At 46.9% G+C, this 100932-nt stretch overlaps 5 protein-coding genes across 11 annotated transcripts; 2 read left to right on the top strand and 3 right to left on the bottom strand.

The window, feature by feature from the left end:
* The first annotated feature begins 3835 nt into the window (after window positions 1-3835).
* TOR2A (torsin family 2 member A) lies at window positions 3836-9539 on the top strand. The gene is made up of 5 exons (XM_083423177.1): window positions 3836-4105; window positions 4675-4940; window positions 5981-6156; window positions 7649-7776; window positions 8614-9539. Exons 1-5 carry the CDS (start codon window positions 3943-3945, stop codon window positions 8856-8858), a joined length of 978 nt encoding a protein of 325 aa, XP_083279303.1. The 5' UTR covers window positions 3836-3942; the 3' UTR covers window positions 8859-9539.
* Window positions 9540-10605: 1066 nt separating this feature from the next.
* TTC16 (tetratricopeptide repeat domain 16) lies at window positions 10606-37982 on the bottom strand. Of its 4 annotated transcripts, none has more exons than XM_083423073.1 (14): window positions 37920-37982; window positions 36128-36217; window positions 35537-35721; window positions 34446-34536; window positions 32850-32993; window positions 29701-29801; window positions 23397-23526; window positions 20877-21091; window positions 18852-19099; window positions 17647-17788; window positions 16589-16754; window positions 15366-15508; window positions 13413-13566; window positions 10606-11678 (listed from the first exon to the last, which is right to left on the bottom strand). In XM_083423073.1, exons 2-14 carry the CDS (start codon window positions 36179-36181, stop codon window positions 11529-11531), a joined length of 1923 nt encoding a protein of 640 aa, XP_083279199.1. In that variant the 5' UTR covers window positions 36182-36217; window positions 37920-37982; the 3' UTR covers window positions 10606-11528. The 4 variants fall into 4 exon arrangements, with proteins under 4 accessions (XP_083279199.1, XP_083279198.1, XP_083279197.1 ...); XM_083423072.1 differs by lacking the exon at window positions 37920-37982 and adding an exon at window positions 37691-37878; XM_083423071.1 differs by lacking the exon at window positions 37920-37982 and having other exon boundaries at window positions 36128-36374.
* Window positions 37983-38152: 170 nt separating this feature from the next.
* PTRH1 (peptidyl-tRNA hydrolase 1 homolog) lies at window positions 38153-47366 on the top strand. Of its 2 annotated transcripts, none has more exons than XM_083423210.1 (5): window positions 38153-38287; window positions 39327-39546; window positions 41365-41461; window positions 43065-43110; window positions 46644-47366. In XM_083423210.1, the coding sequence occupies exons 1-5, from the start codon at window positions 38198-38200 to the stop codon at window positions 46869-46871; spliced, it is 681 nt and encodes a 226-aa protein (XP_083279336.1). In that variant the 5' UTR covers window positions 38153-38197; the 3' UTR covers window positions 46872-47366. The 2 variants fall into 2 exon arrangements, with proteins under 2 accessions (XP_083279336.1, XP_083279335.1); XM_083423209.1 differs by having other exon boundaries at window positions 41362-41461.
* A 1772-nt stretch (window positions 47367-49138) lies between these two features.
* CFAP157 (cilia and flagella associated protein 157) lies at window positions 49139-60805 on the bottom strand. The gene is made up of 9 exons (XM_083423106.1): window positions 60531-60805; window positions 59657-59928; window positions 58477-58630; window positions 56060-56327; window positions 53923-54053; window positions 53594-53744; window positions 52606-52793; window positions 50503-50650; window positions 49139-49639 (listed from the first exon to the last, which is right to left on the bottom strand). Exons 1-9 carry the CDS (start codon window positions 60674-60676, stop codon window positions 49535-49537), a joined length of 1563 nt encoding a protein of 520 aa, XP_083279232.1. The 5' UTR covers window positions 60677-60805; the 3' UTR covers window positions 49139-49534.
* A 4919-nt stretch (window positions 60806-65724) lies between these two features.
* On the bottom strand, window positions 65725-95869 carry CERCAM (cerebral endothelial cell adhesion molecule). Of its 3 annotated transcripts, XR_014507086.1 has the most exons (14): window positions 95544-95869; window positions 90518-90628; window positions 89841-89958; window positions 88621-88755; window positions 86240-86444; window positions 85133-85252; window positions 83453-83529; window positions 83044-83150; window positions 80713-80845; window positions 79304-79431; window positions 76568-76771; window positions 71382-71638; window positions 69944-70064; window positions 65725-66684 (listed from the first exon to the last, which is right to left on the bottom strand). XR_014507086.1 is itself a non-coding variant. In XM_083423081.1 (13 exons), exons 1-12 carry the CDS (start codon window positions 95792-95794, stop codon window positions 71392-71394), a joined length of 1836 nt encoding a protein of 611 aa, XP_083279207.1. In that variant the 5' UTR covers window positions 95795-95866; the 3' UTR covers window positions 65725-66684; window positions 71382-71391. The 3 variants fall into 3 exon arrangements, 2 of the variants coding, with proteins under 2 accessions (XP_083279207.1, XP_083279208.1); XM_083423081.1 differs by lacking the exon at window positions 69944-70064 and having other exon boundaries at window positions 95544-95866; XM_083423082.1 differs by lacking the exon at window positions 65725-66684 and having other exon boundaries at window positions 69911-70064.
* Window positions 95870-100932: the final 5063 nt, after the last annotated feature.

Here is a 100932-nt window from a genome sequence, read left to right as displayed (position 1 = left end):
AGAGAAAGGGGGCATCTGAGGGAACAAAATAACCCTCGGGTAAAGGCCTAAAAACACTCCAAAAGCTTCTTTCGGCTGATGCCCCCTCCCCAGCCCCCTCCCTGCCAAAGCCAGCAGCCCAATTTGGGCAGAGGCTGGCACTCCCCTCCCTGCTCACCCATGTGGATTACCCCAGCTGTTTGCAGGACCATCTGGCTCGCATCCACATGGGTGGGCACCCCCCCCCCTCACCATCCTCTCATCTGCAAAGGAGGAGCAGGAGGAGCAGAGCTCACCTTGAGCACTGCCTCTAATGGATAATCTAACTTTTAAGATTTAAGCCAGGGCAGTTCCCACCTCTCTGCTGCAGACTGACACCAGGGCATCAGGGCACACTCACTGCAAGTGGGGGCCTAACTTGCAGGTAGGAAATTCTTAGACACACTCATTCAGGAGCCTGCATCTCTACCTGGTGCTGGTGGTGCAGCAGCAGCAGCCTGGCGTTAGGGGAGTCTCATTCAGTAAAATTGCATAGGCTATCCCCACCAAAGGCTGTCCCACTGACCAGCCTCTCTGCCTGGACACCTGAATGAGGAGCTAGGTCAGGGAGGGAGACAACCAGCCTTTATAGACAGGTGAGAAAGGAAGGGAAGACAGCCTAGTGTGTAGCCTCTCTTCCAGACCTTGTGATTTCTTCTTACGATATGATGCATTCTGCATTCTTGTACAATAGACATGGAGAGGGGTGCAGGTAACGTGAAGATGAGTAGCTGTTTGGAAGCTATCTTTTTTATCTCCAGTTTAGTTTTACTCGTATGAAGGCTAATGCTGTGTAGTTTAATGCTGTAGTCCAGGCATGTCCAACTTCAAGTAGCCTGTGATCTATGATCACAGCTGTCCCTCTTCTCCCCCCACCCCCAAACCAGTGTGTGATCTCTCCCTCCCCCCCCCCCGCCATCAAAGGGAGCCTTGCAGCTGATGTGGATCCCGAGGTTGCAGAGAAAGACCCTGAGATCGACCAACCCCACAGTCAACTGGGGGCTTGCGATCAATGTGTTGTACATGCCTGATACAGCAATGTTCCAGATATTAACCCAACCTCTGTTGGTATATTAGAAGTTTCCTTCCATCACTGGGCAATAACTAACTATTGTGAACAGGAAGGAAATTAATTATTCAGATTTAAGGGTGGAGTTTGGGGTCAAATCTAGGGCTAAGAAAGCAAGTGCCGAATCAGGAAGGATATATTCAGGCAATTTTGGAGGTCAGATTAAAAGCTTTTTGCCAAAAGGCGTCGACCACTTTCACGTTTCTGGGAGCATACTGTGGCCCGGTTTCATTATCTGAAATTGGCAGGTTCACCTCTGTACTTAAATTGGGCAAAGCCCCCAGGTAGTAATTACACACCCGCACCCACCCCTCAAATTACTAAAGTCAAACTTGGAATGGTGGGCACCAGTTTTTGCTGTCCTGTTCACATGTATTGATCATACTACATGTGCTCCACCAGACTGGGGGCTTGCAATCATTATCCCAATTTACAAAAAAAGGGAATTCTAGACCAATCAGTCTCTTAAGTATCATCAGTAAATTGTATACTAGCCATCTTTTAGAGAAACTTTCTAGTTAGATGGAGGAAGAAAATTTCCTGGAGGAAGAGCAAGCATGTTTTAGGTCTGGCTGCTCATCCATTGACCAGGGATTGGTTTTACAGCATCAGAAAAATATTCTCCTGCTGGTGGAGCACTTTACACAGCTTTTATAAACTTCAAGTCTGCTTTTGACATTGTAATGGTTCTGGGGTTGCTCGTGCGTAAGCCGGTGCAAACACCTGGCTGGGTTGCCTGAGGGAACCTTTTCTGTCCGGACAGCCACTCACTCGTGGCTGTCTCAATCGCTGGCAGAATCCGTCAGTGGGCGTTTCTTAAACATCTTCCAGCAAAGAAGCTCTTTGACGCCTAGTCTTCTCCTACTCTCTCTGCGCGAAAGCCTTCTGCGCAAGGAGGGCGTAGGCAGGGGCGGACCCCTACTCTCCTCGCTGGTTCCCGGCAAGGAGTCATGGGACCGCCTCGCCGCTTCCCCCATCTGCCCCCCTTCTCCACTGGTGCTACGCTGATTCTCTTCCCCAGAGGATGGGCTACCTCTCCCAATCCCGGGACGCTCTCCGGAATCCCTCTGGATTTTGCTCTATCCCTCCGGCAGTTCCCTGACAGACATGGCAGTTCCCTGACAGACAGACTACAGGAGCTGATCTGCAACACCTGTGCCATGTTTGTCTTTTTGCTGCAGAACACGCAAAAGTACATCTGTAGCAAGCGCAGAGAATGGAGAGCAACTCCAAGCAAAGATGGAGCTTCTCAGTGGAGCTGAGCAGACTGTGGAGGAACGGCAGCACAGACAGGTGGGGAGCACCTGGGCGTAGCTGTCAACCTTCCCATTTTTTGCGGGTTATCCCAGCGCCGTTTCCCGCTGCTATCCCGGATTGTTAGATATCCCGTAGACTGTCCCCGGGACAGGTGATGCTGCTGATCCCTTATTTCAAATCTGAAACTTGACAGCTATGCCCCTGGGGAGGAGAAAGATCGCACAGGGGAGAAAGGTGAGTCTCAGAAGCAGGACAGTCATGAGCTGCAAATCACTCCCACATGTGGGACACCAATTCTGGCCCAAAGGAGCAAGGACAGCAGCTGCCAACCTCAGAAGACATCAAGGTGGCAGTGAAAGGCACAGTGCACAGAAGGATTCTTGCCACCCCACAGAGGGCAAAGGGGGGAAAAATCCTGCTTAAAAACCTTTGAAAGTCACTACCAGTCAGAGGAACAATGGTCCGACTTTGTATAAGGCCTTTTGTATGAGGCACTGTTTCCTTTTTTATTCGCAGTACATGTGAAAAGGATCTAGGAGTCTTGGTTGACCACAAACTTGACATGAGCCAACAGTGTGACGCGGCAGCTAAAAAAGCCAATGCAATTCTGGTCTGCATCAATAGTATAGCATCTAGATCAAGGGAAGTAATAGTGCCACTGTATTCTGCTCTGGTCAGACCTCACCTGGAGTACTGTGTCCAGTTCTGGGCACCACAGTTCAAGAAGGACACTGACAAACTGGAACGTGTCCAGAGGAGGGCAACCAAAATGGTCAAAGGCCTGGAAACGATGCCTTATGAGGAACGGCTAAGGGAGCTGGGCATGTTTAGCCTGGAGAAGAGGAGGTTAAGGGGGGATATGATAGCCATGTTCAAATATATCAAAGGATGTCACATAGAGGAGGGAGAAAGGTTGTTTTCTGCTGCTCCAGAGAAGCGGACACGGAGCAATGGATCCAAACTACAAGAAAGAAGATTCCACCTAAACATTAGGAAGAACTTCCTGACAGTAAGAGCCATTAGACAGTGGAATTTGCTGCCAAGGAGTGTGGTGGAGTCTCCTTCTTTGGAGGTCTTTAAGCAGAGGCTTGACAACCATATGTCAGGAGTGCTCTGATGGTGTTTCCTGCTTGGCAGGGGGTTGGACTCGATGGCCCTTGTGGTCTCTTCCAACTCTATGATTCTATGATTATTCTTTTAAAAAAAATATTTTTATAGTTTTCCAGCTACACTTCCCACTTCATACATTTTTTTCTTTCATTAGTCCCATACACGCTTCCCAACTTATCCCTTACAGGCATTCTAGGTTTAAAAATTATCCTAAAAATCCCCACCCGTCAATAAAGCGCCGTTTTCCCCCTCAGCGCCTTTCCCGCCTAAACCCTGCCGTGAGGTAAGCCCTCCCATCCTAACCAACGGCCACCCAAGCTCCGCCCGCCCCTTGAGGCGCCACCCCTTCCGCAGCGTCAGAAGCGAACTTTTGCCCAGTTACGAAGCTGCGCCCCGCCCTCCCGCTTGGACCCCGAGGCAGGCTGGGAGCCAGATCGGCGGCGGCGGCAGCAGCGGCGGCGGCAGGCACGCGACTCTCGGCAGGCGCAATGGATTGGGAAGGGGGGCGCTTGCTGCTGCCCTTCTTGCAGGTCGTCTTCCACCTCTACCCTCCGCTGGGGTTGGTGAGCTCGAGCGGCCCCTTGGATCTGAGCTCCTGGCACTGCAGCTTCTCGGGCACTTGCGAGTGCGACTTCCGGCCCGACCTGGCAGGTGAGAGGTGGGGGGAAGGGGCTGGAAAGAGGCAGAGTGCGCAGGCGCGTGCGCCTCAACAGTTCGAAACTCTCAGCTGGGAGCGTCGCCGGGGTGGCAGAAGTTCTAGTCCCCACTGCGCCACTCCTTTAAAAAAAAAATTAACAATTTTAACATGTCGAAATATCAAAACATATAATATTCATTCTTTCCCCCCCACCTCACCATCAGGCCCTCCCTCCCCCCCAGACTTCCCTCAGCTCCTCTCTCTGATTTTTCAACACATATTATTCTCTGCATACTGTAAAATTGTATAAATCCTTATATTATCTATCCACTGTGTTTACATCCACTTCGCCACTCCTAATCCTGTATCATATGCGACTTCCTTCAAGGGTTGTTGTGAGGGCAGATCTTGGCCCCAGGGTCAGGAATGGTTGGGGGCTGGAGCCCCCAACAATATGTATCCCCATATTACCCCCCACCCCTCAGGTGCGGTTCTTGGGGGGGGGGGTGAGATGTGCACGTTTTTTAACAGCACTGCAAAAAGAATAATCCCTGCCCCCACTAAGCCTCTTGATTCATCCCAGGTCTAGAATGCAACTTGGCCGTGAACCTGGTCGGGCAGCAATTGGCAAGGGAGCTTCTTATGAAAGGCCTGAAGGGGTTTGTGTACAACCACAGCCCTGAGAAGCCTCTGGTGATGTCCTTCCACGGATCGAGCGGCACGGGGAAAACCTTCGTTGGATCTCTGCTAGTCCCCCACCTCTTTCGCTCTGGGCTTCGAAGCCCATATGTCCACCACTTCTCCCCGGTAGTTCATTTCCCCCATGCAGAACACATCGAGCAGTACAAGGTAAGGAAGCTGCCTTTCAGCACCAAGGCTTTGTTTTTCTGTGGCAAATCATCACACAGGTCTCTGTTTTTAAAATGCAGTAGGACACATGTAGTCTGGAGGCTTCAGTGTAGCCTGACCTAATCTGTAGCTTTGTCACCTTTTGTGACCTGATTCATGTGTTAAACCAAACTGTGTCCTACTGCAAACTCTTGTGTTGGCTCCTGGGGGTGGGGGGGTGGGGGAGGCAGCACACAAATTTGCTCATTCTGTGATTGTTCTGCTTTCATACTTCACTGAGCTAAGCCATGATTTGGTTTAGTGTGCCATACAAACCAGGGCTTATGGTTCACCTCTCCTGAACAAACAGAGAGCAGTACCATAGGACAAATCTTAGTTTATGGCTCATAGTTACTCTGGAGAGAACTAAACTGCAAGCCCTGGTTTGGGCATTATGCGTAGCCAAGCCTTGGTTTAGGACAGCACAGGACAATTGGGGGTGAGCAAACAGGTCACTAAGTGTGACTTAATGTAATGTGCAAACCTGGTCACCATTATTAGAGATGCAATAAAAAAAATTACTGAGCAGATGAATTCTGCATTCCAACAGTTGGCCAAGGGCTTGGAGAAATAAATTTTTATTGGTATTTAGAAGCCATTGGGGAGGGGAAAACCAAATTTCCACATCCATGGCACCACCACAGAGAAGGTCATGTCCTACATCATAGCCCCTTGGGCCGCAGCCTTCAAGAGGACCATAAACATAAGAAGCTGACATATATTATTGTTGTTGTTGTTAATTGAATTTATATACCGCCCTATACCCAGGGGTCTCAGGGCGGTACACAAAATAAAATCAAGATATAAAACCACAAAATACCCAATAAAAATAAAAACAACATCACAATAGCCCCCCCCCCTTTTTTTAAGGGCACAGGGTGTAAATTGGATCTACCAAAGGCCCGGTCTAAAAGGCCTTGCAGTTTGCAGTGGTCTTTTTTCCTTACATGGTCGTGCTGTTCGTGTATTGGATGAGTATTCTTTTCTCTATCTTCTCCCAGAACGATCTGAAGAACTGGATCCAGGGGAATCTGACACGCTGTGGCCGATCACTGTTTATCTTTGACGATATGGACAGGATGCACCCAGGCTTGGTCGACGTGATTATCCCATTCTTGGGACCTTCCTGGGTTGTGTTTGGAACAAACTACAGGAAAGCCATCTTCATTTTTATTAGGTAGACACTGATTAAATAGCAGATATGAAAGGCCGGAGGTTGCCTTATACCAGGGGTCAGCAAACTTTTTCAGCAGGGGGCCAGTCCACTGTCCCTCAGACCTTGTGGGGGCCGGACTGTATTTTGGGGGGGATAATTGAACAAATTTCTATGCCCCACAAATAACCCAGAGATGCATTTCAAATAAAAGGACATATTCTACTCATATAAAAACATGCTGATTCCTGGGCCGGATTTAGAAAGCGATTGGGCCAGATCCAGCCCACAGGCCTTAGTTAGCCTACCCATGCCTTATACTGAGCCAGGCCATTCACCCATTTCACCAGTAATGCCTACACTGACTAGCAGCAGCTTTCTAGGTTTCCAGTGAGGAGTTATTTCCCAGCTCTTGCTGGGGATTGGTCTGCATGCAAGGCTGGTGCTCTGCCACTGAAATACAGCCCTTCCATATTGGACTTTGTGGGAAATTATCTAATAAGGAATTGCTTACCATCTGAAACCGATTCCTCCTCTCCCGTCTGCAAATTATGTTTTCTGCATGAAAGTCATGAAAGAAAGACCCAGCTGTAGTGCAGTAAGATAATATTTGACTTAATGATCCCATAGTGTGTACAGCACCTTCTTTGGATGCTAAGTGTTTTCAAAATGTGGTAAACCTAGCTCTGTTGTCTTTGTCTGCCTTCCTGCTCATTCAGCTAGGCCTGACCCCAAAGTCCTGCCCTGATAGCACCATTGCCTGTACATAAACTTCAGTTGATTTTGCTTTCTTTAAAATATGATTCTAAATGAAAACAGCCAGCTCTAACAGCAAAATCCTATACTTGCCCATTGTGAAGTAGGTCTGTTTGAGTTCAGTGGAGCTTATTTTCAGGTAAGCAGGTTCAGAATTGTAATCTACGGGACTGATAAGTGCATATTTTATATTTATTTATTAGAAGAGTTCTATGTCTTCTGTACACTACTCAGGGCACCTTAGCACAAATAACAAAAAATCAGTTTCTTGAAAACTTTGTTTACCTATCCAATTAAGCCCGCCGTTATAAAAATGTCTTCAGTAACCAGCAAAAAAGAAAAGTAAGGGGGGTGCCAACCAGACTTCACAGGGGACGAGATGTTCCGTGATCTGGGTGCAGCCACTGAAAAGGTCTCTTGTCCCACCCAGGTGTGCTTCCAACCTAGGCAGGGCAGAGAAAGGCCTCTCCTTCTGATCTTGGGGAAGTGGCAAGATGGTGTAGGGACAAAGTTTGGGAACCTGGGCCCCCACCCCGGATTGCTGGACTACAATTCCCCCCATCCCTTTTGCCCATGCTGTATGAGATTAATAGGAGTTGGAGCCCAGCAACATCTGGAGAGCCACAGTTCCCCAAACCTGATATTGGAGCAGGTGATCCACACAGTATTGTTGTTAAAGCACTGAAGCACATCCTTATGAGTGAAGTGTGTGTTCTCACAAGGCATCTTTTCTCTTGCATCCTGTCTTGTTCTCTGATAGCAATGCTGGTGGGGAGCAGATAAACCAAATTACTTTGGACTTCTGGCGGGCCCATAAAGACCGTGAGGAGATCAGCCTCCAGGATCTGGAAGCATCAGTTTACAAAGCTGCTTTTGAAAACCCCCAAAGTGAGTATCATTTGAGAAACAGGAAACATAAGAACAGCCCTGCTGGATCAGGTCGGAGACCCATCTGATCTACCATTCTGTTCTCGCCATGGTCAGCCAGAGTGGGAAGCCCGCAAACAGGACCTTAGTGCAACTCTCCCCATACATAATTCCCAGTAACTGATATTCAAACAGTAGAGGCAGAACAGTAGCCATAGGGGCCAATAGCCTTATTCTCTATGAATTTGTCTTGCCCTCTTTTAAAGCCATCTAAGTTGGTGGCCATTACTATATTTTTGTGGGAGTGAATTCCATAGTTTAACAATATGAAAAAGGAAAGAAGTGCTAAACTTCCTCCCACACTTCTCCCCTCAACATACCTGTTTCCCCACAAACTGAGTTTACTTGTAACCTCCAAGCCCCATCAGGAATTTGTGGAGGCAGACACAGGCAGAGAAGTGCTTGACCACCTGCCCACATGGCATTTTAAAAACTACTGTCATTTTATAGTGGTAACCCTTTTGTGGGTGAAATACCCTTTGCCACATTCAGTGGCCTTGGGTGAGAGAACCATGCCCACAGCAAAGGGAACATTGAGCTTTTCACACAAAATGTGGGCGGTAAAACTCTTGCTGAGGAAGAAGGAGCCGTAGAAAGGCACTGTGGCCCATATTACCTGGAAGGAAATAAAATTATCAGCCAGAGATTTATTTTGCAAATATCTTATCTTTCCTCCCCCAGGGATGGGATTCAGTGGTCCAGTTCAAACATATGTGGTCCACTACTGGCCTCTTCAAGAGTACAGGCCTTTCCCTTACTTAATTCCCTACTTAGAAACTTGATCTCTCTCTCTTGCAGATGGATTTTGGAAATCTGGGATAATCGATCAGCACCTTATTGACTTCCTCGTGCCTTTCTTGCCTTTGAAGCAGCACCATGTGAAACAGTGTGTGGCCAGTGAGCTCACCAGCCGAGAACTAGAGCCACAGCCAGATGTCATCCAGGCAGTTGCTGACGACATCCCTTACTTTCCAGCAGAGTTGAAAGTGTTCTCAGCCACAGGCTGCAAAACAGTGGCTTCACGGGTCCCTTTCTTCCTTTGATCTGTCCAGATTCTGGTCACTTGCCTGCAAAGACTTTGCTGGTGACAATTTTGGAGTTTTAAAGGCTCAGCACAAAGACTGCCTCACCAATTATCCTGATTGGCTTTAGGATCAAGGAAGAGACTTTCCAGAGCATAGACTCGAACAGCAATGCTGACTTGACCAACCAGGAAACCAAAAAGCACTTTATACTTAGCCCTGAGCCTTGTGCTGTGGACTCTTGAGAACAAAGGAGTAGAGTCTGTGATGTATTGGAAGGGAATCTTGGCTGCTCTCATAACACTGTCTTCTATAGACTTTTTCTTAAAAGAAAAAGAGGCAGTGATCACAACTTTAGATTCCCTAACACAGCACAATTTTATCAGTTTTCTTTGGAATCCAAAAATCTTACCTCTCGTACAATTTTTTTAAGACATACTGTGATTGTATCAATATGCCAAAAGCCACAGTCCTAGGCTAAAATGTTGTAGCAAGATGCATCTCATCTGAACTGATCCATACAGGATTGATTTGCCTTATTGTGATTACGTGCTGATGGTGGCAATATAAGTGACACCAGGCACTGTTGGCAATGGGGCTGTGGGGAGAGATGGTCTTCCAGTGCCTCCTTTTGTACACAAGAACTGGATTTTCACTCAAGTGCCTGAGAAGCCCACAGGTAAATAAAACAGTTGTTTTGCAGTGTTGTGTATTCACTAGGGTGGGAAGACCTTAACCAGGTGGCAGACTGGATCCTTGGGTGGGTGGGAGCTGCCCAACAGCCAGTCACCTGACATCCCCATGGCACCAGTTTTTCCTTTGGCAATGCATCTTGAAATCAAGCCACATGGGAAATTACACAGGGCTTTGAAGCTGCTGGTACTCAGCTGCTGGGCAATGCCAGGAAACAGAGTCACATCTTGACCTGATGTTATACAGTACAGTCATACCTCGGGATAAATACGCTTCAGGTTGAGCGCTTTCGGGTTGCGCTCCGCAGCGACCCAGAAGTAACAGAGCGTGTTACTTCCGGGTTTCACCGCTCACGCATGAGCAGACGGTCAAAATGACATGCGCGGAAGCGGTAAAACGCGCTGTCGTGCCTTATGTTCTGTTCGGGATGCGAACAGGGCTCCGGAACAGATCCCGTTTGCATCCCGAGGTACCACTGTATATGGCAAAAGGTGTAGAGCAAGTGGGTGTGGCTTGAGGGAAAACTGCCTCATGGCCTAAATCAGGGCCTTTGCCAGAGCTAATTCAGCCCACAAGCTTCCCACCACTACGCTAGCGCTACTAATCTAAATGGTTCCAAGTCACCGAGCTTCTGTGTGCGTTAGTCACTATCCTGCAAGAATAGTGCATTAGAATTACGTAAATGCGAGTTATCAGATGACAAGATACTCTACCATTCCATTTGGGGTGATTCTCTCTTGCCAAATCAAGCCCCATTACAATACAAGACATATTTTTAGTGGGTCCCCGCTCCAACTCTCTGGCAAGGCTTTTCAGAGACACCATGGGGCAGGAGGAGATGGGAAAGATTCCTTGTGCAATCCTAGATCCAAACCAGAATACATTCAGTCTCCCAATTTATTGCCACTTAGTAACTGGCAAAAAGCCTCTGCAACTTTCTCTCCGAAAGGCTTGTGGTACAGACAAGCCTTTTCTGTATATTCAGAGGAAGAGGAAAACCATTGACAGAAGCTCCTATAATGACACCTTACATATTTTTAAAATCTTATATTAAGAACTTCCTTAAAATGAGACCTTCACAATTGTTTTTTATTTCAAATTAAGAATAGACAATTTGCATCTTTTCAAGATGGGAGGTCTATGAATAGGCATAACAGTTAAGAGTGTTTACCAGTAAATCAGCCCAAACCTATATTTTTGTCTTGCTAAAGGCTCCTGTATAAATTTCCCTTTTTAAAGTTATTGTTCCTGCAATAATCTGCAGACAAGCTGTGTGGGTGTCTGGGACCCTTACATGCAGGACCTATTTTGTTCCAAAACTGGGCTTGAGCTACTCAGAAGGTATTGATTTACCTTTAGTGCACAGGGGCTACAAGACACAGTTGCAGCTGTCAAGGCTCAAACAGCCATTCTGCGTTAGTATGTTTTTTTGTAATGGCCTTGGCTACATAAAAAATAATACTGGTATGTGCTTGCAGTGAACGTGATAGCTCCTAGACTAGACTAAACATGGCAATGGCAGAATAAGTTTTGTTTTCAAGAGGGCTCGCTCAACTGATACCACACTAGACAAAAAGTGCTGCTGTGTGCAATCCATATATGCAGAACAAGGCAGGGCTAAGTGTTCACGTATTTATCTGAGGGGGGGAAAACAGATTGGCCCACAACTGCTAAGTTGCTCCTGATTCCTCCATAAGTAGGTATGTGGAGCTGTGAAATAACTACTGCTGTACCTGAGAAAAAGTGTTCATTGTAGAATTGAAGTAGCCCCATGGTAAGTTTTGCACCAGCAGCTGGCGGACGTCTTGTGGACTGGGATCCTATCAATGGAACGGAATGGAAGACACCCCACTTTGGTGATTAATACCACGCCACCATGTGCTTGCCAGAACTGGTGGCTGTAGTCTTTAAGTAAATGCATTGGAACTTCAGCCAGCCTGGTTCATGTCTACCTCTTTATGATGAGACTGCAAAGAAATGCAATGGTTGTAATATGAGCTAAAAGTGGCCAATGCCTTGGCTGAACTTGCGCCACTTGTAAGGTTCTTCTGAGTGCTCCTTTTCAGGCAGGTGAGGGCAAGGGTCCAGGCGGACAGTGGTAGGCTCCAGGGACGTGTTCTCTCGCGCTGCCTTAAGCTCTTTGTTTACCTGCCAGAGAGATGCAGCACCATTTTGCATGAAATGTCAGTGTAGATCTGGCTGCCTTCTGCAGCTTTGCAAAAAGTGCAAGAGACCACAACAGTTAAATCATAGTGTTGGAATGGACCTTGGAGTCACCCAGCAGCTGCTCTTCAGAATCCAGCTCTGTACCACAGGTTACTTCCAGCTCTGTACCATGGGTTTCGGGGGTCATGCATGTACAGAAGCACTAAATCGTGCTTTGCACATGCGCAGAAGCGCCAAATCGCAACCCACACATGCACAGACGCGCCGCTGTGGCTTGCGAACGTGCATCCCGCACGGATCACGTTCGCAACCCGAGCATCCACTGTTTAAATATCTACTCCCAGTGCTCACCAAACTCACTCAGTTTTTAGCTGAATTCTGCTTCCTTGCCATTTCCTTCTTTGTTCTAACCCTCTAGAGCAATAGGGGGTGAGCCTGCTCCAGCTTCCACTTGACAGCTTTCTGATACAGTGGTGCCCCGCAAGACGAATGCCTCGCAAGACGGAAAACCCGCTAGACGAAAGGGTTTTCCATTTTGGAGGTGCTTCGTAGGACAAATTTCTCTATGGGCTTCGCAAGACGAAAATGTCTTGCGATTCCTGGGTTTTTCCCCCCGCTCCCCACCCCCTTTTTCTAAGGCACTAAGCTGCTAATAGCCTTTTAGCAGCTAATCCGCTAATCCCTTAAGCCTTTAATAGCCGCTAAACCGCTAATAGCGCTAATCCGCTAATGGGCTTGCTTCGCAAGACGAAAAAACCGCTAGACGAAGAGACTCACGGAACAGATTCTTTTCATCTTGCGAGGCACCACTGTATTTGAGGACCACTGTTTCATTTCCTCTGTAACTTCTCTTTTTCCAGGCTAAATGGAGAAGCTTCTCCACTATCGCCACTTGCCTGTCCACCAGACCAAGCAGAAAAGCCTGGAAGGATTATATTAATAATAGGCAAGTGCCTCAGTTGTACTGTGCTGCCTGTCCAGGCCTTTTATTTATTAAATTTCTATGTCATACTTCAAGGATCATAGCCAGCCCTGGTCTTTTGAAGGCTGCATTCAGCTTGGCAAGTATGTGTCCCGTTCTGGGCACTACAGTTTAAGGATGTTGTCAAGCTGGAACGTCTGCCGAGAAGGACAACCAAGGTGATCAGTGGTCTGGAAACCAAAGCCTTATGAGGAGCAGTTGAAGGAGCTGGGTATGTTTAGCCCAGAAAAGAGGAGACTAAGAAGTGATATGATAGCCATTCTTAAATATCTAAAGGACTGTCACATGGAGGATGGAGCAGGCTTGTTTTCTCCAATTGCAGAGGGTAGGACCCAAACCTATGGATTCAAGTCACAAGAAAGGATATTCCAACTAAATATGAAGAGCTTTCTGAAAGTCAGAGTTAATTCAACAGTGGAGCAGACTCCCACAAATCTAGACCGCCAACCAAGTCAGAGTAAAAATCTACATCTCCGTAATGTGAACCAAATGAATTATCTCAGCTGCACCAGAAAAGGTTCTTCCCACTGCCCTAGTAGGTACTGATTGCTGAGACACAGGAACACAGGGAGCAAAGCTACCTTACACTAAGTCAAACCACTGATACACCTAACTCAGTATTGCTTATGCTGACTGACTATGACTCTCCAAGGGTCTCAGACAGAGCTGTCTCCCAGCCCTAACTGGAGATGCTGGTGGTTGAACCTGCATTGCTGCTGAGCTACAGCCCTCACCATGCTAGACTTCTTCAGGCAGGTAGCCATCTTCTCATCCAGACTTTTCTCTTCAGCAGCTGTTTCCTGCTTCCTCTTTTCCTCCTCTGGTGCTTCTAGCTCATCATTTTGAATGTAGAAATCTTTGGGAGAACTACTTCCTTCTAACTCTGAACTGTGGGAGGGTGGAAAAGGGCAGATAGCAAAACATAAGCTTTGTGGAGGAGGACATGCCAAAGGCAATAGCAAGGAAATGCAAAAATATTAGCACTGGAGATTTCAGGCCTACAGGCTACATGCTACCCCATGCAGGCTGCACTTTGCAGACACCAGCACTTACGACCTTTGAGAGCTAAAGGTTGTCTCCCAGTTGTTTAAAACATCAGATCCTCAAGGATATAATCTTTCTTGAACATCCATTGCTTTTCTGTCCTGTGCTTCATTCATGCATCTTTGGTACCATTATGCCATTCCCCTCTCCTGGTGAGAGGGGCATAGACTAGACTAGAGGCCTTCTGGAAATCATAATCATAATATCATTACTATGCTTTCAAGTGTTTGAATCACTTCACAAGCATATAGGTGCAATCTTTAAAAACACCCTCTAGGGCAGGTGTAACCAGTGAAGCCCTTTGAATGTTGTTGGACTCCCATCATCCCTGACAACTGACCCATACTGGCAAGAGTTCATGGGACTTGTAGTCCAACAACATTTGGCTGGGTAGAGCTTCTCTATCCTTGTAAAAACGCTTATGGTGGTTGCCCCAAGGTAGATGAATTTTGGAATAAAATGTTGTGGAGATATCTTTGATAACTGCTCCATCTTTCCACCTAGCACCTTTGGTCAGTGGGTCCCAAAATGTTTTGGGCCACTGCCTCCTTGGTTCCATAAACTTATCTCTAGTGTCCCCTATCCCATAAATAACATTATCCAGAAGATTAGAACACAATAGGATTCAAAACAGTAACAATTAATTGCACATTTATTTGAATAAATGCATGATTACTTGAATAAATCCAATTAAAACTATATAGTTTAATTAATTCAACATAATTTATTCACTTGATTCAGTGATGCCAGCTTTTCAAGGTCTGATAGTCATTTATACCTCCAGCACTCCTTGCCACCCCCTTACCTTTTAGAGCCCCCACCCCCAGTAATTCCCACCCACCCAAGGGGAGACACCTCCCACTTTGGGAACCACGGCTGTAGATGGAAACAGAATGGACTAGAAAAGTAAAAAAAACCTCTCATCTCCTAGCAGCAGCCATGGGCTCCATTGCCAAATACTGGAAGATAACAATTTCAATTGCTGGCACATTAGGGCAAACTGCCCTTCTTGAAAATATATCTCATAAACCAAAAGAAATTAAGGACAGAACTTGAATGACAGATTTTTTTTACTATTGCACAAATACTGGGTGGCACTCAGTTGCGCAATGTCACCAATATATGTAAACAACTGGCTTGTCTGAGACTTTTTAGAACCTTTATTCCCAATAATGGATCTTACAGGTTGAGACTACTTTCATTTTTACACATCTTCGTTATTTGTAAAGGGAATCTTTGTATGAGTCAAAACTTTATTATCCCTCTAGAGCTGTGCTGCATCTTTGTACATTTGTCCTTCCAGGCTGTGACGCTCCACGGTTTGCATTTTTTATTATTTGTTTTATTTCTTTCCGTTATTGTTTGCACTTCTTAACAAAATGAATAAAATGTGGGGGGGGTTTTAAGGGCACCAGGTTGGCTACCCCCACTGTAAGGTTTCATGCCCCTCCCATATTGGCAGATGGAGGGACTAAGGACAAGGGGACTGCACACAACGTGATCATACGGCAATCAGGAAAGAATCCTTTTTGTAGCAACAATGGCTCCTTTTGAGGTGGTCACTTGCACAGGGTGAAAATCACCCCAAGACACCAGTGGAGGAGCCTGGTTTTATGGCACCATGTTTGTGCTCACTGCAGTACCTTTTCTGGTTGGCTGAGGCCTCGAATATTGGGCAAGCTTTTAGCCTCCGGTCCAGAAGAGCTTTAGCAAACTCTCCAATTTTACTGTCAAGGGCAGACTGTATGGGCTCTCCTGGAAACAAAGTATTGGCCAGACTGTGGACCTGAAAAAGAAAAAAAGGGGGAAAGAAGAGAAGTGATTTCAACTGAATGGATTTTTTTTTAATTTTTTTTTACTCTTATCCCTGGTGGCTATACAGTGCTTACAGCGTTCAATGCATTTCACATAGACTCATAGGACTGGGGAGTTGGAAGGGACCCCAAGGATCATCTAGTCCAACCTCCTGCAATGCAGGGATCTCAACTAAAGCATCCCTGAGAGACGGCCATCCAACCTCTATTTAAAAGCCTTCACTGAAGGAGAGCCTATTCAACTGTTGAACAGCTCTTGCCATAAGAAAATTGTTCCTAATGTTTAGTCGGAATCTCTTTTCATGTAATTTGAATCCATTGGTTCAGGTCCTATCCTCCGGAGCAGGAGAAAACAAACTTTCTCCCTCTTCCATGTGACAGCTCTTGAGATATTTGAAGATGGCTATCCTATCTCGTCTCGGTCTCCTCTTCGCCAGGCTAAACTGGCCCAAATCCCTCAACTGTTCCTCATGGTGAGGCTTAGTTTCCAGACCCTTGATCATCCTAGTTGCTCTCCTCTGAGTATTTATTTATTTAATTTACAGTGGCACCTCTGGTTAAGGACTTAATTCATTCTGGAAGTCCGTTCTTAACCTGAAACTGTTCTTAACCTGAGGTACCTCCTGCTGCTGCTGCGTTATTTTTGTTCTCATCCTGAAAGGGTGGGGTATAAATAGAATTATTATTATTATTATTATTATTATTATTATTATTATTATTATTATTGAATGCTGTGCTCAGGTAGAGGAAAGATTCCCTTCCCTATAGGCATATGGATGCAGCAAGCATTCTGAAATGATAGAAGACTGCTCAGGAACCCCAGGTACGTTTCATGGAGTTCCGTGATTAAAATAAAAAGCAACAGCAATCAATTTTCCTTGCCTCCCCCTTGCTTTACACCTTCCTGCTCACCTGCCCGTCTGTTTCCCCCTTCCCCTAATTTCCAGAGGCCTGTCCGAGGGCAGTGTCAGGTTGCCCCTGATTACAGGACTGGGTGAGGGGAGGCTTTGCATTAAGGCCTAATGAAGATGGCGCTGTTATGCAGCAGGTACCTCCTCCCTTGTGGGGTCCAGCAGGAAGGCTGTAATAAGGTCCTCCTTGGCTCCCATTGTCTCCTGCAGAAACAGGCGGGTCTTGGCTCGGTGCATGTAATACCTCAGCCCACGTGGGTTATTCTCAATAGCCTGGGAGAAGTATGCTTCGGCCTGTGGGTATCGCCTGAAAGCAGGGAGAAAACACCTGTTGGCATATTGGCTTACTTTATTATAATTATTAAAGGCCTGGTTATAGAGGAACATTTTTGCCTGGTGCCTAAATATATGTGAAGATGTCAGGTGAGCCTCCCTGGGGAGAGCATTCCACAAATGGGAAGCTACTGCAGAAAAGGTGTGTTCTTGTGTTGCCACCCTTCGGATCTCTTGTTGAGGGGGGCCCACGAAGAAGGGCCTCAGATCTCAGGGTCCAGGTCAGTTAATATGGGGAGAGTTCGTCCTTGAGGTACAGTGGTACCTCTGGTTGCGAATGGGATCCATTCCAGAGGCCCGTTTGCAACATGAAAAGCCCGCAACCTGGAGCGCCGTATCTGCACAGGTGCACGGTGCGATTTGGTGGTTGTGCGAAAGCGAGATTTAGCGTTTCTGCACATGCAAGAGCGGCGAAACCCGGAAGTAACCCTTTCCAGTACAGTCATAATGTAAAGGTAAAGGGACCCCTGACCATTAGGTTCAGTTGTGACCGACTCTAGGGTTGCGGCGCTCATCTCACTTTATTGGCCGAGGGAGCCAGTGTTCTGGGTCATGTGGCCAACATGACTAAGCCGCTTCTGGCGAACCACAGCAGCGCACGGAAACTTCCTGCTGGAGTGGTACCTATTTATCTACTTGCACCCCAGGAGCTTTCTGGTAAATGTGCCGTTTGCAGGGGCACCGCAAGATGACCTAAAGGATTCAGGGCACAGGCCCATGATAGAGATTTGCATAGCATATGCATGTGCTATATATTAGATGTGGTCTGAGCAACCAGTGCTGTGCTTTTCAGGGAAGAAGATCCTGGGTCCACCACCAAAGACCCTGGGTTGCCCCCCTACTGCATCCCGCCAACCTCAGCATACCTCTCCCTGAACTCCTGCAGCCCCATCTCATCGTACAACCAAGCTGCGCGTTTCTGGAGACTGGGGTCGAAAGGCTGTAAATCCAGGGCTTGCTGATAATCCGCCATTGCAAAATTCAGCTCACCCAGTTTAAGGAAACAGTCTGAAGGAGAACAGCCAAGAATTCACCGGCAGCAAGCACGGGTTGTTTTCTTCTGTTATTTTAATTATTGGTTCATAAGGCGCTTTCAGCATACAGACACATACGCTGAGCTGTGGGGCTCAGTGGCAGAGCACCTGCTTTGCATGCAGAAAGCCACAGGTTCAATCCCCCGCAGAGATGGTAAAGCCTGGACAACTGCTGCAAGTTTCTGCCTTGAAGCAAAGAAAAAGAGGACAGCTCCCTGCCCCAAAGACCTTACAGTCCACAAATTCAATCCAGAGGAGATGAGCCTCTTGTTCAAATGGGGCTCTATAGGGAAGGGGGGGGCAGAATATTATAGAGGCGTACGGGTGGTGTAGAGCTTATTCAGTCAGAAGTAGAGCCGCTGATGAATGCCAGCTGCTTGGCAGGAGTGGGGGCATTTTTCATGCCCTGCTTGAGGGCTTTCTAGAGGCACCCTGCTAGCCACTTCGATGAGATGGACCTTTGGCCTGATGCAGCAGGATGATTCTCTCCAGATTCTTAGCTACTAAGCATGAGGAGAACTCAGAGATGTGCCTACTGTCCTTATTTTATTTTATTTTATTATTTTATTTAATAACCAATTAAATTCTGTTTCATAGTAATCCAAACTGTGCTCCAAGGACTACATAATCCTTCAAGCTGCATACACATATTGTGCCAATGAAGCCTATCTGCACGATTTATTTTGCTTCTGCTATCCCTGGAGTTGGAAGGCTCACTCCCTGGCTGCTGGGAATCTTATTTAGCTGAGGGCCTTGTCTGGCATCTGGCCTAACTCACAGAGTTTTTGTATTGAAATGGGATGGAAGGGTGGAAAAGCATAGGTGCTTCCTTAAGCTCTTTGAAGGGTGATATAAAATGAATAGTAATAAAAAAAAACCATTTCACACAATTCCAATGAAGTCTTTGCAGCCCTAACTTGCTCCATCAAAATTAAAAGCTGAGCTACTCAGTGAGATCTAGCACCCACAAAAACATCACATTTTTGTGCTCCCACCTACATCTACACAGAACTAGAAAATATACACGAGTCCCTCACCTCCTCTGTTGACATAGAGCCCTTTCTCATTTTTCTCCCCCGTGATGGCTTTATTAAGGAGGAGCACTGCCTCTTCGTAGAAGCCTTTGTCATAGCAATGTACCGCAAAGTCGTTATAGGTGAGGAGCACCTGCTTCTGGGCCTCCACGCAAACCTTGCTGCCATCCTCCTCTCGGCTGAGCTCCACGGCTCTGAGGTAATCGCCAATGGCTGCATCAAAGTCTCTCAGCCTTCTCAAGATGTTTCCCCTGCAGAAGGGATCACAATAATATAACTCCTTGGGAGAAGGGGCTGTGGATCAGAGGCAGACCACCTGCTTTGCATGCAGAAGGCCCCAGGTTCGATCCCCGGCGTCTCCAAGTAGGATTCGGAAAGACTTGCTTTCTGAAAGCATGGAGAGCCTCTGCCAGTCAGTGAAGACAGTGCTGAGCTTTGTGAATCAAAGGTCTGTCTTGGTATACAGTCATATCTCATGTTACGTCCGCTTCATGTTACGTTCTTTCAGGTTACGTCCCACAGCAACCCGGAAGTACTGTAAAGGGTTACTTCCGGGTTTCGCCACTTGCGCATGCGCATGCGCAGAAGCGCAAAATGACGTCACGCGCATGCGCAGAAGTGGCAAATCGCAACCCGCGCGTGCACAGACGTGCCGCTGTGGGTTGTGTTCTTTTCATGTTGTGAACGGGCCTCCGGAACGGATCCCATTCGCAACCAGAGGTACCACTGTATAAGGCAAGTAAAAGGTGACATGGCAGAAGATTATGCATGGCATGGGGAAGGTGGATAGAGAAAAGTTTTTATCCCTCTCTCATAACATCAGAACTCATGGGCACCCAGATAAGCTGAATGTTGGAAGACTTGGAACAGAGAAAATATGCAGCACATAACTGTGGAACTCACTCCCACAGGAGGCAGTGATTAAACAAATTCATGGAGGATTAAACAAATTCATGAAGCAGTGGGCTGACAGCCAGATGGCTCTGCTCTGCCTTCACAGTTAGAGGGAGCCATATTTCTGAACCCGTTGCTGGAAACCACAGGAGGGGGGAGAATGCACTTGTGCCCAGGTCCTGCTTGCAGGTTTCCCACAGGCATCTGGTTGAGAACAAGGGCTGGACTAGCTGGGTCATTTGCCTAATCCTGCCAGGCTGTTCTTATGGCAGCTTCTTATGTTCCCAAGAATAGGGAGGGAAGGAAGGGTGCTGGTGGCTAGCAATGAGCTGGGAGCAGGAAACAGCACTGGGCAGAAGGACCACGGAAGCTGCATTATTCCAGGTGAATAACTCGGTACCACTTACTGGCAGCAGCAATCCAGGGTTTCAGGCAGGTATTTTCCACTTCTGAAAAATCTACAGGGAGGTTAGGTATACCCGAAGGAGTGTCTCCACCCTCATCGTTCTGCCCAGACGCTGAGGTCCAGCGCTAAGGGCCTTCTGACAGTTCCCTCACTGTGAGAAGCAAAGCTACAGGGAACCAGGCAGGGAGCCTTCTTGGTGGTGGCACCCGCCCTGTGGAACGCCCTCCCATCAGATGTCAAAGTGATAAACAACTACCTGACATTTAGAAAACATCTGAAGGCAGCCCTGTTCAGGGAAGTTTTTAATATGTGACATTTTAATGTATTTTTAATCTTTGTTGGAAGCCGCCCAGAGTGGCTGGGGAAACCCAGCCAGATGGGCGGGGCACAAATAATAAATTAGTAGTAGTAGTATCAAGCCTTGTGTGAGCTATTCCACCATATGGATCACTTGTGAGCCTACATTAAGCCACCAGGAAATGGCTATGGTTTGTCAGCAACACAAATAAAACATAGACTGTTGAGGCTTTTGGGGAATGGGGTGGGGCATGACACAGAACAGGGGTGCACAAAATTATGCATGGTGCTGAGAAAATGGCGGAAGAAAGGCTTCTTCTTGCACCATGGTTGGCTGCCTCCAATAATTTCAAGCCACAAAATAGAAGAGGCTTCTGGCAGGAAAACCCTGAGAGGTCCAGGCCTTCAAACCGTGCTGAGATGGTGGTTACCTGAAGAGGCAGTAGTCTGCCTGCACGGGGTTGTGTTCAATGGCCCTGTTGATTTTCAGCAGGGCTGCCTTCAGGTTTCCCTTCACGGCCTTGCTCACAGCTTGCTCCTTGAACTTCTGAGCCTCTTTCCTCAAGCGCTCCAGCATCAGCAGAGCTTCGCTGTGCTCTGGGTCCAACTCAAGGGCATCTTGGAGGTTGTGGAAACAGAAGGTGACCTATGGAGAAGGCAGAATGCTATCTGGAACCTGGGCTCATCCAATAAAGAGGGTTTCTTCTTCAAACTCCATGTGGGGGCAGGTCATAGAATTGTAGTGTTGGAAGGTACCTCAAAGGTCATCTAGCCCAAAGCCCTGCAATGCAGGAACCTTAACTGACAAGATGGACACCCAACCTCTGCTTTAAAATCTCCAAAGGAGGAGAGTCCCCCCACTTCCGAGAGAGTCCGTTTCACCACAGATTTAAAGCATAGCTAACAGACATCATTTCTCCCAAAGAAACCTGGGAACTGTAGTTTCCTCCCCTCATAGAGCAACAATCCCCTGTACCCTCAACAAACCACAGTTCCCAGGATTCCTTGAGGGAAGTCATGTGCTTTAAATGTGTGTGGGATGTGCTTCAAATCTATGGTGCAGATCTACACCATAGCCACAGGAGGTGGTGATACCCACCAACTTAGAAGTTTCTAAATAAATTTATAAAACATGACCAGTTTATGGAAGACAAGCCTATCAGCAGCGACTAGCCACAAAATGGCACCTCCAAGATCATGGAGCCTCTAAATACCAGCTGTTGGCAGCGGGGTAGGGGTGGTGGTGGGGAACAACAGCAGGAGAGGGACTGTTGCATTCGTGTCCTGCTTAGCTGCAGTGGGAAACAGAAACCTGGACAAGGCAGGCCTCTGGGCTGATCCAGCTGGCTCTTCTTATGTTCTTCCCTGTTACTTACAGAGCCATAGAGAAGCAAGCAGAAATGGCACAGAAACTTAAAAAGTGGCATTAGACCTGGTCAGTAATTGTCCTTGCAGCCCAGGGGTGGGGAACCTCAGGAACCTCTCTTCCTCTGGCCCTCAGAACTCCCCCAATGCCTCTACACTCTTTGCTTGGCTGTAAAGTGTCCCTGTACTCTAATAAGTCTTTGCCTGGGTGGAGGATACAGAGTAATGGAGGGTGGGGCAGGGGTGAGTATGTGTAGTGAATGGGTATTTACAGCTCTACAGTCATATCTCGTGTTGCGTTTGCTTCATAATACGTTTTTTCAGGTTGTGTCCCGTGGCAACCCGGAAGTACCGGAAAGGGTTACTTCCAGGTTTCGCCACTTGCGCATGCGCAGACGCACAAAATGACATCATGCGCATGCGCAGACGCGGCAAATTGCGACCCGCAGATGCACAGACGCAGGTTGCATTCCTTGCAGGTTGCGAACGGGCCTCCGGAACGGACCCCGTTCACAACCAGAGGTACCACTGTATTCAATTTTGCCACCCACCAGTATTGCATGGACCTTGAAAGGCTCCCCACAAAAGAATGTGGCCCTCAGGCTTGAAGGGATACCCCAACCCTTCTATCACCCATTATCATCTAATCCAGGGGTTCCCAAAGTGGACTGTGGACAACTAGTGGCCCGTGAGCTTCATCCAGGTAGGCAGTGGAAGAGCGTGGCCAGGTGTGCATGCAAAGAACAGCGGGTGCACCAGCTGCTCAGGGCAATAGGTTGACAGAATATTTGAAAGGAGCAGAGTCAATACATGGGAGCAAAGCAAGCAGAGAAAGGGGAAGAAGAAGTGGGAATCGTTTGTTCACGCTGATTTTAACTGCATTTTTCTTGCTTCTTTTATTTCCTATTATATTAACATTCAAATTCTGTTTTTTAAAAACATGCTTGCATGTAAAATGCACAGTGCATTTTAATTGCTAAACGGCCTAGGACCCTTGTACCTACGGGACCTACCTACAGGACCACCTCTCCTGGTATGCCCCACGGAGAGCCTCAAGGTCCATAAATAGCAACACCCTAGTGGTCCCGGGCCCTAAGGAAGTCAGATTAGCCTCAACCAGAGCCAGGGCCTTTTCAACACTGGCTCCGGCCTGGTGGAACGCTCTGCCTCATGAGACCAGGGTCCTGCGGGATCTGATTTCTTTCCACAGGACCTGTAAGACAGAGTTGTTCCGCCTGGCCTTTGGCTTGGAGCCAATTTGATTCCCTCCCTCTCTTTCTTTTTTCCTTTCTCCTCCTGTGAATTTTAATGTTTTGATGTTTTACTGTTGTATTTTAATCTTATTTTTAAAGTTGTATTTCAATCAACTTGTTTTTATTATTGGTTGTTAGCCGCCCTGAGCCCGGTCTTGGCTGGGGGGGGGCGGAGTATAAATAAAAGTTATTATTATTATTATTAAACATAAGGCAGAAAAATAGTTAAGTGGTCTTCCAAGACCCGGGGAGTCGGGGTGGGAGCTCTTCCATCACCTGCTCCTCCACCTGGTCATTGCTTGCAAATGAAAACCAACCTGGCCAGCTCTTTACCTTTCCAAAGCACTGATAGAGTCGAGCCCTCAGAACAAAGAGATCTGGATTCGTTCTCTCCTGAGCAACTTCTTCATTGACCATCTGAAGGCAATCGTTGTATTTTTTCAGGGCAGCGAGGCAGGCAATGCTAGCGAAACAGAAAGGAACAGCAAAGCCATGAATCTCAACCTGTGTGCTCACAGGGTTCTGCAAAGGTCACCTGGCCTGCTGAGGAAGAATGGAAGGAGGAGGCAGGTGGGGGGGGGGACACAGACCCTGAAGGCATGGACCTCATTAGAGGAACCACACCTATAAATTGGAGCTTTCTGTAGGAAAATGGTTGCTTATGCATATTGGCATGGAAAGAAGTTTCTTACTGGACAAAGCAAGATGCTGCTTGGGGCATGGACAACGCGTGAACAGTTCATGCCAATGTAGCGATTGGTCCATGTAACATGATCTGAGGGGGCGTGATGTACTGTACATTCTTTATCTGCTAGCTGATACATTGTAAGAGAAGACTTTTGCAGAGACTTCAATAAAGGCGGGCAGCAGCTTTGGAGGCTGTGTGTGAGAGAGCCCTTAAAAATCCAGCTTGGTGTGTGAGATTCTTTTCAAGCTAACTTGGTGAAAAACTGCCTCATCCCAAAAAGACGAGCAGGCCTCGTCATTTGGCGCCCCGTGTGACTGACTTCGGACTTCACGTTGCTTCTCAGCGCTCACCTCGCCCCGTGCAAGGGCTCCAGACGCGTCCTTCATCCGTTCTTCGGATCCCAGGTGAGAGCTCCCTTACGTTTTCTGCTACCATGGGGCAGTCCCTTTCACCACCACAAAAGAATTTTTTTGATGAACTTAAGTTTCTTCTTGCCAGCAACAATCTTGTTGTGAATGATGCTGATCTCAAAGCCTTAATTGAAGCTCTTGACACCCATTTTCCCTGCTATCCCCAAGATGGTACGTGGGATTTGAAGGAATGGGAGAAAATAGGACATTTTTTTCAAAATCACCCAGAGATTGATGTCAGAATTTTACATGCTTGGTGCCAAGTTCACAAGGCTATGTCCTTTCTAAATCCTGCAAATATTCTCCTTGCGGTAAAGCCTCCTGTACCTTCTGTGTTTTTGTGTCCCTGCCTGCCAACAGCACAAATTCTGGACCTGCCGGCTTCTGTCTCTTCGAAAGCTCCAGATCCTCCCGTACCTACAGCTTCCCCACCCGCACTCCCTCTGCATTCCTGGCCTCTCGGTGCCACGTCCGCCCCCTCGTCCACCCCTCTCCAAGCAGCTCTTCGAGCGGCTGCACCGCTAATTGCCTTTGATTCTGCTATGCCTAATCTTTTCCCTGTGCTTGCTCTAGCCGCCCCCGATGGAGGGCCTCACAGACATGAACAATTTGACTTGCAATTTATAAAAGAGTTATCTTCCTCTGTTGCCGCTGCTGTTGGTGTTGTGCCATCTCCTCCAGCCCCTGCCATGCTTACACAGGCTGAGGTACTCGATGGACTGCCGGGAGGAGGAAATTTCCTTACCATTGCTCAGCAATTGGCCCTGGATCCTCAGTATTGGGAAGCCACCGTTGCCGCAACTCAGGATGCTTTGGCTTCAGTCCCAGATGACAAAAACAAGGGAGGGGGTCATTGGGGCACTCTTAAAAGGCAAGTTCAGGATGTGGCAGCCCAAGAAGTGATTGTACGTCAGCTTGCATTTGACAATGCCAATGAAGACTGTAAACAAGCGCTACGCCCTTTGATGACAACTCCTAATATAGTCATTGCAGATATGCTCAAGGCCTGCCAATCTGTAACCTCTATTGGGTTTCAAAATTTTGCTAAGGACAAAACCTGAGAAAAGCTTGCAGTGGTTTTTCTTCTGCCATGGGGGGGGGGGCAGAGGCACCTGTGTGATTCAGTTCACAAAAGACAGGCCGCACCGAAAACATTTTACAAAAAGGTTTTACCCTTTTTTCCTCTCCCCCTTCACAGTACATAGAAATGTTGCCTTTTCGTTCTTTGGCTCTGTTCCCGGAAATATGTTGCAAATCAATGTACCCAGACAAGGTTGCCTTGAATCCGAGAAACGAAAGCCTCTTTGTTCTCGGCTCTGGATTTTTTACAGCGATTTTTTTTATGGCTTGGCTCGTGTGTATTTTTTGTCTTAGAGGAAAATGCATTTTTTAAAAAATGTTTTGTTGTTATGGGAAAAACCCCATACTTTGAAGACTGACAACGGCTCTGTATATATTTTTCAGGCTTTTTCTGACTTTTGCTCTTTGTGGGATATTAAGTTGCTTTACAGAACTAGCAATCATTGAGCATGCCCATTTGACTTTTAAGACCCTTCTTAATAAGCAATTGGGAGGTCGTTTGGCTCCTGTCCCTGAAATACCTAACATTGTGCATCAAGTGTTATTCACCTTAAATCATCTGTTGTATCCTCACAACAGGAATTTTATACCTGCTGAGCTTCACTTCAGGAGGGAAGAAGTGTTGCAGCACCCTTTAGTGTCTTACAGGTTGCTTCCAGACCCGGAGTGGAAAGGTCCAACTTCCCTGATTTCCTGGGGTCGTGGATTTGCTGCCATTGACGTGGAAGGAGAGACAAGATGGGTTCCAGCCAGGTGTGTTCGGCCTTGGCGTTCCTCTGTTGCGCTTCCATCCTCGCCCAAGGAGACGCCCGAGAAGACACCAGCGTCTTGAAACCATACTTCACGCTGTCTGCCGATGGAGATCTGCCATCTGACCTCAATCCACATTGCAGCTGGAGACATCGCCACGTTCCTTCCAACGTGCCTTCCACAGCTGTTCCTGTGTTTCCTGGCATGCTGAAGGGCCATCTCCGTCCTTATCGCATTGGCCCTCCTACTCCCTGGGAAGCCACTTTGATTACCAAGTACCAGTACAGTTTTGTCGCATCTTGCCTGGGGAATGAGCCTGGCTTTGAAGGATGTCCTCGCCACACTGGCCTTGCCTGGGTTTTATTCCCCAATTACGACTACCCCATTTGTGTTGCTACCTACAACTGGGGTTGGAATTTTGATTCAGTACAAGGAACCGTGAATGTAGCCTATTTACAGCAAATGGGCTCTTGTGTTTGCAAAAATGGTTGTGTTGCCTCTTCTGGATTGTGGTTTTTACATGCCAATAATCGAGCCACGAAATATCACGCAGGTTGCTCTGAAGCAGCTATTGGGGTGATCTACCATTCTCATCCTTATTGCCCCCCCGAACTATTAGTTTGGCATCGACCTCACAACTTGAAACACCTGAAAAACTTTGTAAGACAACGCCGTGATGCTCCCTTACAAAAAGCAAGAAAACCTGAGATATATCATCAGATTTGGAGTAATAATACCTATGTTAAAGACATAAATCAGTTTGCATCTATGCTTAATCTTTCTGATTGTTGGGTGTGTATGCATATTCCTCCTTATTCAAAGCGGTCTGGCATATTATTGCATGGTATTCCACTAAATGCTTCATATAAGATTAGTAATAATATGAATGATGGTCGTTTAAGTTTACCTCCTGTGTTTTTGTCGCTTGTAGAAACAGCGTCTCATTGCTTTCATTTTAATCATAATACAAAGAAATTTTTAGGTCATTATCCTTCTTGTAATTGGACTTATGAGTATGTTAATGGATCCTTTTGTTTTCTTAACGTTACCACTATGAGTGGTAGGCCACAAGTTTTAGTTAATAATGTCACAACCTATATGACTTATGATCAACAAGCTGCGTGTAGAAATTTTTATGTTTGGTTGGATTGGATGAGGAAGAGTAGCAGAACTACATGTTTGCTTCAATCTGATTTATGGTTATTTTGTGGCACAAAAGCCTACAAAGAAATCCCCTCTGCTTTTTCTGGAACCTGTACTTTAGGGGTGGTTATACCTCTGATATATAAACTGGACAAGCTTCCAGCAATCCGTCTGCGCAATAAGAAGGAAGCACAATCTCCCATCACTCAGTATGTTGAAACAAGCATTGCTAGGTCTCTTCTGCCCTCTTTAGGTGTAGCTATGAATTACCGTGATTTGCATAAGTTGGCAAATTGGACAGCTGCTTTGTTCAATTCTACTATTTTGGCTTTAAAGACAATTAACGCAGAAATGTCACAAATAAGAGATGTTGCTCTTCAAAATCGTTATGTTTTAGATATTATTCTCGCCTCTAAAGGCGGAGTTTGTGCTTTGATTTATTCTCATTTTTGTATGTATATATCTGATCAATCAATCAATATTTCTGCAATAATTGATCATTTGGAACAAATGATAGCTCATAATCCTTTGAATCCACCTGAGGGTTTTGACCCATGGGAATGGCTTTTCTCTTGGTTACCTAATGGTGAATGGTTAAGAAAAATTTTGTTGATTATAATTGCATTAATTGTTGGATTTATAATTCTCTGTTGTTGCATTCAATGCTTACCTTCCTTGCTTGCTCAATGCAGTGCCTGGTGGAATAAACCACGTCCAGCCTCTGGGCTGACTAGAAGGATTTATGTGGCACAATATAAACGCTTAGCAAATTCCGTGTATGATGCTGATTAAAGTTGTTTTCATTTACGCTTAAATATATAAAGAAAAGAGGGCATGTAGGAAAATGGTTGCTTATGCATATTGGCATGGAAAGAAGTTTCTTACTGGACAAAGCAAGATGCTGCTTGGGGCATGGACAACGCGTGAACAGTTCATGCCAATGTAGCGATTGGTCCATGTAACATGATCTGAGGGGGCGTGATGTACTGTACATTCTTTATCTGCTAGCTGATACATTGTAAGAGAAGACTTTTGCAGAGACTTCAATAAAGGCGGGCAGCAGCTTTGGAGGCTGTGTGTGAGAGAGCCCTTAAAAATCCAGCTTGGTGTGTGAGATTCTTTTCAAGCTAACTTGGTGAAAAACTGCCTCATCCCAAAAAGACGAGCAGGCCTCGTCAGCTTTCCTTCTAAAGCATGTGGCATGTTTGAATAATTGGGGTGAGGGAAGAGATCCAGATCAGAACAGCAATGGTGGGAGGTAATGTTTTTTTTTTTAAAAATCCCCTCCACTACCCCTTACAGGAGCCCCACCCAGATCACTGGGACCATCTCAGTTGTTTACTATTTTTCTTTTTTAAAGCACAGTTGCCTCTTGGTTAGATTACTGCAACACTTGCTTTATATGTGGGGATGTCCCTGGAGATGGTTCGGAAACTTCAGCTGGTACAGAATTCAGTGGCCAGGTTACTCCCCAGCGCAAGATGTTTTAAGCATATAATGCCAATCCTGGCTCGATGGCTCTGACTGCAGTGGCATTTGTGGAACACTTTCATCTCTTTAGGCACCAGGCAAAAACGTTTCTCTTCAACCTGGCTAATTAAGCAATATAAGGCCTTTTAAACTGTGGAGGGAGAGTATTGCTTTGTTTGTTGTTATGCTATTTATTTATTTGTTTGTTTTGTTTTTATACTGTAAACAGCCCTGTGCTCTTGGGTGAAGGGCAGTATAGAAATTTAATAAATAATTAATAATTTCACGAATAGCGCTGTGTCTAGATGGGGCCCTGAAAAGTAGGCCTCAGTTACTACTGTAACAAAAATGCTCCCTTGCCCCTGGCGTGGCAACAGGTCCCCTTGAGGTGATAAAAATGTGGCTCTCAAGAGGGATCTCTTGCACTCTAATTTACTGTTTCCTCTCTGGAGGAAGAAAGACTTTGAAAGTGGATTTGTTTTTTGTTTGCAATAAACAGGGATAGCTAACATAGCACTCTCCTAGGTTGAGGGGAGTTGGGAGTCCACAACATCTAGAAGACACCAGGTTGGCTCAACCTGTAATGATCTGTTAAAATTCCAGACTAATAGAATACTTTTTTAAAAAATAAAAGCCTTCATTGTTCAATCATCCTAAATTTAGTGCACACTTGCCTTTGCCTATCTGGTGCCCTCCAGGGACTGATGGGACTTATAGTCCAAAACATCTGGAGGGCACCATGTTGGCAAAGGCTAGTAGTATACAGTGTGCAGTGCCAGATGAGACTGAGACCCACCATCGTTCTTGAAACTCTTCTGCTTCTAAATGTGTACAGTGGTACCTCGGCTTACAGATGCTTCAGGTTACATACACTTCAGGTTACAGACTCCACTAACCTTGGGTTAAGAACTTTGCTTCAGGATGAGAACAGAAATCGTGCTCCAGCAACGCGGCAGCAGCAGGAGACCCCATTAGCTAAAGCAGTGCTTCAGGTTAAGAACAGTTTCAGGTTAAGTACAGACCTCCAGAACGAATTAAGTACTTAACCCGAGGTACCACTGTATATTATTTTTTTCTGTTGCAAACCCAGTGTTACCTCCTCATGCGATAAATCTTATTCTGAGGCTGAAGTTCCGAGGCACGAGTGAAGGATTCGAGAGCATCCAGGTAGGCGCACTGCTCGTACAGACACTGGCCCTGAAAATAATAATAATAATAATAATAATAATAATAATAATAATAATAATAAATTTTATTTATACCCCGCCCTCCCCAGCCTGGGCTCAGGGTGGCTAACAACCAATAATAAAAACAAGTTGATTGAAATACAACTCAAAAACAAGATTAAAATAGAACATTAAAACAATTAAAACATTAAAATGCAGTCTCATCACAGGAGAAAGGGAAAAAACAAAGGGGGGGGGGGATTGATTCTAAGCCAAAGGCCAGGTGGAACAACTCTGTCTTACAGGGCCTGCGGAAAGAAATCAGATCCTGCAAAAAAACCTAGAACCATCATAAAATTGTGGAATAAGTAGCCAACACAGCCCAGGACATTCAGCTCCTGGAAGCAGGGTGGCATATTTTTCAAGGTAGGCCTCTTGCCCCCAAGTGCGGGTACATCGTACACATGTTAATCTGGCACTTGAGGCAAAAAAACAAATAAGTTCCCTGATGTCTGACCCCATCCTTGACAGTAACAATACATTAATAATAAATTAAATAACAAAACAACCCGCTGCCCTTTCAATTCAGGCAGAATCAGCTGCCTGAGGAGGCTGCCTCGCGCCACCTAATGGTAGGGTGAAAGGAATAGGAATCGTGCCATAGTCCATTAACTTTTCATAGAAGCACACAATCTTAGAGTTGGAAGGGACCACAAAGGTCATGTAGTCCAACTCCCTGCAATGCGTGACTCTTTTGCCCAACATGGGAAGCAAAGCCATGGCCCTGAGATTAAGAGTCTCATCTCTGCTTAAACCTATACCCTCCCTTGGTTCCACCTACTAGGTGCCCAAAGCTGTTAATGAAAACAATAAATAAACACAACCTAACAAATAACACAATGTGGCGAGGGGTAGTGGTTAGAGCACTGGGCTATGATGGGAAGAATCAGGTTCAAATCCCCACTCGGCCCTGAAGCAGGCTGGGTAATCTTGGGCCATCTATCTACCGAATCTACCTCACAAGGTTGTTTTGAGGAGATTTTTGGCTTTTCATAGACTTTTACTATGAAATTAACAGGAATTGTGAGATAAGAGTCAGCACAGTCAAAAGAAAGTTGCTTCTTCACACAGCACACACTTAAAACCGTGAACTTCACAGCCATGAGATGTGGTGGCAGCCACCAACTTGTTGTTTGTTGTTTAGTCGTTTAGTCGTGTCCGCCTCTTCGTGACCCATGGACCAGAGCACGCCAGGCACTTCTGTCTTCCACTGCCTCCCGCAGTTTGGTCAAACTCATGCTGGTAGCTTCGAGAACACTGTCCAACCATCTCGTCCTCTGTCATCCCCTTCTCCTTGTGCCCTCCATCTTTCCCAGCATCAGGGTCTTTTCCAGAGAGTCTTCTCTTCTCATGTGGTGGCCAAAGTCTTGGAGCCTCAGCTTCAGGATTTGTCCTTCCAGCGAGCACTCAGGGCTGATTTCCTTAAGAATGGATAGGTTTGATCTTCTTGCAGTCCATGGGACTCTCAAGAGTCTCCTCCAGCACCAGAATTCAAAAGAATCAATTCTTCAGCGACCAGCCTTCTTTATGGTCCAGCCCTCACTTCCATACATCACTACTGGGAAAACCAGAGCTTTAACTATACGGACCTTTGTCAGCAAGGTAAAGCCACCAACTTAGATGGCTTTAAAACAGAAATGGGCAGGTTCATGGAGGAGAATAAAGCTTTTCAATGCTACTAATCACAATGGCTATAAGCTACCTCCAGAATCAGAATTCACTGCAGGCTTCTGAATATCAAATACTAGGGAACAAGAGCAGGCGAGGCCTACAAAATATCCTACTTTTTGGTTTCCCAAGCACATCATTTCCATGGAAAACAGGCAGCTGTACTAGACAGCCTTTTACTCAGGTGTTGTTGTTGTTGTTGTTTAGTCGTTTCCAACTCTTTGTGACCCCATGTACCTGAGCACGCCAGACACTTCTGTCTTCCACTGCCTCCCGCAGTTTAGTCAAACTCATGCTGGTAGCTTCAAGAACGTATAGAAGGGTTCTATTAATGCTTTCAAAAGATCCTGAGTACCCACTCTTGCTTTGCAGATTTAAAATAGATTAGTAGAATGTGTCTCTCTTTATGTATATAGCTGTCTCTCTCTTTATGTATAAAGCTGGTCAGGGAAGACTGATGTCAGGCTATCCCTACTGTGGCCTATGCCAACCTAGCTGTTTGAAAGCATATCAGTGTGAGTAGATAAATAGGTATCACTGTGGCAGGAAGGTTAACAGTGTTTCCGCATGCTCTGGCACTCATCACGGTCCTCCATGCGCCAAAAGCGGTTTAGTCATGTTGGCCACATGACCCAGAAAAGCTGGCTTCCTTGCCAAAAAGTGAAAATCTGGACACAAAAATCTACACTTCCGACATGGGTTGCCATATGCCCGGGCGCTGTTACAGAAGACAGAATCCTGGGTATGTCTGGGAAATTCCGGGTGTATGACAAGCCTAAATTAGAGGTTACCTTACTGTGGTGTATGTAGCTTCAGCACTGAACCTGAGTTCCAGCATGGAAGAAAGGCAGGGTGCAAATATCAGATAATAAGTAGTATTACACAATATTACAGTCCCCAGAAATAAATATTACTGCCCCCAGAAATGAAAAGCATGGTATCAAAAACTCTGTGGATTCTCTATCGATTATATTCATATCCAGAATCAAACACAGGATACACACACACACACACACACACACACACACACAATTTAAACCTCATAATGACCCGGCAAGGAAGGTGTAAATGATGAACACCAGCCAGCACAAAGTCACCCAGTTAGCTTTATGTCTGAAGCCAGGACTTGAAATCACATTTCCCTAGTTCACTGGGCAACTCTGGCTCTGCTTTTGCATGTGAAACAGAGTCATCTAACAGGCCCTTTGTCAAACCACAATTATGTGATTCTCTCAGTGGGTGGGGGAAACCAATACTGTGATGCTGGTATACATTTGTAGGAGGGGAGGCAGAGATGTGGCAGGGAAGCACTGAGCAAGCTGTGGAGGGATGCTGATCTTTATCTGTTTACCTGGACGTGAAAAATGAAAGCAAAGCGGCATCCGATGTCCTCCTGATGTGATGACACTATACAGGCCTTCTGGAGGTGTAATGCAGCAGACTGGAAGTCGCAGAGCTGGAGAAGAGCTTCTGCCTTCTTCTCATACAGTTCTACCTGCAGAAAAGGACTGTCTTGGCGTCAAAATGCCCCTACCCTTCCAAATACAACACACAAACCAAGGGTAGCCACATCTGTCCTGCTTTTCCCAACTCCTTCCCGATGCCGGACTGGAAGGAAGACAAGGCTCAGCCTCTTACCTGGCAGGCACTTCTCCCTCCCAGAAAGGGAATGTTACCTAGGAGCTCTTGCCTTAGAGACTTCTCGGGAGCAACCTCTCTTTTCAGCAACTGGGAGTAGGGCTGCATGCCAATTTGGTCCGGGCAAGGCCAAATTTAGGGCAGTGCAGGGGGTTCCCCATGCACAGGGTGCCAGGCTGAGGGGGTGCAAAATTGAAAAGATCCATAATTGAGAAGCTCTATTTGGGGGTGCCAAATTTTGGCTCTGCTCACAGCACAATATTACGAAAGATTACAAAAGTCCGCTCCTGGTCTGGGCAACCTGGGACAGATTCAGTTTGGGTTTTGCAGCAAGGGTGGAGAGCTTCAGGCCACGTCCACCTAGCCCAGAATTATCTACTGTGGATGGCTTCCTTGGCACATGAGGGGGTAGCCTTATCAAGGAGAAGAAGGCTAACCAATGGCTACTAGCTACAATGGATGCATATTAGAGGCAGAAGACCTCCAAATGTCAGCTGCTGGAACTCACAAGTGAAGAGACTGCTGTTGTGATCATGTTCTGCTCATGGACTTCTAAGATAGGGTTACCAGGCGTCTCCGGATTTGCAAATCTGTCCCCGGACAAATTCTGTCCCCGGAATGTCCCCAGATTTGCAGATCTATCCCCAGACAAATTCTGTCCCCAGAACGTCCCCAGATTTGCAAATCTGTCCCCGGGAAACATGGCAGCGGCAGCCTCAGCAGACCGGAGCCAGCCTGGTAGCGCAGTTGGCTCTGGCTGGCTTCAGGAGCTGCTCACTGCTGTGGTGCAGGAAAAATGGCGGGCACCACGGCAGCAAGCAGCTTCTGAAGCCAGACAGAGCCAACTGCACTACCAGGCTGGCCCCTCCTGGGCAACGACCGTCCACCCGTGACTCCCAAGCCTCCCCTGATCTGTCAAAACGAAGGGGGAAGGAGATCGCGGAAGGCTCTGGAGTCACGGGCGGGCGGACGGCCATTGCCCAGTTTTTCAAAAACTCTGCGCATTTATGTTTCACAGGGTGCGAAAGAAGAGCTTTGCACCTTTATACAATAGGCATGTGTTCTTGGGCCCAGGGTCTTTTGCCTCACCATCCCCATTATTGAGTCCCTGTTGCTACTCAGCTTCAAAAAAAAAAAAAAAAGGGTCCTCGGATTCATTGAAAAAAATATGGTAACCATATTCTAAGAGGAACCCCATTCAATGCTGTGGGGAGGAGGATACGGGATCAGATGGACCTCTGGTCTGATCCAACATGGCTCTTATGTTCAGTCTTGTGAGCCTGAACAATTCTCAACTCTACCTTGTTACCTTGTTAGGATCCAGGTTAAGGGCTTTGGTATAGCAGGTGATAGCATTTTCCCACTCCCTCTGAGAGAAGTATTCTTCGCCTTTATTGCAACTGTAGATGCAAAAAAGAGAGAAAGCCACAGTTGTTAGCACCAGCAACACAGCAGCAGCAGCACACCACCCACTTCTTGACTAGAAGCCATCTTAAAGAGCTTGAAAAAAACTATACTCTGCTTCAGCCATAAAACTATTCAGTAATTTCTGTGACTCAGTCTATATCAGAGGTGAGGAACATATAGCCCTCTAGATCAGGGGTTGTCAACCTGGTCCCTACTGCCCACTAGTTGGCGTTTCAGGATTCTAGGTGGGCGGTAGGGGGTTCTACTGCACAAGCTGAATCCTTCCATCAAGCACTGGTGGGCGGTAAAGAAATTTTACATCAAGAAAGTTGCATTAGTGGGTGGTAGGTATAAAAAGGTTGACTAACCCTGCTCTAGAAGTTGCTGGAATATAACTCTCATCATCTCTGGCCAATGGCCATGTTGGCTGTGGCTGATGGGATGCAGAGTCCAACGACATGGTTCCAGCTCCTACTGTAGCCCTCTGAGTATTTTTGGACTATGAACTCCCATCTTCCCAGCCTTCTGGATGTGCTAGCTAAAGTTGACGGGGGTCCAGCATCATATAGAGGGCACCAGGTTGGGGACAGCTGAATCAGACTGTCCAGTTAGCACTGGGAAGGCTGAGTGACCTGGGACTAGTCACCACCTTTCTGTCTAGTCTACTTCAAAGGGATTTTGCAAGGCAAAAGCAGAGGAATAGTGAAAGGAAACCATGCAAGCTACCTTGAACAACCTGGAAGAAAAATGTAATTAATTAAATAAAATCACACCAATCCATAGTCAACATAAACCATGGTTTAGAAACAGACTGCAAACAATTGTTTCTGATTCTAGTTTGCCTGCTGACTGCAAACTATAATTTGGTGTTGTGCCCAAACTGAACCACGTATAAAGGAGGGGCTTCTATCTGCTTGGGTAAAACTTGGGAGTAATTTAGTTTAAACGTGAGAACACCACGTGCTATTACGGAGAATGGGCGACAGCACTCACTGCTCATCTATTTTGTTCTGCAGGATCCCTTCAAAAGTCCCCACTTTGTTGGGGTTCTTAACATGTTGCAAGGTCTTAGCAGCCCCAAAAATGCGACTGATCTTTCTCTGCCGGGCTTCCTCAAGCTTCTCTTCAGTGACTGCAGTAGGGAAGAACTCCAAATAGACTGTTGACATCTTCACTTCCTGTAGGAGAAAGAACAACCACAAAATGAATGAAGCAACCTGGGAGGCTTCATACACCAAGGCATACCCATCTAGTGCAGTAATGTCTACACTGACTGGCAGCAGCTCTCCAGGGATCTGGATAAGGGTCACTCCCAGCCATTTGAGTAGCCAGGGGGGCAATCAAGTAAACAAACAAAAATACTTAAGTAACTGACCAATTGCATCACAGATAACTCGGTTCTGCCCCACCCTAACATAAATCCTGGCTATGTCCATGCTCCCAACCTCACCTGGAGATGCCAAAGATTGAATCTGGGACCTTTCTACATGACTGCAGGATGGACCACCATTCCTTTGGGTCTCTCATCTACTCCAGTGCCTCCCCAGCTGCCCTCTGCTAGGTTGCTGTTTGCTTCTGTCTCACCTTCACCTCCTGTGCCTCTTTCTCGTTCTCCTCCTCTTCCTCACCCCACTCCATCGTGCCTGCCTCCTGGATCTCCAAGTCCTCCGGTTGCTAAGCAAACACAAAAGCAAACAACCCTTTAGGTGCTGCTGTTCCTAGAACTGCCACTAGGGGGGGAGCCAGATAAGAATCCGAGCATCCTCACGTCTTTCTAGGTGATCTGAGGTTGTGTGAATATGCTTTGCTACAAATGCACAAAGACCGTTGACCCGCTTTCCTTCCTTCTTTCTTTCTTTCTTTCTTTCTTTCTTTCTTTCTTTCCTCTTTCTCTCTGTCACACCCACCCACACCCACACGTTAGAAAGTGCCTGATCTCCCATGCATTAGGTCTTGTGTGTGTCCTGACTCAATTTGCAGTATGAGACGGTGGTAATTATAATCATTTGTTTTGTTTGCTAATTTTTGGGCTGGGGGGGGGGAATCTGCCCAGGCTTTTCGTAACAACAAAAAACGGTTTTCCAGTTGTCCTGTGCTTTCTAGGCGTGGGCCCAAGTGGTTTTGCGTTGCCCCTGGAAAACCTGCATTTGACCATTGAATTGGACCAAACAGCAATCTGTGGAAGACCCAATTGCTGTAAAATGCAGGTTTTCCTGGGGAAAGCGCTGGGACTAAAAACAAAACCACTTGGATGTGGAGTTTTAAAGCATGGGTCTGTGCCTAGAAGCACGGCACAAAAGAAAGTCTGAATGAGCCCTCAGGTTTGTCTCTCTAGCATTTTCAGACAGGGGGCTTAGTAACTGTTGATAGTCTTATCGTTTCATGGATTTGTCCAGGCCCCTTTAAAAGGTTTGATTTTTAGCCATCACATCTTGCCTCGGTAAGTTCCACAGTGCCTTGGCTGTACGGCGCAGCTTGATTTTTTCCGGGGGTACTCAAGAATACGCAGTGGCACCCATTTTTCTATTTAAAAAAGCACTGTTTATCATTAACATTTACATGCCACAAATCCTACGTAATTTAAAAAGGTGGTTAGATTTGCCACGCAACTTTTTGTTGCTTTTAATTATCTTGCAATCAACAGAGACAAGGTCTCATCTTCCACCAGCACTTCCTGGCTGCATCTCTCAGTTTTGCACCTGGAAACTGCTTTGCCCCTCCAGGTGTTATTGGGCCCTAAAAGCATCACATCCACGCCATACATTGAAAGCTGCTAGCCCAAAAGTGGAAAAGCAGCAAGATACCAACTAAAGAAGAATGGCAAGACAAATGTATGGACCACGCTGAAACGGCCAAATTAATTGAGAGATTAAAGAGAAAGATAATAGATACTTCAAACAGGAGTGGGAACCAATTACCATGTATTTACAGAAATAAAAGGGGGGGGGAGGCGAAAAAATAATGTATTTGATTCCTTGGATTGATAATTGTTGATATTGTTTAATAATTTTTTTTAAAAAAGAAATAAGCTCATTAGCTGGATTTGACTAAACACTTACAATTACCAAACAGAATAAAGAAAGGATCTAATTTAGAGAATACAATATTAAGATATAACCAAAAAGCAGGGGAAATTATTATGCAAACCAGAAGAGGAAATTGAGGGAAGTCGTAGCGGGGAGGGGGCTATTTGGGTTTGTGTTTATATTTGAGATGATGCTATTGTGATGAAGATAAAAATGTAAAAATCAATAAAAACTATTTTTTTAAAAAGCAGTCTCATTCCACTTTTAACAGTCGTGGCGTCCCACAAAGGATCCTGGGAAGCGCGGTCTGTTAAGGCTACTGACCTTGCAGACATACAGCTTCTAACAACATTTAAAAAAACTTCAGTTCCAAAGATTCTGCATGTCTGTTAAAAGCGGTGGCATAAAGGTCACTTGTGGGAGTTTTCGCCCACAAGAAAGATGGTGTAGCGCTCTTCAAAGCCCACCTAGTGACGTATTCACGCCGGGACTTCTGCGATAGGTCGCAGGCGTGGGTGACGTCACACTGACAAATGAAGGCGGTGAGCCGGGGTTCTCCTCAGAGTGAGGCGAGGACCGGAAGTGTAACACCAGGGGCGTCTCCGGCAAGGAGGTGGGTGGGAGGCTGATGTTGCTTTTCCGGCCCCTTCAGAAACTCCTTAGTTGGACTATGAATCGCCATGAAGAGGAACTGCGAACCGTTGGGAAGCGGGTGCTGGTAAGGGGGACGGGGAGCGGGGGGAGAAGACGACGTATTTTGGGGAAGTTCCTTCCTGTTCAGGGCAACTGCTTCCGGGTTATAAGTGGGGGTCTCAAGCAGTCATAGGGATACAGTCGAATGAAGAGACGGGAGAGCGTCCGGTTCACACATCACTTCCGACTTTGCGTAGGACAGCCCTCCATATGCGGGGTAAGGGTGGCGGAAGTGTCAAGAGGCGAATGAAATAAAAGCAAATTGGGCATAGCAGGGGATTGCTACTCAGCAGTATGAGGCAGCGTGTGTCTGCCTGTTTGTGTCACATACACAGGCGTACTTACGTTTATTACAGTGGTAAAAAAAAAAAGGTACCAAAGTCCTCCTGTTTGCTGCCCCGGTGCCATAGCTGTCAACTTTTCCCTTTTCTTGCGAGGAATCCTATTCCGAATAAGGGAATTTTCCTTAAAAAAAGGAAAACGTTGACAGCTATGCCTGGCGCATATCAAGGGCTGCTGTAGAAGCCGAGGTAGAGGTTATTGAATATTCAGAAAAGCAGCATCTTCAGCAGCTGAAGGATTTTACATATGAATAGTCTCCATGCTGACCCACTTGATGTTCATGTAAAGCTTATATATAGGTTTTCTTATTCTCTGTTCTCGAACTGGACTGCCATCTCTGCTGCAATAAATCACTGAGGTGGTGCTTCTCAGATACCTGTGGCCCTAGATATGCAGTTGGACTGTCATAAGCCCCAAAGGTAGATGATTGTGGCTGTGCACATGCCATACACTTAAAACCTCTCCCCCCCAAAGGATTATGGGAATTGTAGTTTGTTTAAAAGGTGCTGGGAATTGTAGAACTGTGAGGTGCAAACTACAACTTGAGGGAAAGGATGTATGCTTTAAATGTATGGTGTGTATGAGCCATAGCCTAATAACCGTTGCAGGACTACAGGTTCCCCATTCCTGGCAAGGTGCTTTTGGCTATTCACCACCTTACCTTTTCCCTGCTCACTGAGCCAGCTTTCCTGCTTACTGTCCTTGACGGGTCTCACTTGCAGGTGGCAGGACTGGGCAATCACGGCCTGTGTGGCACCCGCCATAGTGTGGGCATGGCTGTCCTTAATCACCTGGCTACCAAGCTGAGCGTGGCTGACCAGTGGAGAAAGGACAAGCGTTGTTGTGCAGATGTGGCATTCACCAGCCTGGGAGAGGTGGAGTTGGTGCTGATGAAACCTCGTAGCTTCATGAACATCAACGGCCGTTGCATAGTCAGCGCTGGTAAGAAACAACCTTTTTATTTTCCTTAACCTGTGCAGCAGAGCTCGTCTTGCCCTCCCTCAGTAAAGCACACACGCCTACATGGCAGACAGGTAGAAACTGACATGAGGGAGGCAGCAAGTTCACTTCTCCTGCTTGTTCACTTTTCAAGGTGAGGTCCAGCTAGAAGAATGGAAAGCATGTTTGTGTGTCTCCCCTGCCCCCCGTGTGTGAGTCTAACTGCAAGGGCCATTCTGCTCCAGGCTGGTGTGTGTCTTAGGAGGAAGAACAACGCTTCCCACTACCCACCTAAAATTTTCTCAATTTCTCGTCAACATGAAACTACCGGACACCTTTTATTTCTATTTATCTTCCCTCCAGCACTGATGGCGCTACTCTGTTTTATCCTCCCAACAACCTCGTGGGGTAAAGTAGACGGGGGCTCAATGCAAAGCCACTTCTTCAGCCTCATAGCTGAGCTGGGATTTGAACCGCACTTCAACACTTATTATTATTATTAATACCCTGTCCATCTGGTTGGGTTTCCCCAGCTACTCTGGGTGGCTTCCAGCAGAATATTAAAATGCAATGATTCATCAAATATTAAAAGCTTCCCTAAACAGGGCTGCCTTCAGATGTCTTCTAAAAGTCAAATAGTTGTTAATTTCTTTGACATCTGATAGGAGGGTGTTCCACAAGGCTGGTGCCACTGCTGAGAAGGCCCTCTGCCTGGTTCCCTGTAACTTCGCTTCTCACAGTGAGGGAACTGCCAGAAGGCCCTCTGCACTGGACCTCAGTGTCCGGGCTGGACAGTGGGGGTGGAGACGCTCCTTCAGGTATACTGGACCGAGGCTGTTTAGGTCAGCACCAACACTTTGAATTGTGCCCGGAAACGTAAACTCTAGTGAGTCCAACACATCAAGGATGGCCGCTCTGTTGCCCTCCAGATGTTGCTGGACCACATTTCCTATCATCACTGATCATTGGCTGTACTGGTTGGTGCTGATGGAAATTAACAATATAGTGGTACCTCGGGTTAAGTGCTTAATTCGTTCCGGAGGTCCGTTCTTAACCTGAAACTGTTCTTAACCTGAAGCACCACTTTAGCTAATGGGGCCTCTTGCTGCCGCCGTGCCGCCGGAGCACGATTTCTGTTCTTATCCTGAAGCAAAGTTCTTAACCTGAAGCACTATTTCTGGGTTAGTGGAGTGTGTAACCTGAAGCGTATGTAACCTGAAGCGTCTGTAACCCGAGGTACCACTGTAGTGGTGCAGTAATAAAATTGTTAAGAGTGTTTGCAAAGCTAAGCAGGGTCCGGTGTGGTTTCAAATTGGATGGAGGATCACATGTTGAGATTCCTGCATTGTAGGGGTTGGACTTGGTGACCCTCGGGGTCCCTTCCAACTCTACGATTCTATGATTCTGTAGCCGGAGGGCCACAAACTTCCCATTTGCGTTCTGTGCCGCAGGTTGTGTTTTTCTGATTCTGCCCAGTAGAGGGCAAGCCACCCTGGTTCCTGCAATACCATGAGAGTGTAGCTGGCCAAATATTGAGCTTTCATCTGGAAATGCCATTTGTTCATTGTGTTAGCCTTGAAAGAGATTTTCTCACACAGGGAGATGAGGGCTCTAAGAGAGGAGCAAGTACAGATGTCCTCTTTTGAGGCATTTTGAAATTCTGTTGCTTGTTCGCTGATGTGAGGCAGAGCAGAATCCTGTCCTCAACGAGCCTCGCCTGCTGCTTCTGGATTGCATTGTATCTTTTTCTGGCCAAGTAGAGATCTACTTGACTCCCCATTTGACTGAACCTCCTGGAACTTTTTCTCTCTTTTAAAGCAGAGATGTTCAACCTGGACGCTGAAGATATTTACCTAGTTCACGATGACCTGGACAAGTCCTTGGGAAAGGTCGCCCTGAAGCTGGGAGGCAGCGCAAGGTAACTCTTCATAATTATGAAGCTCCCCATGTACAGAGTGAATAATAATAATAATAATAATAATAATAATAATAATAATAATTTTTATTATTTATACCCCACCCATCTGACAGGGTTGCCCCAGCCATTCTGGGCAGCTTCCAACATATACAAAAACATAATTAAACATTAAACTTTGAAAAGCTTCCCTATACAGGTCTGCCTTCAGATGTCTTCTACATTTTTTATAATTATTTATCTCCTTGACATCTCATGGGAGGGCGTTCCACAGGGTGAGTGCTAATACCAAAAGGGCCCTTTGTCTGGTTTGCTGTAACTTCTCACAGTGAGGGAATTGCCAGAAGGCCCTCGGAGCTGCATCTCAGTGTCCAGGCTGGACGAGGGGGCGGGTAGAGACCCTTCTTCAGGGCTACAGGGCCAAGGCCATTTCGGGCTTTACAGGTCAGCACCAACACTCTGAATTGTGCTTGGAAACACACTTGAGAGCCAGTGAAGATACTTTAGGACTGGTGTTATATGGTTCCAGCGGCCACTCCTAGTCACCAGTCTAACTGCTGCATTCTGGATTAGTTGTACTTTCCGAGTCACCTTCAAACGTAGCCGCACATAGAGCAGTAGTCCAAATGGGAGATAACCAGGGCATGCACCAGTCTGGCGAGGCAGTCCACAGGCAGGTAGATGGAGCTGTGTCCAGTTGGCCTGAGCATAGAATTAACCTATTTTAATGCAAAGGGGAAGAGCAACATGTGTGTGAGATCAGTGCAGTGTGTGTGGATGGGGGACTGATGTTGATTTCTGGATGAGAAAAGTGTGGGGATAGAGAAGCTGTATGTCCTTCTAGACCAGCCTTTCTCAACCTGTGGGTCCCCAGATGTTGTTGGACTACAACTCCCTCATCCCTGAGCTCTGGCCTTGCTAGCTAGGGGTGATGGGAGTTGTATTTCAACAACATCTGGGGACCCACAGGTTGAGAAAGGCTGGTCTAGATGCTGCTGGACTCCCAGCTCCCAGCAGCCCAGGCCAGCATGAGTCCAGCAACATCAGGAAGGACACAAAGGCCAGCAGTGGATGGTGCCAGTGCAGTGACAGCTAATTCTAATTTCATCCCCATCCTCCTCCCTCTGGAGGTCTGCAAGGACAAAAGTGAGGCTAAGCAGGAAGAAACTGACCAGCCATGCTGCCCCCTAGACTGGTTGTAAGATGGTAAGTAGGTAGGGTCTGGCATGGGGCATGCAGAGGTTCATGGGGCCGTGCCCCATTTGCCCAAACCAACCAGCCTCCACTGTTTGTTTCTGACAAGGGATTCTGTGTCTTGGCAGCCACAGGACAAAGTAGAAATTTTGCTAGTGTGCCTTTTTTTTGACAGGAAGAGGCAGTGAAGCCGCCCACAGCCGTTAAACTTCTGCACTGTTAGATAGCTGCTTCGAGGCACAGTGCCTCTCTTAGGAAAAGGACAGCCACCCCTGTCCTCAAACAGCTTGTTCAGCATTTTTGGGAATCTTCTGGCCGAGAGGATGTAAATGTTTCTTGGCCCCGTCAGGAATAGGGTTCCTTTGTAGAGAGACTGACCGGAGGCTTAGATGCCTTGCTTCTTTTCTTTCAGAGGTCATAACGGAGTCCGTTCCTGCATCAGCTCCCTGAAATCTGATGTGAGTTGCCGCTTTGGTTCACCCGCGTGCCACCAAAGAGGACTGATCTTCATTTATTACCGTGACATGAGGTCTTGGTAGTCATCCAAGGATGGGATTCTCGCATATTAGCAGCTGTGTCTGTCTGGAGCTCAGCTTACACCAGGCGAGAACCCTTGCATGTTTCATGCTTGGCCCCAGGCCGGGGGTGGTGGAGGAAGGAGGTTATTTCAATTGGAAGCAGATGGCTGGCTGCAATCCCAGGACGCCAAACTAAAAAATATTGCGGCCTTCGTGGATTGCTCTGTCTCCTTGCTAAGCCATAGCCAAAGTTTCTGTCTAGCCAAAGGGCAAAGGCTAGAGGAGATTTTGCAAGCTTGCAAAACCCAGAGTCGCTACCAGCGAGAATAACAGATCCTACAACTGTATAGAGGAGTTATTCACAATTCCTATCATAGGAAGAAAATCCAATCTTGTAACCAGTCCTTTGTTGGAAGATACTGGTTTTATTGGCGTCTTTTTAAAGATGGAATGAATTCAAGACTGTTGGGTTGGCTTGAAAGCTTGTTACTTCTAATACCAGTTGTCAGATATTTGACTGACTTCATCAGGTTTCTGAGGGACTTGCTTTCTCTTCTATCTCACTCATTTATTTATTTTTAGCTTGCATATAGGATTTGAATCCCCCTCTCCTTTGCCACAACTGACTGTGAAAACAATGTTCTATTGATAGGATTCACATTAAGATGGTTTTCATTTTTTAATTCAGGGATTCCTATGTGAAGATTTGAGCATGGCTTCACTTAAGTCCCAATAACTTGAAGGCGAGCAAATCACAATAATCTTTATCTAAATCTAAGCCTATGTGCTTTAAAATAAAATAAAAATGAAAGCAGCAAAATACAACAGCCCCAGAAAACCAAATAAAAAGACTTCAGATATTCCTTAAAAGTATGAGATGATAGGTGGGAGGAAAAGCCTGTCCTGAAATTACAGCAATGCAGGTACCCCACCAAGAGAAGTGCTGAATCTCAGTAGCAGAGCACCTGCAGGGCAAACACCTGTGAATTGAAGCAGGTGGCGCTGTGGTCTAAACCATCGAGCCACTTGGGCTTGCCGATCGGAAGGTCGGCGGTTCAAATCTCCATGATGGGGTGAGCTCCCGTTGCTCTGCCCCAGCTCCTGCCCACCTAGCAGTTCGAAAGCACACCAGTGCAAGTAGATAAATAGGTACCACTGTGGTGGGAAGGTAAACAGCATTTCCATACGCTCTGGTTTCTGTCACGGTGTTCCATTGCGCCAGAAGCGGCTTCGTCAGGCTGGCCACATGACCCGGAAAGCTGTCTGTGGACAAATGCCGGCTCCCTCGGCCTGAAAGCGAGATGAGCACTGCAACCACATAGTCACCTTTGACTAGACCTAACTGTCCAGGGGTCCTTTACCTTTCTACCTTAGGAGAATGTTGGAAGATTCAGGACAGATGAAAGCAAGTGCTTCTTTAAGTAGACCTAGTTAAGCTATGTTAACCTAGTTAACCATGTAAGATGAGAGTGCTGCTCTTGTGTTTGCATGCTGCTTGTGGGTTCCCCAAAGGTATCTATCCAGCCCCTGTGAAAACAGGATGCTAGACTAGATGGACCATTGGCCTGATCCAGTAGGCTCTTCCTATATTCTTATGTAATTATTAGAAGTAAAGCTTCAAGCCCGCCTCAATAGTCTGCTGATTAGTAAAGGCAACCCCTGGTTCCCCTTGTGCTGCCTGAGAGGTAACAGCAGAGTGGGAAGGAGGAGGCGGAGAGGTTACTTTTTGGAAATTGCCTCTCAGGGAAGATGAGTGAGGGTAGGGCAGGGTTGAGAGAAGCAGCTGCTCCTCGCCCCCAGGTCTCTATCCCTCCTCTCCTCTCCCCTCCCCAAGTTTATTTGAAGAGGCATGGAAAGAAAGTTGTTGTTGTTTAGCCATTTAGTTGTGTCCAACTCTTCGTGACCCAGTGGACCAGAGCACGCCAGGCACTCCTGTCTTCCACTGCCTCCCACAGTTTGGTCAAACGCATGCTGGTAGCTTCGAGAACACTGTCCAACAATCTCGTTCTCTGCCGTCCCCTTCTCCTTGTACCCTCCATCTTTCCCAACATCAGGGTCTTTTCCAGGGAGTCTTCTCTTCTCATGAGGTGGCCAAAGTCTTGGAGCCTCAGCTTCAGGATCTGTCCTTCCAGTGAGCACTCAGGGCTGATTTCCTTCAGAATGAAGAGGTTTGATCTTCTTGCAGTCCATGGGACTCTCAAGAGTCTCCTCCAGCACCATAATTCAAAAGCATCAATTCTTTGGCAATCAGCCTTCTTTATGGTCCAGCTCTCACTTCCATACATCACTACTGGGGAAAACCATAGCTTTCACTATATGGACCTTTGTCAGCAAGGTGATGTCTCTGCTTTTTAAGATGCTGTCTAGGTTTGTCATTGCTTTTCTCCAGAAAGTACTTGGGCATAGTAAGAACTTAAGAGCCTGGCTGCTGGATCAGGACAATGCCCCATCACGTCCAGCATCCTGCTCTCCAGTGGCCAAACAGATGCTGCAGTAGGAAGCCTGTAAGCAGAACCTGAGCGCAACTGCATTCTCCCCACTTGCGGTTCCTAGCAACTGGCATTCAGAAGTAGTGGAGAGAGAACTTAGCCATCACAGCTAGGGGCCACTGGTAGCCTTATCCTCCATGAATTTGTGTCTTTTAAAGCCATCCAAGATGGTGGTCATCACTGCCTCTTAGGGTAAAATATTCCTTAGGTGGACTATGCATTGTGTAAAGAAGACTTTCCTATGTCTGTCTGGAATCTTCCAGCGTTCAGCTTGCTTGGATGTGCCAGAGTTCTAGTGTGGTGAGAGAGGGAGGAAAACCTTTCTCGCTTCACTTTCTTCATGTTAGGAACTATCTTCTACTCCTCTATCATGTATCTCCCCTGCCCCACACTCACCAGCAAGTGAGGTTAAACACCAAGACTGTCAGCTGCCACTCTCAAACCATAAGAATTGGGTCACTTCTGTTCAGTCCAAAATACGCAGCCTCAACGTAGACACAACAGCAAACTATGGTTAAGGAAGCTTAACAGTCTTTTCACATGTTAACTGAAATGACCAAAAATCAAATAAAAAACCATGGTTTACAGTCATGTGGGAAACCGTACTCTGAAGCCAGTATTTGAAATTTGCAAACCATGGTTTGATGTGCTGTCTGAATTGACTGACAATCGTTACAACAGTTGCCTCACCTTGGGAGGCCACCACACCAAAGACCAGAGCTCTGAGCAGGTGGGAAATGAAAGCAAGCAAGCAAACAAACTGTTCTGAACTGTAGGTTGTAGGACTGTGGTTGTACATTTGCAAGCTATAACCATGGTTTGGGTTATGAAACTGGTTAGGGCAAACCATGGTTCGGTGTGTCTGCTGTTGGATCCAAACACATGATAACTGGTATGCACTGCACCAGCAATTCTAGTGTATGTTATTGGGCAGAACAAAACCAACTCCCCTCTTTCTTTCTCTCTCTCTCTCCCCCCCTTCAGCGTATGGTCCGACTCAGGATAGGGATCGGCCGTCCAGTGGGAGAAGCTGCCGTGGAACACTACGTATTGAGCAGGTTCACCAGAGCTGAGCAAGAGATCTTACCGCAAGTCTTTGAGCAGGCAGTCACAATGCTGCTGGGACACATCCAGCAGAGGAAGAGCAGCCCAGGGACCCCGGAAACTTCTGGGGCACCAGCCAAGACACCTCTCGGGATGGAGGGCGCATAGCAATCATGAATGCTTTGGGTGTTTGTGAGGCGGTGTTCCTGGAAAGAAAGTATTTGGGGGCTTCTGATTGCCAGAACTTGTGACCTATTAACACACCTGAACCCATAATTACTTGGGAGTAGGATGGGCAGGCAGTGCCCAAGATTCCTGAAGGGAACTGAGAGGGGGAAGGCAAACCACCAGAACCCAGCAAATGGATGTTATCAGAGAAACAGCAAGTCTCAGGCTATGGATATTCCATGTTTATGTGATCTTACCATGCATTGCCTTGCTACCTGGAGTATCCCCCAAATCACAGCTTTCAGGGGGGAAGCAATCCTAGCCCTCATGAAAGCCAGGACTGAAATCACGTGAGCAGCAAGCACCTGGTTGTCACTACTAATTCGCCTTCCATAAAGCTGGAGTTGGGGGGTGGGGGCTTCAGTGCTTTGCTTTGTACCTTGCCCCTCCATGATGGGAGAACAAATGGTGTAAAATAAGAAAATGCCTGTTTAATTTGCATAATTTCTTCTTTTATTCCACCCCCCCTTGGAACATTGAGTCAGGGTGGGATTTACCAGTTTTATCACTGGAGTGGACTGCTTACCACTCTGAATCGCTTTCTCTCGCCTGTGCCTTGGAGCAAGTTCCCACTCAGAAAACCCCAGATATTAACCCTTCTTTTGAGTAATACAGCTGGCTGATGGCTCCCCCTAGGACAGGGACGGGAATCCTCAGTCCCAAAAGCCTCTTGGGCCTCCTTATCTGTCCCTTGAACCTCTTCAGACCACTCTCTCTTCCCCCAGGCTTCACCACCCTTGCTTTGCAGCTGCCTTTTGTGTTTTTGCCTGGCTGGAATGTGCCCTTGAACCTGTGGCCATGCTTCTTTCTTGTCTAGGCTGTGGGTCGAGTCATAGGCAATGTCTTTGCTGGGTAAGTCAAGCGCAGGCAGCAAAACGGGTTAGGGTGTAGAATAGGAATTGTTGACTCAGGCCCAAACTGGGTCCAAGTGCTCCAGATATTGCTGGTCACGCAACTCCCATCTTCCTTGACCACTTGGTGCCACCGGAGACACCTCGCAGGGTTGCTGTGAGGATAAGATGGGGCGCATAAACTCGGTCCCGGTATTCAGCCCTGAGCTCCTTGGACACAGGGCCACTACAGATGTCGTATTTTTTTCTTGTGTGTTCCTGATCATTTGTGCCCATGACACTATAAGGGTGGTTATACATAAGCCCATTTTCAAGGCTGTTTACACCTGCAAATGTTTCAGGGTGGACATACAGTTTTGCTTCCAATGCGTATCATGTAGCTTCCTGCTGAAAAACTGCAACCTCTTATACCACACATGTTCCGAAGTTGGTGTTTTTGTCCTGCTTTTGTTACGCTGCAGTGCAAAAGGGGCCCTCTGGACTGCAACAATGCAAAAACATCTCATAAGCTTTGCAGGACAACTAATAAGGCAGAATGATGTGTGAACAGTCTAGTATAATTCCACCATTAATGCACTTTTGTTGCAACAATGACCTTAATTGGGAAGAAGTGCATTGGAGGGGAGGAACGTTTCCCCCCCCCCCCCCGCTTCTCCTACTCCTCATGACGAGCTGCAATGATTACTTGTCCCAGATCTCCAAGCCTAGTAATTCCCAAGCTGTGTGGCATGAGAGAGTGTGGGCATCTTGCAGGGTACCATGAAGAAAACGTGAATGAAATAATTTTATAAGCTTTTTGTGAGCTTCCAACGTGCTCACCCATAGACGAGGCTCCGTGATAATGCACAAAACAGGAGAGTGTGTGCAAAACAGCTTTCCCCCCTTTTTCTTTGGGGGTAGCCTTTATGCCTGAGGAGTGGCAGGTGGGGTATTGTTGTTTTTTAAATGCTTTATGTGGCACTGTGGGTTAAACTACAGAGCCTAGGACTTGCCGATCAGAAGGTCGGCGGTTCGAATCCCCATGACGGGGTGAGCTCCCATTGCTCAGTCCCTGCTTCTGCCAACCTAGCAGTTCGAAAGCACGTCAAAGTACAAGTAGATAAATAGGTACCGCTCTGGCAGGAAGGTAAACGGTGTTTCCGTGCACTGCTCTGGTTCGCCAGAAGCGGCTTAGTCATGCTGGCCACATGACCCAGAATATGTACGCCCGCTCCCTTGGCCAATAAAGCGAGATGAGCGCCGCAACCCCAGGGTCGGCCACGACTGGACCTCATGGTCAGGGGTCCCTTTACCTTTACCTTATACAGAAATAAAAGTTTCCTCACACCTCTAAAGAGTAAACCTTGAGTATAAGGGTTGAAGTGTGTCTTCCACTTTAATTCAGAAAGGAAGAAGAAGGTAGGAGCATATATCAGCTACCAGAAAGGCCGGAGGCCTCCTATCCTAGCTGGATCCCACTTCGCAAAGACCTGTTGTCATGCGGGAGCAGTGTGGTGGCCTTGCCCTAGGAAATCCACCCAGCCTCGGAACGTGGTTGGGTTAGAGGGCCGTTTGTGCCTCCTCCTTTGTTTGCTTTCCGTTTCTGACTCAAAACAGCTCAGTGGCTCTGTAACTTTCCTCAGACAGTTCTGCACTGACCTATTGGGATATAAAAGTCCTCAGAATTCCACCCCGAGTATCATTATCTCTTGGAGGGATAGGTGCTGATGCAAAATGAGAATACTGGATAAAGAGTTGCTTCATCTCCATTCACTATTCTTCAGTTGGTTGCTGTGTAGCCAGTTTCTTACAGACAGCTTTCTCTTGTGGTTTGGTCTCTTCCTCTTTCAGCTCCGTTCTCCATGCTGCTATTAAAGGCTGTGGGGGGAAGGGCAGGTGTTCAGGCTAGGGATGTTAAATCCACACCCCTCACAATTTCACAGATGAAAACACAGATAAATGTACTCATAAAAAATAGGACCAGCCCAATACATTTCAGTGCCTGAGGCAGAGGAGACGGGTAGTTCTCCAAAAAACGATTGGACAGAATAGCACCTGGACACCTTTATTTATCAGGCTCATTTATATACTGTTCTTGGCATAGAGAATCTGAGGATGCTTTGGAAATTTTGTGGGGTTTTTTAAAAGAAAAAAAGTGGGAATCTGGGCCAGCCTACCCTACTTCATTGGGTTGTTGTGAGGATAAATGATAAAAACTACGAGCCCCCTCGCGTTCCTTGGAAAGGGTATAAAAGGTGGGATAGAAAAGTAAAAATGAATGAAAATAAAATAAACACTAGGCTGTGTGCAGCCCATACATATCACCCCATCAGAAGGGAAAGGCTTGTAAGGTCAAATCCATACCATGCATTTTAAAAGCAGTATTATACCACTTCAACGGCCGTGGCTTCTCCCCAAAGCATACTGGAAACTCTAGTTGTTAAGGGTGCCACATGGAGGTTCCCAGAAATCTTTGGGGGCAGCCATGACAGTTTGTTTACTATTAAATTAAATCCCACCTTTTCTCCTAAGAGTTCAAGCTGGCATACACACTTCTCTCTGTCAATTTTATCCTTGCAACTATCCTGGCTGAGAGACCGGTGGCAGCAAATTCCATGCATGTCAGGCATTATTGCTCCAGCCTTCATTCCTGCAAGTTGCTTCCTGGAAGCCATGCTGTTGCCTAGGTTTTGGTTATTGCTTCCCACCTGGGGGCCAATAAGTCCTGATTCCCCACTCACCTCTGTGGCACTAGCGTACGGCCGGACAGTATCCTCACGGACTGAGGAAATGTTGCTCAGAGATGGCATACTGTGGACAGCATGGGGCCCTGGGATCTTGGCAACATTCATGTGCGACATGATGCGGGAAGGCTTGATAGCAGAGAGGCTGAGAAACAGATATCTACAGTTCCATATCAGTTTGCAAATTTGCTTATTTATTTTACAAAACATTCCTGTGGAAATTCAGCAGCATTTTCCTGCCAATTTCTCCTAACGCTCAACATTTCTACATGCAATTCTGCCTAACCCACACATTTCCCCAGAATGCTGCTGTCTAATGTGGTTCATTTTGTGCATGTGCTTTCCGCTGGTGTATATGCTGTTTCTACACACGCTTTTCTCTCTAGAACATGTATTTTTGGCTGGAGAACTACACTGCAGAATTGAAAGAAGCGTGAATTTTGAAGAGTGGCTGCGTTTCGGTTCATGCACTGTTTCAGAAAGTGCAAGAAGAAGAAGAAGAGTTTGGATTTGATATCCCGCCTTTCACTCCCTTTAAGGAGTCTCAAAGTGGCTAACATTCTCCTTTCCTTTCCTCCCCCTCAACAAACACTCTGTGAGGTGAGTGGGGCTGAGAGACCTCAAAGAAGTGTGACTGGCCCAAGGTTACCCAGCAGCTGCATGTGGAGGAGCGGAGACGCGAACCCGGTTCCCCAGATTACGAGTCCACCGCTCTTAACCACTACACCACACTGGCAAGTTTCAAGGTTGTTCTGGGGCAGCACTGGAGCCCATCTAGGCTTGTAAAAATAAAACCCATGTGCTGGAAGAAGTGTGGTGATGTGACTTCCTTTTTCCATGCATGACTTCCTTTTTCCACACAGTAGTATGAGAGTTCTGGGATGAGACATTTGAATCACGTGTACATCTTTGGAGCAGGCCCTTGCACTCCTCATTAGACATTAATATGCATAAGGAGCCAATCTGCATTTTATTAACAGGCTTGTAATGTTTGGGAAGTGGCCAATTCAGATCAAGACAGAATTTTGGCAACCTGTGGCTCCCCCCCCCTTTTTTTTTTTTTTTTGCATGTGCTAATAAAGGAGAGAGACCTTTCCTTCCTCTTTCATCTCAGGAATGCCTGTGGATACGATTGTGTAGACTGATAACTTCCACGCTAAGCAGAGGCAGAGAGTTTCACCCAGCATTGGGGGTTTCCCATCATGGGCGCCATGACGTACGTTGAGGCCTCCCAATGCTGCCACGAGGCTCAACAAGGGCTGTTTCTGCAGGGTCTGGCCCCTCCAGATTGGAGGGGCTCATCCCAACAAACTTTGCAGGGGCTGAATACATCTCAGCCCTATAGAATTGGTGCCTATGATGTTAAGCTTATATTGGGAATTGGCATATGACCTATGATTGCTGTAGACTGGATAGACTGGAATTATTTTCTTTGGTAAGACTATTTCCTTGGATATTAGAATCATAGAGTTGGAAGGCATTCTCATATAGTCCAACCCCCTTGTTATGTATACAAATTAGAAATTTAATGGTGGGGGAAGAAAGTGTGGATTCTGCAGTTTTGTCTTCCTGTGCTATTTGAATCAAGTTTCCTCTTCCATTCCTATGAGGCAGCTATCTATATTGTATTGCTTCCTTTCACTAAGTAGCTCTGCCTGCTTGTCATTTTACAAGAACGTAACAGGAGGTGGCAGGACGCGGGTGGCACTGTGGGTTAAACCACTGAGCCTCTTGGGCTTGCCGATCAGAAGGTTGGCGGTTCGAATCCCCGTGACGGGGTGAGCTCCCGTTGCTTGGTCCCTGCTCCTGCCAACCTAGCAGTTCAAAAGCACGTCAAAGTGCAAGTAGATAAATAGGTACTGCTCTGGTGGGAAGGTAAATGGCGTTTCCGTGTGCTGCTCTGGTTCGCCAGAAGCGGCTTAGTCATGCTGGCCAGATGACCCGGAAGCTGTACGCCGGCTCCCTCGGCCAATAAAGCGAGATGAGCGCCGCAACCCCAGAGTTGTCCATGACTGGACCTAATGGTCAGGGGTACCTTTACCTTTACCAACAGGCAGTGGCACCCCTCCCAACCCTCATGGATCTCATCCCCTTTCTTACCTGCTGCCCTCCGGGCTGGTAGGCTTGAACACCTTGCTCTCTACATAGAGAGTCCGGAGAAGCTGATTGGCCTCGATGCGTGCGATGCTTCTGTTCAGGAGATTCAAGGTGGCTTGCAGCACATCATTGCGCCTTAAGTGGAACATCACGTCAAAGTGGCCATCCTCATCCTCATCAGATGGGCGTTCCTGTGGGAGTGAAGAGGAAGAACGCGGCTGCAAAACCCTCTTAGATTTCCACCATATTTGTTTCCTACACTTCAAATAAAATGCAAAGTTTGAAGTGGGCAAGTATGTGATCCCAGTTTGCCCAGCCCAAATGCTTACAGGAAGCAGACAGTTTAGGTTAGTACATAGAATTGTAGCCAACCCCTTGCTCAATGCAGGACCTACAAAGAAGGAGATTAGCAAGAGTTTGGCTTTTACTAGCTTGATCCTGTTCACAGAATGGAAGATGGCAGGATCTCCTCTATGGAAAGATGGTTTCAGGCACCAGACCTGTTGGCAAACCAACTCTGTGCTACAAAGATTTCTGCAAATGTGACATGAAGGCTGGAAACATCATCCCCACAGTGTGGGAATCACTTGCAAACAACCACAGTGCCTGCAGAAGAGACAGCTTGTGTATCCTTAGCAGTAACCAGAGAAGGAATGACTGCTGGGAGGAGCGCAGAGAGAATAAATGCCTGGGTGCACCTGCAGCAGCACAACTGGACACCTTCCTTTGCCCCTGCTGCAACAAAACATGTCTCTCCCATATCAGTCTCCACAGCCACAGCAGGTGCTGTAACTCTCTGATGGTTTGACTTCACCCCCAAAGGTGCACTCCTCCATTGTCTCCCGAGACAGACAACTCAAATGCAAAGAGATGCAATATTGACCCATAAAAATCAGCCAAAGCTCATAAGGCCAATCAACTTGGATTTTCTTAATGTGGCAAAAGGTCTCAAAACCCTCTCAACAGTGTCCCTATATTCCCAGACACTCACCAGCAGCACTTCCTTGAGGCCCTGGGCAGTGTGCCTGAGGATTCTTTCAGCATTCAGCCGCAGCTGATGCTCCTCTTCAAGGGCCTTTGATTGGCTTTCCTCTTCACTGCTTTTCCGTTGCATCTCCTGCCTCTGCAGAGTCAGCTCCTCTCTGAGTGGGGCAGGAGAAGGCCAGACCAGGAATAGAAACAGGACAGTTAGTCGACAACCAGCAGCGCCTAACCAGGAAAGAAGCCTTGGGGGCCTGGGCAGCTAGTGAAAAAACTGACTCTTGACTCTTGAGAGAGAGAGAGGGAGGGAGAGAGAGAGAGAGAGATGCCTGTACTAACTTTAGCGCCAGGTTCTGCTGCTCCAGCACCTCATTGGTCTCCTGTGTTTGGGCCATGACCTTCTTCATCTCCATGTACTCTTCCACCTGCGCCTGCAGCTCCTTGCACTTGTTGGTGAGCATCCAGATCATCTGTGTACCAAATATGCACATGTGAGCATACCTGTCACATACACAGGTGATCAGCAGCCTACATTCTGCCTTCAGCTGGGTGTGGAAAGGCTCAGCACCATTTGAATATAATATAGTAACTAATATCAGCTTTCCCACAACCTGATGCCCTTCTGGTAATGTTGGACTCCAACTCCCACAATCCCCAGCCAGGATGGGCAAAGTTGGGGATGATGGGAGTTGGAGTCTAGTAACATGGGAGGCACGAGGTTGGGATGTTAGAGGCAGCCCTGTTTAGGGAAGCTTTTCATGTTTAATAGGTTATTGTATTTTAGTATTTTGTTGGAAGCCGCCCAGAGTGGCTGGGGGGACCCAGCCAGATGAGCGGGGTATAAATAATAAATTATTATTATTATTATTATTATTATTATTATTATTATTAATCATTTTATTTTATTAAATGTCTTTATTATGCCCTTTGCTTAGACACCTGGGCCTATTAGCTGGGTGTATTTACTCATGTGGTGCACAAAAGCATCAGCCCTGGATCATGTCACTGGCTCTTGTTATCCTGATGAGCAAAAAATGCAATATGGGAGTCAGCTGCTGTTTCATTTTCATGGGTAGTCAATGTAGGGTCCTTCAGATGTTTTGGACTACAGTTCCCATCATCCCTGACCATTGACCATGGTGGTTGAGGCTGATGGGAATTGTACAGAGGTGTCATGGTCCAAGGCTGCCCAATAAGCATGAAAGGGGAGCTTTCTAACCACTGAAAATAAGTATTCTCACCCTTTGTGCTGATTGGAGCCACTGAGGAAGGACTACCAGGGTCACTCTGGAGAAGATATGCAGGAAGGACACAAAGGAGGAGGAGTTTGGCATGCTCCAAAGCTAAGCATTTAGCAACACTGAAAACAAAAGGAGCTTCAGTTTCAAGAGAATGATGTGCAAGTTCTGTTACGTACAACTTCAGTCACTCCAAAAGGGCAGGTGAAACTCGAAAAATTAGAATATTGTGGAAAAGTTCCTTTATTTCACTAATTCAACTTGAAAGGTGAAACTAATATATGAGATAGACTCAGGACATGCAAAGCGAGATATGTCAAGCCTTGATTTGTTATCATTGCGATGATCATGAAGTACAGCTTATGAAAACCCCAAATTAACAATCTCAGAAAATTAGAATATTCAAGGAAATCAGCAAAACAAGGATTGCAAATTGAGCAAGATTGGACCTCTGAGAAGTAGAAGCAGATCTCGCTTTGCATGTCACGAGTCAAGCTCATATATTAGTTTCACCTTTGAAGTTGAATTACTGAAATAAATGAACTTTTCCACGACAGTCTAATTTTTCGAGTTTCACCTGTAGCTACTGGAGCACTCCAAATAATTTGTCCAGGTACATGATCAGAATACAATAAAACTAGCTGGAAGGCAGTGCATGGAGGTTCTCATTGATTGCTTTTATTATTGTTGTAAGAATGTAAGAGTCTGCAGGATCAGGCCAATGGCCCGTCTGTTCCAGCATTCTGTTCTCACAGTGGCCGACCAGGTGACCTAAAGGAAAACCAGGACCTGAGCACAAGAGCAACTTTCCCCTCCTGAGCTTTCCAGCAACTGGCATGGAGAAGCATCGCTGCTTCAAACTGTGGAAGCAGAGTGTGACCATCCTGGCTGGTAGCCATTGATAGCCTTCTCCTCCCCCACGAATTAGTCCAGTCCTCTTTTAAAACCATCCAAGTTGGTGACCACCACTGCCTCCTGTGGAAGCAAGTGCCACAGTTTAGCCAAATGCCACATGAAGAAGTGGACTGTATCTTTTAAAGGTGTTTGTATAATCTTAGAAGTGGATGCAGCTGTGAAGTTGTGTGGTTGTGACTACTTTGAAGGGAACTTCATGCACTTCTGAATTACCCACTGTGTTATTGGAGTCGGAGTCTAACAGCATTCAGAAGGTACCATGCTGGCCACCCCAAGCATAAATTGTGGCCCAGCCCTGCACTTTTGCAAAGGACAATTCTTACCTTCTGGTTGCTGAGGCTGTTCTGTGCCATCTTTGTCTCGTTTTCCTCCAGCAGCTCCAGCTGCTTCAGAGCTTCTGAGTGGGCTTCCTTGAGCCGTTCGTTCTCTTGGAGGAGCTGGAGGCTCTGCTCAGTTATCTTGGTCAGCTGGAAGCTGATGGTGACGTTCTCCCGGATGGTGCGCTTAGTGGTCTCTGCCATCTGGCTGTGGGCCACCTTGCGGAACTCAGCAGCCACGGAATTCACACGGTGCATCATCTCCTTCTTTAACCTGAGAGAGAGAGAAAGGAAGAAGAAGAGAAGAAGAGTTTGGTTTTGATATCCCGCTTTATCACTACCCTAAGGAGTCTCAAAGCGGCTCACAATCTCCTTTCCCTTCCTCCCCCACAACAAAGACTCTGTGAGGTGAGTGAGGCCGAGAGACTTCAGAGAAGTGTGACTAGCCCAAGGTCACCCAGCAGCTGCATGTGGAGGAGCGGGGAATCGAACCCGGTTCACCAGATTACGAGTCCACCACTCTTAACCACTACACCACACTGGCTCACTATATCAGCAAGGAGCTGGCAGTAGGCACAGCTCCTGGCCTTGCAGCTGGGAGGTGGCAAAGGCAGATTGGCCAGTGTCTGAGCCACCTTGGTCCAGTAGGAAGTCCTCTGGAAAGCATCCAAGGATCATCTATCCTACTGCTCCAGGCAACATGTGCCATTTCATGTCATTTGTAATTCCAGTGCCACCATAAGGCTGCTGGATCAGGCCAAAGGCCCAACTCATCCAACATACTATCCTCACAATGGCAAACCAGGTTCCTGTTTTCATGCTTTTCTGCATTACGGGATTCAAGGAATTTGCAATCCAGGAAATGACAAAATATACATTTTTTAAAATCACACTGTTGTCCTATAATAGGGGTGGGTAACCTTTCAACAGCTATGGCCATTCCTGGACCAATAAAGTCTTGCCACCGTAGTTCATGCGCCGGTTACTTCAAGCCTGGATTTCTGCACTGTGCTCTGTGTGGGGCTTCCCTCACACTCGATCTGGAAGCTGCAGTTAGTGCAGAATGTTGCAGCACAGTTGCTGACGGGAGTGAGGCCTTGTCAGCATACAACAGCTGTGTTCAAAGGTCTGCACTGGTTGCCAATCTGCTACCAGGTCAAGTTCAAAGTGCTACTATTAGTACATAAAGCCCTTAACAACTTGGAACCAGCTTATCTGAGAGATCGCCTTACCCCACATGCGCCCAATTGACCACTTCAGTCGGCAAAACTGGCACTACTACAAGTGCCACATAATACCTGTTCTGTGTTTGTAAGAAATCGATCGCTTAGTGTGGCAGCACCTACACTTTGGAACTCCCTGCCTCTTGAGATTAAGCAGGTGCCTTCAATGTACCGTATTTTTCGCTCTATAAGACGCACCAGACCACAAGACGCACCTAGTTTTTGGAGGAGGAAAACAAGAAAAAAAAAACATTCTGAATCTCAGAAGCCAGAACAGCAAGAGGGATCGCTGCGCAGTGAAAGCAGCAATCCCTCTTGCCGTTCTGGCTTCTGGGATAGCCACGCAGCCTGCATTCGCTCCATAAGACACACACACATTTCCCCTTACTTTTTAGGAGGGAAAAAGTGAGTCTTATAGAACAAAAATATGGTACTCTTTTTGACACCTGCTAAAAACATTCCTGTTTCAACAACCCTATCCAGATGCTTAGAAAGGAGAGGCAATTTTAATCTGTTCTGGTAATTTAACTTTCATATGTTTGAAAGTAGGGTTGCACATTTTTCTTGATTTTACTGCTTTATTTTCTTTGTAAACCCCTTTGAGGTTTGTCTGGGGTTTTGTTTGTTTTTTACAAGCGGTGAAATAAATAAATAAGAAACAAAAAGAGAGGTTGCCTTCACCAAGCCAGTTATCGCCTGTTCTGACAGGCACTGGCTTTCCAGGTCTCTCACACCACTTGATATTTAGTCCCTTTCCATATACTGAATCTTGGTTACATTAGAACCCCTGATCTGTAGTTTCACAGTGGGGATGTCTGGGTTTGGATAGGCAGGCCATCTCAGCAGAGCATGTCTCCACCCCTGGTCCCGCCATTTTGCCTGTAGCTCTTCCCCTCACTACTCTGCCATTATATTGCTACTAGCTCCAGTTGGCTGAACCCTGAGGTCATTGCAAATAAATAAATAAGAACAAGAACAATACAGGTCTGCAAAGCCTGTAGTCTGCATGTGTTCCATCCTACTGAACACCTGACACAATGGCGCCCTTGGTCAACCCCAGCCTTCACCAACCTGGTGTCCCCCAAATGTTTCAGACTGCAACTCATGTCAGCCCCAGCCAGCTGATGGGAGTTGTAGTTCAAAGCATCTGGGGGGCACTAGGTTGGCGAAGGCTGGTCACCCCCATCCCACAGCACACACCTCTCTTTATCAATCACAGCTTTCCTCTCCAGGTTATAGATGTAATCCTTGTGGTCTTCTGCTTGCTTCTTCAGTTCTGCCTCGAGTTCGGCAAACTTCGACATGATCTCATCTTTGTGGATCCTAAAATCCTCCAGGGCAGCCAGCTTGCCACCTAGCGACCAGAAATACTGACTTTAGGCAACCCCCTTAGGCCCCAGTCATCATACTGGGGTATGAGCATAGCCAGCTCAATATATTTTGCTACCTGAGGTGAACAAGGAATCAGTGCCCATCCCTGTAACCTGTTATGCAGAGGTAGACTGCCCCTGAACCAGGGGGCTCTGTTTCTTTCCCTTTGGTTTTCTAAGTACAGAGAGCCCAGCCAGGCAGCCAAGTGATCAACTTGGCTGCCCATCTGCCAGGATGTGCCAGGACGGTACTCAATTGCCCACCCCACCCCTTGTCTGCCTGCCTCTACCTGCCCCTCTGCTGCCCAAGTGACATCACCTCAGGAGTGCCATTGAGAACTTTGTGCCCTCACCCAGGTCTTGCACCTGGCCTGACTGCCTAAATCACCAGGGCAGCTGCCACCCATCCCCACACCCCACTCAGCCTGTTTGGGATCTAACTCCTTCCTTGTGCCCAGTTGCTAAAAGGAGGTATCAGTAGGGGCAAGAGGTGCAGCCATGTCCTTCTCCTTGGCACCGTCCCCTGGAGCACTTCTGAGGTCTCTGCAAGGCAGGGAGGCAGGTGGGGCCCCAAATCCAAACCTGCTGCCCCTCCCCTCTCTGCCGCTGAAGCAACTGCCTCATCAAGGCTCCTGGTAGTGCCAACCTAGGTGAGGGGGTTTATAGGAGACACACCACATCTTGCGCACGGGTAGTGCTTTTCTGACTACATAGCCAGTGGCATTTGCAGCCTGGATTGTGGAATTATGTACACATAGATTAAGAACAACAGAAGCACATGCTCTGATTTTACCTTCAGCATGTTTCAGAAGCTTGGTGTTATTTTCAGTTAACTGAAAATAGAGTTTAAAAGTGCTGCAGGTCCAAGGCAGGCACTGTCCTGGAAAGCAACTGAAAGCAATTCCTTTCTAGTGTGTTCTACACAGGCACACTCTGCCTGCGGAGCTAAGCAGGGGAGCCTAAACCTCCTTCCCCTTTGCTTTTTCCAAAAAGCGGCCTGGCAGCCTTACTGAGGTTCATATTCTCAGAAGTCAGCTGATCCTTGGTCTCCTGGAACTCGTGCCTCAGCTGGCCTAGCTGGGCCTCAAAGGCGTCCTTCTCTGTGTCTTTGGCCTGCTGGAGTAACTGGAGCTGCTCCGTCAACTCTGCAATCTCGTCGACCCGCTGGTTGAGCGTCTTCTTCAGAAAGGACACAATCTCCTTGTTGTCATGGAGCATCTTCTCGTATTCGTTGCGGAAGATCTCCTCACTCACCTGCATCTCGTCCCATTTCTTCTGGTACCTAAGCGAAAGAAGATCAGTCAAGAGGCAGAAACCCAGAACCCGTTCCAAATGCAGTGGGTTGTAACCCACTAACTTGACACCCACGAGCAGAGCCATTGAGATGAATGGGCCTAAGGTGGCCATGGCCCATTCATTACGATGGGTGCACTCCAAGTAGGGTTCACATTGGGCACCACCTTAGCATGCAGGAATTCAGCCTCTGCTCCAGTTGTGGGGGGGGGGGAGGGTGCTCCTTCTGCACAGTGGGGCCCCAGGTAGTGTTGGCTCAGTCGGTACTCTTAAATCTCAGGGTTGTCGGTTCAAGCCCATCATTGGGCAAAAAGACTCCTGCATTGCAGGGGGTTGGACTAGATGACCCTTGTGGTCTCTTCCAGCTATCTGATTCTCTGATTTGATACTTCAGCCCCCAAATCCTACCCTGATGGTACCTCTGGCTACCAAGAAAGGGGATGCTTTCCATATGCCCCATCTAAGGAGCAAATGCATAGCAAAGATTTGTGGTGTCTATGCTCTGTTCCAGCTGCCCTTCCCTATACACCTCAGAGAATACAGTGTATACACACACACACACACACACACACACACACACACTTTACCCACCGGGCTAGTCGCCCCTCCAGATCTCGGATCTGAATCAAGTAAAACTCCCGGCTGTGCTCAGGTACGATAGCATCATCCAGCTCTGGTTCCTTGGCAGCCTCTTCCTTCTTGCGCCCTCCTCCTCCTCCTTTCTTCTTGGGCGCCATTGGTGTTGCTGGGGTTTTCTCTTGCTGAGAGCGGGAGATTCAGGGATGGCGAGGTCGAAAGGGAATGCCGCCAGGGCCCTTTCAGAGGCAGAATGGTTGTGCTGTCACTAGGGTGGAGGAGATGTACATAGCAACAGTGGGAAGGGGGGCGTGCCCATCTGGAATGAAACCTTAAAGGGCCAGGAAACCTCCCGCAAAGACAACCCTCAAGCAGGTTTCCTTTCGTTTAGAAGGGTTAGTATAGGAAACAGCCCTACTAGAAAAATTAACCAATACAGTGGAACCTCGGGTTAATAACTTAATTTGTTCCGGAGGTCCATTCTTAACCTGAAACCACTTTAGCTAATGGGGTCTCCTGCTGCTGTTGCTCCGCCGCTGCACAATTTCTGTTCTCATCCTGAAGAAAAATTCTTAACCTGGAGCACTATTTCTGGGTGAGCGGAGTCTGTAACCTGAAGCACCTGTAACCTGAAGCGTATGTAACCCAAGGTACCACTGTATAAGCAAATGGATCCAGATAAAATCCACAATACACCCATAATCTAATCTTATCTATAACTACTATAGAGTACAGTACTATAGAGTAAGTACTTAATTTGTTCCGGAGGTCCGTTCTTAACCTGAAACTGTTCTTAAGCTAAAGCACCACTTTAGCTAATGGGGCCTCCCGCTGCTGCTGCACCACCACTGCACGATTTCTGTTCTCATCCTGAAGCAAAGTTCTTAACCTGAAGCACTATTTCTGGGTTAGCGGAGTCTGTAACCTGAAGCGTATGTAACCTGAAGCGTATGTAACCTGAGGTACCACTGTAAACTGAAACTGTAAAAGGTAAAGGTAAAGGTACCCCTGCCCGTACGGGCCAGTCTTGACAGACTCTAGGGTTGTGCGCCCATCTCACTCAAGAGGCCGTGGGCCAGCACTGTCCGAAGACACTTCCGGGTCACGTGGCCAGAGTGACATCGCTGCTCTGGCGAGCCAGAGCCGCACATGGAAACGCCGTTTACCTTCCCGCTAGTAAGCGGTCCCTATTTATCTACTTGCACCCGGGACTGCTTTCGAACTGCTAGGTTGGCAGGCGCTGGGACCGAGCAACGGGAGCGCACCCTGCCGCGGGGATTCGAACCGCCGACCTTTCGATCGGCAAGCCCTAGGCGCTGAGGCTTTAACCCACAGCGCCACCCGCGTCCGACACAGGGATAAATAGAAGAAGACGCCTTCACCCTGGTATGGTTCCTCTTTATAACATACACAGCCCAACAAGACGACGACAAGAATCCACCAATAGCATACAAATCAATATGGCTAACCTGATTCAAAAACACCCACCCACCCCACTCACACACAAAAACAAAGACCACCACAGCCAACCACAAATGAACAACCACACCCTAGGCCAACCCCAACCTCTCTCACCACCAAAGGAACACAAGTGAACAGCACAAGCAACGCTGACACCAAACCACACACATACATTAAGCAAATTAGAAACATAACCTCCCCCCCCCTTTTCTTCCTAATGGAACCCTCAACAAATGAAATTGACCTATGGAAAATATAACTTGAAATAAGAGACATTGCGCATACCTTTGTAAACCAAGAAAACTTTAATAAAAATATTAAACAAAAAACAAGGGTTCGATTCTCCTTTACCATGAAGTCTGTGAACAAGGGCCTGGTTCCCACTGTGGGAAGGAATTATCACTTAACAACAACAACAACAACAGTTTATTTCTATCCCACCCTCCCTAGCTGAAGCCGGGCTCAGAGCGGCTAACAACAATAAAAGTAACACAGTATTCTAAAATCAATTCATTCTAAAATCAATTCAAAATCAAATTAATGGCAACCATTGGGCTAGAGTTCTGTGAGCATTACCGAAGGAGGGGGGTCAGACTGTGCCTTGGCCAAAGACCTGGTGGATCAGCTCTATCTTGTAGGCCCTGCAGAAAGATGTGACTCTTGTGACAGAGCATTCCACCAGATCGGGGCCAGTGCTGAAAAGGCCCCGGCCCTAGTTGAAAACAATCTAACCTCCTTGAGGCTCGGGACCTCCAAAGTGTTGTTATTTGTGGACCTTAAGGTTCTCCGTGGGGCATACCAGGAGAGGTGGTCCCGTAGGTACGAGGGTCCTAGGCCGTATAGGGCTTTAAAGGTTAAAACCAGCATCTTAAACCTTAAACTCCGCTGGGAGCCAGTGCAGCTGGTATAGCACCAGGTGAATGTGATCCCACGGTGAGGACCCTGTAAGGAGTCTCGCTGCAGCATTCTGCACCAGCTGGAGTTTTTGGTTCAGTCTCAAGGGCAGCCCCACGTAGAGCGAGTTACAATAATCAAGCCTGGAGGTGACTGTTGCATGGATCACAGTGGCTAGGTTAGGGCGAGAGAGGTAAGGAGCCAACTGCTTAGCTTGGCGGAGATGAAAAAATGCCGCCTTTGTTATATGAAGCAGGATGCCCAGCTGCATGTGTCAAGGCCCCAGGCTCACCCTCGCAGCATTTCTGGGCATGGCTGGGCTCATTCAGTGTTGCTCTAGGACATTCTAGGATGTTAAAATGCGGGGGGGGGGGGGGGAGGCTGCCTACCCTGTGCTGCTGCCACCCACCACCAGGTACTTTCATTTTAAGGCTGTGCAAGTTTCTAGCCATGTGGGCAACCACAGGTAGAATATAGTCTTCATTATTTGTTATATTGTCCATTATAAACAGAGCCTAGGAGGTGCTTTCTAAACCCCGTTTGCTCAAGAAAGCAGCCTCCCCTTGGCAGAGAGGGTTCTGAGGTGGTTGAGTGACTCTAACACCGTTGTGACTGACAAAGCGGCCCTTTTTGCTCTGGTGGCAAGGAAGATTAGGAAGAAATAGACAAAACCGCAGTAAATTTAAATATACTGCATGTAGTCATGGAGGCTTCTCATTTATACTCCCGCTTGCATTACATGGTCCCATTTGTTCAAGTAGAGGCTTTGTTTTTTTATTTTATTATTGTCTGTGCTTATGGTTTTGTCACAAGACCTATAGAACGCAAAATTTATCACTTTTCTGGCCAGGTATAAAAGCAGCTTCTTTTAATCTGACTTAAAAGCACTGATGTAGGATTTGAGCATTGAGCAGAGGCCTCTGTCTATTGCTCCTTCAACTCATGTGCAATTTCATAAATATTTAAAAATAACTAAAATAACCAAGGCAAAATAAGAATGCAAATTTCTTTATGCATTTATTGTAATCCCGCCCCCTCCCCCGCCCCATAGCACAGCTACAATTTTCTCATCACATCAATAGTTTTACATGCTAGATTCCTGACCATTAGAACCCACAACGGCTGAAGTGCAAATGCTCCAGGTTAGCATGTACCCTAAATGTTCAAGGTTGCCAGATTTCCCTCCTGCACAGGGCCTTGTGCTGTTAACACCTGTACAAACTTATATTCAGCTGGTGAAGTCCCCTGCCCCTGGTGGAGAAAACATCATAGGCCGGACTTCTGTTTGTTGTAAAGGTAAAGGTAAAGGGACCCCTGACCATTAGGTCCAGTTGTGGCCGACTCTGGGGTTGCGGTGCTCATCTCGCTTTACTGGCCATGGGAGCCGGCGTACAGCTTCCGGGTCATGTGGCCAGCAGGACTAAGCCGCTTCTGGCGAACCAGAGCAGCACACGGAAACGCCGTTTACCTTCCCGCTGGAGCGGTACCTATTTATCTACTTGCACTTTGACATGCTTTCGAACTGCTAGGTTGGCAGGAGCAGGGACTGAGCAACGGGAGCTCACCCCGTCGTGGGGATTCGAACCGCCGACCTTCTGATCAGCAAGTCCTAGCCTCTGTGGTTTAACCCACAGCGCCACCCGCGTCTCTCTGTTTGTTGTACAGGGGCTTTAAAGGGCAGAAGAACATTGGCAGAAAATGTTGGCAATGATGGGTGATATCCAGCCAAATCATATTGAGAGTACACCCAATGAAAAAAATAAAATTCCTGAAGTCAATGGTTATGGCCAATGGATATTACCCCATAGCTTTGGAGAGGGGAACAAGAATACAGTGAAGATATGGCTCTGTACATTTAAATAGGAGATCAAATTTAATCTTCAGTTTGATTTACTAGTTTTGCCTTTTTAAGAAATGCAACAAAGAGTTGAGGAAATGGTGTGTCAGCGGAAGCTGACAGTGGAGAGAGAACTGGAACTGAAGAACTCCAGAGTCAACAGGCAGAACACAGTCTGTCAGCCAACATGCAGGTCCTAACTAATCCCATCCCTGCTGGTGGCAGCTGAACAACAGATTACTCAAAACTAGAGAACTTCGGATAATTTACAGTCGGCTGTTTGGAAGCAGGAGGTTTGCACAGCAGCTCTTATGGAAAAGCAAACCCAACAATTAAGAGCACTAAATGGACCACAAATGGAAAACAACTTCAAATAAATATGGAACCACGGAGCCATAAAGCTGGAAAGTACCCCCAAGGGTCATCTAGTCTAACCCCATGCAATCCAAGAATGTACAAGTTTTTTTAGTTTCCAGTTTTTTTAGTTTCTAGTTTTTTTAGTTTCAAAGGCCTGGAAACGATGCCTTATGAGGAACAGCTAAAGGAGCTGGGCATGTTTAGCCTGGAGAAGAGGAGGTTAAGGGGTGATATGATAGCCATGTTCAAATATATAAAAGGATGTCACATAGAGGAGGGAGAAAGGTTGTTTTCTGCTGCTCCAGAGAAGCGGACACGGAGCAATGGATCCAAACTACAAGAAAGAAGATTCCACCTAAACATTAGGAAGAACTTCCTGACAGTAAGAGCTGTTCGACAGTGGAATTTGCTGTCAAGGAGTGTGGTGGAGTCTCCTTCTTTGGAGGTCTTTAAGCAGAGGCTTGACAACCGTATGTCAGGAGTGCTCTGATGGTGTTTCCTGCTTGGCAGGGGGTTGGACTCGATGGCCCTTGTGGTCTCTTCCAACTCTATGATTCTATGATCTTAAATGTTTTCAGTTATGCATCCTCCAGCAAGACATGGCCAGCTATGTATAGTGAGGTACATTTGGTTAGCCTTTGTTATCTTACTCTTCTGACAGAAGTGTTCTTTCTTCTTGATTGTATGGGTGTTTTCTATTTTGCTGTACTGTGAAAATTGTTGTTGTTTTAAGTCAAAGAGGCAGTCCTGAGGTCTCCTAGATGGCTTAGGGGAAACATTCACTTACTAGCAGCCTCCTGGGAGGGCCAGAGGCAAGAATGACTGAAGCATCAGGTATAACTTCTGCCATTTGTACCATAAGCCAGATTCCAACCATGCAAATGTTGAGAAGTTTTCCCATATACACATCCACACCTGTTGCTCCACCCTGGTAAGCAAGAGCCACTATATCCCTGCTGAACAACACATTTCACCCAGGGAAGGGACTCAAGGGGTGTGTGGCTTCAGGAGGATGTCAAAGGCCTGATAGAAGGATCTTGAGGCCCAGAGGTTCTCCCCTCCTTTGGTGTTCAATGAAGACACTGTCTCTCTAAACCAGCCATGCCCCATGGCAATGCCAGGCCGTGCAGAAAACTCCAATCGCTGTGCAGATTATTTATCCAAATTGGACAGTCTTTTTTATTAAAAAAAAGTTGGAATGGCCTGTTCTGACAGCAAACATCTGCACAAACCAATCTACATCTCAGCAGGCTGCAGAAATTAGGTCTCTTGCAACTGCCATGCGTGTGTGCGTGTGTTGTGGAGAAAGGAAAACAGGCAAAGGCACCCAGCTGGTGCCAATATCAGCTCCAAACTATCGTATAAGTGAAGGGAGCTTTTGCTGCTAGGCGAGCACAAATATTGCAGCACCCCAAAACTCCACCGTCATCCAAAAAGGGAAATTCCAGAGGCATTGGCAGAGCGCAAACTGGTCTTTGATGCAAGTTTTGCACACAGTGCGTTCGTTTCCCTGTTCAACACAGCTCAAGCAAACACAGTGTCCTAATACAAGGTGGTGAGTGGGGGAACCAATCCTTGATCTATCATCGTCTTCTCGCTCATGGGCTGCAGCAGGTACACCTGGGAGGGAAAAAGGAAGAGATGGGTGTTATTAGGACAGAGTAAAACCTACTGATAGAGAGCAGGAAGAAAACACTTTGGCATAGACCTGCTGTTATAGTTGGAGACATAGGCCGTGTGTGCAATGATAAGCAAGGTGCCTATTCCACCAGCTGCTGTTCTCACAGGGATTGGTTTCAGGGCACAGGGGCTAGGGACTTGTCCTTCGTTGCTGTTTAAAAGGAAGCCAAGATTCTCAATATTGACAAATTACAAAACTCTGCGATTTGCATGGAATTTCAAGGCACACACTGTCAACATATAAACCTGCCCAACGGCAGCAATCATAGTAAGAGGAGTAAGATTAAGGCCACATTCATACTGTACATTTAAAGTGCACTTTAAACAAACACAGCTTCCTTTGAGATGCAGTTTGTTAAGCGTGCTGAAAGTTAAAAGGGATACCCTGTTCCCTTCCCAGGGTGGCTTAAACAATCAATCCCTCTTCACAGGAAACACTGGGGATTGTAGGTCTGTGAGGGGAATAGACAATTTCATAGCATGCCAGTGGTGGGTAGGGTAAAAAAAAACAGGGGGTGGGAGTAGACAACGAATGTGCTTTTTGCCTTTGTGCAATAGGCTAGTTTCTGCACACATGTGCAGATTGCTCTCTATCCTCCCTCCAGGCAACCAAGAGGCATGATCAGAGTTTAAAGACACATTCCAGCCAGGCAAAAGCACTCATGAAGGTCCCAAAGCAAGGCTGGTAATGGGTGCAGCCAGTGAACAGTCACACACAGAGAGGCCAGGAGGGTCAGATTTGGCTCCTGGGTCTGAGGCTTCTCATTCCTGCGGCAAATCATTAACCAGCACATGCAAACTGGGACCCAGAAATATCTTCGTTGCAGGAAACCGATCCAGTTTATAGCGACCTGCATTGCATGGTTTTCATTATTCTGTGGTTGCATTCTTGACACGGGGAATAGCAAGCGGGCTCCGAGTGCAGTGCTTTGCTGCTTAATTTCCTTTCCCTAGACTGCGCATCACCAGTACGTAGGATCTTTTTCAAAAAGTGGGGGTGCAGGAGGCAACAGCTGAGAACCAGCTGGCTAACAGCAAAGCAAGCCAGACTTTCCTGACCTCCAGCTGCGGGGAGCACAGGGCCGTTGTTTGTTTACCTCGGAATCTGAGCAGTTTCTCGGGATTTCCTGTCCTAGCAGCTTCAGGGAACTCACAAAAGCAGCACTGAGCCTCAGCACACGTCCTTAGACAGAGTCTTTTGAAACTCCTGCTTGTTTAGGCTCTGCAAGACACACAGGCAGTCCAGGGAAGAGTCAGCCAGAGTAGCAGAGGAAGCCCACGCGGCTTTTGGGAGCCGAGGCCAACTGCCTGAAATCAGGATAAGGGCAGCAGGATTCAGAGCCACGTTCCAGCTGCTGAGTTTTCTCTGGTTTCCAGGTTCTTTAGAGGGTCGCAGGTTTTGCCGAGATGTCAGGCTCCTGCTAATGCTAAAACATCCCACACAAGCAAGGCACAAATGAGAGAGAAATCCATAGAAGTGGGACAGAGGGTGGGACTTGTGGAGAATGCATCCCTCTTTCCTTGGACTAAAAACTGCCAGATGTTTTCATTTACAAGGTTGTTTATCCGTGATGTGTTATGCAGTGGTTAGGATGTTGGACTAGGATCTGGGAGACCTGGGTTCAAATCCTCCCCTTGCACTTGGCCATGAAATTCACTGGCTGACCTTGGACCAGTCAGTCCTTCACAGTTCAAGGCCCTACCTCACAGGGGTGGTGTGAGGATAAAACAGAGAAAGGAAAGAACCTTGTACACCACCTTGAACTCCTTGAGGGAAAGGTGGGGTATAAATGTAAAAAGAAACCCGAACATATTAAAGTCTGCTTAACTACAATAACAAGCGGCCCCCTTTTTTGTAATGTGCACAATATCCTTTTCTGTTTTGTTTTCTACATAGATACTATTTCTTGTTTCTTCTTCTTTGTGTCTTATCTTACTCTGTGCACTTGCACTTTTGTACTTTTTAATTTTTCAATGAAGAATATAAAATAAAAAAAGAAACCCAACCTGATTCCAAATCACCCAAATTAGGGGCAGACAGAGAAAACAATGCAAAATTCACGCATATTTCAGCTTTCTGTACAGTGGTACCTCGGGTTAAGTACTTGATTCGTTCCGGAGGTCCGTTCTTAACCTGAAACTGTTCTTAACCTGAAGCACCACTTTAACTAATGGGGCCTCCTGCTGCCACTGCGCCGCCAGAGCACGATTTCTGTTCTTATCCTGAAGCAAAGTTCTTAACCTGAAGCACTATTTCTGGGTTAGCAGAGTCTGTAACCTGAAGCGTATGTAACCTGAAGCATATGTAACCCGAGGTACCACTGTATTATTCTGCCTCTTTGATTCATACGCAGTATTTATGGTGTGTGCTCTGCTACCCACAGCAGAAGCGACTTCCACTCCCTTCAGTAATAAACTGTATACATGATTAGAGGAAGCTGCAGTCATAGGCCCACATACCTGGAAGAAGTAAGCCCCTCTGAGCTACAGGAGGGGTTCACTTCTGAGTAGATCCAGACAGGACTCTGCAGGAGGATCATGACCAAGCGTATGCAGTGTGTGGGACACGAGCAAAGGTGCAGTGGGTGGAGACATCCTCCTTAGCAAAATGAGGCCCCACACAGAGGGAGTATTAAGCGAAAAGCCTGCTTTCACAGCTAGGGGCAAGTGGTGAGAAAAGCAGTGGAGGTGGGCAAGTGGAAAGGGGGAGGTTGCTTCCAGGATGCAGAACAAAGCAGGAGTGTTCTGAGTGTGCCCCACCTCCCACCAGCTTTGCCAGGGGGCCCCTTGCTCTCCAACTTTGGGACGCTGTTCTGGAGTTGCCCCATCTTCCCTTTCAGAATAGGGGACCCTGCCCTTGGCCGGTGTGACAACTTAGCTCTCCCCACCCACTAGCCCAATGCAGCAGCTCCAGAGCCTGAACATAAGAGGAGTCCTGCTGGATCAGGCCAATGGCCCATCTAGTCCAGGATCCTGTTTCTAGAGCGGCCAACCAGATGCCTCTGTTGGGGAGCCTGCAAGCTGGACGTGAGTGCAGCAGGAACAACAACAACAAAAGCCCTGAAGTTTCCAATAACTGGTATTCAGAAACATTGCTGCCTCTAGCTATGTTGGCAGAGCATGGCCATCCTGTCTAGTAACCGTCAATAGCCTTCTGCTCTGTGAAATGGTCTAATCCAAAGCACTCCAGGTTGCTGACCATTGCTGCTTCCTGTGGGAGTTCCACAGCTTGACGTGTGTTCTGCATGAAGAAGTGCTTTCTTCTATCTTCCCTGAATCTTCCAACATTCGGATTCATTGGGTGTCCGCGAGTTGCAGTGCTTTGAGAGAGTGAGAAAAACGTTTCTGCCGGTTTTCTCCAGGCCGTGCATAATTCTATAAACTTCTATCGTTGTCTCCTCTTCCTTGTCTTTTCTATAAACTAAAAAATCCCAACTGCTGCAGGCTTTCTTCATAGTTGAGTTGCTCCATCCCCTTGATCACTTGGCTTAGGGTGAGGCATTTGCCAAACTTTTGGGGGAGGCACTGCCTCCTCAAATGTGCCACCCCTAGTAACTACCCACTTTGCTCTCCTCCCCCCCCCCCCCAATAAATATGGAGGGAGAAAGAGCCTCACAGGACACAGACGTGGCCAGAAAAACAAAAACAGGCCTGGCTTGCTGCTTTTTAAGAGAGATCTGCAGAAATGAGCAACTGAAGATGTAGAGCTCAATACGAACACTTACACATCAGCGCATTTCAAGCAGCTGTCCAACGAGTAGCAACCAGTTTCAAACAACTGACAACCCTCACCAGGAAAATTATTACTTTGCTGCCTTAATCTAAACAGCAACGATGGCAGAACTGAAGAGTCTTGGCAGGAATGAACACTTCGGACTTCAGCAAACTGGCGCCCAATGTCTCAGCAAAATTGGTGGCTCCAGAAAGACAGTTCTTGATTTATTTATTATTTTAAGGGATGGAACCTTTCCAGTTAGCTCTATGACACGTTGAGGACACGCACACACACAAAGAATCCAAACAAACTGCAAGTTACATACACACATCTCTGCATACAGGTCTGCAGGAGATCACCTACCCAGTAATGAAGGTGAGCCTCCTTGCAAGGGGCTTATTTATTTATTTTGGTTATGCAGTAAAAGTATTTATATACTACCCACTCATAAGGTATCAGGGCAGTGTTGTTGTTGTTTAGTCGTGTCCGACTCTTCGTGACCCCGTGGACCAGAGCACGCCAGGCACTCCTATCTTCCACTACCTCCCGCAGTTTGGTCAGACTCATGTTTGTAGCTTCGAGAACAGGGCAGTGTACAGTAATATAAAAACATTTATCGGGCACTGCCCAGTAAGCAAGGCTCCTTCCATGCTGAAAAAGAGCTTTCAAGCTCTCCACCTGGTGTGCATTTAATTTGCACAGTTTCAACCGGTCTGTTTTCAACAGTGCAAGTTTGCAAGTTAATTGTGCATAAGATGCCATTATGCTGTAGATGAGTTGAAGGGCGGCGGCGGGGCGGGGCGGGGGGGCGAGAAGCAATCACTTCTACGAAAGGCTTACTGCAGCCAACTGCCCTACAGCATGCGGCTCTGCCCAAGCGGTTCCACATCTGCTGCACAGCTGTTTCCCAGGCCTTACTTACCAGCCAGATGTTATAGCTCATCCCGAGAGGCCGGGCGGAAGGAGTGGCCTGAAGTGCCTACGCTGCCATGGGTGTCTTTCAGTGTCTTTTGCGAGCCGCTCCAGCCCGTCTTGCGTGAGTCATCGTCCCAGATGGTGGAGGTTTCTGTGTCGCTCATCCACTCGGCATCGCCGGTGTAGTGGGTTGGGTATGCGAGGTGGGGGCGCACAGAGAAAGCTCGTAGGTCCCGGTTGCTGAAATGCTTTTTGTATTCCTCACTGAGAGAGAGGGAAGAGAAGGAAGCATCAGCCTATCCTTCTGACCAGTGATTCTCAAAGGTTGCTCTGCATTATGACACCTGCACTCCAAGCCAATTCAGCCACTTGGCACTCTTGTGGCATCTTAACAGTAAAGGTAAAGCGACCCCTGACCATTAGGTCCAGTCGTGGCCGACTCTGGGGTTGCGGCGCTCATCACGCTTTATTGGCTGAGGGAGCCGGCATACAGCTTCCAGGTCATGTGGCCGGCAGGACTAAGCCGCTTCTGGTGAACCAGAGCAGCGTACGGAAATGCCGTTTACCTTCCCACTGGAGCAGTACCTATTTATCTACTTGCACTTTGACGTGCTTCCAACTGCTAGGTTGGCAGGAGCAAGGACCGAGCAACGGGAGCTCACCCTGTCACGGGGTTTCGAACCGCCGACCTTCTGATTGGCAAGCCCTAGGCTCTGTGGTTTAACCCACAGCACCACTCGCGTCCCTTGTGGCATCTTAAAACCTTGCACATTTGTTAAAGGTAGCCAACGTGGTGCCCCCATTGGGCATTGGTGAACTCCAATTTTCATCGTCTTTGACGACTGGCTATGTTAGCTGTGTGGAGTTGGGAGTCCAGCAACAACTGTAAAATGTATTACAACTTACCTGATATAAGTACACCATTAGTTCCTAACACTGAAAATAAATGTATTTTCAATGAGTTTCTAGGAATTTGTTTCAGAAATTTGTTTTCTCTCTTCTGTATTTGTTAATAATTTTGAAATTCAATACTGTACTGTAAAAGCATTTTTTTAAAAGCCATCCACCACAACTACCACAACAACAACCTTGTGGCTACCCAGTGTTGGCTAACCTAGCATAAACATTTATTGACTAAGAATCCACTTCATCACATGCATGAAGCTCAGTCCTAAACTGGGGCAGGTGGGGAGAGAAGTGAGATCAAAGGGAGCCGAAATGCAAATCACACTCACATCCCCATTAGCAAAGGAAGTGTTATTGACTACCCAGCAATATTTTATTTGTTTGTGTTTGTGTGTGTGTGTGTGTGTGTGTGTGTGTGTGTGAGAGAGAGAGAGAGAGAGAGAGAGAGAAAGAAAGAAAGAAAGAAAGAAAGAAAAAGAGATTGATTTTGCATTACGCAAACACAGAGCCAAAAAAGGCCAGGTGAAATTCTGGTTTGGAGCGAGAGACTGGCACAGATGGAAAGTCTGAAAACACAGCCAGGAATCCTGGCTCAGCCTCAGCAGGCTGCCTGTAAATCACATTTCCGAAGTGTCTTGAGCAGAGGCCAGTGTAGCTCGTGGGAAGCCATGCAGCAAGTAAGACATAAAAGCTTCTCCTATCGACCCCACTTTCTATTTGGGGCACAGCGTGGCTGCTCCATCCCACGTGCCAGCATTGCTTACTATGGTGACCCAGTGATGGACTCCAGATTTGGCGGGGAGGGCTGAACAAGACCTGCCTCTGTTGCCCATTTGCTTGCTCTCTCCCACTGGGCCTAATGTGCACCAGCGCACAGAGGAAGCAGGCAAGGCAAGTGGAGGCCAATGCTCCTCCTTGCTCAACTGAGAGGGAAGGCGAACATGTGGCAACTGCAAGGCTGAACAGGGCAGAAGGAGAGGAGGGCTCTGAAGGTCAACAGTTGGGCCCCTTACCACAGCGTGGGCCTTAATCTGTGCCTGTCAAAGCCAATCACTGCCTACTGACACAGTAGGGTAGTCCAGGAAAATAGCCCATCCGTCAAAACAGGGATACGGAGCCTGAAGCCCTCCAGATGTTGTTGGATTCTCAGCATCAGCTAGGTCTGATGGGAATTGGTGTCCAACAACATCTAGAGGGCCACAAGTTCCCCTTGTTGTGGTACAGGCATTAACAGACAAGATACTAAGCTTTTCCTATATGCAACAACTGCAGCAAGAATTTTATTAGCACAGAAGTGGAAACAAGAGGAATTACCGACAAAGGAAGAATGGCAACTGAAGTTAATGGAGAATGCGGAACGGGCCAAAATGACGGGAAGAATCCGAGAACAGCGGGGCCAGAAGTTCAACAAGGACTGGACTAAATTTGTAAATTGTTTGAAAGACAATTGTAGTCAATCAAACACGTTGGCAGGATTGCAAGAAGCTTTGTAAGGAAAGGTATAAAAATCACTGCAGAGAGGAATAAGAAAATATGATGCTTTGATGTTTTTGATTTGAAAGCAATGGTTAAGTAGTGAAAATGCAGAAATCAGAAATGAAAGATAGAAAATCACAAGGAAGGTTTGAAGGAAGTCATGGCCCTAAAAAGGCAAAATCTATAATATAAGAGGAAAGATTGTAATGGAAAGCATTACAGTGGAACCTCTGGTTGCGAACGGGATCCATTCTGGAGGCCCGTTCGCAACATGAGCAGAACGCAACCCGTGTCTGCGCATCTGCGGGTTGTGATTCACCACTTCTGCGCATGCGCATGACTTCATTTTGAGCGCAAGCAGCGAAATCCGGAAGTAACCCTTTCCGGTACTTCCGGGTTGTCGCAGGACACAACCTGAAAATGCTCAACCTGAAGCAAATGTAACATGAGGTATGACTGTATTGTAAAATTAATAAAAATGATATGGGGGCGGGGGACAAGTTCCCCTTGTTGTTGTTGCCAGCATCCATCTGTCTTGAGAGACAGTGGAGTGCACCTCTAGGGGTGAAGGCAAACTACTGCGTTTGCAGCACCAGAGTGACTCTGAAGCGCAAGCCTGGGCAGTGTGCATGGAGTTCATGGGCCGCCCAGGAGACAAGACCCGCCCCCCTCGGCATCACAGATGTGGTCCAAAGGAAAGCGGAGCGAGACGTTTGGCACCAGCTTGGCTGCAAGAGTTGCTGGAAGGAGGAGTACAAGGCACCATCCAACTGCCTTAGGGACTCCACTCTGAATCTGTGTAGGGCTTATTCCTTAGCTTAGCCTTCTCTTCCCCTGAAGGTGTCTCACAAAGAATCATGTGTGGGTTTTTCCTCGGGGTTTACTCCTGAAACCTTTCTCATGAATGAGTAGAGCCACAAGACAGCAGAGGTTTAGGATCTGGTGGTAAAGGGGAGTTCATCCCTTCCTGCCAGCACCATTTCCTCACCAAAAGGGGAGGCAACTTTCACCTACCCCTACCCCAACAGCAACACCCCCCATGCTAACCCCCACTGTGTGGGAGGGCACCCCAAGCATCAAGGGAAGATGTTTAGTGAGGGACATGACGACCCGGTGGAAAACTGCCTCTTCTATGCCCCGACTTCTGCCCTAGAGCATCAGGAGGACCGAGGAGTCTCCATCCCAGTCCCAAGGCATGGCAATCAGCCACATTTCCCTGGCTCCTATTATGCTTCCAGCAAACTGAGCGAATGGCCGTTCAAGAAACCTCAACACTCTCTCCTCCTCCTCCTCCTGGGGGCTTGCTGACTATTCTTTTCCACAGACTTCTGCAGGCTGGAGGGAGTGAAGTCATAGGAACAGATGTTTTCCCTTAACTGATGCCGGAGCAGTGAAGGCAGGGATTGGTGCGGGGCGGGGAGAGAGGCGCTTTTCTTCTTTTCTTTGCTTACAAGGCATGATCCTGCCCAACTTATTCTGGAGGCCTTATCTGTGTGTGTCAGCCTTGACGTTTCCGAGCACAATTCAAAGTGTTGGTGCTGACCTTTAAAGCCCTAAACGGCCTCGGTCCAGTATACCTGAAGGAGCTTCTCCACCCCCATTGTTCAGGACACTAAGGTCCATCTCCGAGGGCCTTCAGGCGGTTCCCTCACTGCGAGAAGGAAAGCTACAGGGAACCAGGCAGAGGGCCTTCTCGGTAGTGGCACCCGCCCTGTGGAACGCCCTCGCACCAGATGTCAAAGAGATAAACAACTACCTGACATTTAGAAAACATCTGAAGGCAGCCCTCTTCAGGGAAGTTTTTAATGTGTGACATTTTGATGTCTTTTTAATCTTTGTTGGAAGCCGCCCAGAGTGGCTGGAGAAGCCCAATCAGATGGGTGGGGTACAGATATTATTATTATTATTATTATTATTATTATTATTATTATTATTATTATCATTATCATTATTATTAGAGATTTAGCCTCCCACCTCTGACTGGTTGGTGCTTGTTTGGTTTTCCCAGACATATACTGCCACATCACTGGTGCAACAAGAGTACAATAGCTGTGGATTTGTACTGGACCGTCCACACATCCTTCGCCGTCATTAGCTGTTTTGAGATACTTCCTCCTATGTTGCTGCTTTATTGCCCTCTGGATTACTAAGCTTTTGCACTGCAGCACAACAAAAGGAGTATTTGTGGTATAGAAAGTTAACAGGACTATCAGCAGGGAGCTGCGCGACACGGAAACAAAGCATGTCTGCCCTGAACCTTTTGCAGGTGTGAACAGAACTGAAAGTGGGATAGTGCATAACTGCCCCCAAAGCACCATGAAAACAAACAACCACAAATTCACAATAAAAATGGGGTCTAGAGGGGCCCTGAAGAAAAGCATTATGAACATACAGTAAGTGCCCTGAGGCTGGATCAGGCCCATGGCCCATCTAGTCCAGCATCCTGTTCTCACAGTGGTCAACCGGATGCCTGTATGAAACCTGCAAAACCTGCGCACAAGAGCAATTCTCTCCCTTTCTGTGGTTTCCAGTAACTGGAATCCACAAGCGTTACTGCCTCTGCATGTGGAGGCACAACATAGCCACCATGGCTAGCCATTAACAGCCCTCTCCTCCATCAAGTGTTCCACACTGCAACATTTTGTCGCAGGTCCCACTCACACATTAAATCCCTCCACAGACTTTCCTAGGCAGACAGGGTGCTTCTTCAGCGCTTCCATGAGAACATCAAAGCAAGGTTGCTGTTCTGTTATTACTACATCTGAACTCCAAGCCAATTGAAACAAACCCACAATATTTCAAGCTCCTTACTTGGGGTGCTTGTCATACATGATGGGCAGGAATTCATCCACAGGGAGGATTTTGGAGAGCGGCTGTGCATCAATCAGTTTCTGAGCCCCTCGCCGTGAGATGATGTAAGCTAAAGTCCAGTAGGAATATCCAGGCACCACAAGATTTCGTACGTCCTCCACCAGCTCCTCATCCTCAGCGTTCACTTGCTTCCGGCCCAGGTAACTGAAGAAGACAAATTGGCCTTTTTAGTGTTCACCCATTTCCTTCTGCCTACACCAAGAGTAGGGAACCTTTTTGCCCCAGAAAGCCAGATCGTCATCTCCCACCTCCAAAAGCCAACATTAGCCCCGGCCAGTGCCATCAACCTGTCAGAAGTTGGCCCTGTTAGGATGTTGATGTTCCATCCCACCCTGAGAGGAACAGATATGTGGATTGTTGCATGTCACATGTCTGTTTACATTCCAGCACAGCTTGTTGGGAACTTTGTATATTGCTTTTGCCTATGCTGTTTGCTTGGACACGAAGGGAAGCAGACATGTTTTCCTTTGTCTGCTGCTGAATAAAATAATGTAAATATGCTTACATATGCCTCACAGCACCCGGGGCCCGGTCCCTGCAAATACTCACAGTACTCGGGGCCCGGTCCCTGCAAATACTCACAGCACATATGCCTCTTCCATTGCAAAGAGTTCTTATCTCTGCTGGCTTGCGTGCTTAAGCTTTGAAGGCTTCTGTGGCCTGAGTCAGTTTTTAATGCTGTTCCGAGAACCGGAGTTTGCCCGGCTGCCGGCCAGTGGCTGGAGCCAGCTGGGGGCCTGCCAAATGCCCCCGTCTCCCCGGACACATCCCAACAGGCCCATGGGGATGGAGAGAGATAGTAACTGAGCAGAACTGAGCAGACCTGGCTGGTGGGCTGGAAGGTTCCCCACCCCTAAATTAACAGACCGACCTCAGGGAGCTGCTGCTAGTCAAAGCACAGTGTTCCAAGCTGGACAGATCCCTGATCTGTCCCAGTATAAGGTGGCACCATTTGAGGGTGGTGGGGAGGATCCACAGCCCAGTGGCAGCACACTTGCTTTGCATGCAGACAACCACAAATCCCCAGGTTGGAGGAGGGGCCCTTATCCATGTGCCACTTACCCAGCCTGCCCCACCTCCCACACCATACAACCCCGGTCTCCCCAGCTCCTCTCCTCCCAGACACATCTCCCCTCCCTCAATATAAACAAACAACAACAACAAGTTTAACAAAAACAGTTAAAACAATTTAAAACAGTAAAAACAATTGTAGCTGCAGCTCTGTCTCAGCTTTTCGCTGCAGCCAGAAGATGTAGATTGGCTTCAGGTGCAGAGGACTGGCTTGTGACAGTTTGCTGGCAGGAATGAGGCCTTGCTAGCTCAGAGGTCTGCACTGGCTGGTGATTTGTTACTGCACCAAGTTCAAGTGTTTCTGCTAATATATAAAGCCCTTTGCAACTTGGGACCAGTTAACCTACGAGATCACCTTACACCAAATGTGCACACTTCATCACTTCAATCATTGGAATTGCTACTACTTTACAGGTGCCACATAATACCTGTTCAGCATTTGTAAGAACTCAATCACTTAGTGTGGCAGCGCCTGCACTTTGGAATTCCCTGCCTATTGAGATCAAGCCTTCGCTATGCTCTTTTCGGCACCTGCTAAAAACATACCTGTTTAGACAAGCCTACCCAGGTGCTTAGGGACGCAGGTGGCGCTGTGGGTTAAACCACAGAGCCTAGAACTTGCCGATCAGAAGGTCGGCAGTTCAAATCCCTACAACGGGGTGAGCTCCCATTGCTCGGTCCCTGCTCCTGCCCACCTGGCAGTTCGAAAGCATGTCAAAGTGCAAGTAGATAAATAGGTACCACTCTGGCGGGAAGGTAAATGGCGTTTCCGTGAACTGCTCTGGTTCGCCAGAAGTGGCTTAGTCCTGCTGGCCACATGACTCGGAAGCTGTACGCCGGCTCCCTTGGCCAGTATAGCAAGATGAGCGCCGCAACCCCAGAGTCGGCCACGACTGGACCTAATGGTCAGGGGTCCCTTTACCTTTTTAGCCAGGTGCTTGGAAAGTTGAGGTGATTTTAATCAGTTTTAGTATTTTAACTCTTGCATGTTTTGAAGCAGTGTTGTGGTCTTTTTCTAGATTTTTTCTTTTGCCTTCTTTTAAACCACTTTGAGGTGCATTATGCTCAAGCAGTGCATAATTTTTATGAAATAAACAAACGTGAATACAGGAAATAGCTTTCTAATGATTCAGACTATTGGCGCATCTGGCTCAACATTGCCTCTGGTGATTCTGCAGTATTTCAGGAAGAGTCAGGATCTCTTTCCCAGCCCTACCTGGAGTTGCCTAGGATTGAGCCAGAGACTTTTGCATGCAAAGCACAGACTCTTAACAACTGATTCATTGTCCTCCGCCTAAAACTAAATATTCCAGCCCTCACAGTTCTGAATAAAGGGATGAACCAAACAGGAACACAGGAAGTTGCCTTATGGTGAGTCAGGCCATACGTCAACTGAGCTCAATATTGCCTACACTGACTGGCAGTAGCTCACCAGGATTTCCAACAGGAGACTTTTCCAGACCTTCCTGGAGAAACCTTTTGCATGCAAAGCAGGTGCACTGCCACTGAGCTATAGTTATTTTGGCATTACAAAGTGTAGCCAAACAACTAGTGCTGTTTTGCAGCTGAGGACCTCGCCCAACCACACCAGCTAACCCAACATACATCAGGTCCCAATCCAGCTGTACTTGCTCCAGTTCATCCATCAGCCGCAAAATCCGCTTCTTGAAATATGCCTCAAACCGCACATCATCTTCCAGCACCACAGACTTCTCCAGACCCCGTTCGACAATCTAAAGGGGGGAGAAAACAACAGCGCTAGAGAGTATGGGTGAAAGAGACCTTAAAGCTCCATCGCAGAGCTCACCCAGGGCTGCAGCAAGCAAAGGGACATCAGCATCTTTCACCAAAGGAACTTGCTGTGTATGCTATAACAGCACAGCTCGGAGCTGGAGAAGCTGTTGCTCTTTAGATGTCTGAGATCTACAGCTCCCAGCTGTGGGGCTGATGAGAGTCCAACAACATCTAGATAGCCACAGGTTCTGCATCCCTGGTGTAGACCTTGTTGAGAAATCCAAAAGACCTTTTTGGGGAAAGTGCAGGGCAGAGAGCAAATTTTATCATATGCTCACAGGCTTGGATTAATTAGGAGGATTGGAGCCAGCACCAAAGAATAACATCATCTCCTGATAATCAGAACACGGGAAGTCACCCAAAATTGTTTAATTTGGAACTGGATAATTGGCTCTTTTAATTGTATTGTGATTTGATATTGTATTAATGTAGCTTACATGGGATTGTTATTAATGAAAAAATAATAAGTTATCTAACAAAAGAACTACTTTGGAACATTGGGAAAGAGTTTGACTCCTGCGCTGCTGCAGCTTAGACAAGATGACTGCCAGGGACCCTTGCTATACTTCAGCTCTATGATTCCAAGTGCAAAAGTGAGAGGGCAATGAATTCCTGATGCATGCGTCAATCTGGGAGGTGGGGGTCAGGTCAACCAGTGTCAGGATTTGCAAGGACTGGGCTCCCCAAGCCCCCCGACACTTCTCCACCCACTCTCTGCTACGCTGTACAACGTCAAGCAACAGCCAGAAATGCCTCTCCGACTCTTCAGCCCAGGAAACCAGGTAACCTGAGAGACACAGTAGGAGCCTAGCTGAACCTAGAAGAAGAGTTTGGATTTGATATCCCGCTTTATCACTACCCTAAGGAGTCTCAAAGCAGCTAACAATCTCCTTTCCCTTCCTCCCCCACAACAAACACTCTGTGAGGTGAGTGGGGCTGAGAGACTTCAGAGAAGTGTGACTGGCCCAAGGTCACCCAGCAGCTGCAGGTGGAGGAGCGGAGACGCAAACCCAGTTCACCAGATTACAAGGCCACCGCTCTTAATGACTACACCACACTGGCTCTACCTATATAACCATTGCACAGGGCTTGGCCCCAGATCTTGAGTAGCCAATCAGAGAGAAGCTGATGGGTAGGCTTTGCCTGACCACATCGATGGTCCCTGCACCGAACCAACCCAAGCCCTTGACCCTTTCGTCCAACCCAGCCCAAGCCCTTACCTCATTCCACACATGATGGTGGCTCAGGAAGCAGCCCACCTCCCCTTTGGTGAGTGTCCTGCCTGAAAAGGGGTCAAAATAACCTGGAAGCAGGTCCACACCCAGTTTCTTGATGTCACTGCTGTTTAGGGCACTGGCAGAGGAGATAAGAGAGGTTAGCAAAGCAGCACTCCCAAGAGCGCAGGTCAAGAACCAGGACAGGCAGAATTGAGCTACACAGCCCCGTATAGATATCCCACCCAGCCTTGGGTCCCTCAGGTGTTGTTGGGGTGCCAGTTCTCATCAGCTGTAGGTGGCATGGAGCCCACGTGCTCCTCTCTCCAGCTTTCAGGTGCAATGGGTTTCAGACAACTATACAGCAAGTAGATTTATTGCATTTGCTCAGGAGCATTTCTAGTTAAAAGTTCTGAAAGCTGTGTACAAAGAACAGCATAATAAAAACAGAGAAAGTGCATTAAAAAAGTATTTAGAGAAGAGACGGTGGAAGAAGATTTAAAGAATATCTGAAAAAATATGTTAATATTTAAATCTTAGAATAGCTTTGGAACTGGATATAGGGTTAGAAGTAGAAGATAGTGTATTTTAAAATAGTATTATTTGTAAGTGATCAAATGTGAAGATTTTTATGGTAAAAGTAAGCGTAATTTTAAAAAAAATGGTTAAAAATTATGATATATATAAACTGCTAAAGAGGAGGTAAAATGAAAATCAGATAGTGGGGACTTGGGGAAGGTCACCTAACAATGTTTAGAAAAAATGAGGATAAGACAAGAATCTGTTCGTATTGTTTGTATTTTCTGTTTGTGTTGTTTAGTATGTTATAAAATGAATAAAAAAACGGGGGGGGGGGAGTATTTATACAAAAAAGAGAGGAATTCAGCAAAAGCAGGGTCCGATCTTATGGGTCAGGGGAAGCCTGGGCAAAAAGGTTTATCTTCACAAAGATGACTAAAGCTAGTGATGAAAGAAGCTTCACATACAGCAGAGGGAAAGGCCAGGATATTTAGGAACATGCGGAGATGGTCCTTCTGTGGTGCATGCTCTAGTTATCTCCCGCTTGGACTACTGCAATGCGCTCTATGTGGGGCTACCTTTGAAGGTGACTCGGAAACTACAACTAATCCAGAATGCGGCAGCTAGACTGGTGACTGGGGGCGGCTGCCGAGACCACATAACACCGGTCTTGAAAGACCTACGTTGGCTCCTAGTACGTTTCCGAGCACAATTCAAAGTGCTGGTGTTGACCTTTAAAGCCCTAAACGGCCTCGGCCCAGTATACCTGAAGGAGCGTCTCCACCCCCATCGTTCTGCCCGGACACTGAGGTCCAGCTCCGAGGGCCTTCTGGCGGTTCCCTCACCATGAGAAGCAAAGCTACAGGGAACCAGGCAGAGGGCCTTCTCGGTAGTGGCGCCCGCCCTGTGGAATGCCCTCCCATCAGATGTCAAAGAGATAAATAACTACCTGACATTTAGAAGACATCTTAAGGCAGCCCTGTTCAGGGAAGTTTTTAAATCTGTGATATTTTACTGTATTTTTTGTTTCTATGGAAGCCGCCCAGAGTGGCTGGGGAGGCCCAGCCAGATGGGCGGGGTACAAATAATAAATTATTATTATTATTATTATTATTATTATTATTATTATTATTATTCTGGACCACAGGCCCATCTTGTTCAGCGTCCTGTTTCCACAGTGCCAAAGCAAATGCCTGCAGGAATCCCACCAGTGAGGCACGCAGGTAATGGTTTCCCCCACCCTGACTACTGCTCTTCACCTAACAACTGATATTCCATGGTACACCGGTTCTGCAAGTTCTGTAAATCCATCACGACTAGAAGGACTTGATAGTTGTTTCCTGAATGGACTTGCTCCTTCAAATCTATCTACAGTGGTACCTCTGGTTGCGAACGGGATCCGTTCCAGAGGCCCGTTGACAACATGAAAAGAGCGCAACCTGAAGCGTCGTATCTGCGCAGGTGCACAGTGTGACTTGGTGCTTGCGCGCATGTGTGAAGCGCAATTGAGCGCTTCTGCGCATGCGTGAGTGGTGAAACCCGGAAGTAACCCTTTCTGGTACTTCCGGGTCACCGTGGGACGTAACTTGAAAGAACATAACCAGAAGCAAACGTAACATGAGGTATGACTGTAAATAATAATAATAATGATCATCACCATCATATTTTGGCCTCAGTGTGTTCCCCTTTCTCCTATTACATTTGCATTTTTTAAAAGCTATCTAAGCCTTGTGGCAGAGAGGTCCATCAGCTGCAGCAGCCCCATTTCATGCTAAAAACCAAAACAAAGCACCCCAGAAAGAGGCGTCACCCAGTCACCTTCCATCGACAGCGTTAATCACCAAGGGCTCTATCTCCAACTCAAAGAGGGAACTAAGCATGCGCTGCCGACGGTCTGGGCGCCTTGCCAAGTTGATGAGGAAAACCTAAAAGGAAAACAGAAGGCTCAATTCCTTTTTTCGAGTACTTATATAAACCACTTTTCATCACAAAAGCAAGCTTACAAAGAAAATCAAATGCAATTAGCTAATGAATTTAAAGTGGAATACGTAAAACAATGAAGCTGAAAAAAAAGTCATAAAATAGGATTCCACTTACTCAAAACGCACAAAATTCATCACATGCATTCAGGCATACTCTGACGCAGTCACTCACTCACAGCCCTCTTACACACACACACACACACACAGAGAGAGAGAGAGAGAGAGAGAGAGAGAGACTTGCTTACCTCGTCAAACCCAATTTTGGTTGGATGCTTCGGTGGGAGGTAGACATGGCTGGAGGGGAACATTGGGGTACCATCCACTGCAAGAGAGATGGAAAGCTTGGAGAGGAGGCTACGTTGCTGCTCAGCTTTTTAACCTATAGAGTGGTACCTCGGTTTAAGAACAGTCCTGTTTATGAATTATTCGGTTTACGAACTCCGCAAAACCGGAAGTAGTGTCCCGGTTTGAGAACTTTACCTCAGTCTAAGAATGGAATCCAAATGGTGGAAGGGCACCGGCGGCAGGAGGCCTCTTTAGGGAAAGCGCACCTCAGTTTAAGAATGGTTTTGGTTTAAGAACAGACTTCTGGAACAGATTAAGTTCGTAAACCGAGGTACCACTGTAGTGTACTTATCAGCAAATGAGTTCCATAAACAGCTTGCTGTAATTTTGCTGGTGTATTCTGCCAATAACTCCAAACCAGCTCCCAAAGCTTTCTCCCCTTGCCTCTTTGAATTGCTTATAATAGGGTTTCCATTGTGTTGTTGTTGTTAATTATTAGCATTATTAATTATAAGTAGTAGTAAATGGAGAGGGAGAAACGGTTCCAGGTTTGGATTTCTTGCCTCAAGCAGGAGACAGACAAAATAGCCTACAAGGCTCTCTCCAGCTCTTTGGTTCTAAGGATCAAATTTCCCTTGAGATGGAGAAGGTTAAGTTATTAATATTATTATTAATTAAATTTGTGTACCATCCTATACCCACAGATCTCATGGCAGTTCACAACATAAAATCACAATATAAAAAACACATAATACATAATAAAAGCAAAAACAAAGACAACCCAGAATTCCCCCCTTCCACAACACATTTAAAATGACATCAGATGTCAATCAGCCAAAGGCCTGGTAGAAGAGGAAGGTTTTTGCCTGGTGCCTAAAGGTGTATAATGAAGGCACCAAGTGAGCCTCCTTGGGGAGAGCATTTCAGAAATGGGGAGCCACTGCAGAAAAGTCCCATTCTTGTGTTGCCCCCTCTGGACCGCTCATGGAGGAAGAACATGACGAAGGGTTTCAGAGGATGATCTCAGGTAGGGTCATATGGAGATAAGTGGTCCTTGGTGTATTGTGGTTCTGAGCCATTTAAGGCTTTATAGGTCAAAACCAGCACTTTGAATTGAACCAGAATTGGCATAATATGCTCAAACCTATCTTTCTCAGGTAAACCAGAGAAAGATAGGGGGCCATATCCAACAAAAATTCTACTCAGAGCAGACCTACTAAAATTAATGGGCGCAACTTATGGGCGCTTCCAGACAACCTGTTTACTGAGCATTCATCCCCATTTGTTTGCAGGGAGGTTAGACACTGTTGCACCAAAGCAAATGCGACCCCTCACTTTCCTTACCACCAGAAAGTCTGATCTTTTGGGGAAGCAGGTTTGCAGCACACGCCCTCCCAATGGAATTTGATTATGCAGCCTGAATTTGCCAGCACGTGACTGAATCCCACCTGAAAATAGTGAGGGTCTGGAAACTCCTTTAGTCATAGACATTAATTGCAATGAGTTTGCTCTGAGTAGAGCAAGCACTGGGTACATGCCATCAAGTGTAGGCCTATCAAGGTCCCGCAGCCAGGAAGAAAAATACCCTACAATAACCCCCAAGAAAGATTCTCCTGTGGGCTAGGGCAGTATTAACTCACCCATTGCCTCCAGGATCAGGTGCACAAAGTTGATGCTTTCATCCTCCAGCGTCTGGTGAGATTTCACAGGGACATTGATATATCCAAACCGATGCTGGTTACATAAGTACATCTGGGCTCCTGCACAGGAAACAGAATAATAACTTAAAAGTATGCTGCTTGACAATTCTATGGTTCTGTAAACGAGCATTTAAGATAAAGTCCAAACAATTGCCACATTGCCAGCACAGGCTCCTTGACAGTGGAATTCCTCTGCTCCACCCAATGCCACACCAGACTGCTGTGCTCTTCTGCACACCTTGGTAGACAGAGCATGGGCTGTCCATCTCCCTTTTTTGCTTGCCCCAGTTTGAATCAAACATTAGAAAAAAATCAGGGTGAAATGGAGCCTCCATGTCCAGTAGCAGTAAAATGCTAAACACGAGCTGCAGGGAGGGGGGAACAGAAAAGGGCTGATGCTTTCATGCTGTTTGAGGGGCTTCCCAGAGGCACCTGGTTGGCCACAGGTACCTCTGGACTAGAAGGGCGTCTGGTCTGAAAAGTAGGGCTCTTATTACAGTGGATCCTCTGGATACGAATTAAATTCGTTCCAGGGATCCATACATAACCTGAAAAGTCCGTAATTGGAGGCGCCACTTCCGCGCACGTGCACGGTGCACAGAACGCTTCTGCGCATGCGGTGAAACCCGGAAGGACAGTCATACCTCTTGTCACCTTCGGTTCAGGTTACGTCTTTTCAGGCTGCTTCCCGTGGCGACCTGGAAGTACCGGAAAGGGTTACTTCCAAGTTTCGCCGCTCACACATGTGCAGATACTCAAAATGACATCACGTGCATGCGCAGAAGCGGTGAATCACGACCCACACAGACGCGGGTTGCGTTCTGTTCATGTTGCGAACGGGGCTCCGGAATGGATCCCGTTCACAACCAGAGGTACCACTGTATACATTTCCGGGTTTGCTGCGTTCACAACCCGAAAGTTACGTATCCAGAGCGGTACATAACTCGAGGGCCCACTGTATTATCAAGCACTTTCTGGACATGTGGAAACTCTATACAATTGCTCGCCATGATGATCTGCCTCCCCCTTTTCCTTCCTCACTCTCACCTGCAGTTTGGCAGGAGTACGCAAAAACAATGATGTCATCAAATGGCCAGGTATAGCTGGGATGGGGCGGGTGAAAGGCCAGGTCAGCAGTGTCATCCTTCCGCAGATCAATCAAGAAGGCAGCGTAGACCATGGAGACAGCAAAGCACCCGACTCGCTGCCTGTTCTTGGTGGGGAAGTAGTCTGCCGTCCTACGGTAGTAACCCTGGAATGTGCGAGAGAGTCTCATAACCCAACATAGCCCAGTGCCGTGCCAAGAACTGTCTGCCACCCAATTAGGAAACCATAACTCTAAACACAAAAGGTCCTGCAGAAATGGAGGCTTGTCTACCAATCACAGAGAGCCAGTGTGGTGTAGTGGTTAAGAGTGGTAGTCTCGTAATCTGGGGAACCGGGTTCGCGTCTCCGCTCCTCCACATGCAGCTGCTGGGTGACCTTGGGCCAGTCATACTTCTTTGAAGTCTCTCAGCCTCACTCACCTCACAGAGTGTTTGTTGTGGGGGAGGAAGGGAAAGGAGAATGTTAGCTGCTTTGAGACTCCTGAAGGGGAGTGAAAGGCGGGATATCAAATCCAAACTCTTCTTCTCTTCTTCTTCTTCACAGCCACCAAACCCACCACCTGCATCTTACTTAAAATTAGCCCGGGGGTCTGGGATGGGGGGCAGCATTGCCTGTTTATGCTCCTTAGAGTTGTATCCAACCAAATCCTACTCAGAGCAGACCCATGAAAATTAATGTGCCACTGTGATATTGACTCTGCTATTATAACCGATGAATTTCAAGGGGTGCCAATTGGTTTCTGGGCCCAATGCAAAGTGCTGGTTTTGACCTATAAAGCCTTAAACAGCTCAGGACCGCAATACCTCAAGGAATGTCTCCTTCCATTTGAACCTACCCGGACCCTGAGATCATCCTCTAAGGCCCTTCTTCATGTGTAGAGGGTGGCAACATGAGAACAGGACCTTCTGGCTCCCCGTCCGTAGAATGCTCTCCCCAGGGAAGTTCACCTGGCACATTCCTGATACACCTTTAGGTGCCAGGCAAAAATGATCCTCTTATACCAGGCAGAATCATAGCACTGTAGAGTTGGAAGGGACCCTGAGGATCATCTAGTCCACCCCCTGCAATGCAGGAATATGCAGCTGGTCCATACAGGGATCGAACCTGCAACCTTGGCGTTATCAGCACCATGGTCTAACCAACTGAGCTATCTAGCCTTTGGCTAAATTGACATCTGATGTCATTTTAAATGTGTTGTGGATTATTGGGTTGTCTTTGTTTTTATTATGTATTCTGTGTTTTTTTATATTGTGATTTTATGTTGTGAACTGCTCCGAGCTCTATGGTTATAGGGTGGTATACAAATTTAATAAACAAACAAACAAATAAAATGTACATTGCCTTTAGTGGACCTACTCTGAGTAGGACTAGCACTGAATGCAACACTTGGGGCAAAACTATTATGACCTACCTCCACCTCTCATTCGTTCTGGCTCTGCCTACTGTGTGTCTATGACCCTCAGTAGTCACCCAACAGGCCTGAAGGAATTTCAAGCAGGGCTGTGCCTTTTGGGAAAGGTAAGTGGAGAGGGGCAAGTGTGGAAGGAACACTAAGGATGTACTGCCATGATCCAGTGGTCCAGAAGCTTCAGTTGGTGCAGAACGCAGAGGTCCGTATGTTGGAGGGAGCTCAATGCTTAGAGCACACTAGGTTTACATCAACTGCACACAATGCAAAGTCTTGGTTTTTACCTTTGAAGACCTAAATACTCCGGGGCCAAGTTATTCCATGAACCACTTGCACCCATATGAGCCTGCTATAGAGATCCCCTTCTTGCAGACCTGCCAATCAAGCAGGTAGGAATAAGAGGCAAAGCCTTTTGGGTGGTGGCTCCTCACCTATGAAACTCCCTTCCCCAGGAGGCAGGTTTGGCCCCATCCCAGTTTTCTTTCAAGCAGGCCATACACACATAGGGTTATGTCCAACTAAGTCCTATTCACAGTAGACATATTTTTTTTAGCATAGTTTTAAAACGTTGCAAAAATAAGAACAACTTAAACAGGCTTTGAAACAAAAATGTCTGTAGAAATAAAAATGTCTTCTGTTGTTTTCAGAAAGAACAAATAGTGGGTGACTTCAGTCGAAGCCTGGCTGTATATATATATTTGCTTTTATATTGCTCTGATGGTGCATGCATTTTCACTTGCTGAATTGACTCTGTTGTCTCTTTGAGGTGCACCTGTGGTCCTCCAGATGTTGAGCAATGACTCCCATCACCCCTGGCCACTGCCCTACATTACCTGGAGGGCCACAGATTTCCTGCTCGTGCAATAAATAAATTCTGCAAATCTGCTCAAGCACCTCCACCAAACGGGCTTACCTGAGGAGTAATCCCACACCAGAAGTTGGAGTAATAGGTCTGAGAGTCCAGCATGGGAGCAACAACAGATTTGTTTTGTGCAATGAGGAACTTCAGAGTCTGGTCATTTGTCAAGATGCTGTCTGTGTCTGTGAACTGGGGACAGAATTAAAAGTGCACACTTTTATCTTGACTGAAACCATGTCTGAAAACTAAACCCCACCTCTGAGGGAGCCTGGCAGGCACAAATGAACTGCAAAATAGCCTGCATGGATAGAAAAATCTCACCAAGTGCTCCAGTGGATTTAAAAATGCCCCAAGCAGAGGAGCACCAAGCAGTCAAGGTTGGAGGGTGTGAGGCAAGATGTACATTTGAAGAAAACAAAGGAAGGAAGTTGTCTGTGGGCAGGTGACGAGGAAGAAAGCAGGGTGTGGGATGCCCCTGGTTTGAGGGGGAAGGAAATAAGGTGACACAGGACCCCCCCACACACACCCCGCAACCTGGACTCCATCTCTCATCAGCTCCAGTAGCCACTATGACCAAAGGTCAGGTTTCATTTATCTGCTAATTAGTGGCTAGGAGTATTGCTTTAATTGTATGAATATCAAGCCAGGCTGAACTGATACTACCCTTGCTGGTACCTTTCCCAGGAAAATCAGAGGCTCACCATGTCAGGTTCCTATTGGAAGACCGGACAAATGCTACAACATTAGCAGTGGCAAAGCTTTTATTGGTGGTTGCAAGAACCAATGATCCCTATATTCTGAACAAAATGCTTGTTTAACCTGGAGGTAGGCTGTATGAATTGTGTATTGCTTTGTAACGATTTGTTGGGTCTCTGAACCTTAATAAAGAAAGAGAGAGATTGTACGAATATTGCTAAAGTTGTTTCACTACCATTTATGCAGCTGGCATGTTGCTTCCATTTTACAAAGTTGTACATTATGTGAAATATTAACATGTCATATGAGCTTGCCCTCCCTCCTTCAGGGTATTATGTATGTGCATACATATATCTTTCTCTACTGTAAGTCTCTTGGAGACCTTCCGGATAACAAGCAACAAATAAGCATGATAAGTAAATAAATAAATTGTGGCAGCAGCATTTGTAGAGCACCATGTTGAGGAAGGCTGAGGTAGTTGAGAATCAGGTCCACCCAAAAGTGTCTTCTGGTGTGGACAGAATGGAGGAGACATGCGTTGGACATTTTCCCACCTCCAGATGATCAGACTGACTTACCAAAATGTAATCGGCCCGCTCAGATCGGGCAAAGCTCAGAGCTTCCTGTTTGAGCCTCATTACGTGCTCAAAGCGTGCGTCGCTCCAGTGTTTGGGCCCGTGTTCGTCAGGGTAAGAGCTGCAAGAGGCAAGATGGTAAGCAGAGAGTGCAAGGCCTGTTCCTCTCCCCTTTCCTTTGCGCTGAAGCGCCTATTTTATGCAAGCCTTCAGGTTAGCACAGCCCTTCCATACTGTAGTTCCAAGAAACACAGGAGCACATTTAATGGTTAACTGGAGGGAATTAGAGAATTCTGTAGATGGGAAGATCCCCGTGAATAAACCAACTCAAGTTCTCTACCCTAAAAAGGGATCATAGCGTAAGAGCATGGGGGAATGGCAACAAAATGTTGCAGCATGGTGCACAGTCCCCCTAGGCCTGATCTGACTTCAAGGCTCCATTTATGTTCCTTAAGAGGGTATGAAGGCATTCTACAAACAGTTGTTCCTACAGCAACTCGCCTCTGAACGCAGATCTTCCTATTGACTTTCCCACAAAGTTACAGCTGCACCACATCAACCTTCTAAGAAGTACTGCAATTGTTTCTGGGTATCCAAATCCACCGTGATCTTCTGACCTATGCATGCTTCTCAATTATTTATGAAATTCAAGTAGGTCGGCACGAGTATTCCAAACTTACCTGGGCTCATCTGCGGATCTCCACTCAATGTGCCGGTAGTGGCCTTCCACTGCAGTCAGCCACTCATGCAGTATTTCTGTTGTGTTGTCCACATTGTGGTCAGTGGCGCACCTGAGAATCCAAATTGCAAGTGAGGGATCTGTTCCTCCTCAATTCACCGTTAGCCAATTTTACCCAAAAGCTGGCAGAAAAAGCAAAGAGGGATCTCAAAGGGGACCGGTGGTGGTGGTTTGCAACTAGAAATCCAAGGCTGCCTGTAGCCTTCCAGTTGGTTTGTCCAGCTGCTGTTTGCCATGCACAAAACATCAACACTTTAAGTCAGCAGAAAAACCTACTAGAACTGCAGCTAGCTGGAGTGCAACAGCTTAATGCCACATAAGCCAATTTAATTATACACATTATTGGTGTGTATATAGCCTGTGTATATTTGATACCCTGGGATGGCAGGCATGATGCAAGTGGGACCTGCAATGTGGAAGGCTCCTATTCGGGGGGGCCAGCCAGCCATGCCCTCTTCCAGCACACTCCATTCCATTCTCCACTTGAACATTTGGGAACACAAAACGGAAAACCTGCCAGATCAGTGTGGGTTTACCCCTTTTTTAAATTTTGAGTTAGAATAAAGGCAACCTGGACTTGAAAGCTGACAAACCCTCTCATCTACTGCAAGGTCGTCTCAGTGCTGGCTAGGAAATCTGCAATTTAGACGCTACTGCAACCCAGTCAGTTCTTGAAAATTACATGTTAATTTCCCAAAGGGCTCCTGACTAGAGCATGGCTATGCCAGCACATCATCTCTGAGCATATTTATAGCTAGTGGCATGTATTCTTTGCCAAAACTTGCACTAGCTGGCATGGGCACTTTTTAACAGACCTTCCAAAGCAGAGATTGGGGGATCTGTGGCTTTCCACTGGTCTATAACGCCTATCATCCCTGACCATTGCCCATGCCTTAAAATGTGCTCCACATTGCTCCTTGGAAACTGGGGCTTATATTGGGCACATCCTAAAGCAGGAATCGAAGCCAGTGTGAATTAGTCTGCAAGCCCCAACCAGGAAGTGGATCACCCAATGACATGATGAAGCAGGGTGAATTTGATTTAAATCAAATTGGTTTAAATCACGATTTATATCACTAGTCAGTAAGACTTGATTTAAATCATTATTTTTACAGAAAGACTCGTTCTTGCTGGTATAATCTTAATATTTACAACCAGATGAAGATTTCATTTTTGGAATAATAAATTTTCAGAGTAGTTTCTACAGTTATATCAAAAATTACTGGTTCTGTGTATATAAATTTGCAAAGGAACAATGGGATTAAGAGTTGTTTATTTCATAACATTTTTCCTGTGAAGGAAAGGCATGTTATCTCTGCAGACACAAATTCACACTTTTGAGAACTGCAAAAACAAGCATCTGTGATAATATCCTCTCATTAGAAAAACTGCCCCAAATAATCTTACGGAAACCTCTGGAAGAGCATGACATTGTGAATGGATTAATGGAATTCATTTACCAAAAAATTTAAACATTGCATATAAAGCCTCATGCTACATAATTAAAAACAAATCCTTATTTCCTGATGAATAAAAAGCAGCACTCTGAACGGGGCTCAGAAGCCCCCAGTGCAGCCATAGCAGAGCCAGTGGTATATGGCAAGACTGCTTCAGTTCCTATCTCAGAAAGAAATGCATGCAGACAATTTGGGGAACTTTTTCCAATCCCGAAACAAACCCCAATGTATCTCAAGGTAGTGAAATGTCCCCAAAACAAAGGCAGGTGTGTGGTATCCAAAGAAGGACCCATGAATCTGCTTCCCTAGATTGGTTTCCAGAAGGGGAGTGTTGTCAGCCCACCACAGCAAAAAGAGAAAGGACGAAAAACACCAGAGTCTTGTGGCAAAAATTTATTAAGACAGGCGCTTTTGTGGTCCAGAGTCCTTGGCATATTGTTTCCCTGCAACCTCAATCCTCTATCTTCTCTCTTGGCAACCATGCTGGTATATACATTTGCAAATTTAGGATTACAGTGGTACCTCGGGTTAAGAACTTAATCTGTTCCGAAGGTCCCTTCTTAACCTGAAACTGTTCTTAACCTGTGGTACCACTTTAGCTAATGGGGCCTCCCGCTGCCACCGCCGTGTGATTTTCTGTTCTCATCCTGAAGTTCTTAACCCGAGGTACTATTTCTGGGTTAGCAGAGTCTGTAACCTGAAGCATCTGTAACCTGAAGCATCTGTAACCTGAGGTACCACTGTACACTTCATGGATCTGAAAAAACAGACTTCCATCTGCAGGCGCTCCAGGAATCCCAGAAAGGGAGTTTTCTCTGCCCTGCCACAAAGACTCCCTCCAGCAGTGTTGAACAAGCCAAGAGCCACAGGTCCAAGAACGAAACTCGAGGAAAATTAACTTGGTTTAAAAGAAAGAACAGATGCTAATATATAGCAGATTAAATTGCAGGTCTAGGATGCCGTCTCTCCCAAACTGGACTGAGACATCATTAAGAGGCTTGTGCATCAGTTTAACAGAGACAGCAGATGGAAAACAGCTCATGAGCTCTTAAAAAAGAAGATTTATACTACCAGGGTAAGGTTTCCTACAAGATCGTAGAATAGGCTATAAAACACGCCTGAGGCAGAGAAGCTTTGGAACAGAAAGGGAGGGAATTCTGTTGTCTCTGCAGAGTACTGAAACATGGGGTGGGAGGCTGGAGCGCAGCAGTCGCAGCAAGGTTAGGGAAATGGGGCAGTGGGGGGGGAGATAAAAAGGCAGGCAACAAGGAGGGCTCTCTGGATGCCATTCAAGAGGGGTGGAGGGATCATGTGACCTTCCAGATGTTGTTGGACTACAGTTGCCATCATCCCTGGCCCTTGCAGGCTTTTGGGGTTGGAGGGAAGAGCTGGAGTCCTACAAAAGCCAGAGGGCCACAAGGAATAGCTAGGAGTTGGAAAACAGGAGACCTGCCTGTCACTTGACTCATGGTCTGCATGGATATGGACTACCGGGCTGGCAGAAAAAACTGACATGCCAACTGTGAGCGACCAAAGAAAAAGTAGACCAGAATAGGCAGGAACACAATGAGAAGAGACAGAAACAGTAAGAAAAGTCACACTTGCTGGCCAAAGGCAAGTTTTCATGTTCAACCAAGTGCCAGCATGCACTGCTGAAACAGCTTTCTGTAGCCTCCATAAGGACTAGAGACTAGAAACGTACTTTTTAAAGTTATAAAGCCTAAAGACCACCACAAACACAGAGACCTATATTTGGAGAGACTTCCAAATCTTCCATGCTATGTGTCTTAACGATCCCCTGTAATTCATTATAGCTGCTTTCAGCCTTTATGGAGCAGTGGTCATGCTGCATTTTGTTCCATTTGTTTATCTGTTTACCCCACCCCTGAGGTAGAGGTGAAGGGAAGCAGCCACTGCTCAGGATCTGCTACCCCTCTTAGGACCCCCAGCCTTCCCAAATGTGTAGCCTTGCAGGTATTACGCTGGATGCAAACTCCCATCATAGCTCCGCCCACTGGCCATGCTGGCAGGAACTCATGGGAACTGGAGTCCAGCAGCACCCACAGGAACACAGGTTTCTTATTCCTGCCACAGAAGCCTCCACCCTAAAATGTTGGTGTGGTTCCTGCCGCTCTTTCTCCCGAAGCTCCAGTGTAACTAAAAAACTTGCCATGCTAGCCCGGGGATGAGGAAACTGTGTTCACCTGGGTGTTGCTGGCCTACAACTCCCACCATCCCTGGCCAGAGTAGCAAGGACTTATGGGAGCTGGAGTTCAGCAGCATCTGGAAGGCTACAGAAACCCTGTCCCTGTCCTAGCATGTCAACATAGCCCAAAGCATTATAAACACTTTTGATTACAACCACCCCTGTGTATCCTTAGAGAGGGCTTATATGTACACAAAAAACTTCTAGAACTTTTGTTCCTTCCAACGGGAGGTTTCCCTCCTCAAAGAGGGAGGAGGTACATTAAAGAGAAAACGTGTTGGGGGGTGCATTCGGCAACAATTTCCTGACCTCATTAGTGCCCACCTCTATAAAATGAGATCTTCTAAGAGGGCACCAGCTCTCCCCACTGATCTGCATCATAGGAGGAACATCTGTGTAGCCTTTCAGATGTTGGAGGCCTCAGCAACTGGAGGGCTACATGTCATAGCTGTCAACGTTTCCCTTTTTTTAAGGGAAATTCCCTTATTCTGAATAGGATTCCTCGCAAGAAAAGGGAACAGCTATACTACATGTTCCTCACCTCTGATCAACACAACAACAGCTCCATTAGATCCCATTGGGTCTGGAAGGATCATGGCCAGGTCAGCCCTGAAAATGGGCAGCTGGCCCTGCGAAAACAACAACAACACGTCAACACAAGTAGCAGCAACAACAAACTAACACTCTAGGAGACAGTCCAGATACCGTGCAAAACTCAGCACTCCTTGTTCAGGCACCCCAAAGAAGACTTCCAGAAATGTACATGCTCCTGTGCCCCCACACTAGACACCAGAAGTAATCAGGGCTCGCCCCAAATCACGCTCACCTATATACAGTACTCCAAAACCATGCCCTGCAGGGCAGCAGAGCCTCTGATGACCTGCTCCTCCCTAGACACCCTCCTATAGCTGCCAACGTTTTCCTTTTTTAAAGGGAAATTTCCTTATTCCGAATAGGGTTCCTCGCAAGAAAAGGGAAAAGTTGACAGCTATGCACCCTCCCCCCACGTAACCCCCAACCCGAGGTCCTGAGGCACACCTTTGCACGGCCTGCCCAAGGTTCAAGCCCCGACAAACCTTCACTAACACTACAACTGACGATACCTACCACCACCCAAAATTAACTAGGTTCCCCCCACAACTAACCCTCACGCTCCATAAACACTTTTCTAGGGCGTCTCGAACCAATCCCAAATTGGGCTGGGAAGGGGGAACCCCCAAAACTCCATCCTGTCCCCGCTTGCCGCCGCCTCCCCACCCCACCCCAGTCAGCTCAGCGCAACGTAAAGTTGCTGCGCCCCTTACCAGATGGAGATGCGCTCTTTGGGGTAATCCATGCGCTCCAGGGCCCCCAGGTAATGGGGCAGAGAGTGCTGGGAGTTGCGAGCCAGAATAGCGAACACCACGGTTGGAAACTCCTCCCGCGGTCCGGCAGGGCTCCCCGTCCTCTCAACATCTTCCCCCTCCTCATTGGGCGGGGTAGAGACCCCCAAACCGGAGCGCAGAAGGAGAAGCAGGGCGCAAGGGAGAAGAGACGCGGCCGCCGGAGAAACCATGTCTCGGAGGCTGCAAAACTTATGGGCGCGCAGGGTGGGGGCGAAGATCGACGTTTGGGAGGGGAGAGGCGAGGAGAGGGCCAAGGGGGCGGGCCCAGGACACGGGAGGGGGCGGGGCCGAGAAATCCAACATTTTAGTAAGTCGCCTTATGTTGAATCATAGAGCTCAATGTTGTCTGCGGCTCTCCAGAATTTCAGGCAGGGAGATTCCCTCCACCCCAGCCCAGGTCCTGAATGCTTTGGAAGACCGGTTGCTGGAAGCCACGAGTTGGGAGAATGCTATTTTGCGCTCCAGTCCTGCTTACGGTGTTTCCATAGGGAAATCTGGTTGGTCCCTGTGAGAAGAGGGTGCTGCACTAGATGGGCCATTGGCGAGCACGCACACACATAATTATTATTATTATTATTATTATTTATTTGCCCATCGGGGACACGGGTGGCGCTGTGGGTTAAACCACAGAGCCTAGGGCTTGCTGATCAGAAGGTCGGCAGTTCAAATCCCCGCGACGGGGTGAGCTCCCGTTGCTCGGTCCCTGCTCCTGCCAACCTAGCAGTTCGTAAGCATGTCAAAGTACAAGTAGATAAAAAGGTACCACTCCGGCAGGAAGGTAAATGGCGTTTCCGTGCACTGCTCTGGTTCGCCAGAAGTGGCTTAGTCATGCTGGCCACATGACCCGGAAGCTGTACGCCGGCTCCCTCGGCCAGTAAAGCGAGATGAGCGCCGCAACCCCAGAGTCAGCCACGACTGGACCTAATGGTCAGGGGTCCTTTTACCTTTACCCCGCCCATCTGGCTGGGTTTCCCTAGCCACTCAGGGCAGCTTCCAACAAAGACCAAAAATACAATAAAATGTCACACATTAAAAACTTCCCTGAACAGGGCTGCCTTCAGATGTCTTCTAAATGTCAGGTAGTTGTTTATCTCTTTGACATCTTATGGGAGGGCGTTCCACAGGGCAGGCGCCACTACCAAAAAGGCCCTCTGTCTGGTTCCCTGCAACCTCACTTCTCACAGGGAGGGAACTGCCAGAAGGCCCTTGGCGCTGGGCCTCAGCGTCCTGGCAGAATGATGGGGGTGGAGACGCTCCTTCAGGTATACTGGACCGAGGCCGTTTAACACAAACACACCATCATCCGCAGTCCAGAGCCAGAAAGAAGCATCAAGCAAGGGAGACCCACCCATGAGGCAAGGTGAGGTGACTGCCTCAGGCAGCAGGATCCACAGGGGCAGTCACCTCCAGCCTCTAAGGCGGGGGTGCCCAAACTTTTTTCAAAGAGGGCCACATTTGATGAAGCAAACATGTGTGAGGGCCGACCAGAGTTGTTAACCTTTTTTTAGGACTGAACTTGTTGAACTTTTATTAGGATTTATTTTTTTTGTTATACATTTTTATTTTATTTTTTTAACATATCCTTTCCAACTGTCATTTTACATACTTTCTTATCTTATACAATATTTTGGACTTCCGTCAACAACCTCTGAAGATTTCCTATTCTTTATCACTTATTCTGCATTTCTTAATTTCTCTGTTACTTTTAATTATCCTTAACTAATAATTCTCTTCAGTCTTCCTTGCAATATTTCACATAGTCCTCCTTACAGAACTTACTGCAGTCCTACTAGCGTAATCTGTTTGTTACAACTGCTTTTCAAATAGTTCAGATACTCCAGTCTTGTAAGAATCTCTGGTCCCAAAGGTTTCAAACCCTTCCTGTTAATTTATCTAACTCTGCATAGTCCATTAATTTCGTTTGCCACTCTTCTTTCGTCAGTAATTCTTCTTGCTTCCATTTTTGTGCCTGTAGTATTCTTGCTGCTGTTGTTGCATATAAAAACAATTTACAATCCTTTCTGTTAATATCCTCTCCTACAATGCCAAGTAAAAATGCTTCTGGTTTTTTAATAAATGTATATTTCAGCATCTTTTTTTTAATAAAATATTTATTAAAATTTTCAGAACATTACAACAGAAAAAGAAGAAAAATACAAAAATAAAAAGACAATTAAAAACAATTCAATCTTTCATAACTTATCTTGCATTTGCTTGTTTCCCGGACCTCCTCACACCTCCCTTTTTTGTATTCCAGTTCAAATTATTTATTCAGCAAATCCTTTCCCTCTTTACTTTTATCCTTATCTTTGATCTTAATATATTGTAACTTTGAATTTTCACCTGTTAACAATCCATTTTTACATATTCCTTCATGACATTATTACTAAAAACCACTTAAGCTCAATCCAACATCATTCTAACATTCATTAATTTTGCAATATTTCTGTAAGTAGTCTTTAAATTTCTTCCAATCTTCTTCCACCAACTCTTCTCCCTGGTCTCGGATTCTGCCGGTCATTTCCGCCAATTCCATATAGTCCATCACCTTCATCTGCCATTCTTCCAAGGTGGGTAGATCTTGTGTCTTCCAATACTTTGCAATAAGTATTCTTGCTGCTGTTGTAGCATACATAAAGAAAGTTCTGTCCTTCTTTAACACCAAATGGCCGACCATGCCCAGGAGGAAGGCCTCTGGTTTCTTCGGAAAGGTATATTTAAATACCTTTTTCATTTCATTATATATCATCTCCCAGAAAGCCTTAATCCTTGGGCACGTCCACCAAAGGTGAAAGAATGTACCTTCAGTTTCTTTACATTTCCAACATTTATTATCGGGCAAATGATAGATTTTTGCAAGCTTGACTGGTGTCATGTATCACCTGTATATCATTTTCATAATATTCTCTCTTAAGACATTACATGCCGTAAACTTCATACCTGTGGTCCATAACTGTTCCCAGTCAGCCATCATAATGTTATGTCCAACATCTTAATCATAGCAGATTTTACCATTTCATCCTGAGTATTCCATTTCAACAGCAGATTATACATTCTTGACAAATTCTTAGTTTTGGAATCTAACAGTTCTGTTTCCAATTTTGATTTTTCCACCTGGAAGCCAATTTTCTTATCCAATTTATATGCCTCCATTATCTGATAATAATGAAGCCAGTCTCGCACTTTGTTTTTTAGCTTTTCCAAACTCTGCAATTTCAATTTCTCTCCCTCTTGTTCCAAAATTTCCCAATATTTCGGCCATTTGGCCTCCATATTGAGCTTTTTCACAGCCTTCGCTTCCATCGGTGACAGCCACCTTGGGGTTTTATTTTCATGTAGGTCTTTATGTTAAGTTGTGGGTGAACATATCAGACGACACAGTGATTTCTCCAGAGCAGCTCTTTATTGTAAGCTGGACAGACTGAACCAAACAGCTCAGCCGGCCTGCTTTTATAGGAGCCGGCTGTCAACATTGTATCAACAACAACCAGAGTTTCCCGCCTAAAATAACTGACGTGGACCTGAGTGAAAACTATCTACAGTATCCCCCTGCTGGCCCAGGGTGAGAACCTCAGTACATAACACCCCTCCCCACCGAGATAAGGCGTTAGTTACAATCGTAATGGTTTCCTTATATACAGCACTACGCGTAATGGTTCAATTAGGCACAAAAGCATATCGGTTACATTTCCCATACTTAGACCAACAGTGATACATGTCCAACAACATAGTCCTTTAAATAAGTTGGGCACTTGGAAACTCTGCCAGACCGCCGGGGACTGGTAGCCAAGTCCAGGCGGCCACCCAATTCTTGCTGAGGCTGTGGTGCGACCCTAGGTGACGTTGAAACCAAATCCCCTGGATCCGCTGCTGTGGGTGGAGCCTCCGCAAGTGGAGTGGTCTGAGTCTGTGGTAAGTCTGGCAGACCCTCTGAAGTGGCTTGGTTCGGCTCCACGCTGGTAGTTTGCGAGGGAGGTGTAGGTGGAGCCTCGCCATCTGTAAGTGTCTCTTCTAGAGCCACGAGCGCAGTTGGGGGTTCCACGGTAGTGTCCAAGTCCCCAACCCTGCGCCTAAGCTGGTCTATGTGCCGGCGCCACAAGCGTCCGTCTTCAAGTGCCACCTAGTACAAGCGAGGTCCAGTGACTCCCACTACTGTGGCTGGCACCCAAGGAATGTCTCCCACATAGTTCCGGGTAAAGACCTGGTTTCCTGGAACAAATGAGCATGGCGCGTTGGCACAGCCTGGGGGTTCAGCCACGGCAAAGTCCGGGTGTAGCCGGTCGAGCGGTGAGTTGAGGCGGCGGCCCATAAGCAGTTCAGCAGGACTCCGCCCTGTGGCCGCATGAGGGGTGATGTGTTGCACGAACAAGTATTCGGCGACCCGCTCGTGCCAGTCTCCCCGGTCCAGGTGCACCAGTGCCTCTTTTGCCGAGCGCACCATTCTCTCCGCTTGCCCGTTGCTGGATGGATGAAATGGTGCCGTTAGGGCATGGCGGATGCCCAGTCCCAAAAGATACCGCTCAAAAGTGCCTGACGTGAACTGCGGTCCGTTGTCGGAGACAAGGACATCAGGACACCCATGCGTCGCAAAGAGGCCTCGCAACACCCGGATGACGGCCTCGGTAGTGGTGGAGGGCATCAGGGCCACCTCCAGCCATTTGGAATAGGCATCTACCACTACCATAAAGGTCCAGCCGTGAAAGGGGCCTGGCAGATCGATGTGCACCCTCGACCAGGGTGTCTTTGGCGTCTCCCAGGTGTGTGATTTATCTTTGGTGCCATACCTTACTAAAGATGGTAGACTACCGACAACCTTTTTTGAGATGACAGACAATCTGGATTTAGTTGATATTTGGAGAACGAAGAACCCCTTGGGGAGAGAGGGAACCTTCTTCTCTGAAGCCAAAATGACATGGACAAGAATTGACCAAATATGGGTAACTAGAGGTATGGCACCAAAGACAAGAAAAGTGGAAATCTGCCCAAAAACTTGCTCCGACCATAACGCCGTGAAGATGGAGATGAACTTAATACCAATTGGCTCCTTCAGATGGAGGATGAATGATGCCTTATTTAGAGATGAAGAAGTGACTAAGAAGGCCCAAAAAATATTGAGAGACTATTTTGAGATAAATATGAACACTACAGTTGAGAAAAGAGTAATCTGGGACGCAAGTAAAGCGGTTATGAGAGGGTTCGTGATACAACAGAATGTATTAAAGAGAGCTCAAAATGAAAAGAAAGACAAAATTTTGGAGAAAATAAAGGAAAGTGAGAAGAGACTGAGAGCAAAACCAAAGTCACATGA

The sequence above is a fragment of the Podarcis tiliguerta genome (genome assembly GCF_965153285.1).
Source record: "Podarcis tiliguerta genome assembly, chromosome: Z".
Lineage (NCBI taxonomy): Eukaryota > Metazoa > Chordata > Lepidosauria > Squamata > Lacertidae > Podarcis > Podarcis tiliguerta.
Note: the sequence above shows the minus strand (reverse complement) of the source record. Positions and strands in the feature narration are given on the sequence as shown.

What these genes read in the sequence shown, in the direction of transcription:
- TTC16 (XM_083423073.1), bottom strand. Translation starts at nt 36,181, where the DNA reads ATGGAGTGGGGTGAGGAAGAGGAGGAGAACGAGAAAGAGGCACAGGAG. An exon ending in GCAGACTACTGCCTCTTCAG is followed by an intron (nt 19,100 to 20,876) that starts GTAACCACCATC and finishes TCCCTTCTGCAG; the next exon opens with GGGAAACATCTTGAGAAGGC. An exon ending in GCCTGAAGAAGTCTAGCATG is followed by an intron (nt 11,679 to 13,412) that starts GTGAGGGCTGTA and finishes TCTCTCTGGCAG; the next exon opens with GTAAACAAAGAGCTTAAGGC.
- CFAP157 (XM_083423106.1), bottom strand. Translation starts at nt 60,676, where the DNA reads ATGGCGCCCAAGAAGAAAGGAGGAGGAGGAGGGCGCAAGAAGGAAGAG. An exon ending in ACAGCCTCAGCAACCAGAAG is followed by an intron (nt 54,054 to 56,059) that starts GTAAGAATTGTC and finishes TTTGGTACACAG; the next exon opens with ATGATCTGGATGCTCACCAA. An exon ending in ACCAGCCCGGAGGGCAGCAG is followed by an intron (nt 50,651 to 52,605) that starts GTAAGAAAGGGG and finishes TCTGTTTCTCAG; the next exon opens with CCTCTCTGCTATCAAGCCTT.
- PTRH1 (XM_083423209.1), top strand. Translation starts at nt 38,198, where the DNA reads ATGTTGCTTTTCCGGCCCCTTCAGAAACTCCTTAGTTGGACTATGAAT. An exon ending in CCGTTGGGAAGCGGGTGCTG is followed by an intron (nt 38,288 to 39,326) that starts GTAAGGGGGACG and finishes TCTCACTTGCAG; the next exon opens with GTGGCAGGACTGGGCAATCA. An exon ending in TCAGCTCCCTGAAATCTGAT is followed by an intron (nt 43,111 to 46,643) that starts GTGAGTTGCCGC and finishes CCCCCCCTTCAG; the next exon opens with CGTATGGTCCGACTCAGGAT.
- CERCAM (XM_083423082.1), bottom strand. Translation starts at nt 95,794, where the DNA reads ATGGTTTCTCCGGCGGCCGCGTCTCTTCTCCCTTGCGCCCTGCTTCTC. An exon ending in GTACTCCTGCCAAACTGCAG is followed by an intron (nt 85,253 to 86,239) that starts GTGAGAGTGAGG and finishes TTTCCTGTGCAG; the next exon opens with GAGCCCAGATGTACTTATGT. An exon ending in ACCATCATGTGTGGAATGAG is followed by an intron (nt 79,432 to 80,712) that starts GTAAGGGCTTGG and finishes TCCCCCCTTTAG; the next exon opens with ATTGTCGAACGGGGTCTGGA.
- TOR2A (XM_083423177.1), top strand. Translation starts at nt 3,943, where the DNA reads ATGGATTGGGAAGGGGGGCGCTTGCTGCTGCCCTTCTTGCAGGTCGTC. An exon ending in CTTCCGGCCCGACCTGGCAG is followed by an intron (nt 4,106 to 4,674) that starts GTGAGAGGTGGG and finishes GATTCATCCCAG; the next exon opens with GTCTAGAATGCAACTTGGCC. An exon ending in TGCTTTTGAAAACCCCCAAA is followed by an intron (nt 7,777 to 8,613) that starts GTGAGTATCATT and finishes TCTCTCTTGCAG; the next exon opens with ATGGATTTTGGAAATCTGGG.